Below are 144,179 nucleotides of genomic sequence, written 5' to 3'. Positions count from 1 at the left end.
ATACTATACTACACTAATACTATACTACACTATACTATACTACACCCCAACACCCCTCTAAATGAAACACATACTATACTACACTAATACTATACTACACTATACTATACTACACTAATACTATACTACACTATACTATACTACACTATACTTTACTACACTTCAACCTCATTAACGTATTTACTTTTCTCTTCCTTGTCTCAGGATCAGTTACTATTCTGTGACGACTGTGACAGAGGTTACCATATGTACTGCCTGAGCCCCCCCATGGCCGAACCCCCCGAGGGTAAGTTCATTCTCTCTGGAGTATAGGTCAATTCTCAAATATAATTTCAATTTACTATTGTATTAAGTAAATGTGAACATCTGAATGGATCTCAACACTGCAGTTTACCGTACTGTAGATGACTGTTGACCAGGGTGGGAGCTGAATAGAGAAACACTCCTTCGTTTAAAAGTGTCTCGGTATAGACTTCATCAGACTGTAGACCATGTGTAGGTTCATAGGCTCATAGGTTTAACCTTCCACCCTTTAACTGTCCACCTCCACCCTTTAACTGTCATCTACACCCTTTAACTGTCATCTCCTCCCTTTAACTGTCATCTCCACCCTTTAACTGTCATCTCCACCCTTTAACTGTCATCTCCACCCTTTAACTGTCATCTCCTCCCTTTAACTGTCATCTACACCCTTTAACTGTCATCTCCACTCTTTAACTGTCATCTCCACCCTTTAACTGTCATCTACACCCTTTAACTGTCATCTACACCCTTTAACTGTCATCTCCACAATTTAACTGTCATCTACACCCTTTAACTGTCATCTCCTCCCTTTAACTGTCATCTCCACCCTTTAACTGTCATCTACACCCTTTAACTGTCATATACACCCTTTAACTGTCATCTCCACAATTTAACTGTCATCTACACCCTTTAACTGTCATCTCCACCCTTTAACTGTCATCTCCACCCTTTAACTGTCATCTACACCCTTTAACTGTCATCTACACCCTTTAACTGTCATCTCCACAATTTAACTGTCATCTCCACCCTTTAACTGTCATCTCCACCCTTTAACTGTCATATACACCCTTTAACTGTCATCTACACCCTTTAACTGTCATCTCCACCCTTTAACTGTCATCTCCTCCCTTTAACTGTCATCTACACCCTTTAACTGTCATCTCCTCCCTTTAACTGTCATCTACACCCTTTAACTGTCATCTCCTCCCTTTAACTGTCATCTACACCCTTTAACTGTCATCTCCTCCCTTTAACTGTCATCTCCACCCTTTAACTGTCATCTACACCCTTTAACTGTCCATCTACACCCTTTAACTGTCATCTACACCCTTTAACTGTCATCTCCACCCTTTAACTGTCATCTACACCCTTTAACTGTCATCTCCTCCCTTTAACTGTCATATACACCCTTTAACTGTAATCTACACCCTTTAACTGTCATCTACACCCTTTAACTGTCATCTACACCCTTTAACTGTCATCTCCACCCTTTAACTGTCATCTACACCCTTTAACTGTAATCTCCTCCCTTTAACTGTCATCTACACCCTTTAACTGTCATCTACACCCTTTAACTGTCATCTACACCCTTTAACTGTCCATCTACACCCTTTAACTGTCATCTCCACCCTTTAACTGTCATCTCCACCCTTTAACTGTCCATCTATACCCTTTAACTGTCATCTCCACCCTTTAACTGTCATCTCCTCCCTTTAACTGTCATCTCCACCCTTTAACTGTCATCTACACCCTTTAACTGTCCATCTACACCCTTTAACTGTCATCTACACCCTTTAACTGTCATCTCCACCCTTTAACTGTCATCTACACCCTTTAACTGTCATCTCCTCCCTTTAACTGTCATCTACACCCTTTAACTGTCATCTACACCCTTTAACTGTCATCTACACCCTTTAACTGTCATCTCCACCCTTTAACTGTCATCTCCACCCTTTAACTGTCATCTCCTCCCTTTAACTGTCATCTACACCCTTTAACTGTCATCTACACCCTTTAACTGTCATCTACACCCTTAAACTGTCCATCTACACCCTTTAACTGTCATCTACACCCTTTAACTGTCATCTCCTCCCTTTAACTGTCATCTCCACCCTTTAACTGTCATCTCCACCCTTTAACTGTCATCTACACCCTTTAACTGTCATCTCCACCCTTTAACTGTCATCTACACCCTTTAACTGTCATCTACACCCTTTAACTGTCATCTCCTCCCTTTAACTGTCATCTCCACCCTTTAACTGTCATCTACACCCTTTAACTGTCATCTACACCCTTTAACTGTCATCTCCACCCTTTAACTGTCATCTCCACCCTTTAACTGTCATCTCCACCCTTTAACTGTCCATCTATACCCTTTAACTGTCATCTCCACCCTTTAACTGTCATCTACACCCTTTAACTGTCATCTCCACCCTTTAACTGTCATCTCCACCCTTTAACTGTCATCTCCACCCTTTAACTGTCATCTCCACCCTTTAACTGTCCATCTACACCCTTTAACTGTCATCTCCACCCTTTAACTGTCATCTCCACCCTTTAACTGTCATCTCCACCCTTTAACTGTCCATCTATACCCTTTAACTGTCATCTCCACCCTTTAACTGTCATCTACACCCTTTAACTGTCATCTCCACCCTTTAACTGTCATCTCCACCCTTTAACTGTCGTCTACACCCTTTAACTGTCCATCTCCACCCTTTAACTGTCATCTCCACCCTTTAACTGTCATCTCCACCCTTTAACTGTCCATCTACACCCTTTAACTGTCATCTCCACTCTTTAACTGTCATCTCCACCCTTTAACTGTCCATCTCCACCCTTTAACTGTCATCTCCTCCCTTTAACTGTCCATCTCCTCCCTTTAACTGTCCATCTCCACCCTTTAACTGTCACCTACACCCTTTAACTGTCATCTCCACAGGGAGCTGGAGCTGCCATCTGTGTCTGCGGCAGCTGAAGGAGAAAGCCTCGGCCTACATCACCCTCACCTAGTCCACCACGCCACACCTCCCATCGCTGGCCCTCAAACCGCCACCCTACGTCAACCTCCCCCACCCCTGTACCCCACCCCTCCATCATGGTAAACGGACTGCACCAACGAGAGAAGATTCTTACATCCACAGAAATGTTTCAGTACCGCTAAAAGGAACCAAATTCCGGTCCCCAGCCCCCTCTCAGTACCACTCTGGTAACCAGGGGCTAACCAGCCCCCCTCCTACCAGCCCCCCCCCCCCCCTCCAAGTTTATTTTTTGACATTGACGGAAGCAGCCGGAAGCAGCTCTCTTCCCATGATGCACCTTACTCCATCCAGGTTCTTACAACTCTGCAGTGGATGTACCAGCTGGTCTCCTGCCTGCCCCTCTGAGCCCTGGCCTACTGCCCCCCCCTGCCACCCCTGCCCCCCCCGCCACCCCGCCACCTCACCCCCATCCCCCTACTACCACCAACACCTTCGACAAACCAGGAACACCCAGCCGTCTGGACTGATCATCGTTAGCCAAACCGTCCTGCCCTCCCCAGGCCCCACCCTCCAGCGTCTGTCTCAGAAGAGGTTGTTTATCTGTCAGCGGCACCACGAGGACCCTCCAGAGGCACGGCGCTCTCAACCCTGGCAGAGGAGAGGACCCCTAACAACCCTGGCAGGCCCCTCAGAGGACCTCAGAGGAGAGAGGAGCTCTAACAACCCTGGTAGGCCCCTCAGATCCCCTCAGATCCCCTAACAACCCTGGCAGGGCCCTCAGATCCCCTAACAACCCTGGCAGGCCCCTGAGAGAGGAGCTCTAACAACCCTGAGGCAAACCTGAACCCCCCAGGCCCCTCAGATCCCCAAACCTGAACTCCTCAGAGGCCCCTCAGATACCCTAACAACCCTAACAACCCTGGCAGCGCCCTCAGGCCCCTCAGATCGCCCAACTACCCTGGTAGGGCCCTCAGGCCCCTCAGATCCCCAAACCTGAACCCCTCAGGCCCCTCAGATCCCCTCAGCGGAGCCCCTAACCAGCTGCTGCTGCTGCTGCCGCTGTGTCAGTAACACACAGTCGCCCACGGCCCAGGCAACAGGGAGCACAAACAGAGGGAGAGGAAGGTCTGTTGTTCAAGGGACGAGGATAAGAGACAGAGGACAGAGGTGGAGACCTGGGAGACTGTGAAGGGACGTGGCTGACATTGACCGGCGCCAGGCCACCGGAGCTGCCATGTCAAAAACTATGTGACTCTGCGACTCTCTATGAGATATCACCTCTTCTTTCTCTTCCCCCTTCTCTTGGGCTTCTTCTTCCACCTCCACCTCCTCCGTCGGCCCCGTTCTACAGGGGCCGAGGAAAGCTGGGTAAACACTCTATTAGGGCACTAATCTGAATCAAGTGTGGCCAAAAGCGTAACTCATCTCATTTGTTGATACCAGCTGTCACAAGGGTCCGACATCTAATCTCAGCTAGCTCAGAGCTAGCGACGGCATCTGATGTCGTCGTGAGAGGAGAGGAAGATGGAGGAGGGTGTTTTATTACTGCTTTGTTATTAGCCACTTCAGATGAAGTTGATTATGAACAACATTTATTTTTCTCTCCCAAGCTGCCAATACTTTATGAGACCGTACTCTCTCTCTCTCCTATGGAAACAACAACAACCGAAAACCCAACAAGAGACTGCTAATGACTGGTGGAGCTTGGTGTATTTTGTCTGTATGTGTGTAGCAAGAATGTACTGTAGGTTTTTTGGTGTGGACAATGCAGATTTTTATGTCTGGCCTTGCCAAGTATGCAAGGACCAAATGCTTTTTTCTTTTTTCTTCTTCTTTTTTTTTTTTTTACATTTTGTTTGTTACTTTACTGTATGTGCATGGTGTTACATTGATGTTTTTAAAAGACATTTTAAGGATGAAAAGTATTTAAGAAAGCACACTTAATTCGCAATAAGTTTGTGACTAACATGGGCAAAGTTGAGTGTGTGTTCATCTGTGTGTGTGTGTGTGTGTGTGTGTGTGTGTGTGTGTGTGTGTGTGTGTGTGTGTGTGTGTGTGTGTGTGTGTGAGTGTGCACGTGTGTGTGTGTGTTTGTGTGTTTGCATGTGTGCGTGTGTGTGTGTGTGTGTGTGTGTGTGTGCGTGTACGTGCGTGTGTGTGTGTGTGTGTGTGTGTGTGTGTGTGTGTGTGTGTAACTGAGAGCCAACCGTAGCCAACCAGGTGCTAGGCAGGACCTACATGGCATGGTCAGGAGTAGGAACAGGCTTATGAAAAAAATCATATTCCTAGAAACACGACGACCACAACTTCCTTTCTGTTCGACCAGACAAACTTAAGCCAGCTTGCGCTGTTTCTCTTCCAAGCCCTTTTTCAAAGAAACCCCCCCCCCATTTTTGTGAAGAAAAAAAAAGTTATAAAATAGAAGTTAAGACACTTTAGTAGAATGAGCTGTGTACTCTCTGCCAGACTGCTTTGCGTGCTAGGACCTGTAATATAATGTGCTTTTTCAAAGAGTAAGCTAACAAGCAGGAGCAGTTGTATTGGGAAAGGCAGCATGTTTGTTTGTGAGCGAGTGACTTATCGTGACGTTAGAATTATAAGGTTCTATCTCCATTTTTGGTCAAAAGTTAGTTTTTTACATAATCTGATCCATTAGGTGTTTATTAATGCCTGTGTGGTGTTATTTTTAAAATGTTTAAATGTTTTAGTTAGTAATTCATAAAATACAAAGGTTCCATCTCACAGAACATAATGGAATGTAAAAACTTTGACGCTCAATATCTGTGAACTACCCTAAACGGAGATAGAACCTTGTAATTTTAAGCTCACGTTATGCCACTACTATTTTTCCAATGATCCCTTCTACCTACAGCTTTAAGTTGGGTGACATTCGCTGTAAATAGATTGTGTCTCTGTCTATGAAATAGGCAAGGTCATTTCACATTTTACCCTTTTACTTGGTGCATATCAAAATATGAGATCCCAAAAACATTTCTGCCTTTTCTAAAATCCTTTTAAATCATTTTGCATTTTATCACCTTTGTATTCGGAGGCTCGCCAGTCATGTAGGCATGTATGATACCAGAGATACTGTTGGTTTCGTACTTTGATACCAATTTCATTTTTAAACACAGTTAATTAGGGATGGTGTCCCCTCTCCCCTCTCCCCTCTTCTCTCCCCTCTCTCCTCTCTCCTCTCCGCTTGTTCTTTTGGATGTTTGTTTTGGGAGGTGTTTTTGTACTGAACATTTTGCACAATGTGTTTGTTTGTTTGTTTGTTTGTTCTGTGCGTGTGTGTGTGCGTGTGTGCTGCGTGCGAGTGAGTGTGTGTGTGTGTGAGAGAGAGAGAGAGAGCAAGAGAGACAGAGAGAGACTATCTCTATCTCTTATAAACTAACTATACGGTCAGACAAAATCGACCCAACGCAGTGAACAGACAGTGTGTTTTGTCAGTAGGGTTGCAAAATGTCCCGTAAGATTGGGAAACTTTCCGATAATTCTATATGGAAAACCCTATGGAAATTATCGGAAAGTTTCCCAAACTTATGAGAGTTTTGCAACCCTAATTGTCAGGATGTTCTCTGTGGCATGCCAACACATCTGAGACTACATTGTTGTCACCAGCTGTCCACGGTTTATAAATCACGCGGTTGGAGTGGATTTCCACATACAGTATGCAAGATTTCTAACCACATCTGTGCATATGAGCGTTACATACTGTCTAAGGCCTGGACTACACGTATATGGATATTTTTCTAAACGCAAATTTTTTTGTACAATTGGGCCTCTCAACTATACGAACAAGGCGTTTTCACTCACATAAACGGAGATTTCTCTAAACGGATAAAAAAGTGATGGATCAGTGTGGTTATGTTAAACGGAGCTGGTGTTGATGCAATGACAATGACGTCAAGCCGTTCACATATGCGCATTGAAGCAAAACGGTTGTCAACAGCAACAACGTTAAGCACCAACTCAACTTCATAGTCAGTCCACACAAAATAATCAGTTTTTGCTTTCTTCTTGGTCGCCATAACTTGCTTTTCTGTCTGTTTTGTACTTTTCTTTTCTGTCTGTTTCAAAGAGTTTGGTCTGTTTACGTTTTGAGTAACTGCCGCCGTTTGATTACAACTGACTGCGCATGCCCATAACTTCTAATCTACGGTATTTTTTTTTACTCAATGTGTTTTTTATTTAGTTTTCAGAGACATTACAGTTTAATCTACGGTATTTGACAGATCGTGTTCAGTTTTGGCTCTTCGTATGGACAGAGATATGTTTGTGGTGTGGACAGAGTTTTTTTTTTAAACGAGGACGAAAATATCTGCTTAAAAAAAATATCCATATAGATGTCATCTAGGCCTAAATGAGGCCCCCGACCCCAGTCAAGATAGACAACGCTTTGACAAACCCCCCTTTTTCTACCCATGTGGCCAATCTTCCCTGTTTCATCATGTTAAAGTGTTCCACCGATATAGAATCAAATTTGTTTTAATCGCTGGGATTTGAAAAGACTAGGCCCGAAAGTGACTGACTGACTGGTGATTTGTGTGAGTGACTTGAACTTGTAAATGTCGAACTGATAAAAAAAAAAAGCCTTTACTTTTGAATATTTTCTTGGCACTTAGGAAGACTTAGGTGGAGTCTTTAAATACTTTGATTGTACCGATCTGCAGATATGCAGTGGAGGAGCAAGTACCTGCTAGATGATGGAGGAGGATGATGGGAGTCTGATGTCACATTTGACCTTTGACACCTAGAGCTGAAAGGGGCGGGGGGTTTAGGGGGACTCGCCGTTCCCCACTCCTACCCCCCGGCCCCCACCCCCCCACTCCTCATTATCAGGTGTCGGTGGTGGGGGTCGGGGGGTTGTATAGGAGATCCAGACTTTTTGGCGGCCAGTCCTCAGTTGAAGCAGGATTCAGCCTTCTTGTAAGTTGTCGTGGTGTGATCTTGCTTGCACTTTTCTTTCCCAAATAATACATTTACCTGCGTCTGTGTGTGCGTGCGTGTGTGTGTGTGAGTGCGTGTGTTCACATTTCTATCCTTTCTTGTAAATGTCTGCTGTAAAAGAAACACTGGATAAAATGGAATTTGTTTGTATTTACCCCCCAAGGAGATCAAATCCTACTTTTTTTTTCTTTCCTACCTGGGAATGCTTTGAAATATCGACTGCAATTGCATAAGCTGTCAACGCCGCTGTCATCCATTCATTGTAAATTCATTTGGCTTTCTCAAGGCACCCAAATCCCCCAGTTCTTCTCTCCTCCTGACTCATTTTCCATTAAAAAGATGAGAAATAAAAGTTGTACTCCTGAGGTGGCTGTTTGATGTCTGTCTGTCGCAGAGCTGCTGATCGGCGGCCATTTTGATGTGTTGTTGTTGTTGTTGGTGTGTTCCTACGTTCATGATGAACACACCAGAAGCTCCTTGGCTGTTGTTGTATAGCTAGCTATGTACTTGTGTTATTTTTTTGCAAGGATGGCACCTTTGAGCTTGGAGCCATACTCAAATGTAAGGTATTTGTCCCTCTAGAGTCTAGACAGTGGTGTCGTCTACGTGATACGCAGGACTACGCCGTATACCCACTAGGAAAGGCCAAGGATTTCCATATACCCACTTAAAAATGTGTGAGGATACGTAACAACATTTGTGACAGAACTTTCACACTTTCATTCATAAAATTCACCCCGTCTGTGTTACGAAGCACTTGAATTTTGGACCATTGGGACTGACTATAGCGTCATATACCATCAACGACAGATGATGACATGTCAAAATGCAGCACTATCATGCACAGATCAGCCTTATAACATGTAATGTTAGATATATATAACGTTAGACAGGGAACGGAGATGTATTTTTATGGCGTTCCGAAATGAACGATATGAGGCTGGGAGGGAAAAACCACAGTATATATACCCACTAGAAAACACTAGACTACACCAATGCGTCTAGAGACTTCCTACAGTATGACAGAGTACGAGTGCTGTGTATGTTCTCTGTGAGCTGAAATCCTGGTATATGTGGAAATGATGTTTGAGACTGGGCATACGTATGTCTGAAGCATGGGGGAGTGAAGCAAATAATGAATTATATATTCTTTTTTTTGTTTTTTTCTACCTTCAAGAAGCCAGAATCATCACTAGTGCTCCCTGTGTTCGTTGGGGAGTGTATATCTAACCGTATGCTTGGAGACTGATTCCTTAATCCACCTCCTGGCCTACCCAGAATTCTGTAATATCCCCCCACCACCTCACACACACACACACCATCGCACACACACCCCTCACACACACACACACACCCATCCCCAAAAATCAACACAGACCTCAGCCCCCCCTCCCTCTCTGAGGTTCATTACCCTGACCTCCGTCTCCCTTTCCTCCATCTCCAAGGATGTCTGTGTTCTCTGTGTTCTCTGTGTGTGTGTGTGTGTGTGTGTGTGTGTGTGTGTGTGTATGTGTCTGTGTGTGTCTGTGTGTGTGTGTCTGTGTCTATGTGTCTGTGTGTGTCTGTGTGTGTGTGTGTCTGTGTCTATGTGTGTGTGTGTGTGTGTTCTGTGTCTGTATGTGTGTGCGTGTGTGTGTCTGTGTTCTGTGTGTGTGTGTGTGTGTGTGTATATGTGTGTGTGTGTGTGTGTGTGTGTGTGTGTGTGTGTGTGTGTGTCTGTGTGTGTGTGTGTGTGTGTGTGTGTGTCTGTGTGCGTGTGGGGGTGCATGTGTGTGTTTGTGTTTGGGAGGGAGGGGGGAGGAAGGAGGGGAGGGAGGGGGGAGGGGGGATTGAGACTCCCAGCCAATTACCACATCCACCAGACAGACTCAGACTGCCTTCGTTGCCAGCCAATCAGAGGAGGGCTGCGCATTGCTGGGCCTGAGGTGGTTGCCATGGTAACTGGGGCTGTTTGCATGGTGGCTGATGGAAGGGTGATGGATTACAGTAATGGTGTGTGTGTGGGGGGGGAGGGGGGGGGGGGAGTCATACATAAATATATTGGAAATGTACGAAGCCATCTAAAAATGAATTGAGCTTAAAAAGAGAGAGAGGGATGTTATGAAGGGGGGTATTAAGTGATGGGGGTTAGTTTAATTTGGCCTTTTCTTCTTATGTCTGTCTGTCTGTCTTATAGACTGCCTTTGGGAGAGATATGTGTGTCTTCTAGAACAGTCTTGAATGCGATTCACATTTAGTCTCCTCAAGGTAACCAGACATGCTCTTACACCCTCCCAGCCCACTGTACCCTCCCAGCATTGCGGTTACTGTCGTTCAGAGCAGCCCTGCCACGCACGTACTGTTGGGAGATGCCCAAGGAATTGCCAATGTGTGCAACATCTTGCTTGTTCATGTTTCCAGTAAGCTCTGATATCCCTGTGGCAACAGCATAACGCTCATGGAATATTATCTATTTTCATTGTTTAACACTAGAACAGCCATGAGTAAAGAAAAATGTTATATTTGTGCACTCGATCAATCAATTTCAGGACCCTCCTTTCATGACTTTTCCTAGATATGTGCGTTCTACCACCCAGTATCCTTACATTTTCTAAATCACATCAGGATAAGCTAGTATAAAGCTATTTTGATGTATTTCTGTGTAGGAAGCAGGCTAATTTACAAGTGGCCAAATGGTGGTCTTTGTGTGTAAATAGCAGCTTGAACATTGTAAAGACTATGGTTATTTAACCACCGAAGCGGCTCTTATAGTAGGTCAAAAAGGCACGGCTGTTCTAGTGTTAACTCGTGGTTTAAATATCACACTTAATCAGTCATTCTGTTTCCCTGATGATATGATATACTCTGGCCACAATTTTTTACCAAATTCATGCTTTAAACACACAACCTTAAGTGTGGTTATTATAGGTTCTGATCACAGAAATCATAATATGAATATTGCTGATGCCTAAAAACGTGATAAAAGTCTACGCAAATCTCATGAAGCCATCTTAACAAACGAATGACTTGGTTATTATAAACTATAATTGCGCTTAATCACATTCATTGACTTGTTCCTCGTGTTCTGTGATATATTTAATGAAGGTTAAGCAAAGTTAAGACTGTGTGTGTTCTTGGATTATTGCTCATCACCACCTGAAGCATTGAGACAAAGATAAACATAAATTGTAAGAGCACACCCTATCGCTTGTACCACCTACAGTAGATGACTGTGTATACTGGGTACATACTGTATATTTGCACTAATACTGTCAGGATTTAGGAATGTGGTTCCATTGGGACAAAACACCCCAAATCTGAGCCAAATACGCCATCTAGTGGCAGAACATCAGAACTGCATCTGCCTCCCTCACACAAAGTACACTCATGTACTACCCCACACATGGTTATAAAAGCACAGGATTGGTCTTAGTATGGCTCTACATGTCCATTTACATTCTTGTTGCGGAGTGTGTACGTATAAGTGTGTACTTGATGAAGAGGTTGGCTAATGGAACGCAGTGATACAGAGGCAGTGAGATAGTCTGTGAATTACACATCTACACACACAACTACACAGACACAGACACAGACACACACACACACACAGACACACACACACACACACACACACACACTTCACTTCTTTTTTACAATGGAGCTTTACCTTGACAGAAGAGACTGTGGAGAATGAGAGAGGGTGTGTGTGTGTGTGTGTGTGTGTGTGTGTGTCTGTGTGTGTGTGTGTGTGTGTGTGTCTGTGTCGTGTGTGTGTGTACTTTGGTGAGATGTCATCGCCTCCCCCCCCACCCATCGATTGGGGAAAACAAACCAGCGCTCATTGTTTGTTCCAGTTGAAAATACTAAAATCATAACCGAATGCTCATACATACTGCAGCCTGTTTAGTAGGTCTGTCATTCTCTGTTTATGGTAACATGGTTTTCTTTCCATGCAATATTCATGACACTTTTGGCTTTAACACTAGAACAGCCGTGCCTATTGTACCTACTATAAGAGCCGCCTCGGAGGTCAAATGACCATAGTCTTTACAATGGGAAGCTGCTACTTACACACAACGACCACTAGTGGGCACGTTTTGTAAATTAGCCTGCCTCTTACACAGAAAAACTGCAAAATAGCTTTATAGAATAGAATAGAATAGACTTTATTGTCGTTGTACAGTTGCCTATACAATGAAATTGTAGTGGTTCTTCTGAAGGTGCAAAAAACAGAAAACATATTCACATATTCACAAACATATACACATATAACATATCACAAATATTACACACTAGACAATTAAAAAGCGAAAATGCTATAAAACAAGCTAAGAGACATATATACTTATACTAGCTTATCCTGATGTGATGTTCAAAATGTAAGGATACTGGGTGGTAGAACACCACATATCTAGGAAAAGTCATGAAAGGAGGGTCCTGAAATTTGATTGAGTGCAAAGATATACTTTCTTTTTTTTTACTCACTTGGTCAAATGACCCCACCCACGGCTGTTCTAGTGTTAATGACCCCACCCAGGGCTGTTCTGGTGTTAATGACCCCACCCATGGCTGTTCTAGTGTTAATGACCCCACCCATGGCTGTTCTAGTGTTAACGACCCCACTCATGGCTGTTCTAGTGTTAACGACCCCACCCATGGCTGTTCTGGTGTTAATGACCCCACCCATGGCTGTTCTAGTGTTAAATGACCCCCCATGGCTGTTCTAGTGTTAATGACCCCACTCATGGCTGTTCTAATGTTAACGACCCCACCCATGGCTGTTCTAGTGTTAACGACCCCACCCATGGCTGTTCTAGTGTTAACAACCCCACCCACGGCTGTTCTAGTGTTAAATGACCCCACCCATGGCTATTCTAGTGTTAACGACCCCACCCATTGCTGTTCTAGTGTTAATGACCCCACCCATGGTTGTTCTAGTGTTAATGACCCCACCCACGGCTGTTCTAGTGTTAAATGACCCCACCCATGGCTGTTCTAGTGTTAACGACCCCACCCATGGCTGTTCTAGTGTTAACGACCCCACCCGTGGCTGTTCTAGTGTTAAGAAGGCAGCTGCATTGTCCGAATGTTTCATTTCACAATTCCCCTTCAGCACTGTTGCAACATTCACGTCCCATAGGGCTTCTGACACACATAAGTACGACCAGAGTTGAGACCAGGGTTGAGACCAGGCCAAAGCCGCTGCCCTGACCCCACGACCCCAACCAGTACACTCTTGAATCCCTGGGAAACCAACATATGACCATATAGTTGCATAACCGCTGCTCAGATAGTGAATGTGACTGGCTCTACAGTACGCAACAACACCAACTGCCACACCACTGCCACCATCAAACACATGTCTGCCGTTACAAACATTTGAGGGTCCTCTCGTTGTCTCCAGATAGAGGAGTTGGGTTAGATTAACCTGTTGAATCAAATGTTGAAGGATGAAAAACAAAGTACTGTATTATTATCCATGTTTAATGTGTCAGGCAAAGACATTGAACTCCCCTTGCTCTTGTGTTCAACGTGCTCTTGGGGTTCTGTTAATTCTCATCCAAAATGGCACCTTCAGAAATGGAACTCAACACACACATTGATTCGATGTTTTTCATTGACCTAACAATATGCTGTACAGTGCTGTGTGATTGTTATTGCTAGGGATTGATAAATGTTGTTCTTTGGATAAACTGCCACAAATACACTCACAATGAAAGCCTTCCTATTGAAGACAAAAATACAAATACAAATCAATGAATCTAGTAAATACCACTTCACATATTATAACACAGACATAGATGCAGCAAAACAGAGCAGTACAAAAAACACAGTAAAAAGTAGCAACTGCTTTATTTACACACTTATAGGGAGATTAAATGTGAATCTATTTGTGACCTTCACGTGTCAAAGAACCGCAGATACCGAGGGAGCGTGTGAAAAGGGGAGGTGGAGAAAGGTAAAGGCGGCAGTATAAAATACACAGTCTCCGCTCAAAACACATCTCAGCGCCACGGTGAGCAGACCTCGCTAGTCGTTGTGTGTGAAAACAACTCCCAGACAAAGCCCAGAAGGTAAGAATCACATCCAGTGAGAGAACCTGACCAGCAAGAAGGCCTAGTACCGTAACCTCTCAGCGATGCGGGTCACAGCAGCCATCGCATGTGTCCTGCTGGCTCTGTCCCTGTCCTGGGTAGAGGGGGACGTGGTGGTCCGTTTCCATGACGTCCCAGAGTGTCTAGAATACTTCTACCTGGGGAAGGTCCCAGAGCTGGGGGCTGCCGCCCCTGACAACGCCCGCCTGTGCCAACGCTTCGACAACCAGTACCACTTCGCCACCCTGTATGACACCCACCGCCGCATCGCCGTCTACTCCGCCTACTACTTCCAGCCCAGCGACGGGGGGGGCAGGGAGAGCCGCTGGTTTGTGGAGCCACAGGTGGGTGAGAGGAGAGGAGGAGGAGGAGGAGGAGGAGGAGGTCAGTTCACTCGAACGTCGACGACCGCTTTTGATCCTCCGTAACCCGTTTAAGTCGTCCTGTGTGGAGTTGAGTAGCGACACTCAAATGGATTCAAAACAAATAGACTGTTGGTGTAAGAAGAGATATGGTGGAAACCGAACCACAAGCCAATGCTTAGCCTACACCATGGCTGTATGCTTTTAATATCCATTAGGGGAGTGCACAAGTTCACACTTCAGGAGAAGGGCGCAGAGGCGAGATGCAGCATAGAAGTGTAGCTGTAGGCCCTTGTACAGTGCCCTGCATACAGTAAGTAATGGGACAGTGTAGGCCTTGTACAGTGCCCTGCATACAGTAAAGTATTGGGACATATTATGTTCTTCTTTTGGCTCTGCACTCAGTGTGTACACTTGACGAACCAGAAACACCGGTGAAGCCAATTGAGTGCAAAGATATAACTTTTCTTTTTACTCACATGGGTCAAATGACCCCTTGTGGCTGATTAAGTGTTGCATGGGGTTATAACAGCAGTCTATGTTTCTGTTGCTCCCAGCTAGTGGACAGTTCGTGGGGTGCAGAGATGAAGGACGGCTACTGGCTGGGGAGGGACAACCCTGATGTCTACCTGGGGGAGAGGCAGGCTCTCAACGAGGACTACACCCACTCTGGCTTCGACCGCGGCCATCTCAACCCAAACGGACACCACGCAGGTGACTGGTTATTATTGTCCCCTCATTTCTTAGAACTGTGTTGATGAAAGACTGAATTGTGCTGAAGTGAACTTGAACAAGCCGTTTGACACTAGAACAGCCATGCGTGTGAGTCATTTCTTTTTTTAAATCTTTGCACTCAATCAAATTTCAGGACCCTCCTTTCATGACTTTTCCTAGATATGTGGTGTTCTACCACCCAGTATCCTTACATTTTCAAAATCACATCAGGATAAGGTAGTATAAAGCTATTTTGTAGTTATTCTGTGTAGGAGGAGGCAGGCTAATTTACAAGGCGTTGTGTGTAGGTAGCACCTTCCCATTGTAAAGACTATGGTCATTTGACCCTCCAGGCGACTCTTATAGTAGGTAAACTAGACACGGCTGTTCTAGTGTTAAACTCTTTCTTCTCTGTCTCCTTCTTACTTAACCTGGACACTCCTCCACCTCCTCACAGTCCCCAGTCGTAACGCGACCTTCACCCTCACCAACGTGGTGCCTCAGAACCCCAAGATGAACCAGGGCGCCTGGCAGAAACACGAGTCCCAGCTGACCGAGCTGTTCCGCGCGCAGTGCGCCCGCGCTTACGTGCTGGTGGGCGCCGTCCCCTCCGTCGACCACTGGATCGTCAAGAACAACGTCCAGCGCGTCAACGTCCCCGACTACGTCTGGAACGCCCACTGCTGCGTGGACTCCAACGGCAGGCCTGTCCACAGCGGCGGCGCCACGGCCCTCAACACCGAGGAGAACCGGGTGGAACAGCTCTCGTTGCCCGAGCTGAACGCCTTCCTGCAGCACTACACAGATACACCAGTAGGGGAGCTGTTTCACAACAACTGCCAGGCATTGTAGGTAGAGTTTTTCTTTGGTGTAAGTGGGTAGGAGTTGGTAGAGATTGGAGCCGATAACAACCATTAATACAGTGTCAAGACAGATTTGGATTAGGTTTGGATTGATGGTAGATTCATCTAATCTATCTAAGCAATGTATTATTCTACCTGATGTGATATTCATTTGAGGATGTGGTGAGAGATGCGAAGAACCTTTTTGTATTGGTCCTGTGCTTCCGACTGTGAGAATTAAATGACACAACAACAACAACAACAACAACAACAACAGATAAATAAAGAGATGTGCTTAGAGAAAAGTAGTATCATGTTTTACTTTTTAGAAATAATTATTTACAGAGAAAGGAGAATATGTTAAAGCTTTTCACAAAAGCCTGAAAACTAATAAAAATGATCATTGCGTGGCTAACCTTGAGGAGAATTTCTTTTGACGGGGGGGGGGGGGGATAGCGCTAGCACTAATGGTGCTAAATGGATATCGCTAGCACTAACGGTGGTCTAACAATGATGCGCGTGTAAGTAGCGGCAGCCCTGACCGTAACACCTGCAATTACTTCGAAAACGTTTGCACCCCTGTTACCTTGTGTATTAAAAACATAGGAAGAATACTTAAGATACATTTAGACAATGATTCACCAGACCATGGTTGGGAAATGTGAGACAAAGGAATAATGTCCATGACCATCAATGCCATTCAACAACTTTTTATTGAATTAAAGCATCAAAACAAGCTAGGCCCAGACAGAGATGAGTGAAGGATAGATAGAAAGATAGATAGATAGACTGAGAGAGAGCGATAGATAGATAGAGAGAGAGAGTGATAGATAGATAGATAGAGAGAGTGATAGATAGATAGAGAGAGAGAGAGAGAGAGAGAGAGCGATAGATAGATAGACTGAGAGAGAGAGAGATAGATAGATAGATAGATAGATAGATAGATAGATAGATAGACAGATAGATAGAGAAAGAGAGAGAACGATAGATAGATAGAGAGAGCGATAGATAGACAGACTGAGCTCTTAGTCTCTCCTGCACACTCATATATACTTGAGAGCACCTCAATTCTACAATACAATTACAACACATTACAATGTAATCCTCCTCTCTCTAAAACCCCCAAGTGGTTTCATGTACACACTCTCTCTAGCCAGCGTGTTGTTGGTGTCAATCCACCCCAGGGACCCTCTCTCATCAGCTGCTAGCGAAGGGCCTCGGATAGAGACCCTGAGCTTAAGGAGAGTGACGACCTACGGTTGTTTCAGCGTCCGTCTGTACGCCCACACAGTAGGCCGATGCGACTGAGCGTATAGAATCCCACAACTCTTTGTCACTAACTCCTATAATAATAATAATAATAATACATTAGACTTATATAGCGCTTTTCTAGACACTCAAAGAGGCTTTACAAACTGAAAAGATCGAGTAGTAATAATAAAAAGAAACAAAAATAAATAGAAGAAAGTATTGGGGCCTAATTAAGGTAGTGCTGGGCAGTGGTGTAGTCTACGTCAGTGTTTTTCAACCTTTTTTGTGCCACGGCACATTTCTTACCTTGAAAAAATCCCACGGCACACCGCCATCCCAAATGTTACAAAATGATACATAGTAGCCTATACGTAACATTATAAGAACGTTATACTCACTCAGTGCGAAGCCTGGCCCTGTATATTGGCCATGTATGCGAGCCTTGCGCACAATTTGTCACTTGCAAGCAGCTTTGCGTCATCACACTTCTCATCAGTTAAAACGGTGTTCAGCTCCTCCCGTAACTCAAACACGCGGGCCGGCACTTTTCCGCGGGACAATCATCGGACCGCCGTATGGAGCAATAACGTCTTATGCTGGGCTCCCATCTCTTCACATAATGCTGCATATAAGCGGCTTTTCAGAGGTCTTGTCTTTACAAAGTTTACCATACGAACAACAGCTATCTCCAAAAGTCTCGGCAACATAGCTGCTGCTCCATCAGTGCAGAGTCTGCAGACACTTACGCAGCTGTCCCACTGAAGTCCTCCCCTGTTTTTTTTTTTTTTAATGCAATGTCTTGCAAAAAAGAATTTTTCTGTGATTGTGTCTCCATCCACAAAGCGTGCATTGGCCAAGAGTTGAGCCAAGACTCAAGTTGCAAAGCAAACTGCCCACTGCCACGTATCTTCTCCAAAAAAACATTTTCGATGTCTGCAGACATGTCATCAATGCGTCTGGCAATCGTCTTAATCGAGAGGGGAACTTTGGCCATTTCTTTAATGATATCAGAGCTAAGCATCGTGTTCACAATGGCTTTGCAGTCCAGTAATATTAATGTCTCTTAGGGTGTGTTCTCACTAGAACATTTGCTTCACTTGGAATCAGAGTTTTGGATAAAATTCGCTTTGCTCTGCGTCATTTGGAGCTGCTTCGCTTCGCTTTTGGTGAGAACGCTGCTCGAGGCAGTGCATAGGAAAACAACAGCGGGTGTTTTGACGGGTGTTTTGTTTGCAGATTGTGTTTAAGCTTGCTAGGGACCATGGCACTGTTTGATAGCTGTCCACCACAAAGCACAATGGAGTCGGTGCAGCAGGATATGTATCCATCTTTGTTGTTAGCATTGTCACTTGTCTGCCCGCATCTCTAATTCTCTCTAAATATATGAAAAAAACGTCAGATTACGCTAGTAATCGCGCTACCGCCACCTGCGCAACCATATGCATACGCAGCTGTATGATTTCTTTTTTTTTTTGCGCCTTAATTTTTCTAGACCAATTAAGTGGAATAGTGGTTGAAAAACACTGGTCTACGTGATACGCAGGACTACGCCGTATACCCACTAGGAAAGGACAAGGATTTGCGTATACCCACTAGAAAATGCGCGAGGATACGTAACGGCGTTTTGTGACAGAACTGTCACACTTTTATTCAGAAAATTCACCCCGTCTGTGTTACGAAGCACTTACTTCGAACTTTCGGACATGTTTGTTATCACATAACCAGTCGTTCAGAAGGCTCTCAGTATTTCCCCTACAGTTGCCTTGGGGTGGGCGGGCCAGACCTCCACACACAGCTTCGTGCCGCTGGAGAATGGTTTTGGTTTTGCGCGAGTGTGCATGTGCGACGCGAGAGAGTTTTTGCAGGGTGAAAGCTCTGCAGAAGAAAGTAAGCAAGTTGAAACGTTAGCAAATATAATTACTGTGTTCTGACAGAGAAAGTTGGTTCAAATTAGTCGTTATTATTGTGACTAGAAAGTGTCTGATTATAGTTTCATGGTGTGAATAATAGTGTCAAAGAACTAGCAAGCTAGCTCAGAGGTGATGAGATGAGCTAGTCTGCTGCACACATGCCAGCTAAAGAGCTAACTGGATGCACTTTATTATTTTACTTAAAGTAGATATACAATCTTTCTTATTCTGCTAGAATTGGGCTTTATGGTAATACCATAATGGTATATTTACAGTACATGGACAGTGGATTGAAGCATTGGAACAAACCCTCACTCATTGGAAATGTCTGTTTTGGAATGGAATGGACTTTATTTGTCATTGCTACAGTACAGGTACCAAACAACGAAATTTAGGAGGGGTGGCTCCCCTGGTGTTAGGAAAGGGGAAAAAAAAAAAAAAATTTTAGAAAAAGCATAAAAGCATAAAATCACAAGAAGGTAAGGAGCTGGTTTACATCAATAAAGGCTATGTACACAATCCACTGTACTATACTGCACAGATAGTCAACTAGGGTTGTCATATTGCACAACAGTATTTTTCCACATTATTTTAAAGTGTCACAGTTTACAGGCTTGAAAATGTACATGTTTGTGCCTCAGCACTAGCTGCCATACAATCCGTCCGGACTGTCCCGGGCCCAGAACTTAGGCCTTTTCTGTGTTCAGGGCCTTGACGGCCCTGTGGTAGAAGCAGTCCTTCAGTCTGTTTGTCTTAGCGGCCGGGGTCCTGTACCTCCTGTTCGAGGGCAGCTTGACAAAGTGTACGTGCCCATGGTGGGTCGGGTCCCTGGAGATCTTGGAGGCCCTCCTGAGACAGCGTGTGTTGTACAGCTCCTCCAGAGAGGGGAGGGGGGCACTGGTGATCTTCTGTGCTGTTCTCACGACTCTCTGTAGCGCGTTTCTCTCCGCTGTTGTGCAGCTGTGGAACCAGTTGGAGATGCCGTAGGTGAGGATGCTCTCCACTGCGCCGTGGTAGAAGGCCACCAGTATCTCCTGCTTGTTGTGTTCTTTCCTGAGGCATCTCAGGGTGTATAGCCGCTGTTGTGCCCTCTTGATGGTGCCTTTTGTGTTGTCCTTCCAGGCCAGGTCATCCCGCATGTTGTGTCCCAGGAATCGGAGGGTTGAGACTCTCTGCACGCTCTCTCCGTCGATGAGCAGGGGCTGGATCTCGGACTTTTTCCTCCTGAAGTCTACGATGAATTCCTGGGTCTTTGACTTGTTTAGCAGCAGGTTGTTAACCTTGCACAGCTTGCTCAGTTGCTCTACCTCATCCCTGTACGCCGCCTCGTCCCCCCCCGAGATACATCCCACCACGGTGGTGTCGTCTGCAAACTTTACGATGTAGTTGCTGGGGTGGACGGGGGTGAAGTCGTGGGTGTAGAGGTTGTAGAGGATGGGGCTTAGCACGCAGCCCTGGGGGGACCCAGTGCTGAGGCTGAGGGCTGTGGAGGTGTGGGGGCCCACCCGCACCCTCTGGGGGCGGTCGGTCAGGAAGTCCTTGATCCACGCACATATAGAGTGTGATAGACCCAGGTCTAGTAGTTTGGTCACTAGCCTGTCTGGAAGGATGGTGTTGAAGGCGGAGCTGAAGTCCACGAAGAGCAGTCTCGCGTAGCTGTTTCCCCTCTCCAGGTGGGATAGAGTGGCGTGGAGAGTCGTCGCTATGGCGTCCTCTGTGGACCTGTGGGCTCTGTAGGCGAACTGGTATGGATCCAGGTTGGGCGGGAGGCGTGTGAGTATGTGGGCCCGGACTAGTTTCTCGAAGCACTTCATGATGATTGGTGTGAGTGCCACCGGGCGGTAGTCGTTTAGGCAGCTCACCGTGCTTTTCTTCGGGACTGGGATGATAGTTGAGGTTTTCAGGCAGGGTGGGACGGTGGCCTGGGACAGGGACTGGTTAAAGATGTTGGTGAAAACCCCGGCCAGTTGGTCGGCGCAGTCTCTCAGCACCCGTCCCAGGACGCCATCCGGCCCTGAGGCTTTCCTGGGGTCCACCGCCTTCAGTACGCGTCTCACCTCATGCTCTGTGAGGGTGAGGCTGCTGAGAGCTGGAGAGAGTGGTGTTTGTGTTGTGGTTACCTCCGTTCGCCCCTCGTCGAACCGGGCGTAGAAGGTGTTCAGCTTTCCCGCCAGCAGGGGGTCGTCCTCTGCGGCTGTGAGCCTGTTGGCTCTGAAGTTTGTCATCTGCTGAACCCCCTGCCACATCCGCCTGGAGTCGTTGCTCAGGAGGCATTCCTCAATCTTCTCTCTGTGCTCTGCCTTGGCCGCTTTGATGCCGCGCTTTAGGTTGGCCCTGGTGGAGCTGTACAGCGGTGTGCGCTTCCCTGCGAAGAAGGCGTTGTCCATCTCATTTATCAGTTTTTGGACCTTCCCAGTCATCCATGGCTTCGTGTTGGGGTAGACCCGGACCCGTTTGTCCACGGTGACTGAGTTGGTGCAGTTCACTATGTGGTTCAGAACCGACGACGTGTACTGTTCCAGGTCCTCATGCTCATATTCCTGCCATAGGGTGTCATTTAGGCAGATCTGCAGTGGAGCGGACCCTTCTGGCCAGGTTCTGACAGTCTTAGTGGTGGTGGGAGCACTTTTCCCCATTGTAGTGTATGCAGGAATCAGGAGGATTGACACATGGTCAGACATGCCTAGATGAGCTAGCGGACTAGCCTTGTAAGCACGTTTGATGTTGGTGTATACCTTATCCAGTGTTTTTTCTCCTCTCGTTGCACATTTTACATGCTGATAGAACTTGGGTAGTACTGCCTTCAGGTCGACATGATTAAAGTCCCCCGCTATGATGTGAATAGCCTGTGGATCAGTGCTTTGTTGGCTACTAATGACGTCATATAGTCGCGCCAATGCTACTTTGCTGTCTGAGCTAGGCGCTATATACACACATGTAATTAGCACCGCGTTAAACTCCCTAGGGAGGTATGTGGAGTTTGTGTAGTTGGACATACGATTTTCTTACAGGTGAGAGAGTAAGTAAAGACAGTATCTGACTCTATTGCCCACAGCAACCCAATATTCAATTAGAATGATGTTATGATTTGATATGAATTCAATGTATACCTCTTATTAAATTATAAATACTCTGGTTGTTATATTTGCCTTTTGGTTGACAGCAAAAGAGGGAGAGAGGAGGATAGAGAGGGAGAGAATGAGAGAGCAGGATGGTGTCGGCACACCAGAGAGACAGCAAGAACCAGGTGAGAAAGTGGACATGTAGTCAAGACCACATAAGTAGCCTTGAGAACTGATGGTTCTCGAGCCTAACGGCCCTTAGGGGGCTGGAGCCTATCTCCTGTTTCTGTAGCGTGAGGCAGCTTGATGTACAAGTACAGTCCATGCCACCCCCCCCAAGGCAGCAAACACCGGTGTAGATGCATACTGTATGCATAAGTGAGTGTGGTGGTGCTTATGGGGTGTCGCTACGGGACAGGTGTCGCTCTGACTGGGAGGGCAAAATCACAGTATACCCACTAGAAAAAACTAGACTACACCACTGGTGCTGGGGACACATGGGAAGGGGAGTGGGAGTGGAGGGTTAACTGGTGAAGGCAAGCTTGAAGAGGTGGGTTTTGAGGGCGTGTGTTTAAATGTTGGGAGGGTGTTGGCCTGTCTGATGTGGTTGGGGAGGGCGTTCCAGAGGGACGGGGCTGCGGCTGAAAAGGCCCTATCACCCCCAGGTCCGGAGCTTGGTCCTGGTGGTCTTGAGGATGGTTTGGTCGTCAAACCTGACGCAACGGGAGGGGGTGTGGAGGGGGACGAGGTTGGCATGGTAGGAGGGGGCCAGAGTAAAGTTAAGGAGAGTGACGACCTACGGTTCTTTCAGCGTCCGTCTGTACGCCCACACAGCAGGCCGATGCGACTGAGCGTGTAGAATTCCACAGGCCCAACAGCAGCTCTTTGTCTCTGAAAACCACACAACAAACTCCTATATGTGAACTTATATCTCACCTGCATGTAGGTCACATGACTGTTCTAGACCCTCACCTGCATGTAGGTCTCATGACTGTTCTAGACCCTCACCTGCATGTAGGTCTAATCATGACTGTTCTAGACCCTCACCTGCATGTAGGTCACATGACTGTTCTAGACCCTCACCTGCATGTAGGTCACATGACTGTTCTAGACCCTCACCTGCATGTAGGTCACATGACTGATCTAGACCCTCACCTGCATGTAGGTCTAATCATGACTGTTCTAGACCCTCACCTGCATGTAGGTCACATGACTGTTCTAGACCCTCACCTGCATGTAGGTCACATGACTGTTCTAGACCCTCACCTGCATGTAGGTCTCATCATGACTGTTCTAGACCCTCACCTGCATGTAGGTCTAATCATGACTGTTCTAGACCCTCACCTGCATGTAGGTCACATGACTGTTCTAGACCCTCACCTGCATGTAGGTCACATGACTGTTCTAGACCCTCACCTGCATGTAGGTCACATGACTGATCTAGACCCTCACCTGCATGTAGGTCTAATCATGACTGTTCTAGACCCTCACCTGCATGTAGGTCATATGACTGTTCTAGACCCTCACCTGCATGTAGGTCACATGACTGTTCTAGACCCTCACCTGCATGTAGGTCTCATCATGACTGTTCTAGACTCTCACCTGCATGTAGGTCACATGACTGTTCTAGACCCTCACCTGCATGTAGGTCACATGACTGATCTAGACCCTCACCTGCATGTAGGTCACATGACTGTTCTAGACCAGGGGTCCCCAAACTACGGCCCGCGGGCCGAACACGGCCCGCCCCCACACTTGGACCGGCCCTTTGAACAACGTCGCCCCCACACACTCTCAACAATGCCAGAAACATATTTTGAAAATTAAACTTTAAATATATGTTTTAATCATATCATATCTGTATTTGATATTAAAGGTTGGCTTTCGAATTAAAATTTCCCTTAGTTATAAACTATTTTCATTAATAACATTATTAGTTTGTTTCACCCGCCCACAGAATGCGGTACATTCAACGTAACGTTCCATAGTGAACGAGCACGGATCTGTAGCAGGTGCACGCGAGCTAGAACGAAAATTCAGAGAGATGAAAAATGGCCAAACGGTTGGTAAAGAGAAAATTTGATTCAGAATGCAGGGGATTTAACCAACAGTGCACAAGTGATTATTCTTGTTAAATGCAAAGAAGTTTGTCAATAAATGTATGAATGTGATCGCGGAGGAGGTGTGTCCCGCGGTGAGTCTGTGCGCAAGTAGGCACTGTTAAATTCTGCCTAGTCCTATACTGTACTCTGACTAACAGAAATGACGATTAAAGCATTCTCTCAAGTTGCTTACACTTTTATTATAACTCCGTGTTGACATTCTACATCCAGCTCTCCACATGGCTGTGTCACACTCAACTTCGTCCGTGCAGAAACAAACCTTATGTTTTAATACAATCCTATTGTAACATCCCTTTTCTTTTACTGAACTAAAAGATCCTCTTGTAACATCCCTTTTCTTTTACTGAACTAACAGGGAGCTAAACAGTGAACAGTGAACAACATAAAAATCTTTCAAAACCATTTCTTTTTCTCTCTTTTTTTTTCCTTTTCTTCTTCTCTCGAACACACTGTGCGCTACACAACTCAGCTTGCATAGTCCATGAGATATCCGGGTCTAGCAACTGCTCGACCCGATCTAGTGGTTATAGTCTGTGTGTCCCCTATGTCCCTGCCCGGAGTAGCAGTAGACTTTGGTGTGCTGTGGGTCTCTGGGCTCTGTGCCCCACCCGGAGTAGCAGTAGACGTTGGTGTGCTGTGGGTCTCTGGGCTCTGTGCCCCACTGGGCTCTGTGCCCCTGTCCCGTCTCAGGTGTCGTCGATTCCGTCGAAGGACAGCTCCGGTGTCCAGCTCCACTCTGTAGGATCTGTGGTCCACAGGCTGCACCACTGTCGCCTTTCTCCAGCTTGTGTGTGGTTCGAAGGGTTGAATTCTGACATGCTCTCCTGCTTTCAGCGTGTCCAAATCACTGGCTGTTCTGTCGTAGTACTTTGCTTGTCTCATTTGTCCTCGTCTCATCTGCTCTGGTGTTGTGCGTTTCACCTCCTGCTGCAGAAGACTATCCCTCGTTGGTAGCAGGGTTCTGGTCCTCCTACACATCAGTCTCTGAGCTGGGCTTGTATCTAGCCCTTGAGATGGAGTGTTGCGGTGATCCAACATTGCCAGGTATGGGTCCTCCCCTGCCACCTTGGCTTTCATCATTAGTCTCTTTGCCGTTTTGACCGCCGACTCGGCTTTCCCGTTGCTTTGAGGGTAGCCAGGGGATGACGTCCGGTGTTGAAATCCCCACAGCCGACTGAACCTATCGAACTCATGGGAAGAGTACTGTGGCCCATTATCCGAAACCACGACATCCGGGATCCCTTGACGAGCAAAGTGAGCCTTCAGCTTTCTTATAACTGTACTCGATTTTGTGTCAGGTACATGGTCGACCTCCCAAAAGTTAGAATAGTAGTCAACCGTCAGTAGGTAATCCATGTTGTTATGGGTAAACAAGTCTGTCCCCACCTTGGCCCATGGCCTGCTCGGCACCTCGTGTGAGTGCAGTGTCTCTTTCCGCTGCTTTGTGTCCATTGCTCTGCAGACGTCACACTTGGATATGGCTGTCCTGATCTGCTCGGTCATTCCTGGCCAGTAGACGTATTCTCTCGCCCGTCTGAGACAACCCTCTACTCCCAGGTGAGTAGAGTGTATGCGGCGAGTGATGTCGCTTTGTAGTGTGTCTGGAATCACAACTCTCTCTCCTCTGAAGACGATGTCGTCCTGAACACTCAGCTCCTCTTGCACCGAGTGATAGTGTCTGATATCTATCGGTGTGTCTCTCTTATTCTTCGGCCATCCCTTCAGTATGATTTCACTTCACCTCTGTAGGGTGTCATCGTCTCGGGTCGCAGAGCGTATTGTGCTGAGTCTCGCCTCTGAGATTGGTACGTAGTCCACCATATTAACTGTCTCTATCTCAGCTTCCAATGACCCCGCGCCTGAGCTCTCAGGCAGGTACGCTCTGCTCAATGTATCTGCGAGCACCATGTCACGTCCGGGAACGTATGTCACCTCTATGTCATATGACTGAAGCCGCAGCAACATCCTCTGCAGTCGCTTGGGTGCACTCAGCAGTGGCTTCCTGACGATGTTCTCCAGAGGCTTGTGGTCGCTCTGTACAGTCACTTTCCGGCCGTACGTGTACTGATGGAATTTTTCTGCGCCAAAGACGATGGCCAGACATTCTTTTTCAATTTGGGTGTAGCCCTTTTCTGTCTGAGTCAGCGCCCTGCTCGCAAACGCCACCGGTTTTCCACCTTGGGTCAGTGCTGCTCCGAGTCCCGTTTCTGACGCGTCACACTGCAGCGTAAGTTCCTGCTTGGGGCCATAGTACTTGAGTACTGGCGCTTTGGCTATCTTGTCCTTCAGCCTGCCGAATGCTTCCTCTTGCACATCTGTCCACTCCCATATGCTGTCTCTATGGGTGAGCTGTCTCAGTATCTCACAGTCGTCTGATAGGTGTTGGTAGAACTTAGCCAGGTAATTCACCATGCCGACTAGTCTCTGTATGCCTTTCACGTCTGTGGGCCTCGGCATGTCTCTCACTGCTCGAACCTTCTCAGCGTCGACTTTCAGCCCCTCTGCTGTCAGTACGTGTCCGATGTATGGTACCTCTTGCTGTCTCAATCTGAGCTTATCTGCATTCAGTTTTATGTTCCTCTCCCTGCATCTGGTGAGGAACTGTCTCAGTTTCCTGTCGTGGTCTTTGTCAGCCATCTCTTGTGTGTCCCCTTCTCCCGTGATGAGGATATCGTCTGCGATAATGTATATTCCTGGCAGCCCCTCCAGCGCCAGGGTCAGCTTCTGCTGGAATATCTCCGGAGCCGGACTTATCCCCATTGGCATCCTGAGCCACCTATATCTGCCAAATGGTGTGGCAAACGTTGTCAGATAGCTCGACTCCTCCTCCAGTTTCACATGCCAGAATCCATGTTTGACATCACAGACTGTAAACACCTTTGCTCTCGACAGGTCTGGGAGAACATCTTCTATGGTGGGCAGGGGAAAATGGCTGCGCTTCAGTGCCTTGTTGAGTGGTCGCGGGTCTATGCACACTCTTGTCTTTCCATTCGGCTTCTGCACCGTAACCAAACTACTAATCCAATCTGTGCTCTTTTCCACAGGAGTGATGATCTCTCTCTCTTGTAGATCTCTCAACTCTCCCTTGAGTGATGTCATCATAGCCACCGGAACTCGTCGTTTGGGGAGTTTAACTGGCTCCACCCTCTTGTCGATCTCGATTCGATACTCTCCGTCCAGGCAGCCGTCCCCTGTGAACACATCTCCATACTCCCTCTTTATTTGTTCCATAGTCAGTTCTCTCTCAGGTGTTGTTTCGTCTCTCACAATGCTGTCGGTGGCTAGTATGTTCTCGTATTCCACTTTTATCAGCTTCATTGCTTCGCTCGCCTTCCTGCCAAGCAGTGGCAATTTGCAGTCCTCTTCTACTACTACAAACTCCAACTGGTACAGTTTATGGTTTCTTGGGTTCCTCACCTTAACCTTACATTTTCCCAGTGGGTGCAGCTTGGACTTGTTGTACATCACCAGCACTTTCTTTGTACTTTCTAGCTTTGTGTCTGGATTAAGCAGGTTAATCGGGATAACATTACATGTGGCCCCACAATCTATCTGGAACCTCACAAGCTCTCTGCCTACTAGCATTCCTGCAAACAGCTGGCTGTGCCTGGCCTTGTCATTTCGGTCTTCAGTAGTCTGTCTCCCTCTTGTGGTGATACTCATGACGTTCTCATATTCCTCTTCACTATCCTGGTCAGTCATCTGGTGCACTTTCCGTGTTCTTTTGTCATATTTTTTCTCTTTCTCCAGTTTGGCTTTACATTTAACTGCAAAGTGATTTTCTTTACCACATTTCTTGCAGCTCTTTCCGTAGGCTGGACATTTTGCCTTGCTCCTTTCATGTGTCATCCCACAGAACTTGCATGACACTGTATCTAACTCCTGCCCTTCTGCCTGTTTCATCATGTGTACCTCCTCCACGCTATTCCCTGAGAGGGTTTTGCTATTTTCACGAGACAACTCTGTGGCCCTGCACATGTGTAGACATTTTTCCAGTGTTAACTTCTCTTCTCTTAGCAGCCTCTCTTTCAGCCCTGCATCGTTGCCAGCACATACTATTCTGTCACGTATGAGCGAGTTCTTTATTTCTCCAAAGTTACATGTACTGGCTAACACTTTTAGATCAGTAACATACGAGTCAATGCCTTCTTTCTGACCTTGAATTCTCGTGAAAAAACGATATCTTTCTACTGTCTCGTTCACTTTGGGATTGCAATGTTCATCAAATGCGGTGATCAAGTCCAACAGTTTCCTCCTAGCCGAAGTGCTGTCACTCATCAACGTTTCACAGAGCTCCCTACCCGCCTCTCCAATGAGGTAGTAGAACAGCTTCACACTCACAGTTTCGGTCGCATCTGGCATAGAAAGTTCCAAGTAGAGTGTAAACTCCTCCTTCCACGATTTCCACGTCTTCGCCAGGTTTCCAGAGTCCAAGCATAGCGTCTGTGGAGGTCTCAGTCCTTCCATCTTTTCCGCTTTTACTGGAATCACTTCTGCGGGAGTTAGCTCAGATGCTAGGCCATGGGCGTCACCACCATATATTTGGGGGGGGACGTGTCCCCCCCACCTTTGAAAAAAGGTCGTTTGGACCCCCCCACATTTGCCATCAAAAATATGTTGCATGACTGGTCAGCGTTATTTTCATTGCTTCACAATCAAATCCGTTCCACTTTATGAGTAGGGGATTGCCCATATCCAGAAATCCACTCCGCGTTTTACTTCTGTTTTTAACACGGCAGCAGCACGCAGATTCGAAACATTCAGACTGGGCAAGACGATATTTAGATCATCCACCAAGATGGATATAAGGAAAAAAAATGTCTAAGAAGAGAAAAGTAAGTCAAAGTCATCCAAGTTTTCCCGTGAGTGGCCAAACAGCAACATTGCGTTCTCCCAAGGTCAAACACAGCCAGCTTTTCTGATAAGAATGTTAGCACCTTATGAGACATTCTCTGTATTAGCAATAGAATTAGCATAGCCTACTAGCAACCAAATACGAGCTAGATCAGCTATATGGCACTAGCAGTTTTGTTAGGCATTACTAGTGCGGTTAGACATGTTTAAATGCAGAACAGACACAGGCGAAATGTCATCAAAAGCACAGAATGGCGACAAACACCACAGTGCTTACCTGTCCTGTCATTATTGCATCTCCTGCCCGTGTTCATTGCCCTGAGCATTTGCACTATTTAATTTGGCCATTGCACCCACCCAAAGAATCAATTTTGCATCTGATTGCTTGAGCTAGGGTTAAAAAAGAAGAAGAAAACACCTGTTCCATTTATTTTTCTATTTCTAAAATGTTCTATTAGAGAAAAACAATATGAACAAGTGCTCAATGCATCCCCATTTCTGAAAGAATGGAGTAAAAGCAAGTATTTAACAGGTTGTATTGAGTTATAGTTGAATGTTCTGCAATGCACTGAAGAGGGCTAAGTTTGATTGTAATAGGCTCTGAGTAGCCTAGGTACATATTGTATGTTTCCTCATAACTTTTTATTCAATTTGTTGACTCAAAGTTACCTCATTCTTTTCTAATTCACTCTTTGATTCTTTTTGAATCTTCATATTTAATAAAGTACCTAAAAAGTGCCAAGTGTCAGTGTCAGGCCTCTGTGAGTTAAACCAAAACATAATAGTAGTCAGTAATTGCAGACCATGCCAGCTCCAAGGAAAAACAAAGAAAGAGGGAGATTATTTTGGCTGTAAAACGCACCAGAATGCAGGAAATTGAATCTACTATTTAAAAAATTTCGGGGGGAGGACCCCCAGACCCCCCGAAAAATAAGTGTCCCCCCCACATTCAAAAAGCTGCTGACGCCCATGTGCTAGGCTATTCCTCACTGTAGCAAAGTTCGGTTTTGTCACGTCAGGAACGTGTCCACCTCGCTGTCACCATGTTAAATTCTGCCTAGTCCTATACTGTACTCTGACTAACAGAAATGACGATTAAAGCATTCTCTCAAGTTGCTTACACTTTCATTATAACTCCGTGTTGACATTCTACATCCAGCTCTCCACATGGCTGTGTCACACTCAACTTCGTCCGTGCAGAAACAAACCTTATGTTTTAATACAATCCTATTGTAACAGGCACCAGATGATTTGAAACAATGGGGGATTAGATAATGTAGATGCCCCGCTGCAGGAGAAGACTAAATAATGTTACCGATATGTTCATGATCTGTGTCAAGCAGGGTTTTTCCTGCATAGACAATTATGAGGCGGCTGCCTCCGTCATATTTCTAGCCGCCTCCAGCTCTCAACAAAACTCTGACGGTCGTATTTTCTACAAGCGCTGCACTTGGTGGATTTCTGTAATTTCTAACTGCAATTGCGGCATTGCGACGACGTAGTGGCGGGGGCGCTGTTTCGCAAATAAGTTAGCTTTCGTGTTTGCTAGCGAAATAGCTGATAGTTGATGTTGACTGCTCAAGGAGAATACATATTTGAAAGTACAGAATGCCTGAGAGCCTTATATTGCATTATATTACATTGCATTTTGAATGGTCATCTGGTGCCTGAATATTGTGTTTTCCTTTACATAAATAATGACATTTCCACCATAAATTGATGCAGAAAGGGCACAAATTGGTGCATCTAAATTCACCAGAATGCAAGTTTTGATGCTCGTTTAAGGACCCCCAGATAGCCCTGCTTCATGGGTCCCCCCGTGTATGATGAGGGTCCTCCCTCATGTATCAGACTGTAAAACTGATTATATTTCATTGACATATCACTATAGGTATACATTCCATCCAAATTCAACTGTTTAGACTTTGTTTGCATCCACCAGTGCTCTCCTGCGCGCAATTGCTTTGCGCAACCGCCTCCATTTCACACCGTTCCACTCCGTTCCATATTATTTTATGTTAGAGACCGACCCAGGCCCCCCATCACAGAAAGGAAAAATGATGTGGCCCTCACAGAAAAAAGTTTGGGGACCCCTGTTCTAGACCCTCACCTGCATGTAGGTCACATGACTGTTCTAGACCCTCACCTGCATGTAGGTCTCATGCCTGATCTAGACCTTCACCTGCATGTAGGTCTCATGACTGTTCTAGACTCTCACCTGCATGTAGGTCTCATGACTGTTCTAGACCCTCACCTGCATGTAGGTCTAATCATGACTGTTCTAGACCCTCACCTGCATGTAGGTCACATGACTGTTCTAGACCCTCACCTGCATGTAGGACTAATCATGACTGTTCTAGACCCTCACCTGCATGTAGGTCACATGACTGTTCTAGACCCTCACCTGCATGTAGGTCTCATGCCTGATCTAGACCTTCACCTGCATGTAGGTCACATGACTGTTCTAGACCCTCACCTGCATGTAGGTCTAATCATGACTGTTCTAGACCCTCACCTGCATGTAGGTCTCATGACTGTTCTAGACCCTCACCTGCATGTAGGTCTCATGCCTGATCTAGACCTTCACCTGCATGTAGGTCTAATCATGACTGTTCTAGACCCTCACCTGCATGTAGGTCACATGACTGTTCTAGACCCTCACCTGCATGTAGGTCTAATCGTGACTGTTGTTACGCTTGCCTGGCTCTTGACAAGGTAACAAAAAGGGAGACCACACATGGTTAACAATAATAGGAGATTTATTAACGAAAATAATGTTGAATTGAAATAATGAATAAAGAAAATGGTAACGACAACAAAAACGGCTGCTGGTCGACAAGGAAGAGAGCGAGTCCATGAATCTGACCCACTCTTAAAGTTCCTGGAACAATTAGGATAATCACCCACACCTGAGCCCATCTGGAACAAAGAGAGAAGGTAGACAGGACAACAGATGCAATCGCGCCCACTATAGGTTCAAGTGTGGATCGTCACACTGTTCTAGACCCTGACCTGCATGGAGGTCTCTTCATGACTGTGAAATGTGAAATTAGCATGCTAGCAGGTGTTTTAATATAAAATGGCCATGCCAACATAAAAGCTATAGCTGACTAGTGAGCCTGCATCAACCTTAATGTTATTATTGAAATGAATGAATGAATGAATGAATGAATGGTCTTTATTGTCATTAATACAGTACAGGTACCATACAACGAAATTTAGGAGGGGGGGGCTCCCCTGGTGCTAGGAAAAAAATACTAAAAACAAGAAGAGAAAAGAGCTGGTTTACATAAATAAAGGCTATATCCACTATCCACTATACTATACTACTATTGTAACCAGGGAGTAGCTAAAGGACTGTAGAATTTAGGAAGGGCTGGTTATCTAACTAACTCGGAGCTAAATCGGCAGTGTAGGAGGATACAGGCAGGGGGCGCCAGCAACCCTTTAGACTAGCAGTACTAGCATTAGCATTAGAATTAGCATTAGCATTAGCATTACAGACAACTAAACACACAGTAATGTAGCAAAGATGAACAAACACATTTATTTAGACAAATGATATATACATCCCCGTATATACTCCCTCCCAGCCGGCCACACACACACAGTCAATCACTCACTCACACGCAGTACCTGGCCTGAAAAAGGCTTAGAGTCCCGGACTGAAAGGAGCGCGTTGAGGCCTGGTTGGAGCTCGCATGTGCTTCGAGGAAGGCAGCAGACAAAGGGGGGGGGTGACGTAGCAACTTGAAGGGAAAGGGGCTTCTTCGTAGTCCACGACGAGGTGTGAATGGTTCAGGTCCGGTGGTCCACGGTCAGCTCCGGTGGTGTCGGCGGTCGGTCGCAATCCACCTCGTGAAGGCGACGGCTCTGTCCAGCTTGGGTCTCGCTTGGTCCAACGTTAGCAGCCGGCGGCTAGCAAGGCTGGCTAACGGGGACACAGCTAAACTAGGCTAGCGCTGCTAACCCACTAAACTCCGAACTCCCGCGGTGATGCGGGCAGCCAGTGATTCACCACCAACAGTCTATGCCAAAGGCAGGTCTCCTCCGACACTCAGAGTCTCCCGTTCTCCTTGTGGACTGTTGAGAGATGTTGAATTGCTGCTGTAAGGTTTGCCCTCTGTCACAGTTGTAAACTCAATAATCACTCTTCAGGTCTTCAGCTTCAGCACGGTGTGCGTGTTACTGACTCCGCCATCTTAGATCGACTTCTCGTTCCTTCTGCTTCTTCTTCTTCACTCTAACTCTCGTCACTCTCCGACCACAGACCACTTCCGTCGCTATATATACACCAACCGAACATACATCCGGTCACGTACGCCAATCATACATCCGGTCACGTACGCCAATCAAAACCACGCCCACTAATCCGGCGCTTGCACAATACTAAACAAAACTAAGACAGAACTTATACAATTACAATAACAATACATACACCTTCATGAGAAACGTACATGAATAGTATGGAAAATAATAAAGGAAATAACAGGGCAAAATAGGGCTGATCTGGGGAAACCAACTGGCTCTAAACTGTGGGCCTTCACAACAGCCGCCCCATGAAACCCTCGGTTTCATTTAACTATGGAAGGCACACTGGCTAGGCTGCTCTAGCAGCGTGAGGTATGAGGTGATAGTGTCTAGGCTAGTGGAGGTCTGAGGGCCAGGGGGCATCCTATATCCCCACTCCCTTCGAGTGGGGGGTGTAGGTTGGTAAGGGTCATAAAACTCATCCACAGCAGGTGGATAGTCATCTGGGTACATGGACCCTTGGGACCTCTCCGGATACTTCAATGGCTCTTCCTGCCAGGCATGGGATGGTGGGTACCTGTCAACCTGTCCAAAGACCTCTTCATAATGGTTTCTCCTGGAACCTCTGGGTTCAGAACGACTTGCATGGCTGTGTTTCTCCAATTGCTCCTCTGCATCTCTGGGTCTCTCTCTGTAGAGACCCTGTGTAGTTTCTGGGGAGTAGAGTTTCGGTGATCGCCTGGGTTGGCTTTCATAATGTCTCTCCTCTTGTACTTGGCTGAAGTTTCTTTCGTATTGGTCTCTAGTAGATTCCAGGTGGCCCTTGCTCATGTGACTGTAGTCTTTGGAGACAACTGTTGGACCTTGGCTTTTGTGCTCAACCTTCTCTGATTTGTTGGCTTGGAACTCTTTCAGAAGATGACACAGCTTGTCCTTCAGGAAGTTGGCCTCTTCCACATTCTCAATTTGTATGTTGTTCAACACATCCAAAGCATTGCCTGTGTCGGGAGTCATCTCAGCTCTGGAGCTTGTCCCCGGGTAGACACCCTGTGGCTTGGCAAAGGTTTCCTGCCGTGGTCTATTAGAGTCATCAACACGTATTATTTTAACCACATCCATCTCCTGGTCTGTGGCATCAGAGAACCGGCTCTTCCCATTTGGATCCCTGTCACGAGTCCGCCGATGAGGGTCAGATTCTGAGTAGGCTAGCTCATCAGGTTGCCCCTCAGGGAAAGCCCTGTGCTTCGCATCTTCTTTGATGAAGCCTCTTCTATTGGCAGATTCAGAGTAAGGGTCTTCAGGAATAGCTCTTCGATGGGCCACATCCTCAATGTATCCCCTCCCATGGTTATCTTCAAAGTAGCTTTGAACAGGGTCCACTTCAGGATAGGCATGACCATGTGATTCATCTTTCAGAAAGTTCCTGTCTTGAGGGGCCTCAACAGAGTGAGCTCTCCCACGAAGAACCTCTTCTGAATAGAACTGCTTGAGGGGATCATTTTCTGGGTAGGCCCTCCTGCGAATAACCTCCTTAGAATAATGATCATCAGGGTAAGCCTGGTGTTGAGGTATTCTCTCTGGGTGGCTTGTGCTTTGAACTTCCTCCTCCAAGAAGTCTCGTCTTTGCTTTGCATTTGTCTTTGTCTTGTAAGAAGCAGCAAGGACCTCGTCCTTCCTCATACGCTTCTCAGTGCTGGTCAGACACTGTAGGACGGTTCGAGGGAATACTCGAAACCCTGGCATGGGTTCTCTTCGGTGGCGTGGTGTGACGTATCTCTTCACGCCCTGGACTTCGATACGCACTGTCTTTGCTTTAAGGAGGTCTATGGCGTAGACGTCCTCCTTTGACTGTACGTAGAGCTTCTCATTCTTGTAGGGCGCAACGTCTAGCGTCCACTGCTTCTGGACGTTGTCTAGTAGCGCCGCATTCATGGAGTCCACACTGGTGTGAAGGCAGTTGATGGTCTGCACTTCTTCGGTTCGGACATGGAGGGATGACGTAGCTCTCCCGTCTCTATCTCTCCACTCGGTAGCGCCTTGGAGGGCCCACCCAAGCGCAGTCTTAACAGCCATCGGGCAGCCTCGTGGTCCTCTCAGCGGAGGACGGAGCGACACGATCAGTGCAGCGTTGTCCGAGCCGATGAGAAGGGTTGGCTCCGCTCCTTCTATCGGATGTAGGTCTACTCGCCGTAGGTGGGAATATCTTGCGCGTAATCTCTCCAGGGGGTAGTCGTAGCGGGAGAGCGCTAGCTGGTCTGCGGTGAAGACATTCCGAAGCCGATAACTGTCCGACGGCCGCCCCGCCGGGGAGATAGAGAAGTTGATTCTCGCCCCGGTGACCTCTTTAAGGTCGCGACGTATCGTGCGCAGAGTCAGCTTCTCCTCAGTCCCTTGGAGCCCCAACTGGCGCACTGCCTCCTGGAGAAGGATGGTCCGTTCCGACCCGTCGTCTAGAACGGCGTACGTGTCGTACACAGCGTTGTTGTGGCGAAGTCGGACCTTCACCACCTTCAGTAGGACCTTGGAGCCGCTGCTCTGGGCTGGGTCTAGGTAGTAGACAGGTGTTTCCTCTTCCGGGGCGCTACCGGACCTAGGGCTTCTGGTGCCCTCCGTGGACCTGGCGAGGGAGACCTCGTGTAGGATGTTGAGGTGGACCTCCTCACAGCGGTTGCACTTTCTCCTCAAGGTGCAGTTCTTAGCCAGATGGTCGCGCCCACAGTTCCAGCACCTCTTGTTCTCCTCGAGCCACCTCTGCTTGGCCTCGGTACTCAGGTTGTTGAAGTCACTGCACTCATTGAACCAGTGCTCGCTGGTGCAGTACGGACATGGCGGTGGACCTCTCCGTCCCTTTTGAGGGGGTTGAGAGTAATCCTTTCCCTCAGGTCGGGCTTTCCTCTCTCTCCGAGGCTCCTCCTCCGTGTGCAGCACTCCTACTGGGCGTCCTCTGTTCGAGCTCGGCCTGTCCCAGCGGTCTCCCTTCTCCCTCTCCTTCTTCGGCTCAGCGTAACCCATGGCGTCTACGTTGGTGTCATGCACTTCCTCCAGTAGGAACTCCGCGAGGGCAGCCATGCTCAGACCCAACTTCCCGGGGTTACGAACGCGCTGCTGTCGCCGGAACCTCTCCTGCCGGAAGCGTGGGATCTTGCGGAGCAGCCGCTCTACGTTGGAGGTGCTGTTGATCTCGCTGGCGCCAGCTGGGCCCTGCGTCTTCAGCATTCCAACCAAGGTGTGCACGCGGAGCGCGAAGTCATCCAGCGCCCGTTCATCCTTGATGGGGGCCTGCTGTTCGAGGGCTTGCAGTTCAGCAAGGGCGTGGTTCCAGGGACGACCGTAGCGGGCATCCAAGTCGGCGAGCGCTCTGGTGTAAGGTGTCGGTGCGGAGGCATGGGCCAGAACCATGTTGTGGGCTCTGGGGTTCCTCACATGCTGAAGGAGAATCGCATATTTGTAGGACTCTGAGCAGGAGTCGTCCAAGAGCGTGTCTAGGCAGATGCGTAGTTCCACATACTGGCTCCTGTCCTCGTCCTTGAAGAAGGGGAACTTGGGTCCCTCCACCTGGGGAAACATCCTGTAGTGGATGATCGGGGCTGGAGTGACGGTCTGGGTGTCCGGCCTGCATGCATTTTGGTTCCCTGGAGGACCTAGGGGTGTGTTACGCTCTTGGTGAATGGCTCCCCTCCCGGGCAGCGACGCTGGCTCCCTCTGGGCCGCGTAGCGGTCGGGTCCCTGGTCCTCTTCCTTCCAGGTGGTCAGCTGGGCCTGTAGTTGGACAGTCATGGCGGGGGTCATGGAGCCATCGGCGGGGGGTTCAGGAGATGGCACTCGAGAGGGCCGTGCGGATGATGCTCTGGAGCTACGGGCCGACGGAGCTCTGCTGATGCACACGTCGCGCATGGTCTGCATCACTTCCGCCATCGTCTCCGCGTGCAGTTGCTCTCTCTCCATCTGGAGGCGCTCGCGCTCGAACTGGATGCGTTCCCTCTCTAACGCCTCCTGGCGCTGTCTCTCCGCCGCACGTTCCGCTCCTTCCATCTGGAGGCGTTCACGCTCGAACTGGAGGCGTTCCCGCTCTAACGCCATCTCGGCCTGGTGGCGCATACATTCTGACAGCGCGGCACTACTCCCTCTGGAGTGCATGCTATCCGCCCCAGAGGCAGAACTGCCCACGGAAACCCTGGACCGGGAGGAAGCCACTGAACGGCAGGAGCTAGGTCTCGAGCGCGCCGTACTGGGAGGCAGATCGTTAAGGCTGAGGCCCTCCCTCTTCCGCCCGCAGGCGCTGTCAGACCGGGCCTCTCCTTCCTGCTCTTCCGTTTCTACGGCAAAACCCTGCTGTTCTGCCATCTCATCCTCAGGCTGGTGCTCTTTGATGTCTGTCTCGTCTGGTTGGCTGCGCTCAGCCATGCTATCACTACACAACCTATCCGGCTCGAAGGACCAATTGTAACCAGGGAGTAGCTAAAGGACTGTAGAATTTAGGAAGGGCTGGTTATCTAACTAACTCGGAGCTAAATCGGCAGTGTAGGAGGATACAGGCAGGGGGCGCCAGCAACCCTTTAGACTAGCAGTACTAGCATTAGCATTAGAATTAGCATTAGCATTAGCATTACAGACAACTAAACACACAGTAATGTAGCAAAGATGAACAAACACATTTATTTAGACAAATGATATATACATCCCCGTATATACTCCCTCCCAGCCGGCCACACACACACAGTCAATCACTCACTCACACGCAGTACCTGGCCTGAAAAAGGCTTAGAGTCCCGGACTGAAAGGAGCGCGTTGAGGCCTGGTTGGAGCTCGCATGTGCTTCGAGGAAGGCAGCAGACAAAGGGGGGGGGTGACGTAGCAACTTGAAGGGAAAGGGGCTTCTTCGTAGTCCACGACGAGGTGTGAATGGTTCAGGTCCGGTGGTCCACGGTCAGCTCCGGTGGTGTCGGCGGTCGGTCGCAATCCACCTCGTGAAGGCGACGGCTCTGTCCAGCTTGGGTCTCGCTTGGTCCAACGTTAGCAGCCGGCGGCTAGCAAGGCTGGCTAACGGGGACACAGCTAAACTAGGCTAGCGCTGCTAACCCACTAAACTCCGAACTCCCGCGGTGATGCGGGCAGCCAGTGATTCACCACCAACAGTCTATGCCAAAGGCAGGTCTCCTCCGACACTCAGAGTCTCCCGTTCTCCTTGTGGACTGTTGAGAGATGTTGAATTGCTGCTGTAAGGTTTGCCCTCTGTCACAGTTGTAAACTCAATAATCACTCTTCAGGTCTTCAGCTTCAGCACGGTGTGCGTGTTACTGACTCCGCCATCTTAGATCGACTTCTCGTTCCTTCTGCTTCTTCTTCTTCACTCTAACTCTCGTCACTCTCCGACCACAGACCACTTCCGTCGCTATATATACACCAACCGAACATACATCCGGTCACGTACGCCAATCATACATCCGGTCACGTACGCCAATCAAAACCACGCCCACTAATCCGGCGCTTGCACAATACTAAACAAAACTAAGACAGAACTTATACAATTACAATAACAATACATACACCTTCATGAGAAACGTACATGAATAGTATGGAAAATAATAAAGGAAATAACAGGGCAAAATAGGGCTGATCTGGGGAAACCAACTGGCTCTAAACTGTGGGCCTTCACAACAACTATACTATACAAATAAAACACTGTGCTGTACTCTATGCTATGCTAAAAATATCCTAACATTTCCTATCTCTGAACCTTATGTACACAAGGGTTGTCATATTGCACATAGTATTGTTGCACATTAATTTAAAGTGTCGCAGTTTGCAGGTTTGAAATGTTCACAGTTGTATTTCAGTATTGCACTTATGATTACAATCTAGTAGCTGCCATCAAATTGTCTAGATTGTCCAGGGCCTAGAACCTAGGTCTTTGCTGTGTTCAGGGCCTGAATGGCCCTAGGGTAGAAGCTGAGCTTCAGTCTATTTGTCCTTGCGGACATGGTCCTGAACCGCCTGCCTGAGGGCAGCCGAACAAAGTGTTCGTTCCCAGGGTGGGATGGGTCCCTGGAGATATTCAAATTGCAAGAAGATCAGATAAGTGCATAGCAAAGTTGGAAAGACATTGATTACATGAGGCGGAGACTATTTGGCCAGGCAGACTTAATCTGGCTTGACAGTACCTCTTATCAGGGTCAGAGGTTTTCTTCATAAGTACACAGATTAGAAGAGTATTCTCGTGACTTAATTATCTATATGGTGTACTCATTGATATACCCAAACCAGCTCAGAGCACGAACACACATCGGTGTCCACAGAGAAGGGGTAAGTAGATAGATATTTCAACAAATAACACCTGTCAACCTGCACAGGACATCAGGATTTAAAGGGCCATGGTAAAAAAAAAAAAATACATGGTGACAGTTACTATACTAGTACTATACTTTGGGAGGTCACATCATACTGTATGTAAAGATGTGTTGAATTGGTTTGGTGCCAGCCGAATCATCCCCATAGTTAAGGAAACAACTTTACCAACTGTGCAACCATAACTGAGTTCTAACTGGTTTATAATTGAATAATTTACTGGTTATTATAAGTGATTTCTTAACTAATTATAAACCATTTATAAACTTTCTTTACAAATGTGACCTTAATGTAAAATGTTACAAAAACACTCCCACACAAACAAATAAACTATCTGAATTGCTTTCCCAAAGATGTTCTTGGTCCATAGCAAGCCTTTTGTGATAGAGCCCAATGCTGAGTTCTCAAGTACTCACATGTTTAAGCAATATCACACGAGAGGGAGTTAAGTGTGTTATACTGAATATCAACACGGCTCTGATTCGGTCGTAGGTACGAGGCCGCAGGTGACCTCGAGTGTGATATTGCTTTTATACAATAGTTCTACAGAGCGATTTATTAGTTAACAGTAATAAGCGACAACAGATTATGATTTGTTTGTTTATTTAATCATAAAAATAAAATAAAAATAGTTCCGCAACTGAACTTCAAATGGACTGTTGCCTAGTAACCTGAACACAAACATGTAGTCTAATTAACGATCATTTAGTAGAACATCTGTGCGGCGGAGTGATACATAGTTAAAGGTCCCAGTGCTGTTAAACTGTATATCAGCACTCATGCCTCTTGTCCAATCAAATGACTTGGTCGGAACTAACTGTTGTATAATAGACGTTATATGATCTTTGGTAACAGAAACCCACTGCAGTTGTGCATAATTGTAACATTGAATGAGTGCTAACCTCCCGTCTTGGTACTGATCCTGATCCTGACATTAGAAACAGTGGGCAACACCGGTTTTATTTTAATTTTATTTAACCTTTATTTAACCAGGCAGGCCAATAAGAACTCATTCTTATTTGCATTGACGGCCTGGCAAACCACCTGGCTAGCCCCGCCCACCAGGTAGGCTACCTGGACAAACACAGGTAGAAATATTGCTTTATTTTTATTTTTTTTGATAAAGGAATGATATTCGCTAACTACCAAAGGGAAGGGAAGGTGACTATTGTTAATCTTCTGGATACTAAGCTGTGGTTTTCTTTGTCTTTTTCTTTTGTATTACATTGCGGATTTTGATGTTTGTTATTTATTTATTTTGTGTTGTTTCAGTGTTAAAATTATGTTTATTTATTTATTTAGTGTTGTTTTGTCGTGGATATAATTGATTCTTAATAGATTTAGTAGAACTTGCAAAGCACAAGCAAGAGCTTAGATCAATTGTCTCCAAAGAGGCCTTTTATTAAGCCAAGTTACATGAGCGCAGAGAGAAATGAGCAGACCAATAAGTAAGAAGCAATAGCCCAAAAGCAAGAAGCAGTAGCCAACGATGGGTGGGACTCATATTTATAGAACTGTCCTTGGTCATGAGGTCACCATTCTTGGGAACCAATCATATTATACAAATCTGTGGTTACAAAAGTTATGGGCCCTGTCCATAGTCAGAATTATTCACTGCGCCACAGATCTTGGCCCATCCCTTACAGGAAGGAAATGGGCCTTCCTTGAGTGCTAGCTTCGCCACTACTGTAGAGACTTACATTTCTCAGTATAACATGATATAAAACCACTACAGTTTCAATATTAAGAATGTAAAATTATTAGTACTGTGGATACTGTAATTGATGTATTAATTAATGGATTATATAATTTAAGTATTATTGTTCTCACTTGAGAGTGACGGATAGTGGTAGGACATGATAAGCTTAGGTTTCATCCTACTCCCTTTCCAACAGTGATACCTGGGGGCCGTTCCACTAACGTTGATTAGTATATCGGCGATTAAAATAAATCCTGCGATCAGGCAACTCGGGATTGGAATTCAAGCCTCAGGTGATTCCTCGAACGAGGATCAGGCTTGTGTCATGAGTGTTCACAGAACACCGGTTTAGAAATCCTCGATATGGGCGCGTGCACGCAGACATAAAGAGCCCCGAAGAGTCAAACTGTCGAAATGAAGATTGATCTTTATGAAGACGACAAATAAGATGTCAAATAGTGTAATACTGCCGCAATTAACAAGGCGAGGGAAATGGTTTGGCAAGAAATTGCTGACCGATTAAATGCGTAGGTCATACTAGCCCTAGTTATTGTTATATGTTCATATTTTAATAAATGAATATTTGGGTAATTTTTTTTATACAGTGCCATTTGGACTTCATAACTTGTGAAAAATAAATTGTTGATTTATCTATATTTTAATGTTCTATTATATAAAGGACATATCTAGCTTGCTGAAAAACATAGTGGTCGAGCTCAGGCACCTACATTTTATTTTATTTAGAATACCCTCTGTAGTTGAATAGGGCGAGTGTCTCCAGAACAGAGTGGACACATGGGGCGGCTGTGGCGCAGGAGGTAGAGCCACCGTCTAATGATCGCAAGGTTGGCAGAGCGGCGGTTCGAGCCCCGGCTGGCCACATGTCGAAGCGTCCTTGGGCAAGACACTGAACCCCAAATTGCTCCCAGCGAGCGCCTTGCATGGTAGCTTGCCGCCATTGTTGCGTGAATGTGTGTGTGAATGGGTGAATGAGAGGCCGTTATAAAGCGCTTTGGAATAAGGCGCTATATAAGTCGGTCCATTTACCATTTGAACGGGCTAAAGTTTGGGGGGTGACCATTGCTTACAGGTAGGCAGGGCCTGTCCCTTTTGCTGCCCGGTAGGCAAGCACCAGTGTCTTGAATCTGATGCAAGCTGCTATCGGGAGACAGTGAAGGGTACGAAGGAGGAGGGAAACATGAGAGAATTTTGGGAAGTTGAACACCAGACGGGCAGCAGCATTCTGGATGAGCTGCAGAGGTCTGATGGCAGAGGCGGGGAGCCCGGCCAGGAGTGCATTGCAGTAGTCAAGGCGGGAGATGACCAGTGAGTGGGTCAAGAGTTGTGCTGCTTCTCTGGTGAGTAATGGACGTATCCTTCTGATGTTGTAGAGGAGAAATCTGCAGGAGCGTGCTGTCCCTGCGATGTTCTCCGCACAGGATAGGCGGTTGTCCAGGATCACTCCAAGGTTCTTGGCTGTCTGGGAGGAGGTTACAGTAGAGTTCTCCACTGTGATGGTCTTGGAGAGGGCAGGCTTTCCCAGGGATGAAGAGTAGTTCAGTCTCGTTAAGGTTGAGCTGAAGGTGGTGGGCTGACATCCATGTAGAGATGTCACGCAGAGACACGCAGAGACACGAGGCACGCTGATTGCCCGCCTTATGAGTCGGAGGAGAGCGGGACAGGGTGAGGTCGAAGGAGAGGAGCAGGTCAAGTCCTCCAGATGAGAGAAGCTTCTCTGACTGGAGGTTGAAGTCACCCAGTAGTGCGAGCGGAGTGCCATCATCAGGGAAGGAGCTGAGAAGGACATCCATCTCTTCTAAGAAGTGACCGAGCTGACCTGGGGGGGGGGGGGCGATAGATAACAACAATGTGAAGTTTGACAGGGGTGGAGACAAAAACTTGGAATTCGAAGGAGGATATGGGCAGGTGTGACAGGTGGGCAGGTGTGGCCTTAAAGCAGGTTTAGCCTGCTTTAAAATCCCAGCTGCCGGCCAGTGCGAAATGCATTCCGGGGATACTGAGCTGCATACTACAGTGTGAACAGTCTGCTGGTAATGGTGTAACCGGCTCGGTCTGTCTCGAGTCGACTACCTGCGTTGTGTTCTGTGCTGACCGATGGCAGGACGCTGATGTGTACTTTAGGCACTTTTAATCTGTACAATGCACACAAAAATAATGCTGTAATGAAACGTCAAAACATGTAGGTGTCTTCTCAGCACGAGTCAACCTCTCTCCGTCTCATAGAATTTAGACTGAGCTCTAATAGTAATAATAATAATAATAATAAACAGAAAATATTTAGATTTTGGCTTTTACATTTTACAACATTAAATAAACCACCTTCTTTTCACTAATCACTTTCCCCTCGCATACAGTGACATGTATGATACAAAATGCATGCTTTACATCTAGCAGTTCAGTGCCATTGAACATTGAACAAAAGAAAACATTTCAACACATTATATTTTGAACCTGGTATTGGGAGCCACATTGCAGTCACCACCCTGCGACCAGACATTGTTCTCTTTTCTGAGTCCACCAGGCAAGCAGTGCTGCTGGAACTGACAGTCCCGTGGGAAGACCGCTTGGAAGAAGCCTTTGAGAGGAAGCTCTCCAAGTACGCGGGACTGGTCAGTGACTGCCAGCAGGCTGGGTGGAGAGCGAGGTGTTTCCCAGTAGAGGTTGGTTGCAGAGGATTTGCAGCCCGTTCCTTGGCCAGAGCCTTCAGCAGTTTGGGCATCGATGGAGAGAGAAAGAGGAGAGCCATCCGCAGTACCACCAATGCGGCAGAGAGAGCCTCTAGATGGCTGTGGCTCAAAAGAGGAGAGCCATGGAGTCATGGTAGCTAGTTAGCCATCTGGACACAAGCTGGGGTCTGATCAGCCCCGGCTGGGTCACCTGGAGGAGGGTGTATGATGTTGAAAGACCCGAAACGCCCGATGATTCCAGGAACATCACTGAAGATGTGTCCAGAGGCATCAGTAGATGTATGTACACAGCGAACCCCCTGAGTCATCAGTGACAGCCAGGAAAGACTGGATGACAACCATGAAGAGTGTGGTGACTACTGGAGAGTCAGTGACAGCTCGGAGAGACGGCGACCGGGGGCAGAACGGGCTGGCAACCCAATCTGTGTCCTCTGAGAGGAGGACCCTAACAAAGCTACGATGAACTTAATGGAAAAATACCCCCAGGGGTGCCCGAGAGGGGGGGAGGATGAGCACCCCAGTCGGACGGACACAACGGTAACAGACTTAGGCAATGGACAAACGACTATGAGCAAGCAGTGTACATGCGGTAAAGTCTGCAAGAACATCCATGGCTTAAAGATCCACCGAGCGAGGATGAAATGCCCGTTAGGAGTAGAAGCAACACAACGCACAGGTGTTCAACCTGGTGAGACGCAGGAGGTGCCAGGCCCGGAGTCACCCCATAGTGCCCAGAACCTCCAAGTGTTGCAGTCTAACCCCTCGAGCATCAAGTCCGACCGGAGGCGGATCAAATGGCCAGCAGCTAGCATGACTTCACTGTGGAAGCAGTTCGATGACGATGTCGACCAAATTCTGGAGGTAACGGTGAAGGGCGAGGCTGACAGGAAGCTACAGGCGATGACAACAATCATTGTCAGCATTGCAGCTGAACGGTTCGGCGTGGAGGAGAAGAAAAGCTCCGGAACATCTTACGTAAAGAACCAAAGAGCTGCAAAGATCCATAACATCAGGCAGGAGATGAAAGCGCTGAAGTCCCAGTACAAGGTGGCAGGAGAGGAGGAACGCACTGGCCTGGCCCAGCTAATGTGCATCCTACGGAAAAACATCAGGATTCTCCGCCGGGCTGAGTGGCATCGGAGGCGGCGGCGTGAGAGGGCACGTAAACGTGCTGCATTCATAGCCAACCCCTTCAAGTTCATGAAGGATTTGCTCGGGCAGAAGCGCAGTGGCAAACTGGCCTCCTCGCAGGAAGAGATAGACCATCATCTGAAGCAGACGTACAGCGATCCCGCAAGAGAGCAGGAGTTGGGAGAGTGCAACATCCTCATAGACCTGAACCGGAAGAGCAATTCGACATGTCGGAGCTGCAGCTGAAGGAAGTCAGGGAGGTTGTCCGCAAAGCAAGGGCAAGCTCTGCTCCAGGACCGAGTGGCACTTCATACAAAGTGTACAAGAACTGTCCCAAACTCCTGCTGCGTCTGTGGAAAATCCTGCGAGTCTTCTGGAGAAGGGGGAGGATACCTGAACAATGGAGAGTGGCTGAAGGGGTTTGGATCCCGAAGGAGGAAAACTCCACTCAGCTAGACCAGTTCCGCATCATCTCCCTGCTGTGTGTTGAGGCAAAGGTTTTCTTCAGCACTGTTTCCAGACGGCTGTGTACCTACCTGGCAAAGAACACCTACATCGATACATCCGTCCAGAAGGGCGGTGTGTCAGGAATGCCAGGTTGTCTGGAGCATACCGGCGTGGTGACACAGCTCATTCGGGAGGCCCGAGAGAACAAAGGCAACCTGTCAGTGTTGTGGCTTGACCTGGCAAATGCATTCGGCTCCATTCCACACAAGCTGGTTCAGTTCACCTTGATGAAGCATCATGTCCCCAGCAGGTGCAGAGACCTCATCGCTGATTACTACAGCAATTTCAGGATGAGGGTCTCTTCAGGAGCAATAACATCCAGTTGGCACAAGGTGGAGATCGGTATCATCACAGGGTGCACTATCTCTGTGACACTGTTCTCCCTAGCCATGAACATGCTCACCAAGTCTGCTGAGCCAGAGTGCAGAGGGCCCCGAACGAATTCCGGACAACGGCAACCACCCATCGGGGCATTCATGGATGACCTCACAGTCACGACAGAATCAGTCCCAGGCTGCCGGTGGATTCTGAAGGGACTCGAAAAGCTAGTGGGGTGGGCCCGGATGCGTTTCAAACCCGCCAAATCAAGATCTATGGTGCTGAGGAAAGGGAAAGTGGAGGACAAGTTCCGGTTTACTATCACAGGCACAGCCATCCCAACTATCACAGAGAAGCCAGTCAAGAGCTTGGGCAAGGTTTTTGACTTCTCTCTGAGGGACACAATATCCATCAAGTCGACCTGCACTGAGTTGGATGGCTGGCTGAAATCCGTGGACAAGTCAGGCCTACCCGGGAAGTTTAAAGCCTGGGTTTACCAACATGGCATTCTTCCCAGGATCCTGTGGCCCCTCCTTGTCTATGCGGTCCCTATCTCAACAGTGGAGACCTTAGAGAGGAGGGTCAGCAACCACCTCCGGAGATGGCTTGGATTACCAAGGAGTTTGAGCAGCACCGCACTCTATGGGAACACCAACAAACTGCAACTGCCCTTCAAATCCTTGGAGGAGGAATTCAAGGTGACAAGAGCCAGAGAAGTGGTTCAGTACAGGGACTCAAGTGATCCGAAGGTGGCTAATGCAGGGATCCAAGTGAGGACTGGCAGGAAGTGGAGGGCAGAGGAAGCTGTTCAAGAGGCAGAGGCGAGGCTGCGTCACAGGAGCTTGGTGGGAGTGGTCACACGAGGTCGAGCTGGGCTTGGATCCTTTCCAACTCCCCAAATGAACACCAGGGGGAAGGAAAAGCGCCGCCTTGTTCAGGAGGAGGTGAGAGCAGCAGTGGAGGAGACAAGAACCTGCAAGGCAGTGGGAATGAAGCAACAGGGAGCTTGGACGAGATGGGAGAATGCGATTGAGAGGAAGGTGACCTGGGCTGAGCTTTGGAAAGCCGAGCCTCACCGCATCAAATTCCTCATCCAGGCAGTCTATGATGTGCTTCCAAGCCCGTCAAATCTGCACACATGGGGCATAGCAGAGACACCAGCATGCCAACTGTGTTCCAAGCGAGGAACCCTGGAACACATCCTCAGCTGCTGTACAAGGGCCCTTGGAGATGGACGGTACAGGTGGAGGCATGACCAAGTCCTGAAGACCATTGCTGAAGCCATCAGTGCAGGACTTGTGTGGGCAAAGCAGTTCCGACCCTCCAAGAAAACCATCGCCTTTGTCAGAGCTGGGGAGCAGCCAACCCCTGCCAGGAAAACATCTGCAGGCATCTTGACCTCTGCAAGAGACTGGCAGCTGTTGGTTGACCTTGAACATCAGCTGAAGTTCCCCAGCCACATTGCAGTCACCACCCTGCGACCAGACATTGTTCTCTTTTCTGAGTCCACCAGGCAAGCAGTGCTGCTGGAACTGACAGTCCCGTGGGAAGACCGCTTGGAAGAAGCCTTTGAGAGGAAGCTCTCCAAGTACGCGGGACTGGTCAGTGACTGCCAGCAGGCTGGGTGGAGAGCGAGGTGTTTCCCAGTAGAGGTTGGTTGCAGAGGATTTGCAGCCCGTTCCTTGGCCAGAGCCTTCAGCAGTTTGGGCATCGATGGAGAGAGAAAGAGGAGAGCCATCCGCAGTACCACCAATGCGGCAGAGAGAGCCTCTAGATGGCTGTGGCTCAAAAGAGGAGAGCCATGGAGTCATGGTAGCTAGTTAGCCATCTGGACACAAGCTGGGGTCTGATCAGCCCCGGCTGGGTCACCTGGAGGAGGGTGTATGATGTTGAAAGACCCGAAACGCCCGATGATTCCAGGAACATCACTGAAGATGTGTCCAGAGGCATCAGTAGATGTATGTACACAGGAGTAGCAACATACCTGTACAATGCACACAAAAATAATGCTGTAATGAAACATCAAAACATGTAGGTGTCTTCTCAGCACGAGTCAACCTAGCACAAAAAAGGACAACTGAAGCATTTCAGCTAACTGACACGGAGAACAGTGACGAGCGCTAGCTGACACAGTGATGAGCGCTAGCATACAGAAAAATGAACCACGAGGTTAGCTAAATTAAAGTCTCTAAAACGCTCATAACACCTATGTTTTCGATACAACATGACAGAATTGATGTGCACTCATCCTTAAATGCATGTACAACTTCTCATGTGCACTCAAATTAAAGTTATGATAGGTAGATTATAAGTTTACATTGCACTGCTGTAGACACGTACCTCTCTCCGTCTCATAGAATAGGCTAGGTGCACAATCTCACTACTTCCTGAAAGGCAGCTGGTATGAACATATCCTGTCTCACTCTATTGGTTTAATTGATTAATCAGCTGTGCACTGTGTGTTCCAACGGTTTACCGCACAGCTGATTAATCAATTAAACCAATAGAGTGAGACAGGATATGTTCATACCAGCTGCCTTTCAGGAAGTAGTGAGATCGTGCACCTAGCCTATTTAGACTGAGAGAGAAACACGGAAAATGCAACCTATAGCCACCACTGCCCCCTAGGGGCGCAATTACACACAAATCTCCCAATACCTACAAACTACAATGAACAACACCAGATTTTGGTTAAATAAAACTTACCTAACCACAAAATATAAAATGAAAGGTTACAAAAATATGACTCCTTCCTTAACCTGTTACAATGGCATACATATTTATTATGAATTTAGTAGGCAGTATGCAGCAGTGGCGGCTCGCCGATAGAGGGCGCTGGGGCGCCGCCCCCACCTTCACTTCCTAGTTGCGATTTGTAAAAAATAAAAATAAAAATAAAAATGCGGCTGATATTCTGTCGGCGCCTATCAGCATTCATTAAAAATCCTCCAATACAATAAACATTTTTATCTGTGTGTGTGTAAAATTCACTGTTAAAATACATAGGGGAGGAGTCGGGGCGCCGGTCAATGCAAGTCTATGGCGCGCCGACAGGGCCGGACTTATGCATGGGCTACAAGGGCCCCCCCCCCCCAAAAAAAAATACAAATACAAATACAAATACAAATGTATGAATAAATATTTGCTCTTTGATTTTGAATTCATAAATTACTTTCAAATTGGAAAAAAATGTTTTGTCGCAGCGCAGGGCACGGAAATACAGCAGAGGACAACCGGCGGAAGGAGGCCGCCATGCCCTCATGTTTCCCACAGTCTGAAGCAGAGCGCGAGGCACCCGCAGCAGCTAGCATAGCAGGAGAAACAGCACTGCTGGCTACAGCCATCGAGGATCCTTACAACACCGATCCTGCTCGCTGGGGCAAAGTTGACGACAGAGTCCGAGCATACTGGGCTAAGAAGGGGCCGGAGTCATGTCAAAATAAGGACGTGGATAATAAAGCATCTGAACGCCATTACAAACACCAAAAGAGATTTTTCTCCAAATCCTATTTCAAACGCAAACTCTTAAACGGTGAGTGCTTGCCAAGAGAATGGCTTTTATATTCTCCCTCCACCGGTTCTGTCTTTTGCTTTGCTTGCCGCCTGTTCAGTGAGGGAAACTGTCAGTCTTTTTTTGAAACGGGCTATAGCGACTGGAAACATGCCGCCGAACGATTAGCCGAACACGAGAGCTGTGATAGCCATAGGAAGGCTATGTTAACGTACATGAAACAAGCAAAATACCAAATACTTTTCAATTAGCGTTGATTCAACTCCAGATGTTTCACACATCGATCAGCTCACATTCATTTTGCGTTATGTGTCACCCAATGGCCACATTGAAGAACGGTTCTTAAAATGTCTGCCTATCGAGAGCCACACAGGGGAGGCTCTATGCGAGTCTGTGCTCACGGTTTTACGGGAGATGGATATTGACATAGGTAACTGCAGGGGACAGTGCTATGACAATGCTGCAAACATGTCAGGAGTTTATAAAGGCTTGCAGGCTCGCATCAAAGCAATCAATCCACTAGTTGAGTGGGTGCCGTGTGCAGCACACACGCTAAATCTGGTTGGAGTCAACAGTGTCAACTGTTGCATAGAGACAGCTGAATTTTTCAACTTTGTGCAAACTTTGTTCAACTTTTGTTCCAAGTCAACAGCTAGATGGAAGGTGGTAACTGCAGGATTGCAGCCCAATGAAAACCAACGCATTGAAACTTTGAAATCTCTCTCTGATACTAGATGGTCTGCACACGCACAAGCCACACAGGTGTAGGTAGGGGCCCGAACAATAATAATACAATTTTAAAAAGTAGGTTTTAGTGTAGGTAGGGGCCCGAACAATGACTCAAGCCCAGGGGCCCCCACCCCCCTAAGTCCAGCCCTGCGCGCCGAATACTTTTCGCTTACACGTGAGCTGTAGCAGCGCTCCAAATGGCTGTCTCTATTTCTTGGCCGGGGCGCAAAAATGTGCGTCCTGAATATCCAGTTGTATTGCAGACAATGCATTATGCTGAGGACTTCCGGTTTTCCGGACTTCCGGGCTTCCGGAGTATTTTAAATGAACATTCGTAATGTCTGTCTCTGATGTTCATGGTCAATTAAATCAGCCTATTTTGTGCAACTAATAATGTTCCCGCTAATGGGTTAACCGAGCAGCCTCGCACCTAACGTGGGGGCAAAAATAATCTATTGCCTCTAAAATCACCACGAACAGAACGGTGGAGGTACGGGTAAACACGGCTCATGTTCTGTCATCAAAGGTAAGAGTTGGTTTTCTTTAACTCAGCTGATGCATTACCTTGCTGTTGTTGTTTACCGAATGCTCCATCTGACTGTCACACTGTGATTGTACTTGTGTAAACAGTAACACAGACGGGGTGAATTTCATGAATGAAAGTGAAAGTTCTGTCACAAAACGCCGTTACGTATCCTCACACATGTTTAAGTGGGTATTGCGTGGGTAAAGTGAAATTACGTCTTTGTTTTGAGCGCGCGTGCACGCGGAAAAAACCGTGCACGCGAAAAAAAAATCGTGCACGCTGAAAAAAAATTTGCGCGCGCAAAAGAGGACCCCCCCGCCACTAATGTGAAAAGTCCTGGAGGAAACACTGCTGTGCCCCACCCAACATTTTTAGCACCAGCCGCCACTGGTATGCAGTATACACTCATTGAGTATGTAGTAGGCAGTATGTTAGTATGCCATTTCTAACACGGCCACTGTCACTGCTGGCCAGGCTTAAATGTTCAATAAGTGTTGAAACTCCTCCCAGTGCAAATTGACAACTTCAAACACAATTGGTTTCACTAGAAAATAGCTTGCAGGCTATTACACAGCCTCAACACAAAAACAGCTCCTAACAACACAGCTACCTAATGACACTCAGTTCACTTACTCAGGCTAGTAAAAATATATCTCCACTCACTCAGTCCAGAATGGGCTTGCTAGGGTGTTGCTATAGCCTACAGAGTACCGCTATTCTGTCATGAACTGGCCTGATAATAAAGCATTGTTCTTTTTTATTTGATGACTTGTTTGATGGATTGATAGCGTAAAACTTAAGTTGCGAACGAATCGCGAGCGTCCATGCTTTTCTATGATACTACTGATATCAGGGTCTTGAAGGTCTTGAAGGTTTGTCCCATTTCATCTGGGTAGATTTCCAACCACTATGCCTTGTGACTCTGTTTCGAGGGGCAAGCCGAAAAGTAGGGGTGAAAAGGGGAAATGGGATCGGGCCTTGGTGTCTCTAGGACACCAAACGGTTCAAAAGTTGCAGCCGCTCAAAGTTAACAAATTCAACGGGTTGCAATAGTGCCCCCTTCTGCAATTTTGGCGTCAAAGTTGTTGTGAGGGTGTGGACTGGGGTCCTCTAGAAAAAAGCAAAAATGGGGTCCTGTGTTGGATTCATGGACATTTTTCATGAAAACAGAACAGGGCTGAATAACTACCAGTTACCATAGGGCTATGACCACGCTTGCGCCCTAATTAGATTAGATTAGATTAGATTAAACTTTATTGTCATCGCAAAGTACTATAGAACGAAATGCAGTTTAGCATCCAACCAGGAGTGCAAATAGTGATAAGGGCATGATATATAAATAGAACAAGAATGGTAGTGATAGGTGACTATGCAATATACAGTTGTATACATATACATGTGCAGAGGTAGTATTGGAAACATCAGTATCGTTTTGAGGTATATACAGTAATGGGCTAATAATCAGGATGTATTATATGTGGCAAGAGGGCCAGGTAAGGTGACATGTTTGCTCCCCAAAAGGTGAGGCAGTTAGATGACGTGGCTGACAGCGGAGGACACCGCACCAGCCACAGTTCCATTACTCAACAATCTTGTTCACCGTCTTTGACTTCGATTGGACGGCGTGACCCACGTGACACATTTGCATCAATCGGAGGTGAACGCGATGAATGCGATGACTGCTCGCGAGGCACTTTACGCCATAAGCGTAACGACAGCATCCTAAGAAACTGCCGCTGTCACACAACCAGGAAGACGGTTGGTGGGATAGCCCCTAACAAAGCTACCTAACATCCCAAATCTGTTTGTTAAACTTTCACAGGAAAATAATGGGGTATTCCAGGTGGAAGATGGATGCTGTAGTGGTCTTTCTTTCAGCTGTGGGGTTACTGTTAATGCCGGTCGACGCAGATGAACACGAACACACGGTAAGAGAATTTGAGGCCGTTTGAAAATGGACGTTCTGGTTCGCAGCTAGTTAGCTTAGCATAACCTCAATAATATAACTCAACTATTAGGACATGTTACTGTTAAACGTGACACCGGGGATCCATTTAGCTAGCTGTTATCCAGTGTGCCTACCTGCCTCGTCGGGAATGTGTTCAGCAGCCATGATTGGGAGTTTAAAGACTTTTAAAACGCCGTTTTAATAGGCACAGGAGCGCCGCTAACGTGTTAGCCCTGGCCATAGACGTTGGCTTGCTCAGCTAGCATTTAGCTACGTGCTTCCACTACTAGTCATTGACACCGCTTTGCGTGATTTCCGAGTAGCCATCCATCAGACAACTAATTTGCAGCTCTGACGCTAAGTAAAGACACCCTTGCTGTTTTCTATTTAGCTGATCACATCGAGCAACATGCTACAGTTGTTATAATGTTATAATTATAATATAACATAAATCTGTGTCACTGTCATTGTGGAGACTGCACATCCGTGTGTTCAGGCCTAGGCTAGTCTAGTTCCTTCTTGAGCTATGAATAAACATGATGGATGTTTGGTCATTTTTTGTTTGACATCCAGAAGAACAACAGATTCAATTGTTTATTAGGAGCAATATCGTGATCTGGCCTTTTTAAAACTCCCATAAGTTGGACGAAAGTAGACTAGACTAGAGTAGCTTCTTATGTCAAGCTGAAGAGACCCAAACATGACAATGTGATCCATTTCATTAGGTCGTAGCTAAATGCAACTTGTTTGCACATTTGATATTTGTTCGTATCGTCTTCTTTTTCATCTGTAGTTGGCTTAGCTACAGTTCCCATGGAAGTCATGGAATAATCATCAATCATCATTATATTTCATTCAGACAGTTGATTCCCAATGTGTAATAGTATGGACATTTGGTTTATTATGTAAAAAAACGTATTCGGGTATAAGTTATAGTTATATAAGTTATACCGTATAACCGTGGGTTTAAAGTCATGTTGGGCTTTGAGGGAGCTGCCAGTTTCAGATGATGAATGTAGTCGCTGCAGTACCGTCTCCCGCCACCAGGTGGCTGGCTGCAGTGCACTTCAAGTGTGACTGGCCATCTTGTGGTACATTAGCGTTTTTAACATGTTTTTATGTTCAGTATGTGTCTATTTTTATGTGAAGCACTCGGTGCATGTCATTTCTTTGTTGTAAAGCACTTTGAGCTTCATGTCTTGTATAAAAGGTGCTATACAAATACATTTTATTATTATCATAATTTTTCTCACACGACAAACGACAAAAATGTGATGCACGTTCCAGTTGTATTCTCTGAATCAGAAACAGAAGAGCAAACGTTAACAACGTTAACAACGTCTATGAAGCTACACATATAAAGCCTCAGTGCAAATACAGTGGATAGGCCTAAATAAAACATATTAAACAGTGGGTAGCCTACAGACCGCAACGTCAGGCCAGAATAACATATTATAAAAAATATGTTAGCATATTAAATACTATAGCATACTTGTTCAGGCTTCAGCAGGGCACGTAACTGACTGACAACTGAACACCGCTCTGATGGTGAGCTGGTGGCACACGAGTACGTCCGTGCCACCCTCGACATCAGTGGAAAGCGTCTGGCTCCATTTGATTTCCAGGGGAAACTGTTGCGCCTTACTTAGTCCTTTCTCTCTTCCAGTAATTGGTTGCAGGTAGTTTAAAAAATGATAGGGCAGTAAGTGTAGTGTATAGCATATACAGCGCCTTATTCCAAAGCGCTTTACAACGGCCTCTCATTCACCCATTCACACACACATTCACACACCAATGGCGACAAGCTACCATGCAAGGCACCGGCCCGCTCATTGGGAGCAATTTGGGGTTCAGTGTCTTGCCCAAGGACACTTCGACATGTGGCCAGCCGGGGCTCGAACCTCCGATCTGCCAACCTTGCGATCTTAAGACAGCAGCTCTACCTCCACCAGCCTCTACCTCCACCAGCCTCTACCTCCTGAGACCCAGCCTCTACCTCCACCAGCCTCTACCTCCTGCGCCACAGCCTCCACCTCCACCAGCCTCTACCTCCACCAGCCTCTACCTCCTGCGCCACAGCCGGCCCATTTGGTTTCCACCAGAGAAGGGGATGATCGTCTCTGTCGATCAGAGGCTCACAGCAATCGGCCCTGGCAGACATCTCTGATTCTGCCCGCTCCTCTCAGGCTGTCACCTCCATGCAGATCTCACATAACGCCGTATCAAGATTCCCTGGCTCGCCCTTGTCATTCGGTCGGAAACCCGAAATGCTTCCAAATCGCAGCAGTTGCTTTTTCTTTTTAGATACCTGGGGGGAAAAAATCTCCGTTCTGAGAAGAGAAGCTGTCACACGACTGTCCGTTTTTGACAGGTTATTTATTTGACGAATTACATTGTTTACACACATTTCTGTCATCACTTTCATAGCTTTCATCTTCAACCACACAGACAGACAGTGGTGCCGGACAAACACTCTTAAGGCGTTTATTATGTATAGCAATTTATGACGCTATACCGTCGCTGTTTACGGTATAACCATATAACCACCCAACCCTAGAAAGTGTTAAGTGTGTTGCCTTCTCCAGTTAAGCCTTTCCCCCTCTCCCCTCCCCTTCCCATGTGTCCCCAGCACTACCTTCATTATACTTTTTATTTTTTATTTATTTTTTTATCACTACTCGATCTTTTCTGATTGTAAAGTGTCTTTGAGTGTCTAAAGAAAAGTCTAATGTAGTATGTAAACTAATGTAAATGTATTATTATTATTATTATTATTATTATTATTATTAAGAATTTGTGGTGTATTTTCTTGTATTGTTTTCCAGTATATAGATAAAGAGGAGGTGGTTTTATGGATGAACACAGTGGGGCCTTACCACAACAGACAAGAGACGTACAAGTACTTCTCCCTGCCCTTCTGCGTGGGCACCAAGAAGACCATCAGCCACTACCACGAGACGCTGGGCGAGGCGCTGCAGGGCGTGGAGCTGGAGTTCAGCGGCCTGGACATCAAATTCAAAGGTGCTCATGTCCCAACACTCAACACTTTACTACTCTCATGTCCCAACACTCAACACTTTACTACTCTCATATCCCAACACTCAACGCTTTACTACTCTCATATCCCAACACTCAACGCTTTACTACTCTCCTATCCCAACACTCAACACTTTACTACTCTCATATCCCAACACTCAACACTTTACTACTCTCATATCCCAACACTTTACTACTCTCATATCCCAACACTCAACACTTTACTACTGAAGGCTTGGTCTGCATATCTCATTGTTATGATTTGTATGAACTGTTAACCATTAACATTGTTTTGTAGTTTGATATATTAGTTTTTTGGATTTAAATGTTGATGATTCATCAGTTTCAGACTACTATGAGTATGTTTATTATATCATGCTACTCCCTCTGGCACTGTGCCATTTTATAATATAATGAAAGTCAACACTTTTTAGTTTGTGATAGTCAACACTTTTTAGTTTATGTGATAGTCAACACTTTTTAGTTTGTGATAGTCAACACTTTAGTTGATATATGATAGTCAGCACTTTAGTTGATATAGGCTAATAATGATAGTCAACATCAATGTTGTTCCCACAGATGAAGTCATGCAAACAACATACTGTGAAATTGAGCTGGACAAAGCCAAGCGGGACGCCTTCGTTTACGCCATTAAGAACCACTACTGGTACCAGATGTACATCGATGACCTGCCCATCTGGGGTGAGTGACGCTGCTCAGCTTGGCGTGACGTGTCCAACGATTTAGTGATGTGGGACTCAAAACAATTCCTAAATGGACTGACTTATATAGCGCTTTACAACGGCCTCTCATTCACCCATTCACACACACACTCACACACCAATGGCGAGGTTGGCAAGCTACCATGCAAGGCGCCGGCCCGCTCACTGGGAGCAATTTGGGGTTCAGTGTTTTGCCCAAGGACATTTCGACATGTGGCCAGCCGGGGCTCGAACCGCCGACCTTGCGATCATTAGACGGCGACTCTACCTCCTGAGACACAGCCGCCCCACAATTCCTCACAGGCAATTCAAAGATATCACCCAAATAGTTCACCATGACATTTGTTATCTATGAAAAGCCTGTTTCACTTACCAGGACAAAAGAGAAGGGCCTTATTCTGTAGTGTGGAATGCTCTGAGCATAAAAGCTCTTTTAAATACAGATTTAAGATTGTTACTGGGAGCTTTCCACTGGTTACAGTACACTGTCAAACGCATTCTTTGAACTGTTGGAAACAGTCATTCATTGGCTAGATCGAGGGATCCTAACTAGAGATGTATGCACAGAAGGTGGAGCGAGGTGCATTGACTTAGCTATTGTACACCTGCTGAATACTTAAATATAGGCCCAATATTTGGTATAGATAAATATAGACTTTGGTCCTAAATCCGGTTGCTGCATGCCAAGTCAGTACGTAGTAATTATCTGAGCTCTGATCACACGTGTGTCTCTCTTCTAGGAATCGTTGGTGAGGCCGATGAGAACGGAGAGGATCATTATCTGTGGACGTACAAGAAGCTGGAAATCGGCTTCAATGGCAACAGAATCGTTGACGTCAATTTGACAAGCGAAGGCAAAGTAAAGCTCGTGCCAAACACGAGAATTGCGATGTCTTACTCAGTGAGTATATGTGTAATTACTTGACAGACTGACAGACACTTGGTGGAATAGGCTGTTCATGTTTTTAAGATTATATTGCTAATTATATTCTATTTCTAATTTGGAAACATGATGCTTGAATTTTCAATATTCGTTAATTTTGTGTACCACCACTAATATTATTCATACTAAATACCAAGATTGCTTATTCTAGAAAGGGCATTTGTAATATCGTATAATTATTAAGGAGCAATTGAATAATAAATATAACATATTTTTTTCACCAGGTAAAGTGGAAGAAATCAGACGTGAAGTTTGAAGACAGATTTGACAAGTATCTGGATCCATCCTTTTTCCAGCACAGAGTAAGTAGCCTGTTATAACAACCATGGTAGGAGTCTGAACAGTCCCCTGAGTTAAAACCTGTTATAGAAGCAGGGATGTAGACCTATGCTGATACATTGTCACTAGTGGTAATGGGTGTGTCGGTGGTGGGTGTGTTCATGGTATGGGTGAGTCCACTGCAGGTGAATAGGTGGCTAATTATAATAGTTTTGTCAAGCTTGTGTTTGCCAGAGAGAAAGGGTATGGTGTTTTGATATCCAATGTGTAATGCCATCTGCACGAGTAGCATGTTTATCTTGTAATAAAACACCATAATTGGTATCATGGACTCCTGCATCTTCTAGGATTATAAGCGCGTCGGACAGATTCACCTGCACAAACCCTTTGCGGCTACATTTGTTTGTTTGATGGTCGCAACACCCGTGTTACAATGTAGAAGATTTGTCAAAGTGAATCTCAACTCCCTTCCTGTTGCTTCCTACAGATCCACTGGTTCTCTATCTTCAACTCCTTCATGATGGTGATCTTCCTGGTGGGCCTGGTGTCCATGATCCTGATGAGAACACTACGGAAAGACTACGCCAGATACAGCAAAGAGGAGGAAATGGACGATATGGTAAAGTTTCTTTGAATTAACGATGATGGGCCGTTCCTCATTGTCGTAGTGTTTGGTTGATGTTGGCTAGCTGCTTGGTAGTGTTTGTATGATGATGGCTAGCTGCTTGGTAGTGTTTAGTTGATGTTGGCTAGCTGCTTGGTAGTGTTTGTATGATGTTGGCTAGCTGCTTGGTAGTGTTTAGTTGATGTTGGCTAGCTGCTTGGTAGTGTTTGTATGATGTTGGCTAGCTGCTTGGTAGTGTTTAGTTGATGTTGGCTAGCTGCTTGGTAGTGTTTGGTTGATGTTGGCTAGCTGCTTGGTAGTGTTTGGTTGATGTTGACTAGCTGCTTGGTAGTGTTTGGTTGATGTTGGCTAGCTGCTTGGTAGTGTTTAGTTGATGTTGGCTAGCTGCTTGGTAGTGTTTGGTTGATGTTGGCTAGCTGCTTGGTAGTGTTTGGTTGATGTTGGCTAGCTGCTTGGTAGTGTTTGGTTGATGTTGGCTAGCTGCTTGCCTGGTAGTGTTTGTCTGATGTTGGCTAGCTGCGTGGCTAGCTCCCTTGGCTAAACGTACCAGTTGGCCGCCCTGTCCCCTGCAGGACCGGGACCTCGGGGATGAGTACGGGTGGAAGCAGGTGCACGGGGACGTGTTCAGACCCTCCAGCCACCCCATGATCTTCTCCTCCCTCATCGGCTCCGGCTGCCAGATCTTCTCCGTGTCCCTCATAGTCATCATGGTCGCCATGATAGAAGACCTGTACACTGAGTGAGTTTGTCTGTTTGATAGAAGACCTGTACACTGAGTGAGTTTCATGATAGAAGACCTGAACACTGAGTGAGTCTCATGATAGAAGACCTGTACACTGAGTGAGTCTGTTTGTTTGTTTATTAGGATCCCCATTAGCTAACGCCATGACGTTAGCTAGTCTTCCTGGGGTCCGACACAAAAATCATATTTGAACAATTGTCAACGTTATATACATACAGACAATTGTAAACATTGTATACATACATCATAATAACAAAATAAAATAAAAAATAATAATTAAAAACAAAAAATAAATGAAAATACAACAGATCAGCAAACGAGATGAATCATCTACTGTTTAACTGAGTTAATTGTATGAAGTGCTCTTTTAGGAGTGTTATGAGTGATGAGCATCACAGACCAGAGGCTAACGTGTGAGCCACTCCTCACTCCTCACTGCTCTCTGAACTCTGACCTCTGACCTCTGTGTTTACGCCGTCTGTCTGCAGGAGAGGGTCCATGCTCAGCACCGCCATCTTCGTGTACGCTGCCACCTCTCCTGTCAACGGATACTTCGGGGGGAGTTTGTACGCAAAACAAGGAGGTAAGAAGACTTTCTTGGGGCGCTTAGGTGGCGTAGCGGGTTAAGTGTCAACCATGTAACCGCAGGGTTCCCGGTTCGATTCCGGCCGTGGACATATCCTGCATGTCATCCTTTCTCTCTCTCTTTCCCTCTCTCTCTCTCTCTCGCTCTCACCCATCCTTCCTGTCAAAATCTCTACTGTCTTTATCAATAAACAGAAAAATATGAGTGGGTCTCATATTATCAGAGAAAAAAAGCTGTAACACTTTACACAAAGTTGGCCCTCTCCCTGTGTAGTTACATTGTATTTATTGTAGTAACAACATTTCGTTAATTACATGACAGCATATGGAGTGGTGCTGCTTGGGTCCTTATTCCTCTTGTGTTACACTATAAACCGCTCAACTCCATTACTATTACAAATGTGTTGTTTGTGTGCTATGTAACGGCATGTTACTAGTAGAATTACAAAGTTACTGCCGAGGTCTAGGTGCAACTTAATATAAAGTGTGACAAACAATTTACTAGTAACATAAATTGTCTGCTATATGAGTTCGTAGTAGTTGGAATTATGGTTAGTTAATATGGTCCTCTCCGGCCCTTGTTGGTGCCAGTTCAGTGATGTTCTGATGTTTGATCATGTAATGATCCCTCTGGAACGCCCTCCCCAACCACATCAGACAGGCCAACACCCTCCCCACATTTAAACAGGCCCTCAAAACCCACCTCTTCAAGCTCACCTTCACCAGTTAACCCTCTCCCCCTCCCCTTCCCATGTGTCCCCAGCACTACCTTAATTAGGCCCCTATACTTTTTGTATCTATTTTTTGTTTCTTTTTATTATTACTACTCGATCTTTTCAGTTTGTAAAGCGTCTTTGAGTGTCTAGAAAAGCGCTATATAAGTCTAATGTATTATTATTACTATTATTATTATGTAGGCAGGCGGTGGATTAAGCAGATGTTCATCGGGGCGTTCCTGATCCCGGCCATGGTGTGTGGGACGGCCTTCTTCATCAACTTCATCGCCATCTACTACCACGCCTCCCGAGCCATCCCTTTTGGCACCATGGTGAGTCTATCTACTACCACGCCTCCAGAGCTATCCCTTTTGGCACCATGGTGAGTTCAGAGCCTCTCCCTCCATCAGGCAAACATCAGCGCTCCCATGTGTCCCGTACAATGAGAAGGCCAGTCTTCCAGACCTGGAGAACACATGGAAAATGTGTTTCCCTGCCATATTAAATACATCAATTAGAAACGTGTTTGGGCGTAGCTAGTTTATGCGCACAGCAGCAGATTCCCAGGGAAGGTGGGTTCAGGAGTGCATGTTGAAAGCATCTGTAGGTCTTTATGCCTAAGAACTATCGGTGCTCCAATATATCTGTCAGGCTCTAACGATGTGGCTGTGTGTTTAGCATGTCACCTCTCACTATACAGTATGTTATTACTACAACATTACTACTCTTACATATACAGGCTAAAAACTAGAGGGGACAGAGCCCCTAGGCTCTGGAATAGCCTCCCCCTCCATGTCAGATCTGCCCAGAGCGTCAAGGCTTTTAAAACCTTAGCTAAGACATACCTCTTCTCCCTGGCCTCCCGACAACTGCACTTTTCTGCACTTTTATTTCTGCACCTGTTGTATTCTGTATTGCACCTTGTTTTTGTTTTAGTGTATTTTTATTTGTTTTTATTTGTTTGTTTTCTTTGACTAGTGTTTTAGCTGTTAAGCACTTTGGGCGGCTGTTTTGTCATTGTAAATGTGCTGTATACAGGGCTCCCACGGGTCCTTGAAATCCTTGAAAGTTTGTGAATTTGAGAAAAGAAAATCAAGGTCTTGAAAATAGACGTGGGTCATTAAAAGTGCTTGAATTCCCCTCTCTCTCTCTCTCTCTCTCTCTCACTCTCTCTCTCTCTCTCTCTCTCTCTCTCAAAACATTTTTTCGAATAAATAAGTCTCTGTATTGCTTAACTTTACACATATTTCACAATATATTGTTTTGCTGTGCTGTGGTAGAGAAGTCAAGAGACCATCTAGTGTTCACACATTCAAGCCTCTCTTTTTAATTGTTGTCTGTGAGCGGATAGTTCCTATTATATGCATTCTCATCTAGAACTGTCTCAAACTATGCAGTGTTGGGTCCTTGAATTTGAGGGAATTGAGTCTTGAAAGTCCTTGAAAGGTGCTTGAATCTGATGTTTCAGAAGGTGTGGGAACCCTGCATATAAATAGACATGACTTGACTTTACATATACTTAACTACCTTCTCTTCCCAGGTGGCGGTGTGCTGTATATGCTTCTTTGTCATTCTGCCACTGAACCTCGTGGGGACGATTCTGGGCAGAAATCTCTCTGGCCAGCCCAACTTCCCCTGCAGAGTCAACGCAGTGCCACGGCCCATCCCCGAGAAGAAATGGTAACTAACTCATCTGTGCACGAGGATCTTAAATACTACGTCTTGCATTTATGTCACATTCCTCTGAGTTACGCATTTCACGGTTGGTTTTCTTCTTAGAGGTTGAGTGGCTCTGTCTCAGCCACTCAGAGACTCACCCTCACTCGCCACTTTTAAATCCCACCTCAAAACCTACCTGTTCTCCCATGCATACAACCTCCCCTACCCCTAACCATCTCCCCTAACCATGCCACCCCCTCCCCCCTCTGGACATGCATACAACCTCCCCTACCCCTTAACCATCTCCCCTAACCCTGCCCCCCCCCCCTGGACATTGCTGTGTTTTAATTGTTCCCTGTGCCTGTTCGTTAACTCTGTGTTCTATGTGCTCATGTTATCTGTTGCTTGTTGTTTCTGTGTCTTCTGTTTTTCCCATATTGTCAGCGTCTTTGAGAACTTGGATAAGCGATATATAAATCTAATGAATTATTATTATTATTATTATTAGTAGTAGTAGTTAATTAGAGACTCAAGACAATCAGACGTTTCATCTGAGGTCCTGACCAGAGGCATGAAGCCCTGTGCTGTGGCTGTGGGTTGTAGAAGTATCAGTTGTTCACTTCAGATGTGTTGTGTGACTTACAATTTACTACATTTCCCAGGTTCATGGAGCCGGCGGTCATCGTGTGTCTAGGAGGAATCCTCCCGTTTGGCTCCATCTTCATAGAGATGTAAGTCTTCACCTCTCCTTTATCAGTCCTCCACCTCTCTCATCTGTAGGCAGGGCTCCCACGGGTCCTTGAAATCCTTGAAAGTTTGTGAATTTGAGAGAGAAAAAAGCAAGGTCTTGAAAGTTTTGAAAATAGACATGGGTCATTGAAAGTGCTTGAATTCCCCCCCCCCCCCCCCCTCTCTCTCTCTAAAAATAAATAAATATATATATTCCCCAAAAAATTACTTGGCTCGTCAACTAGTAAATAAGTCTCTGTATTGCTTAACTTAACACATATTTCATAATATATTGTTTTGCTGTGCTGTGATAGAGAAGGCAAGAGACCATCTAGTGTTCACACATTCAAGCCTCTCTTTTTAATTGTTGTCTGTGAGCGGATAGTTCCTATTATATACATTCTCATCTAGAACTGTCTCAAACTATGCTGTGTTGGGTCCTTGAATTTGAGGGAATTGAGTCTTGAAAGTCCTTGAAAGGTGCTTGAATTTGATGTTTCAGAAGGTGTGGGAACCCTGCATCAGTAATTGACCATGTAGTGTTGTCCTGATGTTTCCAGGTACTTCATCTTCACATCGTTCTGGGCCTATAAGATCTACTACGTGTACGGGTTCATGATGCTGGTCCTGGTCATCCTCTGCATCGTCACCGTCTGCGTCACCATCGTCTGCACCTACTTCCTGCTCAACGCAGAGGACTACAGATGGTGGGTGAAACACAACCACCCACGCATTTCATTGGGGCGGCTTTGGCGCTGGAGGTAGAGACGGCGTCTAATGATCGCAAGGTCGGCAGATCGGCAGTTCGAGCCCCAGCTGGCCACATGTCGAAGTGTCCTTGGGGCAAGTCACTGAACCCCAAATTGCTCCCAGTGAGCGGGCCGTCGCCTTGCATGGCAGATTGCCTCCATTGGTGTGTGAATGTGTGTGTGAATGGGTGAATGAGAGGCCGTTGTAAAGCTCTTTGGAATAAGGAGCTATACAAGTGCAGTCCATTTACCATTTATTTACCAATTGTCATGTGTTGTAATTATAGCTGAAAATTAAGCAATATCACATGAGCTGTTGTACTGAATATCAGCACAGCTGTGATTGGGTCGTAGGTACGAGGCCGTGCTGATATTCAGTATGACAGCACAATCTCGAGTGTGATATTGCTTTCATACAACAGTTCTACAGCTCCATTCATTAGTTAACAGTAATAAGCGACAACAGGTTGTGGTTTGTTTGTTTATTGAATCATTTATTTGGCTCCGCCAACACAAATAGTTACACAAGCTCTTGAACTGGACTGTTGCCAAGCAACCTGAGAACACAACTACTTTGTATCGTGTACATTTATCTGTGCGTTTCCATTGTGCAACCAGTGAAATAAGAGTGTTGACAGTCGCTTTGGTGGCGTCATGTGACTCAGACGATTTAACATCAGACAGTATGCTGCTCCATCATGTAGCCTAATTAAGCCTAATTAACACCAGTGTTTCCTCCAGGATTTTTCCCATTAGTGGCGGAGCGGTTATCTTTCCGCGCCGCAATTTTTTTTCGCGCGTGCACGCGCATAAAACGCGCACTGGCGCTCAAAACAAGGACGTAGTTTCACCAAAAACTAGAGGGTGGCAACAATTATAATTTCTTAAATAGCGGTTAAGTCATTAAAGCCGAGCAGGTGATTTTATATAGAAGGTGATCAAATACCAATATATCCTACAGCTGCAGCGGAACATGCGGAACGCGCATTACACACACACACACACACAGAAAGATCAATACAAAGTAGGCCTACATGAGAGTACACGCACAAAACCGGCTAACGTTACTCATTAACTGTTTACACAAGTAAAATCACAGTGTGACAGTCAGATGGAGCATTCGGTAAACAACAACAGCAAGGTAATGCTATCAGTTGAGTTAAAGAAAACCAACTCTTACCTTTGATGACAGAACATGATCTCTGTTTACCCGTACCTCCGCCGTTCTGTTCGTGGTGATTTTAGAGACAATAGATTATTTTTGCCCCGCGCATATTGCTAGGAATAGTTCGAAGCTAGGTGCTTGCACGTTAGGTGCGAGAATGCTCGGTTAACCCATTAGCGGGAACATTATTTGTTTCACAAAATAGGCTGATTTAATTGACCATGAACATCAGAGACATACATTACGAATAGGGCTGGGTATCGCCACTGATTTCCCAAAACGATTCGATTCCGATTCACAGCTCGATTCACAGCCCGATTCGATTCGATTCGATTCCGATTCGATCTAGTTACAATATACATTTTTTGCTTGAATATGAAAGAGATTCTCTGAACTAATGCTATAAATGGTTCAAGGAACCCTATAACATGTAGCATTGTTAAACATATCAATGAATTGACTCCAAAGCAGTTACATGAATGTACTTTTTATTTACATATGACTTTGCTTTTGTCCAGCTCATCTCTATCGTCACATTTTTAAAATCCAAAATGCACCCAGACATCTGACTTTAAGCCTGGTGGTGACTTGAGTGTCCCTGCCATCGCCATGTTTTTAGATTTTAGTGTTGAGACCTCACGTTGCGTGAGATATGATAAATTATTGTAGCGCGAGATCTGGCCACGAGATCTCGTTGCGGGTTGAAGCTGCAAGCAAAAAAAAAAAAAAAAAAAACGATCTCGGGATTTATGAATCGATAATCGCTCATTTTAATGAAGATCGATTCAGAATCGGGAAATCGATTTTTTGAACCCAGCCCTAATTACGAATGTTCGTTTAAAATACTCTATACTGAGCACTGGTATAAGAACATGAACCAGAGAACAGCAGTGTTATGTACGACAGTATGTCATTGCAGCACTTTACGACGTCACGTTCTGTACGTCCGTTAGAGCTTTACGACCTGTGTGTGTGTTGTCAGAATGAATGGCACTTGACAGTAAACGGAGCTCAGTTTGTATACCTGTGTGGATCTACATTTATTAGCATAACACAAACATAAAAAGGCAGTAAATGCAATAACCCACAGTCGTCGCTGATGTTGCATTTTCGATTAGGATACGGGATTAAAGGCACCGGCGTGTGTCCCGCTAAATTCGGACCAACCACAAAACTGTTTTGAAAGCGCGTCGCCTCGCGCCGCGCGCCTGTTGAGCGATTCGATTGCAGTGCGAACACAAACGACGAGGTTAATTGTAACATATTGTAAATACCTACGCCCTAAATCGTAACGAAATGTTGGTCTGGAAGCGGCCTAAATCTAGCTTCAATCTGTTTTTTTCTGTTCTCCGGTCATAATAACTCGCTGCCTTTCTGCGCAGCCTGAATCAAAGTGGACTGTCTGAATCAATTAGTGGCGGAGGAAATTCATTGGTGGCGGCCCGCCACGAATAAATGCATATAGAGGAAACACTGAACACTCATTTAATAGAACACCATTGCGGCGGAGTGATGCATGTAGTTAAAAGTCCCAGAGCTGTTGTACTCTATATCAGCCCTCATGGAATGCCTCTTGTCCAATCAAATTACTTGGTCGGGACTAACTGTTGTATAATCTGATATAGATAATGGTGAAAACCGGTTTGCAGCTGCCAATGATGTTCTCCATTGTCTCTTTTTCCTCTCTAAGGCAATGGACCAGTTTCCTCTCCGCTGCCTCCACTGCTGTCTATGTTTACATGTACTCCTTTTACTACTACTTCTTCAAAACAAAGTGAGTTCAAATGTTATTTCCCTTCTTGCGTGCATAAAATGCTCAATGTGCAGTGTCCAGTTTTGGGGCTACGAAAACCAACTCTGAAGCAACTTGTGGGGGTGTGAACTCTGAACCGAAAAAAAGAACCCTAATTGATTCTGTTATGTGCTGTTTATTGTTAGGGGTGAGACATGTTCAGTTCCTACATGTGTCACGTTCTAATGCTTTGGTCCTCATGTCGGGATCCGATGTAATGATCAGACCTTTCTTTCTTGCGTTGTTGAAAATCAACGACACATCGCTAGTCAACTAACACAGCTTGTTTTGTGAGCCTGCTAACAATGTAAAGTAGTGTTCTAGTTAACTAGGTAGCAGTGGGGATTACTCACCCAATCCATTGTGTTACAGTATTTAGGCTTGACTGGCGAGAGTTTGTGTTGTGATTCTCAACAACGTTGAAACGTAGTTCCGTGTTTCAAAAGAAAAGTCAGAACATTTTGATTGGTTGCCGATATGAGGACCAAAAGACTAGAACATGTCACATATGTGTGGTGGCCTGGGAAAACCCGTCGGATGTCGCTGGCGTTCGTTTGTGGCAAAGAGCAAAAATAGATGGAAATCGTGATTTTGGCGATTTTGATATTATGTGGTATTCTAGTACTTTGAACTCCATACTACATTATGGTGAATAAACATTTTAAGAAAACAAAAGAGAAAGTACTTATTTTTATGTTTTTGTGGTGGGTAGTTTGTCTGCATCACAAGCAGACAAACGAGACCGGCTGATCTGCATAGGCTCCTCCCCCGACCCGGAGGAGAAAGGAGTCGGGGGCAGCATGGGGGCAGCATTTATCATCTTTCACTTTTTTTGACATGATACATTAAAATGCTCATAACTTAAATAAAGGGCTATCTCAGTCATTCAACCAGTTATGAATAGCTGAGAACTTCTAATTTATGGAAATATAAAAAAATGAAAATGTCAAAATGCCACCATGTGAAGGGTTTTCCCAGGCCACCACACATATTTCCACATCACACCTACTGGCAGCTATGTTCCTCCTACAATACTGTATGTATTATACCTACTGACACCCCTACTGACGCACCTACTGACAGCGTGTCCTCTGGTTTCAGGATGTACGGTCTGTTCCAGACGTCCTTCTACTTCGGCTACATGGCCGTGTTCAGCAGCTCTCTGGGAATCATGTGTGGTGAGTCCAGCTGTCTCAGCTCACCTCGTTAGCTCTGGATAACTCTGCTGGTTTAAACATAGGGCTAAAAGGCTACGACACACCAGGAGATGTCAAGGAAGACTCAGATGAAGAGTGCCGTTTTTAAATAAATAATTGTTCCGTGTCTAAGCCCAAAAGGTACAAACCATGCATGTCTATGGACATCTCTACATCTCTTTATGTGTCAAACCATGCATAGATGGACCTATCTTTATGTGTCAAACCATGCATAGATGGACCTATCTTTATGTGTCAAACCATGCATGTCTATGGACCTCTCTTCACATCTCTCTGTCTTTCTCTTACAGGAGCAGTTGGGTATATGGGAACAAGTGCCTTTGTGAGGAAAATCTACACAAATGTGAAGATTGACTAGAGGCCACAGCAGCCCAGCAGGGTCCAGGTCAGCCCAGCAGGGCCAGGGGTCAGGGGTCAGCTAGGCTGCTCCAGCAGAGGCAGCGGGTGCCAGGTCATTTCTTTGCAAAAAGAGATTCTGTTCTCTCACTTTGTACAAATGTAGTTTTCCATTTTCTGAATGAAATATCAATGTTGCAAAACAACGTGTGTACACGAAGCAAACCGCTGACAAGAATACATTTAAAACACCCAAGTTCTGTTTTTATTAATTGCTTTTAAAGAAAATGTTTCGGATGAAATGTTATTACAAAAAGTAACAAAAAAAAATCGAACGTGGCTTTTTCTCTTTCTCAACCCCAGTCCCACCCGACACCAGAGAACATAGATCCTTATTGATGGAGTTAGTCTAGCTCTCTTCAGTGAAGAGGCCAACGTGTATTGAATGCCTTTGTTCTATTGTATGAGAATATTGGACAGTCGGGTTTGCGTCCGTGCTCTGACTTGATTCTATTTTGTATTACTGAGACACTCAGAAGGCCATTATTATTATTATTATTATTATTACTGTACTAATACTGGCTTCCACATGCAGTTTTACTACACCACCACACCTCACAGAGTAGACAATTTCATTGCATTTACACCAAAAAAACAATAACTGATATTATACAAGTTTGAACCAGTCCCACTTTTGACAATTCTCTCTCAAATTTCCAAATACAGTAGTGTAAATCCACCCACCCAGAGATATTTTAGTTGTATTTGACTGTACAGAAAGAAACCAGGTAGGACAGCGCAGTGGGTCAGGGGTACAGTATAAATGACTGATTGTTTTAATGGATGTCTATTGTGATCAAATTTTCCCATTTAGTCTTACGTTTTTCTAAATGTTTGGGTTTGAATGAAGTCTACTTGTAAAGATAATATATGGATAGGGGGAAAAGTGTATATAACCTGAATAATGCAACTTTAGATGTAGATCCCAAATGTATTTTGGTTGTACAGATTTACTACAGGGTGTTCTTTTTTTCTTTTTTTTAAACAAATCATTCAGTTGTCTACAAAAGTATATATATTTTTTTGTTTCTGTCTTTGTTTTGGTGCTTGGGAGGGGCTGAAGGCTCTGTTACATCTCTGCCTGATATTGCATGAAGTTTCCACTGAACCGTATGCTGATCCAGTTCCATTCTGTTAACGTTTTTTTTTACATTTCTTTCACTTCGCCCAGGGCGCTTCTCCTGTAGCAGTCTCCAAATTAAAAAGTAAAATGTTTAATTGACTTTGTACTGCTTGCAGAAGAGTAGTTGATATGACAGACAAGCTAACTGACACTTTGGTTATTTGGGTTCATGTATTATTTAAAAGCTTTAAAGGGCTCTCCATGATGTGGTCAGCCATCTCCCTCATGCTTTCTTAGGTTTCCACAACCTGAAACATCCTTGTGAATGTCAGATGAAATGAGGCGATTGCTGAGTTTTTTGCAAACATACTGTACAAAGCGAAATGTATGTACACTTACCTAGATGTTTTCATAGCTACATACAGTGCTGCAGAGTGTTTAAAATGTTGTTTTCATTTTGTTGTGTAAATACAGTATGTATCTTATGAGAAGTGGCAATGACTTTTTTTTTCTAATTTCCAATTCTCCCTCACTGAAGTTAATTTCTGGCACCTCATGTTGTGTACCATATGTCAGTTAAAACATTTAAAACCTGCATATTAACTTGCTGTAAAAAAAAAAAAAAAAAGACAAAAAAACACAATAAACATGTTTCTGTAAAGGGGATAGGCATGGTTTGTAAATCAAGGTTAAGTTGTTAAGGTTCGGAAATTTGGTAAAATAGTTTTCTTCCTCAACTCTTCAAGACATCAGCAGCTCTGGTGTGAACTCTGATTGGGAAAAAACGTTATGTATGATCACACTCTTCAATCAATAAAACTGGTGTGGAGGACGGATCTTTCTTTCTCCTTATTTTGATACTGAAACTGATGAAACTTTTGTCAGCCGTCTCTGCTATTTTATCATTGTTGCATTATTTGAAAACATTTACGTTAAGTTCTAACAAGCTTTTGAGGATGAGACCAAAGTTGCAAAGACAACAAAAATGCCACCGTATCAAGTCAGAAGAAGGAATTGTGTTTTATTTCTTACTGAATATAAAGCCGCATTTGTTTTTACTAAATAATACAAGGAAATAATTTTTTATTTATATACTTTATCAGAGCTGGATGATTCATTTCTGATTTAATTAAAGCTGTGATGGATGTTCTTTAATTGACTTTCTCAAAGTACTCCTTTGAACCTTCAGGGGTCGGCTTGATCTGAAAGGCAAACAAAGATGGCTACATGGTTAGAGCAACGCTCCCACATCAGCAATCTCATGATTAAAAGTGGGACTTCATGGTAAAATCCCTTATACTAACTGCAAGGGCCTCAAGATGACAAAGAACCAAAATATAGGAGAGGGGAGGAGAGAGGAGAAGGGGGTCTCACCGTAGGGGAGTCGGGGGTCCAGCTAGCGGGGCAGACTTCACCGTGCGTCTCCACAAACTGGAAGGCCCTGACCAGACGCAGTGTCTCGTCCACGCAGCGGCCCACCGGCAGGTCGTTCACACTCATGTGCTTCACCACACCGCTGGGGTCGATGATGAACAGCCCCCTGGAGAACAGTCACACAGGCCCCGAGGGGACAGAATGGGGGGGTCACACGACTTGACCAACGTTTTTTTAGGGGTCGCCACTTGCCAGACAAACCGTTTAGGAACCTTGGATGTATATAATTACCAAATGAAGACAAGCCAGATATTTATTAATAATAATAATAATAATACATTAGACATATAGTGCTTTTCTAGACACAAAGACGCTTTACAAACTGAAAAGATTGAGTAGTAATAATAAAAAGAAACAAAAAATAAATAAAAGAAAGTATAGGGGTCTTATAAATTTTTTGATGACTAAATCAAAATCTAAGTGTCTTTGTAGGACAATCTACTATGTTTACTGCAAGTATATCTAGATTTCGGGCGGAGTAGCGGCGAACAAGCAACGCCAGTGTCCTCTCTCAACCGTCATTTTTTTCGAGGCTGTTTGTGGTGTGGATGTGCAGGTTTAACAGCGTGTGGTGTGGATGTGCAGGTTTAACAGTGTGTGGTGTGGATGTGCAGGTTTAACAGTGTGTGGTGTGGATGTGCAGGTTTAACAGTGTGTTTGTGGTGTGGATGTGCAGGTTTAACAGCGTGTTTGTGGTGTGGATGTGCAGGTTTAACAGTGTGTGGTGTGGATGTGCAGGTTTAACAGTGTGTGGTGTGGATGTGCAAGTTTAACAGTGTGTGGTGTGGATGTGCAGGTTTAACAGTGTGGTCTGGATGTGCAGGTTTAACAGTGTGTGGTGTGGATGTGCAGGTTTAACAGTGTGTGGTCTGGATGTGCAGGTTTAACAGTGTGTGGTGTGGATGTGCAGGTTTAACAGTGTGTGGTGTGGATGTGCAGGTTTAACAGTGTGTTTGTGGTGTGGATGTGCAGGTTTAACAGTGTGTGGTCTGGATGTGCAGGTTTAACAGTGTGTGGTGTGGATGTGCAGGTTTAACAGTGTGTGGTGTGGATGTGCAGGTTTAACAGTGTGTGGTCTGGATGTTTAGGTTTAACAGTGTGTGGTCTGGATGTTTAGGTTTAACAGTGTGTGGTGTGGATGTGCAGGTTTAACAGTGTGTGGTGTGGATGTGCAGGTTTAACAGTGTGTGGTCTGGATGTGCAGGTTTAACAGTGTGTGGTGTGGATGTGCAGGTTTAACAGTGTGTGGTGTGGATGTGCAGGTTTAACAGTGTGTTTGTGGTGTGGATGTGCAGGTTTAACAGTGTTGTGTGGATGTGCAGGTTTAACAGTGTGTTTGTGGTGTGGATGTGCAGGTTTAACAGTGTGTGGTCTGGATGTGCAGGTTTAACAGTGTGTGGTGTGGATGTGCAGGTTTAACAGTGTGTGGTGTGGATGTGCAGGTTTAACAGTGTGTGGTGTGGATGTGCAGGTTTAACAGCGTGTTTGTGGTGTGGATGTGCAGGTTTAACAGTGTGTGCAGCTGCTCTACCTCAGTGCGATGCCGGGCCCCTCCAGCAGCACGCCGTAGTCCCTGGACACCTGCTTGTTCAGGTCGGCCAGCAGAGGGATGTGGATGTCACCCAGACCTCCCGCCTGAGGAGAGAGAAGAAGAGGAGAGGAGAAGAGAGAAGAGAAGAGAAGAGAGGAGAGAGAGAAGAGAAGAGAGAAGAGAAGAGAGAAGAGAAGAGAGAGAAGAGAGAAGAGAAGAGAGAGAAGAGAGAGAAGAGTCATGGAGCACATCCCCCCTCCCTCCCCTTTCCTTCCTGGACAGAGGTGCCAATTCTATGGCGCAGTTAACAGTTGTGCCTGTGGACCAGTACCAATAACCAGTTGCGCAGACACTAAATGATTGGTTCCCAAGAATAGTGATCTCATGACTGAGGACACGTGACTTCTATAAATGTGTGTCCCACCCCATGTGGGAGGCTTTTTGTCTGCTACTTTCTCTCTGAGCTGCTGTAACTTTGCTTAATAAAAGGCCTCATTTGAGTCAGTTGATTTAAGCTCTTTGTGCTTTTATATTACTACCGTATTTTCCGGACTATAGAGCCCTGTCCGGACGGCATATAAATTACCTGAGGACCTCGGTAATATTTGTTTACCCTAGGACCCCAGTGATTTTAATGACCTATCCGGATGGAATAAAAAATCTCCATGCATGTTTGCGTTTCGCGTGCAAGCTGCCATTTAACATCACAGAAGAAGAAGCTGTTCCTGCCGGATATTTTGTCAGACCCACAACACAACGCACGTGTAGCAACAACAAGTCATTTGATTGGACAAGAGGCATTCCATGACTGCTGATCAGATTTCCAGAGCGAATTTACGAACGCAGCCGACACCACTCGCAGACTCGTTTTTTTCATAACACGAAACTTTACGTTTTAAAGTACCCACTCGATATAATAAACAGCAGTTTAACGATCACAAAATACTCATAATTTGTAAATACCTTCGTTTTGGGATGTGTTCGCGTTTGGGGCTGTGTGAGCATCTAATTATGTGTAGTTATGTGTTTCTAGCATGTCGATGTTCTATCAGAATGTTTTGATGTTATTAAAATTAAGAAGATGAATGGCTGAAATGGCGCAAAGCGGGGAAAAACAGATACGAGACTTTGAACGATTATATTTCAAAACAAACTTTAACTCCCCGAGGGCTCATTCATTCATTTATTCATTCATTCAAGGACCTTCGCCTGTACAGGGGTGTGGAAAACGAAGGTTTCTGCCGAATGCTGCTAACACTGGAACCACGTTATGAAATATCAGTTAACAGAAATTGGGATGTATCGTTGATGAATTTTCTCTTACAATGTATAGATTATCGGGGGGTAATATTGTACGGTTATCAATACGTCAGTTACCTTGCGATTCCCACCCCTAACTTCATCCCTGTGTGTTGTCAGACACGATTTATAGAGTGCTAGATCCAGACCATACAAACTGCACAGTTTACAAGCTAATGTTAGGTAAATTCGCTAGAACTGGTTCAGAAGAAGAAATCAGTCCATCGTCACTTGTCGTCGTCGATTAACCTTTTAGGTGGTTTGGTTATCCGATAGTGGAGATTCAAGGGAGTTAATAATGTCATCCACATCCATTGTTTGCACAGAGCTACCCCGGTCAAAACAGTAAATTCTAGTATTAATATCGCGCAAAATCATGCAATACTGACATGTCGATCCGGACGGTAATAAAATTACCTGAGGACCTCAGGGTTTGCTGAAACACAGTAGGTAATTCCAGCCGGAATAATTACTGGGGTCCCTGGAGTAAATCACTGACATGGTCGGTCCGGACGGCATATAAATTACCGAATTACCCCAGGTAAAACATATATTACCGGGGTCCTCAGGTAATTTATATGCCGTCCGGACAGGGCTATAATATGTCACACTTTTTTTCATAGTTTTACATTACCGTCTACAGCCGCGAGAGGGCGCTCTGGGCTTGTGACAACTATATGAGGGTCGTCCTCATGCTAATTTCATCTAGGCTCGACTACTGCAACTCACTCTATGCTGGACTTCCTGATAAGACCATCTACCGCCTGCAGCTAGTCCAAAATGCCGCTGCCAGGCTGGTGTCAGGCACTAAAATGAGGGACCACATCTCCCCTGTCCTCATCTCCCTTCACTGGCTCCCAGTAAAGAAGAGAGTGAAGTTCAAGATCTGCACCTTTGTCTACAAAGCTCTCAACAGTCTCGCCCCACCCTACATCAAGGACCTCCTGGACCTGTCTTCCACCTCAAGGCCCAGGCTCAGGTCCGACGCCCAACTCAGCCTGAGGGTCCCCCGCACCAACCTCAAGAGGAAGGGTGACCGTGCCTTTGCGGTGATAGCACCGACCCTGTGGAACGCGCTCCCTTCCGCCATCAAGTCTGCCCCCACTCTGGACTCCTTTAGAGCCAAGTTAAAAACCCACCTCTTCGTCAATGATGTTCCCTAAGTCTACTCCCTATTTGTTGTAAATTGTATCCCTTGAGATGTTCGTTTAAGTAGTCTGTGTCTGTTTGCTTTCTGTGTTCCTTGTCCTTGTCCTTGTCTTTATCTGTTCCTTTACCCGGGCTGCGCCCCGGGCCGATGTAAAAGTTGGATGGGGGGCGCATTATAAATAAAATTAACATTAACATTAACATTAACATTAACATATGCTGCTCCTGTACCACTGAAGAAATTAACTGAAACATTAACGGGAGCTTGGTGAACTTGTTTGCACGCAGACATGAAGAGCCCCGAAGAGAACTGTCGAAATGAAGATACTCCACTCTGCAGGGGTCCTACTTTTGCGCAGCATTCCGACTTATTGATCTTTATGAAGACGGAAAAATAAGATGTAAAATAGTGCAATACTGCCGCAATTAACAAGGCGAGGGAAATGGTTTGGCAAGAAATTGCTGACCGATTAAATGCGTAGGTCATACTAGCTCCAGTTATTGTTATATGTTCATATTTTAATAAATGAATATTTACTACTGTGGTGATATGAGCAGCAGGCTACAAACCGTCATATCGTCACGATGGCATAGTGGTATCGACCTCTGCCATAGTATTTATTTGTCATTTTAAGACGGTGGTTCAAATCCCTCTTCTGACACACTTTTTACTGCATTTCATTGTCTGAATCTAATCTAAAATCTAATCTAAAAATGTATGTAGGCTATAAAATGATGGTGCAGGCTAATTTACAAGAACTGACACGATTACAATGGTGTTTGAAGCCTTTCTGAGTAGTAAATTATGTTCCTCTAACTGGACCCTGAATTTGGCATAGATAATTTTTTCTTATGATTACTGATGGATAGATGATTAACTTAGACAGATATATCTATTGTAAATCAATTTGCAAAAAACGTTTTTTCTCGAACACGCAACCTTTGGAACTCTAGCTGGCTGGTTGATAGACATACCTATTTTTATTTTTATTTTTTTACACATCTATCTATCTATCTATCACACTTTCAAAATATCAAGTTATCTATCACACAATCAAACTATCTATCTATCGATCGATCACACTTTCAAAATATCAAATGATCTATCTATCATACAGTCAAACTATCTATCTATCTATCTCGTAAAAAGTGGGAACTAATATTTCCTAAAAGACACTTGAGGAACTGTCGTTCGGGATGTAGTTTCCGCCTGTGAGAGATTTTTTGACGCACGCGTTACCTAAACCAGCCTGTAAGTCTGCTCGCGACCAGAATTACTCAGAAGGATTGGTTGCATAGCAACCAAGCAGCGAACTATTTGAGCCACATTGATGGAACCGACCGCAAGCTTAAATTAGCGCCCGAATCTGATTTAAACCTGTATCAGAGTTAATCGCCTTTAGTGGAACAGGGCCCAGGTATGTTCTTTATGCTATTGTGTAGCTGTTACGTTAACATACCGGACACCTATTCAGCCTGTTGTTCTGTGTACTATTGTGTAGTTGAATAACTTGCTTTTCCAGATTAAATGTCTGTTCTTGGTCTTGGATTTTGTGAAATACATTTTTAAATAAATGCGACTTATAGTCCAGTGCGACTTATATGTTTTTTTTCATGCCGCATTTTTTACTGGTACGACTTATACTCCGGAGCGACTTATAGTCCGGAAAATACGGTACTAAATCTACTAAGAATCAATTAAATACACAGCAGTACCTTGCGGGGGGTGTTGATCCACGCCAGGTGTGTGAAGTGAGAGTCCACAGACACGCCCACCACCTGGCAGTTGATGTCATGGAACTCACTGGCCTTGTCACTGAACGAAATTATCTCTGTTGGACAGACAAATGTGCTGGAGGAAGAGACCAAAAAAAACAAAAGCACATTTTGAATAACTCTTTAAACACGACACATGACATACAGTAACCATAACGCTGTGTACTATAATTCTAATTATACATATTACCGTTATCGAAGTTACATTCTTACCGTTGCTTAGCAACCGATAAACAACAGTTCAGTGGAAGAATAGACTTAGAAATTAAACATAGTTCCATTAAAATACATACATTTAAAGTTTGTCTTGTCTTTCTTTTGTGAAATATTGCTAGATAAATGTGGTAACCGTTGTATAAAAGCGTTATGGAACTCTAAGCGTTATGGCTTCTCGTTCCATCACGCTTAAGCATAGGCAACACTATTGATGTGCCACCAGGATGGTTGAAAGCAGTCCCCATTGTCTTTGGAGGTAATCCAACAGTAACAATCATCTATCTGAGTTGGGATGGTACTAACTCACACAGTGTTGTTAACAGCATTGTGACGACTGTTACACTCACAAATCAAGGGGGTAGAAGAAAAGGACCAGGTATTTGCCCTTGAAGTCGTCTAGGCTGATCTCCTGGAACTCTCCGTGATGGACAGCTGTGCCTTTAAAATGTGGTGCAAGCTGGGTAACCGCTGGGGCCCATTTGGCCGTACCTAAGGAGATTTTAAGTTATTCAAATAAATTAAGTACTTAAAGACAGACATGGCATAATTAAGTTGCTCTCAGAGGACAATGATGTTATTGATTTAGTTGCATCAGGTTTATACTGAATGGGTTTCATTTGGAAAAATACTCCAATATGTATGAGTGTTAAATCTCACTTTTATCAACTTAATTGTACATTCCATGACATTGGTGGGTACATACTGGTGGAGAGACAGGCTTTGTGAAGTGCAGGACTGGTGAGAATTCTTGAGGCTTTGTGGTTCACCAACGGTCGCGAAGCTGCAACACTCAGTCTTCCCCAAGCCTGATAGATTTGTACATTTTACTTTTTTTTACATTTAGCAGACACCTTTAAGACACATTTGTCTAAGTTGCTTTGGATAAAGGTATGTGTTGTAAGTAGGTGAATCATTTATCCAGGGTTCCCACACCTTCTGAAACATCAAATTCAAGCACTTTTCAAGGACTTTCAAGACTCAATTCCCTCAAATTCAAAGACCCAACACAGCATAGTTTGAGACAGATCTAGATGAGAATTTATATAATAGGAACTATCTGCTCACAGACAACAATTAAAAAGAGAGGCTTGAATGTGTGAACACTAGATGGTCTCTTGCCTTCTCTACCACAGCACAGCAAAACAATATAGTGTGAAATATGTGTAAAGTTACTGTGTTTAAGTTAAGCAATGTGACTTATCTACTATAATATATATATATATAATTTTTGAATATATATCTTGTTTATTTTTTTGAGAGAGAGGGGAATTCAAGCACATTCAATGACCCATGTCTATTTTCAAAACCTTTTAAGGCCTTGATTTTTTTTTTCAAATTCACAAACTTTCAAGGATTTCAAGGACCTGTGGAAACCCTGTATATCAGCTATGATAAGCAATGCTAGGACCAGCGGCCATTGGCAGTCACAATGCTAGAAGAAGGAAGAGTTATGTTTCTCTTAGTCAGGGTGACTCTGATGAAATCAGCCAGAGTGTTACGGTAATGAGATTGTTCTTTGAATTGAAAACATGTGTTTTTATATCAAAACAACATTTTAGGATGAAATCCTGTTATTTGAGCATGTAGGCCTACATTTACATTGTCATATTTTTCGAAATACAACTTTATATTATTCTGTTATTTGTTACTTTAAAATATGTTACCGTAATGACGTTTTTAGAGTAGCCTACCATGTCTGAAAATGCATTTTTAAAAATGTATACTAATTTAACATGTAGCCTATAATACATTTAGATCATAATATCTGATGTAATGGGAATGATCATTATTGTCTCATGGTCATTATCTTCTGAACTTTTACTGTAGTGCAAAGTTCGTGAGAAACACTAAACAGATGGGTTAGAACATTTTAGAGCAAATTAAACGGATATTCAGCAATGATAAAGTAACTATCTTTGATCGCCAATGACATTGTTGTTAAAAGCGAAAAAGCAAGTGAAATCATTATTATGTTAATTCAGTGTTTTAACCGTATTTTGGTGTGCACATTTTGACAGTTAATTAAACACAGGTCGCTTGTGATAATAGTGCAATCCAGCGCCACCTTGTTCGAGGGTACGACAGACACAGTCTGTCACTGTCAAACCTTAACTACAGACACTTTTCTACATGAAATTTGCACAATTATATTTGCCATACTTTGGATAATAATGCACGATTTTGTTCATTTAAATATAATCACTTCGCTACTAAATCTACCTTTAATATCAAGTGAAACTTACAGAGGTCTTGCAGAGTAATCTCCCTATGGTGGCCGCCATCTTGGATTATGACAGGTGTGACGATCTTTGCATCATTGGCTGCGTTCGTAAATTCGCTCTGAGAGCGCCGGAGCGCACACTGGGTTCAACGTCACAAAGAGACCAAGTCATTTGATTGGACAAGAGGCATTCCATGAGTGCTGATCTGATTTCCAGAGCGTATTTACGAACGTACCCGGTGTTTTAGGCTTCAGGGTCTCTACGCAGCTGTATTTATTAATGTAAATATACATGACTGGGGCTGGGCTGATAGGCAGACGAGATGGACAATGTAGGAGTTGGATAAATCCAGCAGATGGCAGTAGTGCAACGCCGAGGATGCAAGCTGCCGTTAAACCTAACAGAAGAAGAAGAAGCGCGAACAAGTAGTACATCATCACGTGATCAGGGTTGCCAGATGGGGCGGGTTACCAGGGTTACTGCCGAATGGGCTACTTTTGATCACACTGGGCTGGATAATAGCATTTAGTTTGGGTTGGATAAATCGCATTTAGGCGGTATCAAAATGTCAGTGCCTGAAAGTTACAAAATGCGTGAAGTTAAAACACACACCCTAGTAGCTACATACATTGTGCAGGTTTTTATTTATTTATTTTACAAAAATCATTGGCAGCAGACATACAGTTTAGGGGCAGGAGATGGGGACCTGCCCGATAGTAATTATCGGTTTTCGGACAATCTAGGTTTTAGGCTGTTTTTTTGGGGTGGATTTAGCGGGGTTTTAGACTGTGGTTAGGATGGAAATTGTCAATCCCATCTGGCAACCCTGCACGTCATTGCGGAAGTGTATTGTAAAAATAACTTAACCTTAAACACACATGGAGGAGTTAGAGGTGTGATACAAGTCTAGCAGTATAAATCTGCTAAAAAGCAACAAATAATGCGTTACATGTAAGACTTCGTCTAATGTAAGACTGCCCATTCAAAATGGATCCTAACTTGCTTTATTGGAAAAGCGAGGGCAAGGTTGGTCTCAGTTGCACACTGTGCTCCACCTGCAGGTTCATTACATTGAAGTGTGATATTATTATAGGCTCATTTAATGTGTCATGTTTTTACAGTCATTCCTTAGTCGACTACGCCTCTGGGTTAATCTTCTGGATCCAAGTTCCCTGCTCTCTTCTGATGTGAGTAGGCCTGCTCAGGATAATCTAAATGATTTATTTATTTATATACATATATATATCTTATATATATATATGTATGTTGTATTTCAAATTATTACATATTTACAGTGTGCTCTCACTGCACAGAGGACCTTTTGTGCACCTTTGTTTGATAGCTTCATAAAAAAACTAATTTAATTTTTTATCAGGTTGAAATAGAACGTGCCCGATCGCTCCTAGGCAACGGGGCTAAACAGCTTCATAATGAGAAGGTATGATAGTCTTGTTCAAAACTGCACCTCACTTTACCACGCTGACTTCATTGCAAATGTTTTACTAATCTAAGGTTCTGTTTCCTCTCCAGGCTGAAGGTGCATGGATGCTTTCCCTTGTAAGTGAGATGGGGGGATGGGGGTAGCCTGATGTTGAGGTCCACTCTGACTAATTTAGATCGAAACATGGATGTAAGCCTGTTCCATCTCTGTCTCTATCTCTTTTTACAGTCTTCTGTTCATTGTGATTCTGGTGCTACACTACCGATTATCTTCCGTCCTCAAGGTAGGCTACTGCAGTATTTGTCCAATGAAACATCTCATGCTAGTTATTTACTTTGTGCTACAGCATTAGAGTAAATATGATGTGTTCAATATAATCAAGAACATGTGCACAGATAACATCGTTCTCACAGAAAGATTGTTAGAATTGACAGAAATGGCCATAAACATTCTTTATTTTTATTATTTTTAAAATAATATGTATTTGAAATGACTTGTTTTTTTAGCTGTATTACCTATATCAGCCCCTTTGGTAAGTGTGTTTTATTGTGTTTTCAAAAATAATTAAAAAGTTGGCTTTCTGCTAATCACTCACTCACTCAGTGGTGTAACCGATTCTATATTCAGTGTTCACTCCAAAATGATATTATTATGACCTTTCGTGCACCACAGTAGATATGACCTTTCGTGCACCACAGTAGATATGACCTTTCGTGCACCACAGTAGATATGACCTTTCGTGCACCACAGTAGATATGACCTTTCGTGCACCACAGTAGATATGACCTTTCGTGCACCACAGTAGATATGACCTTTCGTGCACCACAGTAGTGGTTAAAGATGTGTCATTCACTGCAGGTTGTTGCCAGTTTTTTGCCTCACAATGGAATCAAAGCGGCTCTGTTCTGGCAGGTAAGGGACCTGCAGTTGATCACATCAGCTGGTAAACTACAAATTGTCATCATGCATTCAATCTTGTTCTGAAATGACAGAAATGTGTCTTTTCTATAGTTTTTGCTTCAGAGTTACAGCGCAGGATTCAATCATACAAACCGAAATATCTCTTCTGATAAGGTAAATATTAAATAATACAGGAAGCGTTCTGCCTTTGTTCTTGCTGTGTTCTGTGCTGGATCTGAATGTAATGTTTGTGTATATAACTAGCTGCATCATCTCGCTCCATCAGGGGAAGAGAACGTCTCTGAAGCAGGTTCTGTTGATCGTCGGATCGGTTGCATATTCAACCTGTGCAGGGGTGAGTCAGTGCCACTGCATGTCGTGAGCTTAGAATGATAAGGTTCTATCTCCGTTTAGAATGATAAGGTTCTATCTCCGTTTAGAATTATAAGGTTCTATCTCCGTTTAGGGCAGTTCAGAGATATTGAGCTTCAAAGTTTTTACATTCCATTATGTTTTGTGAGATGGAACCTTTGTATTTGATAAATTACTAACTCAAAAATGTCAAAATTTAAAAATATAACACCACACAGGCATTAATAAACACCTAATGGATCAGATTATGTAAAAAACTCAATTTTGACAAAAATTGAGATAGAACCTTATAATTCTAACGTCACGACGTGTCCGTAACCTTCTGGTCTGTCAGCCAAGGTGTCTGGTGGATGAGAACATTTACCAGACACTTTTTAAAACCAATATTAAGGCAAATATCAGAAAAATACTTTTTTTTTTTACCCTGCATGTATTCTATCTCATGCTGACGTGTGTAAGTTGCGATCTAATGCTGTCGCTTGTAGTTGAATTGTACTGTTATGCTTTATTTTCGGTTGTAACCAGAGACGTTGTTGTAACTAAGAAACCTCAGACTCTGGGATTTGTTTGAAAGTAGGAGAAGAGTGAGTGAGATGCAGTTACAGTCAGCTGAAGGAGGCAGGAACAGCAGGTGTTGTCACAAATGTTTATTCAACGGTGACCATAATTGCGGATCGCACCAGTTTAATTTCTAAATTGAAGCGTAGCTTTGTTGCCTATCCTCCAAAGTGGCTGGTAAAATGTACAGATTTAACCTCCAAAATCTGTCTGCATTTGGTGCGTGTTAATTTCTTTTTCCAGAATAGGTTTGACTTGTTTATAACTTTTCACTTATCATAGTGTCAAATATAACTTTGAGACAGGATGTGATATTCACCTTGTATGACAGTGCATCTTCCTGGCCTACAACATTGTATGAAATATGTTGTACAAATTAAGCTTATTAACACAGTATCATTATTAGTGCTTACTCATGATACACATGATGCAACTGTTTTACATAATGGACCAAACAGGAGTAGAGGATGGGTGTTAAGGGTCAAAGGTTGCTTGGTAACTAGGTGACGTGTGTTTTAGGCAATTCCTCAAATAGTCATGAGGAGACTAGGCGTGACCAGCCCACCTGCCCAGGTGTTTTTCAGGTCAGTATTACCTGTTCCTCTCTCAGGTAAGTGTTGGATTTACTGCAAAAAAAAGAAAAAAAAGAAATAAAATAAAATGTAGCTGGTTAAAAAATTAATTTGCTTTAAAAAAAGGGAGATTAGAAATTGGTCTAAAAAAAGACTACTCTTAACAAGGAATGATAAATGCTAAATATATGTATTTGTGTCCAAAAATATGACCAGCTTCTTTTGAGAATTCAGGCAACTGTCTCTTCCCTTTTGTTAGTGATTCACTGTTTACTGTAGATTGATTCTTTGTTCAAGCTGGTTTGGATAGGGCTGCTTTTCCTTCTCATACATCTGTGCCTCATCCCCCTAGCTGCCCTGGCCTACTTCAATGTGCTCATTGTTAGAAGTGAGGAGTCAGAGAATGGGATCCAGGTGTTTGACTCCAATGGGAATTCTGTCGGAATCTCTCAGGAAGCCGGAGCAAAGGTGAGAGGAAGGTCAGTGAAGACGAATGAAAACAAACTAAGTTAATTACCTTTCAGGAGTTATTATTATTATGTGTTACTGACATATATCTTGGTTAGGCTGTGAGGGAAACGGCTCTCTCCAGAGCAGCGCTGCTCGGCGCTACGGCTGCTGTCCCTAACGCCCTGGTGTTCCTCTTGCAAAAGTAAGTAACTTCCCGTGCTGGTGTGTTATAGTTCTTAGGGAATGATTTGATACAGTATACAGAGTAGTAGATTGTCCTACAAAGACACTTAGATTTAGATTTAGTAATCAAAAAATGTATTAGACCCCTATACTTTTTATTTTTTATTTTTTGTTTCTTTTTATTATTACTAACCGGTACTCGATCTTTTCAGTTTGTAAAGCGTTTTTGAGTGTCTAGAAAAGCACTATATAATCTAATGTATTATTATTATTATTACATTCTACCTCGATATACCGGTACATCACTTCCACTGTTAATAAAGATAAGTCAAATGTGTGTGCTTCAATCAAGTAACACCTAGCTAGCTGGGGAATTATAAATTATCAAGCTAGCTACTATTCTTCAGTTTATTGCCACATAACATTACATAACATAACATTAGGGCCAGCTGTGGCTCAGGAGGTAGAGCCGCTGTCTAATGATCGCAAGGTTGGCTGATCGGCGGTTCGAGCGTCCTTGGGCAAGACACTGGACCCCAAATTGCTCCCAGTGAGTGGGCCGGTGTGTGTGAATGGGTGAATGAGAGGCCGTTGTAAAGCGCTTCATAAGTGCAGTCCATTGACCATTTACCATAACACCAATCTCATATATTTCAGGACACGGTTTTTGCGGGGCAGCCCGTTTGCGATCGCCCCTCTTCGTCACATCAGCACGACCTTCGTCCTGGGCTTGATGATCCCAGTGTCCTTCAGCCTCTTCCCACAGCTTGGAAAGGTACGGCTCAGATAGATCACATTCATGTTCTCTATGTTCAGATAGATCACATTCATGTTCTCTGTGTTCAGATAGATCACATTCATGTTCTCTGTGTTCAGATAGATCACATCCATGTTCTCTGTGTTCAGATAGATCACATTCATGTTCTCTATGTTCAGATAGATCACATTCATGTTCTCTGTGTTCAGATAGATCACATTCATGTTCTCTGTGTACAGATAGATCACATTCATGTTCTCTGTGTACAGATAGATCACATTCATGTTCTCTGTGTTCAGATAGATCACATCCATGTTCTCTGTGTACAGATAGATCACATTCATGTTCTCTGTGTACAGATAGATCACATTCATGTTCTCTGTGTTCAGATAGATCACATTCATGTTCATGTTCACCGTGCGTTTCCCCCAAACTCAGATCAGACTAGAACTCAACTTCTGCCTCTTTTGTTTTACAGATCAGAAAAGAAAAGGTAGAGAAGCATTTACAGGATGCAGCTGTGGATGGACACCTATTCTACCACAGGGGGCTCTGAGGGTAAAGGCACAGTAAACAAGCCCTGGTGGTGGCCTGGGGTGGTTCAGTGGTCTAGTCCCATGGCCTGGGGTGGTCCAGTGGTCTAGTCCCATGGCCTGGGGTGGTCCAGTGGTCTAGTCCCATGGCCTGGGGGGGTCCAGTGGTCTAGCACCGCGGTCTACAGTGCACACATACGATGGGTTGATGAACAAACATTGTGATTGGTCGAGAGGCGTTCAAAGCTCTGATTTAATATTTCAATATAATATATATATATATATATATATATATATATATATATATATATATATATATATAATGTCACAGTTAAATCACCTGTTGCCACAGTGGATTTGTATATCATGTTCCTTTGACAATGTTTGTTGTTTTGGGAACTATAAACTGTAGACATACTTAATGCACAACAGTTTCAGTGTCTTATTTTATTCAGTGTGTTATTTTCAGGTACAAAGACTATCCTCTAGTGACCACGGTAAGGAAACAACACAAGGGCTTCCAAATAGTTTTCAACACATCAATAATGCAACATAACTTAATAAAGATACAGATACACCTGTCATATGAAAAATCAAGGACTGTTGGGTAGGAGAGAGATGAGTTGTAGCTCCAGACTGTCTATGCTTGTTAAAAGGCTCTGGGTTAGAAAAGCGGCATGATTAACCTCAAAATAAAACATAACCCCGTCTCCTCAGACCATAGAAACACCTACGTGTGTGAAGTAGAAGGTAGTAATTGCTAGTATTGCATTATCCAAGATGATATACTGTATATATTCACAACCCAACACTCAATGCTCCAATTTTTCATGAGTTGAAATCAAAGACCCAAGACTTTTTCTATGTACACAAAAGGTCTGTTTCTCTCAAATTGTGTTCACAAATTTGTTTAAATCTACTAATTCTACTTTGCCGAGATAATCCATCCACCTGACAGGTGTGGCATATCCAGATGCTGATTAGACAGTGTGATTATTGCACAGATGTGCCTTAGGCTGGTCACAATAAAAGGCCAGTCTAAAATGTACAGTTTTATCACACAGTACAATGCCACAGATGTCGCAAGTTTTGAGGGAGCGTGCAGTTGACAGGAATGTCCACCAGAGCTGTCGCCCGTGAATGGAATGTTACGTACTGTAAAGTCTTCTGATTCTGATTCTGATTCCGGTTTGTTATGGTTTCCATTACAGTACATTTCCAGATACATTAAGCTGGCATGTTCCAATTTAATAAATGAACGGAATTTGATGAAACGCATCAAACTGCCTGAGGTGGTAAGTGTCCTGAAAAATCATACTCATGTGACAGTAATGTTACTTTAGTTAAAATAGATTGAATCAGTAAAAGTTCTAGTCCAAGAAACAACTTAAGAGTAAAAAAAAAAAAAAAAAGCTCATAAAAAAGGACTTAAGTTAAAGTAAATATCCTTTTTAAATTATATTTATATAATATATATATATATTTTATTTTTTTTACCCTAAAAATTTACATCTCACACTCCTATATCGCCTGAACTGTGTCATGCAATAGCACACAAAATAATAGAGATGGAGTGACCTAACACCATGTTACTGATGGAGTGACCTAACACCAGGTTACTGATGGAGGGACCTAACACCATGTTAGTGATGGAGTGACCTAACACCATGTTACTGATGGAGGGACCTAACACCAGGTTAGAGATGGAGTGACCTAACACCAGATGGAGTGATAGAGTGACCTAACACCAGATGGAGTGACCTAACACCAGGTTAGTGATGGAGTGACCTAACACCATGTTAGTGATGGAGTGACCTAACACCATGTTAGTGATGGAGTGACCTAACACCATGTTAGTGATGGAGTGACCTAACACCATGTTAGTGATGGAGTGACCTAACACCAGATGGAGTGATGGAGTGACCTAACACCATGTTAGTGATGGAGTGACCTAACACCAGGTTAGTGATAGAGTGACCTAACACCATGTTAGTGATGGAGTGACCTAACACCAGGTTAGTGATAGAGTGACCTAACACCATGTTACTGATGGAGTGACCTAACACCATGTTAGTGATGGAGTGACCTAACACCAGGTTAGTGATGGAGTGACCTAACACCAGGTTAGTGATGGAGTGACCTAACACCATGTTAGTGATGGAGTGACTTAACACCATGTTAGTGATGGAGTGACCTAACACCAGATGGAGTGACCTAACACCAGGTTAGTGATGGAGTGACCTAACACCATGTTAGTGATGGAGTGACCTAACACCATGTTAGTGATGGAGTGACCTAACACCATGTTAGTGATGGAGTGACCTAACACCAGGTTACTGATGGAGTGACCTAACACCAGGTTAGTGATGGAGTGACCTAACACCATGTTACTGATGGAGTGACCTAACACCATGTTAGTGATGGAGTGACCTAACACCATGTTAGTGATGGAGTGACCTAACACCATGTTAGTGATAGAGTGACCTAACACCATGTTACTGATGGAGTGACCTAACACCATGTTAGTGATGGAGTGACCTAACACCAGGTTACTGATGGAGTGACCTAACACCATGTTAGTGATGGAGTGACCTAACACCATGTTAGTGATGGAGTGACCTAACACCATGTTAGTGATGGAGTGACCTAACACCATGTTAGTGATAGAGTGACCTAACACCAGGTTAGTGATGGAGTGACCTAACACCAGGTTAGTGATGGAGTGACCTAACACCAGGTTAGTGATGGAGTGACCTAACACCAGGTTACTGATGGAGTGACCTAACACCATGTTAGTGATGGAGTGACCTAACACCGTGTTATTGACAGGCGAGTGTCATATCTTGAGCAGCTGCTCGGCGGCTGCCAGGTGAAACAGGAAGTTCTCCGTCGCAGGGGGGAAGTGGCGCTGCTTCAACGTCTCCAAGGTGATCTGTGAGTCCTCGCCCTCCTCCGCCAGGGACCTCAGGTTAGCCAGGACCTCCCTCGTCTTCACCGAAATATCCTGGAGAAGAAAGAAGAAGAGGTTACATTTCAGCAAGAAGGAAGGAAACCTCAGTGTTTTGCAGATTGATGCTTGCACGTGTTTTGTTTATTATTTTTATTTATTCTTTAAGTCCCACATGCCGCCCATCATGTGCATAAATGTGCACTGTAGGCTATGGCCAGTACTCAAGTTGTAAAAGAAAATCAGGGGGGATGGTGGATTTGATCATATGGGGACATAAGTTTAGCATATAAGTTTAGCATCCCCACAGCGTCAGTGACTTCAGTGTCAGTGACTTGGTGGTAAAAATGTCATTGCATGTGTGCGCGCCCCCTCCCTCGCCCACAGTATTTTACTCAATATGCGCAAAACTTAATGTTGAAATAGCAGTAATACCACGTTCATTGATAAAATGATATAAGGGATGGAAAGGGGGGATGGCAGTTTTAGAAGGGGGATGATTTTGACTGTTTTTATTTCAGTAGGGATGCCATCTCGAGTGGTGTCTATGGCCCTGGACCACCCTAGTGATACACACTGCAGGTTTGTCCCTGACCATGGAGAGGTGAATGACAAGGCTGTTCACCTTGATTAACTGCCCATCTGTTCTATCAGTGTCTTCTGCTGATTGGACGATGAAGTGGCCGATGTCTTTGTGTAACTTCCCCATCGCCATGGCCTCTGTGAAAGGAGAGGCAACAGAATAGTGCTGTAACTTTATAGGTTACATAATTGATTAATAGTTTACATGATGGATTAATATGTTACATAATTGATTGACGGTTAAGAGAGTTAAAAAGAAGTACATTTCTGTCGTATTGGCCTAAGAATAGGTAGAACTGCAGGTCCCAGAAGGCCTTGTGGCAAGACGTCATAGAAGTTGACAGTTTGTTGTTTTTGAGAAATGAAAATTGTAACGTCCAGATTGAAAGTGAATATCCAATAGCTCATTTATTGTTTGAAAGTGATCAATGTATGTACGCCAACACATTTTTTATATAAAGAAGCTTTCGCTTAATAACCCGACGTCCTAGCCATCATTTTTGAAGGTAGAAATACTACATATAGCACTAGCCTAACTAGGTTGTTCTTCCTTCAGTTACATTCACTGCCAAGACACAGACAGACAGACAGACAGACAGACAGACAGACAGACAGACAGACAGACAGACAGACAGACACCAACCTTTGGCACTCTGGGAAACTGTGATTTCCCTGTCGGGGAGGTTCACGTACACATCAAACAAGTCCGATCTGTTGCTCACTTCAGGGTCAACGAACCCTGCCACATATCCTACAGAGAAAACAAGCATATGGGTATTAATTATTAATTATTAATGGGCATTAATGATTTCTTCACCATGAGGCTTTTCAGGAGCTCAGTGCAAAATGGAGAGTATATCCTGCCATTGTTTATAGTCTCTCCCTAACTTGTATTCTACCTATCAGGTAGGTCTACAGGGACATAAGAGTGGTAATAGTAGTGTGTAGTGTGGTAACAAGTAAAACAAATGTGACACGTTCTAATGCTTTGGTCCTCATATCGGGATCTGATGTGTGTGTGCGTACTAGCTGCACTGACCTCACTCCTAACAATACTCTGTATATCACAAGGCTTACTGGAGTATCTCCAATAATAGTATCAGTTTATCTTTAACATTTACAATCCATACATGAAAGTACATTTGCTGTAAAGTGAATTGTTGCATAACGCTTATATGATGTCTTGGCTCACCAGAACACATCCTGAGGTTCTCCAATTCGCTGTCGTTGAGGTGGACATACGGGTGCAGAATGGACCAGTCCTTCCTGTGCCACGTCAGGGCTGGAAGAGCTCTGCGGGAAGAGAAGAGAAGAAAATTGTGAATTTGATTTATATCATGCCGTTAGCCTCATAGCATAATTGCCTAAGTCATGTTTCACTTGTGGTCAGCCGAGCCATCTTTGTTTGTAGTGTCAAAAATGCCCATGTCAAAGAGATGACTTGGGCAGATAGTGATTTTGGAATGTAACAAGCATTCTGATAGGCTGATGGCATAGAGGCAATAACGCACAGTGAATCAGCAGTGTTAGGAGAGTAGAGTTAGGCAGATATCTCCATTTGGGCAAAATATGACTTAGGCAATTATGCTATGAGGCTAACGATTATGATCTCTTAAAAGTACTAAATATTTTTATCTATAATATACGGTTATGAAGCCAACAAGGACTATTTTCTAAATCTCGACAATAACAGAACCCTGGTCTGACTTTTATTTAAGCTGCTGGTTGCAGTTTTCAACGATATTTCGATTAAGAAGGATGGTCAAGACCCAAACGTATCTGCATGTCTCCTCACCTTGTGAACTCCAACAGTGCTTCAACGCGAGGATGATAGACCACAATCCTCTTCTTTAGCATGAGGGCTGTGTATAGGACGATGGTCTCCATCCCAAACTGTGAAACTACATCTGAAATGGAATCACATCAGGTCTAAAACCTTTGTTCTCACATGGATTCAGCTTCTCAGGGACCATGTTTCTGTAGCTAAACTGAGGAAATGTGTGTCACGTTCTAATGCTTTGGTCCTCATGTCGGGATCCGATGTAACGATCAGACTTTTCTTTCGAAAAATGTAAACACATTTGCACATTGTTGAAAATCAATGACACATCGCTAGTCAACTAACACAGCTTGTTTAGTGAGCCTGCTAACAATGTAAAGTAGTGTTCTAGTTAACTAGGTAGCAGTGGGGATTACTCACCCAATCCATTGCGTTGTTGCAGTACTGCGGCTTGACTAGCGAGTTTGTGTTGTGATTCTCAACAACGTTGAAACGTAGTTCCACGTAGTGTTTCAAAAGAAAAGTCTGAACATTTTGATCGGTTGCCGATATGAGGACCAAAGCATTAGAACGTGTCACATTTGACAAGGTCATGCATGTGTTACTAACGTGTTATTAACGTCCTTATACTCATATGTTTTACCTTTAACGGAGCCTACTAGGTATGCCGACCTGACGTCATAGTCCTTGATCAGGAAGGAGCCGTTCTCGTCACTCTGGTAGATCCCTCTGGTGAGGAGGGCGATGTACCCCTCCATCATCTTCACTGGGCTGCCATGCTTGAGGTACACCCTGAACAATGTCATAACATGTCATAACATTATGGGGCGGCTGTGGCGCAGGAGGTAGAGCCGCCGTCTAATGATCGCAAGGTTGGCAGATCGCCGGTTCGAGCCCCAGCTGGTCACATGTCGAAGTGTCCTTGGGCAAGACACCGACTGAACCCCAAATTGCTCCCAGTGAGTGAGCGGGCCGGCCGGCTGGCGCCTTGCATGGTAGCTTGCCTACCTCGCCATTGTGAATGTGTGTGTGGATGGGTGTGTGGATGGGTGAATGAGAGGCCGTTGTAAAGCGCTTTGGATAAAGGCGCTATATAAGTGCAGTCCATATGATTACATCATTACATTAACATGACAGGATTATCTAATTTCGTCATGAGCTGTTCATTTCATCTTGGTCCTGTGTAATAGATTCAGTTTTCTTTTCTTTTTAAATTCTTCATAACTTATTTTCTTTTCCATGATTATTGCTCTTATTTCTGTTTTTCTTTTCTTGACGTGTTCTGAGCAAAGCTATGTGTCCGTGTGTCTTTTTTCTGTCTCTTCCCATTTTGCCCCCATGGATATGATTTAGTTTGTGGTTTCTCTTGTCTTATTTACATGTATTAAGTGTTACTCTGGTCTTATTTACATGTATTACGTGTTTCTCTTGTCTTATTTACATGTGTTAAGTGTTCTTTGTTGTATATTGAACTTTAGCTGTTGACAGGAGTGGAACTATGTACAGGCCTTCTGGGCTTCGTTCCCTCCTTGCACTGCTTTTTTAATCATGTGCTAAATAAATAAACTAAACTAAACATCATAGCGCTGACGTGTGATCACAACGCACATCCTTTAGTGGGGTGTAGGACTAAACGATTTCTAAAACCAAGTACGGCCTGCACACCACATGCCTTTACTCACAAACTAAGACAGTTGTTTGTAAATAAAGATATGTTGTGGAGCATTTGAGCACCCTACTTCACCCTAAAATAAGCTTATAGCACATCATGACATATTTAATTTTGTGTATTCAGCTGTCAACCAATACTGGGTCATGTTTCATCCTTGTAAAGAAATCTAATTTTGGCAACCAGCAGAGAAAGACTAGTTTAGTGGAATTAAACCACAACCACAAGAGCTATGCAGATCAGCCAGAAACATATTGGGATGTAATCAGTAATGGTGTAGTTAGTATACTGTACCTGCATAGTACTCTACTGAACGCTGCATACTTCTCAGGGTTGAAGTCCTTGGCGGTGACGACTATGGAGAAATGAGTGAGCTAGACAGAGAAACATGAAAACAATGAAGGGAACTGATCATCTGGTTGCAATTCAATCAACCATTTGAGAATCTAGTAGTTATACTATACTACTAGTCTAATCTAGTAGAATACTAGTAGTTGTAGCTGTTGCCTGTTTTGGCCAGGATGCTGTTGTAAAAGAGATTTTTAATCTCAATGAATTTTATTCCTGGTTAAATAAACGTTAAATAATTAAATTAAATTAAAAAATCTCAGATGTAACTGTACCTTCTTCAGGGCGGTGGGCTCCTGCACCTCTGTGGTAGATAAGTAGTACCAGGTACGAGAGAACTGGCCGAACACGAAGGAGTGCAGCCCCTGGCTGTCCTGGGTCAGACAACACTTCTTCAACAGAATGTTCCGGAGCCCTGGACTGACAGAAGGATAGCACCACACCCACAAGGTGTCCGCATTCACATCCTTCTCTGTGACAGGGGGATAAGAATAAGAACGTACAGCATCCAATGTAAAAACTACTTTTTCCTTTCTTATAATATGTGCAAATAAATCAATCAACTAAACTACACATTCAGATAGACGCACAGACATTGTGTCAGTCATCACCAATAAATGACAACCTGCATTTACAACCCAGCCCTCTATCTATTATTGTCCTAACTTCAGCTAATCTCCTGAACTGCGAAAAACATGATCACATGATATCACATGATATGATGTTAAGGCAAGTTGGTTCCAGTCTTCAACACGCACCACAATGTCTCGCTCACAAAGTAATAATCATAATAATAACCTTTATTTGTATAGCACTTTTCCTGCAAACGTTACAGCATAAAGTCCTTTAACATATCCACACAGGATAAAAAACAATAATAGAACAATAATAATCAATAAAACACACAACAGCAATAATATAAACTACATAATAAAACAAGAATAAACCATACAATACAAGGGCATAGAACAAAGATAAACAAAATAACAAAATAACATAGGAATTGCAGTAAGATTTAAACAAGTAGATACATATACAAATACATACAATAGCCTATATAATGAGTTGAAAGGTTGACTTAAATGCCGTACCAATTAATCCAACGCTTAATATGAGCTGAGATTCAGGAGTCGCCATATCCCCATCCCTTCTGTCTGAGCTGCGGGACTTCACAATCACATTACAGACATTACATTAACACCATTAACACCGACTGTCACTTCTGCTGTACAATTGAATTTAAAAAAAAAGTCGCCTCCACACTAAAAATAACTTAGTTAAACGTAGTTTGTGCTGGATGGGGAGACCTACACAGGGGGTAAATGTAGAAATACAAAAATAAATGAGATAACTTGTAATGTAGTAGGTAAATAAGTTAGATAGAACAAGTCTCTCTTCCTCTCTTGGTACTTCTTCCTTTCGAGGTGTCAACGCCCACTTAGCTGGGCTGGATGGAAATGACCAATTCTTCAAAATAAAAGCGTTTAGATTAATTTAGAACTACTGTGGATAAAGGAACCATAAATTATGATGTAACTATATCTGGAAATAAAGTTGTGATCCTCTCCATGTATTATTTGTGTTTTTTAAGGATTTGTAATTCTTCTAATATGCTCGTTACCATGATGAAAGACTGCTGCACTGCAAAGGACTGTAGACAAATACCTTTCCATGGATGAACATGATGTTTACTAGCACTCTACTCAGCAACAATTGTAGTGTACCTATTAAATTAGTTTCAACCATGACAGGTGTCATACAGAGTGTGGACTGGATTGCACTTATAACCTTAAGTTATAACTTAATATAACTTATATAATAAGTTATAACTTATAACTTAGCCTTTAACCAAAGCGCTTTACAACGGCCTCTCATTCACCCATTCACACACACATTCACACACCAATGGCGAGGTAGGCAAGCTACCATGCAAGGCGCCGGCCCGCTCACTGGGAGCAATTTGGGGTTCAGTGTCTTGCCCAAGGACACTTCGACAAGTGGCCAGCCGGGGCTCGAACCGCCAATCTGCCAACCTTGTGTGTGTGAATGGGTGAATGAGAGGCCATTGTAAAGCACTTTGGAGCAGCAAAAAAGGCGCTATATAAGTGCAGTCCATTTACCATGTGTTCCCTATTCGGTTGTTAAGTCGTGACGTGTTTCCGGGTCCAACATTGGCTGAGGTGCTCTCTTTGAAATGCTGCAGTAATAATAATAATTTATTAGATTTGTATAGCGCTTTTCCGAGGCTCAAAGACGCTGACAATATGGGAAAACGGGAAATGTGTGATGTCAGACTTAACAACCGAATAGAGTGTACAAGGCACTTTGAACTATTGGGTCACAGTAAAAGGCCAAGAACACTTTGTATGACTCACCTCATGATTGAAACTCACGTTGATATACTAAAAGTATTGTTTATGAGTTTGGGCCTTGCAGTTAGAGTGTCCGCCCTGAGATTGGGAGGTCTTGAGTTCGATCCCCGGTCGAGTATGTATATTATAATAATCTAAATTAATTGATTTTTAAGCCATTTTTAAAATTGTACATACTTTCTGTTACGTAATATTTGCTTTATTAAAAGTATCATTCAATATTGTGATCCCATCACATACAGTGATCTATTACCTCGGGCTTTTATTTTGAAGTCGTGAAAACTAAGCCGGAAGTCTTATTTTCGTTCAGAGAACTCAGCTCGAGGAAGCTGGTAGGACGCCTAGTTAAACCAGGGGGATTTGCTACCACCTGTCTGGCTGGTGGTATTACTGCACCACGAGCGTAAAACATAGAATTCACTAAATAGAATAGAATACATATAATATAATTATAATAACATATTATACATAATAGTACTAACAGTACAGTCCTTCCAATGACAGTGTCGTTTCACTTCCAGAGTTGCCAGATGGGGCGTGTTCCCGCCGAATGGGCTACTTTTGATCACACTGGGCTGGATAAATAGCATTTAGGTTGGGCTGGATAAATAGCATTTAGGCAGTTTCAAAATGTCAGTGCCTAAAAGTTACAACATGCGTGAAGTTAAAACACACACCCTAGTAGCTAAATACAATGTGCAGGTTTTTATTTTATTTTACAAACATCATTGGCAACAGACATACGGTTTAGGGGGCAGGAGGCACAATAGTAACTAGCGGTTTTCTGACAATCTAGGTTTTGGGCTGGTGGTTTTTGGTGGATTTAGCGTGTTTTTTTAGACTATGGTTAGGCTGGAATATGTCAATCCCATCTGGCAACCCTGACTGGAGTTTATGTCGTCACTGATCTGGAGCCGCTAGGAGGACCTCCTTTCCCCAGAGCTGGTCAGGGCGCGTGTACGCCTAGCGCGGATGGACTGGTGAAATCTGTCAAATTCACCCCAAAAAAACCAATATAAGCTCTGCTAGCGAGCCATCAAGATGCCGGCATACTTCCAACGACCGGAGAACGCTCTCAAACGAGCAAACGGTGAGTTATCGGAGTCGTTTTCCTAGATGTCATTCCTCCTCGTTAGCCGCTAGCCAGCTAACCAACCACCAGTACGTGTTCATTGTTGAACATGGGCTGCGTTCGTAAACTCGCTCTGAGAGCGCTGGAATGCACACTGGGTTCGACGTCATAAAGGGACCGAGTAATTTGATTGGACGAGAGGCGTTCCATGAGTGCTGATCAGATTTCCAGATGCGAGTTGACGAACGCAGCCCACGGCTACGTTCATCGTGTTGGAGGAGCATGGCGCGAGGGGAAGCCATGTTGTTGCAGAGGACCAGGAGACATTCAGGCTCTGGTCGTTTTACTAGGCCTCCGAAATGTACTTGGTGGTCCACGACAATGACATAATGTTGTCATGCCAATTAGCGTATAAGTTAATTACAATCGGAAAACACCTATCTCACTTAAGCTATCAGAAATATAATAATCAGATGTCAGAAATACTGGAGTCAACTGATCTCTTCATCTGGTGACAGGCCAGGTGCATGGTAGCTAAGGTGGCTAGGTGGCTTAGTTTAATCACTTCCAGTCTCCCACCAACTCGATATGGTGAAGGATTAACCCGAAACTGTTAGTTAGATACCTAGCTAGCAATGTTGTCCCCCCCACGATGAAATGGTGATGAATGGATCAGTCTGTCCCTTCCTATGTAGGCAGGTCACATGAACATGTTACCAATGGCTAAACAAACGTGACACCATCTCATCTGGTCTTTTGACCAACCAGTTTTTTTTACATGTTGTGAAAGGACAAATTGTAAGGTTTCAAATGATGTGGCATACATTGAAATGGGGAAAAAGTAGTAGACGATATCCGTATTTGAATGTTGGTACCCCTGAAATCTCAAAGCTGAGAATAGGCCTTCTAAAAACCTGGTTCAGTTGTTCACACCTCTGCACAGCCAGGTGATGTTAACCCCAACTACTCCCCAGCTAGACTGACAGCTGTCACATGTCAATATCTCTCAGTGCTAGTCACTGGTTCAGATAGACTTCTCAAAGAGACGTTTACAGTACATGGCTAGCTAACATTGGAGGCTATAGCTAACATTAGAGGTATTGGAGCCTATAGCTAACATTAGAGGTATTGGAGCCTAGCTAACATTAGAGGTATTGGAGCCTATAGCTAACATTAGAGGTATTGGAGCCTAGCTAACATTAGAGGTATTGGAGCCTATAGCTAACACCTGAGACATTGGAGGCATTCTGGTTGTTGTAACTGTTATTATTTTAATGAATCAAACATGTCATCAGTCAGAATCAGAATTTATTTTACAGTACACAAGAGTAAACAACTTTGGCTTCGGTTCTTCAACATTAGCATTGCAGAAAGGTGCACAATCACACTAATAGAGTAAAGTAAATAACTAAAGCAAGTAATAGTAAAGTAGTGATAAGTAATAAAGTGATAAGTGATGGTAGTCGTACTATAGCAGAACTACAGTGTAATCAATAGTGCAACAAGCTGTGCAAAGTACAATCAGATGAAATTCAATGATACAGTACAAGTAGTCAAGTGTTCAGGTAGTTTTCAAGTAGTCAGGTAGCATGCAAGTAGTTATATAATATATTATTTTGGTAGTTTGTGTGTGGTATTAGGAGTGGGCTATAAATGGGTAATCTTTTTGTTTTGCTTAGGTCTTTAGTTTTTTTGTATTCCATTTCTCGACATGAAATGCCAAAATCTTCGACTTCAGGTCCAAGAGAAAAGTGTGCAGGGCACATATCTAAAGATCACCGCCGTTTTCCCTGAAAAATCGAATTTCTAGCCAAAAAATAGATAGGGCAGGATGGAGAACAAGAGGAATTTAGACTATGTAAATGGTAAGCCTACAGTCACACTACACTAGGCCTGCAGTCACCCTAACTGCATGAAGTTCAATAAGCACATTACTTTGGAAAATTGGTTCTGTGGTGTGTGATCACTGCCAGAATAAATGCCTCTGCTTATTCTGTGAGAATAAATTACTGAATTTGATTATAATCACTGGCATGCCCTGACTCTAACATTGTGGTAAATGTATTTAAATGTACTTTTAGACTATTGGACACAACGCCTAAAGGCTACTCTTAAAGGCTGACTAAAAATGACTTTCATATCAAATAATCTCTGTGTGAATGTTAAGGTTTACGTACTTTAATTGTTTACAATTAAAATGCTCAAAAAGAAGGAAGAAGCTGGTAGTTTTTGTGTAGTTTCTCAAGCCAACACACTACAGGATCGACTGGACGTGACACTCATATTTTTCAACTTTTTGTCCCTAGAATCTTGTTTTGTTTTTTGTTTTTTCTTCCCCGCTGGCTGTAATCTTGGTCAATGTTGATATTGACAATGTTGATGATCATAAGCTGCATAAAGTTTGTTTTTTGGTATTTATTTGCTGTTACTGGAGTGCCTTCTGAAGTTTGGCTCTGTGCTTGGGAGATTAGGAGTGCTAACCCAGCTCTAGAACAGGCCTACTGGCCCTGGGCTAAAGTCAGTGGTAACCCCCTTAAGAAAGTGTCAACAGTTGTTTTGCCCCAGAGGCTGAAAGTAGGGTGGGACAGTTTAACAGTATTTTAAAAATGGGAAACCGCCCAAGCCTAGCTAAAAGCTCTTATGGCTATGTTGGGTACGAGACTAATAAGTTAAGATTGTGTAAAATAAATTAATATATGATATTATTATTATTGTTATTATTAATATTTTGATATCGCTACAACTTTATGGTCGCTATTATAGCCTCAACTGAATTGATTCTACTGAGTGCAACACCTTTTTGTGACGCCTCGAAAAGAGCCTATTGGCTGTTTTCAAATAATACTGTCAAATCCTTACAAAATAAAAAAATATAAAAACTATACGGTAAGTTCCGGTAACTTTTTCAGCTTTCAATAATTTGTGCATAGGGACATTGTTTTCATGCCAATCCCATCTTGTCTTCACAGAGTTCTTGGAGGTTGGCAAAAAACAGCCAGCGTTGGATGTTCTTTATGATGTCATCAAGAGCAAGAAACATCGAACATGGCAGAAGATCCACGAGCCGATCATGCTCAAGTACCTGGAGCTCTGTGTGGACCTGCGCAAGAGCCACCTGGCCAAGGAGGGCCTCTACCAGTACAAGAACATCTGTCAGCAGGTAAGGAGGGCCTTTTTGTGTGTGTGTGTGGGGGGGGGGGGGTCTAAGTCTCATCAAAGTCACATGATGCGCGAGCTAACTAATCTTCCTGTCTGCTAAACTCTAAACTCTTGCTGCTGTTGAAATAACTTTTAGCTTCAGGCAGCTAGGTCCAATTCCAGACAGCGTGGAGAACACAGTCACAGTAAACTGTTTTCGAAGTAATTCTGCAGGTGTTAAGGTCAGGGCTACCGCTACTTACACGCGCATCATTGTTAGACCACTGTTAGTGCTAACGATATCCATTTAGCACCATTAGTGCTAGCGCTATCCCCCCCATCAAAAATGTTCTCCTCTAAGGTTAAGCCGCGCATTGACCATTTTCTTCGTTTTCAGGCAAACAGAAAAATGTGTCACCTTTTTGGGCCATCACCAGTTTGCACCCATGTATTTCTACCGAGTCACTCACCAGCCGGAACGTTCTGCTCTGTGTTTAGGTGAACATCAAGTCTCTGGAGGATGTGGTCCGGGCCTACCTGAAGCTGGCGGAGGAGAAGACGGAGACCGCCAAGGGGGAGTCCCAGCAGATGGTCCTGGACATTGAGGATCTGGACAACATCCAGACTCCAGAGAGGTGAGGGGCTGTCACAACCTTACTGTTCAGGGTTCGACATTAACGCTTGACCGGAGCAAGTAAAAAATTCGCCGGCTTAGTTTGCGCAAGCCCGGCGACGCTGCTGGATCCTGGATATGTTTACCGGTGTGCAGGAGAACAACAGACGGCGCACACTGTGTTGAGACTGATGTGATGTTCCTGTGTTAGGTCAGTGTGGTTGTGTAGTTCTGTTAGCTCAGTGTGGTGTTCCTGTCTTCCCTCAGTGTGGTTGTGTTAGCTCAGGTGTTGTGTAGTTGTGTTAGCTCAGGTGTTGAGACTGATGTGATGTCCCTGTGTTACTCAGTGTGCTTCTGAGTGCTGTGAGCGGTGAGGACACTCAGGACCGTACGGACCGCCTGCTCCTGACTCCCTGGGTGAAGTTCCTGTGGGAGTCGTACCGCCAGTGCCTGGACCTGCTGCGTAACAACTCCAAGGTGGAGCGCCTCTACCATGACATCGCCCAACAAGGTAAGAACATACCACCTCACTTAAACTACCTCACTTAAACTACCTCACTTAAACTACCTCACTTAAACTAGAACAACAAGGTAAGAACATACCACCTCACTTAAAGCAGATCCTCACTGATTTATTTACTGTGCCTTGGTCATAGGAGCAGAATTACAGCATGACTGTTGGATAAATCAAAATCAATGTTCTTTATGATGTTTTATTAAGATAACTGAATCAGTGGGAATTAAATACAAGACATGTCTGACTTTACTAATGTTTTACATAAACTTACAGACAGCATAGAATTAATTATCAAAACAGATGCAAATTATGTAACAGCAATTGTTTACTCATTTTTCATGTGAAACTAAATCAAAAGTGGATCAATATGACTGATGATATCGTTGTAAATGATGATTTATAGTCCATCATTAGTTAGTAGTTGACGTTTGTTTAGTACTACTCATTCTAAATGGTAATTGGACTGCACTTATATAGCGCCTTATTCCAAAGCTCTTTACAAAGGCCTCTCATTCACACATTCACACACCAGTGGCGAGGTGGGCAAGCTACTAGGCGCCGGCCCGCTCACTGGGAGCAATTTGGGGGTTCAGTGTCTTGCCCAAGGACACCTCAACATGTGGCCAGCCGGGGCTCGACCGCTGACCTGCCGACCTTGCGATCATTAGACGCCGGCACTACCTCCTGCGCCACAGCCGCCCCACATTCTAACCGTGCCGTGATGTGATGTGCTCCACAGCCTTCAAGTTCTGCCTGCAGTACACCCGCAAGGCGGAGTTCCGCAAGCTGTGTGACAACCTGCGCATGCACCTGGGCCAGATCCAGCGCCACCACAACCAGAGCACCGCCATCAACCTCAACAACCCCGAGAGCCAGTCCATGCACCTGGAGACCCGCCTGGTCCAGCTGGACAGCGCCATCAGCATGGAGCTCTGGCAGGTCTGCACACCCTCCTTCTCCTCCTCTTCTTCCTCCTCCTCCTGGGATTAGATTACATTCGACTAGACTAGATTACATTAGATTAGATTAGATTAGGGCGCTTGGTGGCGTAACACGCTAAGCGTCGACCATAATCGCAGGGTTCCCGGTTGGATTCCGGCCGCGGACATATCCTGCATGTCATCCCTTCTCTCTCTCTCACCCACCCATCCTTCCTCCCTGACAAATCTGTACTGTCTCTATCACAATAAAAAGAAACAAAATATGAGTGGGACTGCCCACAAAAAAAACTAGATTAGATTAGATCCAACTTTATGGTCATCGCAGAGTACAAGTACTATACTAACGAAATGCAGTTTAGCATCCAACCAGAAGTACAAATAGTGATATAAGGGCATGATATAAATAGAACAAGAATGGTAGTGATAGGTGACTATGTAATATACAGTATGTGCAGAGGTACTATTGTAAACATCAGTATAGTTTAGAGGTATATACAGTTATGAGCTATGTACAGTTATGGGCTATATACAGTTATGAGCTATATACAGAGAGGTAGTTTATGTACAGTATCTAATGTGCAAAAGTATAAAACAATCTGTCAGGAGACGTGTGCAATATACAGTGTGCTCAAAGGTAGTAATGTAAACATCAGTAGTGCAGATCTCCCTACACCTTGGTGTTTTAACATTGTTAGACAAACCAACATGGTTAACTGGTGAATCATCGTATGATTTTATTCATGTTTCCAGGAAGCGTTCAAGGCGGTGGAGGACATCCACGGTCTCTTCGCCCTGTCCAAGAAGCCTCCCAAGCCCCAGCTGATGGCCAACTACTACAACAAGGTGTCCACCGTGTTCTGGAAGTCAGGCAACGCTCTGTTCCACGCCTGCACCCTCCACCGCCTCTACCATCTCTCCAGGGAGATGCGCAAGAACCTCACCCAAGAGGAGATGCAGAGGTAATAATAATTCATTGTATTTATATAGCGCTTTTCCGGGGCTCAAAGACGCTGACAATATGGGAAAGACAGAAAACACAGAAACAACAAGCAACAGATAACATGAGCACATAGAACACAGAGTTAACGAACAGGCACAGGGAACAATTGACACAGCAATGTCCAGGGGGGGAGGAGGGTGGCAGGGTTAGGGGAGATGGTTAAGGGGTAGGGGAGGTTGTATGCATGTCCAGAGGGGGGAGGGAGGTGGCAGGGTTGGTTAGGGGAGATGGTTAAGGGGTAGGGAAGGTTGTATGCATGTCCAGGGGGGGAGGTGGGGGGGTTGCAGGGTTAGGGGAGATGGTTAGGGGTAGGGGAGGTTGTAAGCATGTCCAGAGGGGGGAGGGGTGTGTCAGGGTTAGGGGGGATGGTTAGGGTTAGGGAAGGTTGTATGCATGGGAGAACAGGTAGGTTTTGAGGTGGGATTTAAAAGTGGAGAGTGAGGGTGAGTCTCTGAGTGGTTGAGGGAGAGACAGAGCCACTCAACCTGTAAGAAGAAATGGAGTGAACTACCTGGTCTTCTCTCTCCCCCCCAGGATGTCCACCAGAGTACTCCTGGCCACCCTGTCCATCCCCATCACCCCCGAGCGCACCGACATCGCCCGGCTGCTGGACATGGACGGCATCATTGTGGAGAAACACAGACGCCTGGCCACCCTGCTGGGCCTGCAGTCCCCCCCCACCCGCCAAAGCCTCATCAACGACATGGTACACACACACACACACACACACCCGCCAGAGCCTCATCAACGACATGGTACACACACACACACACACACACACACACCCGCCAGAGCCTCATCAATGACATGGTACACACACATATTACCTCATCTATGACATTGTACACATAACTAACTACTCATCAATGACATGGTACACACACATATTACCTCATCTATGACATGGTACACATAACTATTACCTCATCAATGACATGGTACACACACATTCACTCATCAATGACATGGTGTGCAAAACAACCCTGATCAGTAACAGGCCACAGTAAGGGCATCTCTTATCTGAGTTAATGTTCTCTGTTGTGTGTGTGTGGATGTTTCCCTCAGGTGAGGTTCAACCTGCTGCAGTACATCGTGCCTGAGGTGAAGGAGCTGTACAACTGGCTGGAGGTGGACTTCCACCCTCTGAAGCTGAGTGGCAGAGTAACCAAGGTAACAGGGTCGGGCTCAGCATTTTAAGATGTTTGGGTAATTTTCATCCGTCTCATTTACATGGGGGGCGGCTGTGGCTCAGGAGGTAGAGCCGGCGTCTAACGATCGCTAGGTTGGCGGTTCGATCCTCGGCCGGCCACGTGTCGAGGTATCCTTGGGCAAGACACTGAACCCCAAATTGCTCCCAATGAGCGGGCCGGCACCTTGCTTGGTAGCTTGTCGCCGTTGGTGTGTGAATGTGTGTGTGAATGGGTGAGTGAATGGGTGAATGAGAGGCCGTTATAAGGCGCTATATAAGTCAGTCTGTTGACATGCTATATATTGATGTGCTGTGGTCCTCAGGTGCTGAACTGGGTGAAGGACAGTCTAAACAAGTCAGTCTATATAAGTCAGTCTGTTGACATGCTATATATTGATGTGCTGTGGTCCTCAGGTGCTGAACTGGGTGAAGGACAGTCTAAACAAGTCAGTCTATATAAGTCAGTCTGTTGACATGCTATATATTGATGTGCTGTGGTCCTCAGGTGCTGAACTGGGTGAAGGACCAGGCAGAGAAGGAGTCAGACCTGCAGCAGTACGTCCCTCACCTGCAGAGCAACACCATCCTGCGTCTGCTGCAGCAGGTAAACACCTTCCTCCATCTGTTCAATCCCAGCTTTGCTTTTAGATTTGATTGCCATAGTGAAAATACCACCGCTCATCCATGATCAGACTTCGCTGAGGTGCTGGAACTGAAGAGTATCAATAGAGTATCAAAGTAGTACAAAAAAACCAGCATCCGCACACTCAAATCTGAAAAAAGTCTGAAAAAAACGTACTTTATTGCGCAAGCTTTAGCTCTGGATTGCGAGGATGTATGTACAATTAATGATGGTATAGGTGTCAATTGTGATCTCCGCTAACCAATGATGTGTGTGTGTGTAGGTGGCTCAGATCTACCAGAGCATCGAGTTCAGCCGCCTGGCCTCCCTGGTTCCCTTTGTCGACGCCTTCCAGCTGGAGCGCTCCATCGTAGACGCCGCCAGACACTGTGACCTACAGGTAGAGCTGCTTTAACACTGACCTGCAGGTAGAGCTGCTTTAACACTGACCTGCAGGTAGAGCTGCTTTAACACTGACCTGCAGGTAGAGCTGCTTTAACACTGACCTGCAGGTAGAGCTGCTTTAACACTGACCTACAGGTAGAGCTTTGGACATTTCACATTTTAGCCATTTAGCAGACACTTAACGTGCATTTGTCTAGAGTTAGATTGGTTTCTGTTCACAACAACATCAACATTGATGGATCACCTTAATAGAGGTGGTCCTCTGTGGCTCAGCTGGTAGAGCACGGCGCTAACAACACTTAGGTTGTGGGTTCGATTCCCACTGGGACCATGTAGCTTACTTATGTTTTATTTGTTCTTATCATCATCAAGGTTCGAATCGACCACACCTCTCGAACCCTGAGCTTCGGCTCAGACCTGAACTACTCCACCAAGGAGGACTCTCCTGTGGGGCCGTTCCTGCAGAACATGCCCTCTGAGCAGATCAGGAACCAGCTGACCGCCATGTCCTCCTCCCTCGCCAAGGCCATCCAGGTCATCAAGCCTGCCTCCATCCTGGTGAGATACACTCACACACACATATATATATATATATATATATACATATATATATACCCATAATATATATACACATACACCCTGGCCAAGGCCATCCAGGTCATCAAGCCTGCCTCCATCCTGGTGAGCACACACACACACACATATATATATATATATACTGTATATACACACACATATGATACATATACATATACACACATAATACATATATATATATATATATATATACACACACACACACACACACACACACACAATATATATGTGCCTGCTTCCATCCTGGTGAGCACATGGAGACAGATGCACATATAATATATATATACACATACACATCCACACATTATATATGTGCCTGCTTCCATCCAGTCTAACCTGTCCCCCTGTCTGTCGTTCCCCACCCCAGCAAGAGCGTGAGGAGCAGAGCCAGCAGGCCATCGCCGCCTACCAGAAGAACGCCCGCAAGGAGCACCAGCGCATCCTGGCCCGCCGGCAGACCATCGAGGAGCGCAAGGAGCGCCTGGAGAACCTCAACATCCAGAGGGAGAAGGAGGAGCTGGAGCAGCGGGAGGCGGAGATGCAGAAGGTCCGCAAGGCGGAGGAGGACCGGCTGAGGCAGGAGGCCAAGGAGAGAGAGAAGGAGCGCATCATGCAGGAGCACGAGCAGATCAAGAAGAAGACCGTGAGGGAGAGGCTGGAGCAGATCAAGAAAACCGAGCTGGGAGCCAAGGCCTTCAAAGACATCGACATCGAGGTAAAACTACCACTGTTACCTTCAAAGACATCGACATCGAGGTAAACTTACCACTGTTACCTTCAAAGACATCGATATTGAGGTAAACTTACCACTGTTACCTTCAAACACATCGATATTGAGGTAAACTTACCACTGTTACCTTCAAAGACATCGATATCGAAGTGAAATTACCACTTTTACCTCACACTCTGCAGTGTGACAAGATAATGTGGTCTGTTTAGACATTTAAAATATATCAGATTGAGATCAATGATGTTGAAAGATGTGAATACATTTCCGCGTTGTTGAAAATCAAAGACACTAGTCAACTAACACAGCTTGTTTTCTGGGCCTGCTAACAATGTAAAGTAGTGTTGTAATTAACTAGGTAGCAGTGGGGGATTACTCACCCAATCCATTGCGTTGTTGCAGTATTTTGGCTTGACTAGTGAGTTTGTGTTGTGATTCTCAACAACGTTGAAACATAGTTCCGTGTTTCAAAAGAAAAGTCAGAACATTTTGATTGGTTGCAGACATGCGGACCAGATGATCAGACTGTCACATATAACTTGAATGAAGGCGAACTTTGACCTTTCACTGTTGACCTAATGTGTGCAGGACCTGGAGGAGCTGGACCCAGACTTCATCATGGCCAAGCAGGTGGAGCAGCTGGAGAAGGAGAAGAAGGAGCTTCAGGAGCGCCTGAAGAACCAGGAGAAGAAGGTGAACACAGAATGATCCAACAGATGCTTTGTTGTCATCTTTTCACATTATACTAATACACACACACAAAATACTACACTGGAGAAACCTCCCCAACCACATCGGACAGGCCAACAGCCTGCCAACATTTAAATGCCTCCAAACCCAGTGTCTAGAAAAGCACTATATAAGTCTAATATATTATTATTGTTATTTCCAGATCGACTACTTTGAGAGGGCCAAGCGGCTGGAGGAAATCCCCCTGATCAAGAAGGCGTACGAGGAGCAGCGGGTCAAGGACATGGAGCTGTGGGAGCTGCAGGAGGAGGAGAGGGTGAGATATGTGCTCCTCTGTGGCTCAGCTGGTAGAGCATGGCGCTAACAACGCTTACGTTGTGGGTTCGTTTCCCGTTGGGACGATGTATACTGAAATGTATGCACTCACTTTGGATAAAGCGTCAGCTAAATGGCATATATTGTTATTATTATAAAATAAACCTTCTCTGCCTGAGTTTATACATGATATGTAAATCAAAACTATCAGCCTTATATCTTATATACCTGGCTTGTGATTTGAGCATATAAAGGACTTGTGTGAATGTCCGGTGCCATAGTAACGTCTGACCGGTCTGTATCTGTGTTATAGATCAGCAACATGAAGGTGGAGCGTGAGAAGGCTCTGGAACACAAACAGAGGATGTCCAGGATGATGGAGGACAAGGAGAACTTTGTTTCCAAAATAACAGCTGCCCGGAGCTTTATCTACGAGGTAAAAAAACCCTGAGAACAGCTCTGTAGTTCCGTTTCCACACCACAGATGTTTGAGTTACATGAGCAACATCATTTAGAAGTAGTTGGTAACAACGCAGGAATGCCGTATCAAATACCCATCTGTTAAAAGTAGAGAAACAGTAAACAAGGAACTAAAGTAGCCTCACCTAAATTACAAATCGTGAAGTGGATTGTTACTAATTAACATTATTTTTCTCCTCCCAAGGAAAAACTGTCGCAGTTCCAGGAGCGGCTGGTGGAAGAGAGGAAGAAGCGCCAGGAGGAGAGGACGAAGCAGCGTAAGGAGGACCGCCGCAACGCCTTCTACCGCCAGAAGGAGGAGGACACCCAGCGCATCCACGAGGAGCAGCTCAAGAAAGGTACGTGTACAATAGCATTTACATGTTTGGCATTTAGCAGGCGCCTTATTCCAAAGCAGTGAATCTTCAATCCACCAGTCGTAGCAGGAAGAGTAATCTAGCTCAGGCCAGGGGCCATTGGCAGTCGTCGTGATAGAAGAATAATTAAACATTTTTTATCATAGATACTGGAGAAACAGTACAGGGGGGAAAGTAGAAATCTTAGAAGACACGGTATAGGGGGAAGCAGGTGTCTCAGGAGACACAGTGCTGGGGGGTAGTAGATGCCTCAGGAGGCACATTGCTGGGGGGTAGTAGATGTCTCAGGAGGAGCAGTTGAGGTGTAGCCTGAAGAGATGGAGGTCTTCAGTCTCTGACGGGCATCATGACTGAGTCACTAGCCAGAATGTTGTCCTCTCCAAAACAGACTTCCAGTAACAGATATGAATGGAACACATGAACCTCTGGGTCACCAGGCATCAGTAGGCCTGCCTTCTGTTTTCTTTTTAAGTTATTTTTTCAGATTGGGGCAGTCCCACTCATATTTCTCTTTTTATTGATAGAGACAGTAGAGATTTTGACAGGAAGGATGGGTGAGAGAGAGAGAGAGAGAGGAGGGATGACATGCAGGACATGTCCGCGGCCGAAATCGAACCAGGAACCCTGCGGTTACGTGGTCGACGCTTAACCAGCTACGCCACCTAAGCGCCCCGCCTTCTGTTTTACTGACTGTGTTTACGTTGTGGTGTTGCAGAGCGCGAGGAGCGCGAGCGTGTAGAGCAGGACCAGCGAGAGGAGGAGGAGAGGGAGTACCAGGAGCGTCTGGCCAAGCTGGAGGAGCAGGAGAGGAAGCAGCGCGCCCGGCAGCAGGAGATCGAGGAGAGGGAGCGCCGCCGTGAGGAGGAGAGGAGGGCGCCTGAGGAGAAGCCAGCCAGCAAGGTAGCGTTGTAGATTTAATTGATTCTTAGTAGATTGAGTAGAACTTATAAAGCACAGAGAGCTTAAATCAATTGGCTCAAATGAGGCCTTTTATTAAGCAGAGTTACATGAGCTCAGAGAGAAAATAGCAGCGTTAAAAAGCCCCCTCCTGTGAGAGGGACACGTTTATAGAAGACTGCCTTATGAGGTCACTACTCTTGCTTAACCAATCATAATCATCTGCGCCACAATTCTCGGCACATTTGGCACAGGGAAGGCCTTCCTTTAGTGTTCAATTCCCCAGAATGTAGAGAAACGTCTAAATGGACAAGTTCTACACTCATTATTCTCAACAATATCTACCCTCAGTCAGATCTTTTAATTGACCATACAGCAAACAATGGTTTGGCTGCATTGTGCAAGGAATATCACCTGCTTTCCTTTAAATGCATAAATTTTTACATGTTTTTTTTTGTTTAGTTTTTTACACATGATCTCATAATCCTCACTCACTCACTCAAGTGTTTTCCACTCTATTCTATTCCAGGACTGGAGCGAGAAGGAGGAGGGAGGCGGAGGAGGAGGAGGAGGAGGAGGAGGAGGAGGAGGAGGAGGAGGGTGGAGGAAGCGCACGGAGGGAGAGTCAGAGTGGCGTCGGCCCACGGGTGAAAGGTGTGTTAATATAGATGTTGCAGTTTTTCTGTGTAGGAGGCAGGCTATATTAGAAGACGCACCAACTAGTGGTCGTTGTGTGTAAGTAGCAGCTTCCCATTGTAAATAATATGGTCATTTCACCCCCGAGGCGGCTCTTATAGTAGGTACAATAGGCACGGATGTTCTAGTGTTAAACGTGTTGAGATTTCTGCTCATAGATTTTCTCTTTTAGATAAAAACATGACATTGGGGTTGTCTGTGGGTTCACGGTCTAACAGACCTCCCCTTTTCTGAGGGGCAAGGCAAGTTTATTTGTATAGCACATTTCATACAACAGGGGCAATTCAAAGTGCTTTACATTAATTATTTAAAAATACAGCAAGAGTGGCCCCGCGGTGGTGTAGCGGTCTAAGCACTGGCCACTAGTGCAAGCTGCCCACCGGGGACTGGGATCGTATCCCAGCTCGCCAGATCCGGATATGGCTGGGGCACACACGGGGAGCGGCATATTGGGCGGCCGCTCCCGAGGGCGGTATAGGAGTAGTTCCGGACAAGGATCCGTCGCGCAACAGCGCCCCCGGGGTGCCGGAATAACAGGTGCTGGGCTCGAGGAGCCAGTCAGCTAGTCTGCCTGGCGGCCTCTTCTGGGACTGCCGGCCACGGGGTCGTGCGGCGGATCCTTCGCAATAGGCAGGGGATAATTGGATGCTAGGTTGGGTTCAATTGGCTACCAAATTGGGTTAAAAAGGGATAAAATCTGATAAACACATTTGAAAAAAAAAAGAGGAGCATAGTAAGAAAATAAAAATTACAATGAATAGAAGCAAATATAAGAAGTAAAAACATTTCATAAGACAATAGTTGGAAAAAAGACATTGAGAGAAGTGTTTGTGTTTAATCATAACTGCTGCAAAACATGAAGGTTTTTAGCTTAGATTAAAAAAAAAATATATATATATATATACAGTGGTGATTTTGCACGTTTTGCACGTTTTCCCACTTAGAAAGAATGTAGAGGTCTGTAATTGTTATCATAGGTACACTTCAACTGTGAGAGACGGAATCTAAAACAAAAATCCAGAAAATCACATTGTATGACTTTTAAATAATTAATTTGCATTTTATTGTATGAAATAAGTATTTGATCACCTACCAACCAGTAATAATTCCGGCTCTCACAGACCTGTTAGTTTTTCTTTAAGAAGCCCTCCTATTCTCCACTCATTACCTGTATTAACTGCGCCTGTTTGAACTCGTTACCTTTATAAAAGACACCTCTCCACACACTCAATCAATCAGACCCCAACCTCTCCACAATGGGCAAGACCAAAGAGCTTTCTAAGGACATCAGGGACAAAATTGTAGACCTGCACAAGGCTGGGATGGGCTACAGGACAATAGGGAAGCAGCTTGGTGAGAAGGCAACAACTGTTGGCGCAATTATTAGAAAATGGAAGAAATTTAAGATGACGGTCAATCTCCCTCGGTCTGGGGCTCCATGCAAGATCTCACCTCGTGGGGCATCAATGATCATAAGAAAGGTGAGGGATCAGCCCAGAACTACACGGCAGGACCTGGTCAATGACCTGAAGAGAGCTGGGACCACAGTCTCAAAGAAAACTATCAGTAACACACTACGCCGTCAGGGATAAAATCCTGTAGCGCACGCAAGGTCCCCCTGCTCAAGCCAGCGCATGTCCAGGCCCGTCTGAGGTTTACCAATGATCATCTGGATGATCCAGAGGAGGAATGGGAGAAGGTCATGTGGTCTGATGAGACCAAAATAGAGCTTTTTGGCATAAACTCCACTCGCCGTGTTTGGAGGAAGAAGAAGGATGAGTACAACCCCAAGAACACCATCCCAACCGTGAAGCATGGAGGTGGAAACATCATTCTTTGGGGATGCTTTTCTGCAAAGGGGACAGGACGAATGCACCGTATTGAGGGGAGGATGGATGGGGCCAAGTATCGCGAGATCTTGGCCAATAACCTCCTTCCCTCAGTAAGAGCATTGAAGATGGGTCGTGGCTGGGTCTTCCAGCATGACAACGACCCGAAACACACAGCCAGGGCAACTAAGGAGTGGCTCCGTAAGAAGCATCTCAAGGTCCTGGAGTGGCCTAGCCAGTCTCCAGACCTGAACACAATAGAAAATCTTTGGAGGGAGCTGAAAGTCTGTGTTGCCCAGCGACAGCCCCGAAACCTGAAGGATCTGGAGAAGATCTGTATGGAGGAGTGGGCCCAAATCCCTGCTGCAGTGTGTGCAAACCTGGTCAAGAACTACAGGAAACGTCTGATCTCTGTAATTGCAAACAAAGGTTTCTTTACCAAATATTAAGTTCTGTTTTTCTGATGTATCAAATACTTATTTCATGCAATAAAATGTAAATTAATTACTTTAAAATCATACAATTTGATTTTCTTTTAGATTCTGTCTCTCACAGTTGAAGTGTACCTATGATAAAAATTACAGACCTCTACATTCTTTCTAAGTGGGAAAACGTGCAAAATCAGCAGTGTATCAAATACTTGTTCTCCCCACTGTATATAATAATAATAATTAAGGGTTTGGGCCTGTTTGATTTCTTCAGGGAGTTTGTTCCAGGAGCATGCGGCAGCGTGTTTTGTTTTTACTCTTGGAACGATTAGCTGACTAGTCTCAGCTGACCTAGATGCTGAACTGTTCTGTCCTTCTCTCTGTAGCAGCGGCTGGAGGGACGGCAAAGAGGACACTGACAGAGAGGAGGCTCCCTTCAGGAGAGGAGGGGACGGGGGGCCTCCGCGCCGGGGGGCCGACGACCGAGCACCCCGTCGGGGCTTCGACGACGAGAGAGGCCCGCGCCGCGGCGCGGACGAGGACCGCCCCGTCCGCAGAGGGATGGACGAGGACCGAGACCGCGCCCCGCGCAGAGGCTTCGACGACGAGCGCCCCGCGAGGAGGGCAGGGGACGAGGACCGCGGGCCCAGGAGGGGCCTGGACGAGGACCGCGGCCCCCGCAGAGCCACGGACGAGCCCCGGGCCCCCAGGCGGGGGGCTGACGACGACTCCTGGGGCCCCCCCAAGAGAGGCGGGGACGACGACTCCTGGGGCCCCCCCAAGAGAGGCGGGGACGACGACTCCTGGGGCCCCCCCAAGAGAGGCGGGGACGACGACTCCTGGGGCCCCCCCAAGAGAGGCGGGGACGACGACCGGGGACCCAGGAGGGGCATGGACGAGGGACCCCGCGACAGAGACGATGCCAAGCCCTGGAAACCCGTTGCCAAGCCTGGTACGGACGCACCCGCTCACTCAATCAATCAATCAAATGTATTTCTATAGCACGTTTAAACATGACACTTGTCAACCAAAGTGCTTTACAGTAAAAGTACTCCTAAGGTGTAGATAAACAGCAAATAAACAACCAACAGAAGAACAGAACAAACATGTCAAATATATAAGTATATTACATATAGTCACCTATCACTACCATTATCACTACCATTCTTGTTCTATTTATATATCATGCCCTAATATCATGCCATGAATCTAATCTAATCTAATCTAATCTCTTGTGTCTGCTGCCACAGGTGCAGGTGCAGGTGGAGGCTGGCGGGAGCGGGAGAAGGCCCGGGAGGAGAGCTGGGCGCCTCCCAGGGAGGACAGCAGCCGTGACGAACCAGAACGAGAGGAGAAGCCCAGGGAGAAAGAGAAGGAGCGCCGCCCACCAGCTAGGTGAGTCAGCATGTCAGACGTGCTCTGTGCTGCTACAAGGCAACGTCAGGGATATCGGCACGGCTGGAACGCAAACTGACCAATAGAGACAATGGACCGGATCTATATAATGATGAGTGTTGAACGTGTGTCTGTTCTCAGAGAGGAGGTTGCAGCAGCAGCAGCAGCAGGAGGAGGAGGAGGAGGAGGAGGAGCCTGGAGGAAGGCAGGAGCAGAGGAGCCAGCCAGCGCCTGGAGAGAGAGTCGTAAGGAAGAGCCTGACCGCGACCAGGAGGACCGCCGCGACCGCAGGGACGACCGTGAGACCCGAGAGGCCGCGCCCCCGGCCAGAGAGTCCGCCAGAGAGCCGGAAGAGGGTAAGACCTGCTGGTCTAATGTGACACATTCTAATGCTTTGTGACACATTCTAATGCTTTGTGACACGTTCTAAAGCTTTATGACATGTTCTAATGCTTTGTGACACGTTCTCATGCTTTGTGACACATTCTAAAGCTTTATGACACGTTCTAAAGCTTTGTGACACGTTCTCATGCTTTGTGACACGTTCTAATGCTTTGTGACACGTTCTAATGCTTTGTGACACGTTCTAATGCTTTGGTCCTCATGTCGGGATCTGATGTAACGATCTGACTTTTCTTTCGAAAAATGTGAATACATTTCCACGTTGTTGAAAATCAATGACACGTGGCTAGTCGACTGACATAGCTTTGTGTGTGAGCCTGCTAACTTTAATGTAAAGTAGTGTTCTAGTTAACTAGGTATCAGTGGGGATTACTCACCCAATCAATTGCGTTGCAGTATTTTGGCTTGACTAGTGAGTTTGTGTTGTTGATTCTCAACAACGTTGAAACGTAGTTCCTGTGTTTCTAAAGAAAGGTCTGAACATTGTGATTGGTTGCTAACATGAGCACCAAAGCATTAGAACATGTCACATGATGCCGTCTTACTCATAGGTGTGTGTCTGAATGCTCATAGCTGTGGCTTAAGACAAAGTATAATGCTGCTGTTGTAATGAGCTATATAAAGTGTTTAGTATCAACATCTGATCAGGATCCTTTGGGGCTAAATACACTTTATTGACGTGTCCTTCACTTTTCCTGCCAGCAGGTGTCACTATTTATTATTTGCTTTTGCATTAATCTTACTTAGAATGTATGGTAAGCTAAGCTAGCCGCATTGGGCTCAGAGTAAGACAGATTTTGTCTGCTTTATGGCAAGATTACTTAATAGGACTTACAGGCGTTACCATCCCTGAAGATTCAGCACGCAACTTACCTGGAACTATAGCGATAGCAGTATAGATATTACACAGAAACTTGTCTGGCTGTAGTCACACAACACTGGGTCGCCCCTGACGAGATGTTCTGTGCCCACAGGAGGAGGCGGGTCCTGGCGTCGTGCCGGGGAGGAGAAGAGGGACGTTCCTAAGGAGGAGCAGGACGCCCCCAGACCCAGAGACCGGGAGGTCGGAGACGCTGACGGAGAGAAGAGCTCCTGGCGCGACAAAGACAAAGAAGCCCGGCGCATCAAGAACGAGACCGATGACGACGGCTGGACCACCGTGCGCCGCTGAGCCCCCCCCCCCTCTCTCTCTCATGCTTCCCCATGCCCCCCCCCCCCTCTCCCATGCTTCCACCTCCCCCATGCTTCCGCCTCCAAATGGCTCCACATGGCTAATGTTTTCTCTGATTGCCACATTCTATTAGTGGTTTAACCGTGGCAAAAAAAAGCTCATGGAATTGGCGATTAATCTACTGTACTGTTGATTATTCCCCCCAAAAAAGATTAGGAACATTTTTGCCATTGATTGACTTTAAGTGGCTTCTTAACCTCTTTAATAAGTAGTAATACATTTCCACTTGGTTTGCATGCTTAGCGTATTCATTCGGTCTCAAGCTCCATTGTAAGGTTCTATCTTGAAACGGTCAACCATGTTTGAAACCATGAATTGCTTGTATGCAGATGAAGCCTTTATTAATAAAGTAAAATGCTCAACAGTTGGTGTCGGTCTCTTGTCTTTCTCCCTTTTCACTATCTGGTAAATGGACTGCACTTATATAGCGCCTTTTTTGCTGCTCCAAAGTGCTTTACAACAGCCTCTCATTCACCCATTCACACTAGGGCTGCAACGATTAGTCGACATAATCGACGACGTCGATCATAAAAACTCGTCGATGTGGAATTTTAGTGTCGACTAATCGTATAAAAAAAATTTATTAAACTTTTTTTTTTTTTTTTACGGGAGCCATGCAAGAATCAGCTGGGTAAGTTTTAGCTAACGTTGTTAGCCAACTGGCTAACGTTATATTGTTAGGGTCGTAATGTTTATGTTAGCTTTACTGTTACATGTTGGAAAACAACGTCTCATGGACAGGGCTGTACATGCTATGAGCGTTTGTGCTATTAATTTATTTGCCCTGTGGCACGCGTGTGACAGACAGAGGCGCTTGTATGTAACTTTACGTAGCAGGGGTTTTCCATGTTGAAGCCAGGAGAACGTGAGATGAAATGAAGTGAGGGGTGGTCGCTATTAAAATACCAGGTAGTCATGGTGGATGATCATGAATGATGCTTGATAAGTGAATGCTATTTCAATTATGTTGAGTCCACCAGCGAGCTGTCTGTAAGATAAACAGCGCCAAGCGTAGCCTACTAACGTGAGCTGTCTGTAGTCTAGCCAGCAATGCTAGCTAGCCAATAAACTAGCTCTGTGAGCAGCTGTAGCTTGGCGTAACGTTAGGTTAGATAGCTAGTTAAGCCGGATTTATGCTTCTGCGTCGCCATTTACGTGCAGCGAAAAGCCACACGACTAATCGCGACTAACCGAAAAATAATCGACAGATTAGTCGACTACCAAAATAATCGTTAGTTGCAGCCCTAATTCACACACACATTCACTCACCAATGGCGGCAAGCTGCCATGCAAGGCACCAGCCCGCTCACTGGGAGCAATTTTGGGGTTCGGTGTGACATACGTTTTGTAACTTCCTGGTTATCAATAGATAAACATTACTACACCTTTAAGTAATCGTGTTATTTTCCCTGTGAGATTGAATAAGGAAATGGGTTATGCTCTATGAAATTGAAAAGGTAGCCTAAAGATACTCGTGTGCCATAGATGAATTGGAATTGTGGCTCCATACTGCAATTTGGGTTTGTGTTGAAATGTTGTCATGTTTTATTTCACAGTGTTTTCATACAGCCGTTTTTCAATTTAGAAACTGTCCATAGATGCCTCATTTTAACTATTTTGAAGACTTCACTTAATAGTAATCTAAAGGTTTGTGTTTGGTCCCATATCAACTGCTTGTAATAATTACGTCATGCCTGCGAGTCTATTTTTGCAGTGTTGTCTCTTGTCTGGGTCATGACTTGGCCAGTGGTGAGTAAACGGTAGAGCCAGATGTTGTCTGGGGACAATATTTTGGAAGTGAGAAGAGAGAGAGGACTTTTCTGAACCCTTCTGATTTCATTGTGATGCTGCCCTGATTATGGCCAATCATGAATGAATAATTCGTGAGAAAGTTAGAGGGGGCTAGACAGAAAGATAGTCTCCCATTTGTCGTTTTTGCATGCAATGAGATCAAATAATAACGTTTAAATGATTAGTATTTAAAGTGAAGGTGTCCAAATATTACAAAGTGCTGTTAGTGTTATTTTGTCAAATATGATATAAAAATAAAAGGTGACGTTTCGTATGCTACGTTTGCGTCATTCATCATCTTTGATCTCAAACCAAATTGCGCGAGTAGCATAGGCGATATAATTACAATTTATAGCTAGGTTTAATTGTCTAAATACACAGATCAAGTCTGGTGCTGGACTAAATGACATTTTAAATTAATCTGTGTCCAGTGAGGCAGTGTAGGCCAGTGGTTACAGGGTGATACACAAGCAATGACGATGGATGACTGTGTAAACTTGTGGAAGATGTGAAGATGTTGTTGTATTTTGTTATTGGTGCATCAGCCTACGTCTTATTGAAATGCAAAATAAATACAAATACAAAAAGTGTAGTCTATTAATTTTATTATAAACATGTTTGCACGCTACAGCCATATATCGTCTAGACAATTCACAATATAGTCTATCTGCTAGGTCAACGGTAGAGGACCTTGACCCCCTAGTGAAAGGAAAATTAACATAGCATGGGGAATCAACACGTTTCACAAAAACAAATTGTATATGGCAATTGTTTGTTATCGTGACATAGAGAGAGAGAGAGAGAGAGAGAGAGAGAGAGAGAGAGAGAGAGAGAGAGAGAGAGAGAGAGAGAGAGAGAGAGAGAGAGAGAGAGAGGAGAGAGAGAGAGAGAGAGAGAGAGAGAGAGAGAGAGAGAGAGAGCTTCATGTTACATATTTCTGCGTCAATAACAGAGACATGGGCGATGTAGGCAGCAATATAGATGAAGTAGAGGTGGAGGTGTGTTAGGTGTTAACTTTTTTGGATCAGATCTGACATGAGGGTTTGCCTACTAATCGATAATCAGTTAGGCTACAATAGGCTACAAATATCTGACGTGTTTGTTGTTGTGTAGGCTAACAATATTTATATACAAATCTATATTTAAAAATATATTTAAAAATATATTTAAAAATAAATAAATAATTAAAATATATTATTAAAAATATTATATTGTTTAAAAAAAAATAAAGAATATATAAAAAGTTATATGCTTAAATGCGCTCGTAAAGATCCACCGCCACTAGTGTATTCAACCGCACTTTCACGAGGTGTCCACCGGGGGCCGCCATCGCACCATGGCTGAATGTTGCACACTTCTGACAGGAAATTGGGTGTCCTGCAGAGGAAACAGACCCACCAAGGCACCTCTCCAACTTCTCGGTTCATTTACTATAGATTCTCATATCAAACGATGCCATAAATGGGACAAGTAGGTCAGCTGAACCTGACATCATCTCTGGCTATTATTCTAGTATGTATTACAATAATAATCATAAACATTATCATTATTATCATCAACATAATAATCATAATAATGATAATGCTTCTACTGCTACTACTACTATTACTACTATACTCCTACTATAATACTACTATTACTACTACTAGTGCTACTACTGCTGCTACTACTACTACTACTACTACTACTACTACTACTACTACTACGACTACTACTATTATTACTACTACTACTACTACTACTACTACTACTACTACTAGGCCTACTACTACTATTACTACTACTACTAACACTACTACTACTACTGCTACTACTACTGCTACTACTACTACTACTACTATTACTGATATTATTACTACTACTACTACTACTACTACTAGGCCTACTACTACTATTACTACTACTACTAACACTACTACTACTGCTACTACTACTACTGCTACTACTACTACTACTACTACTACTACTACTACTATTACTATTATTATTACTACTACTACTACTATTACTACTATTACTACTACTACTACTACTACCACTACTACCACTAGGCCTACTACTACTACTACTACTGCTACTATTACTACTACTACTACCATTACTACTACTAGGCTACTGCTACTACTATATTATTACTACTACTACTACTACTATTAGTCCCGTTCACTACACTATTATTACTACTACTACGACTACTACTATTATTACTACTACTACGACTACTACTATTATTACTACTACTACTACTACTACTACTACTGCTACTACTATATTACTACTACTATTAGTCCCGTTCACTACACTATTATTACTACTATGACTACTACTATTACTACTACTACTACTACTATTACTACTATTACTACTACTACTACTACTACTACTATTACTATTATTACTGCTACTACTACTACTACTACTACTACTATGACTACTACTATTACTACTAATACTACTACTACTACTACTACTAGCCTACTGTTACTGCTACTACTGTTACTACTACTACTACTACTGCTGCTACTACTACTACTACTACTACTACTGCTACTACTACTACTACTACTACTACTACTACTACTGCTGCTGCTACTACTACTACTACTACTACTACTACTACTACTACCACTACTACTACTAGCCTACTACTACTACTACTACTTTTACTGCTACTACTACTACTACTGTTACTGCTACTACTACTACTACTACTACTACTACTACTACTACTACTACTACTACTACTACTACTACTGTTACTACTACTAGTAGTAGTACTAATAGGCAAGATCACATATAGAATATTTAAAAACCACTGTTTCTTTTGTTTACTATGTAGGCCGATTATAATTAACAGTATGAATCATAATTCAAAAAGAATAATGTTGACCCTTAAGTTTATTCATTATTCTCTAGATACCAGGTACAATATATATTATTTTGCTGAAAAGCTTACAGGCCTAGTCAATCTGGCGCCCCGACCTAAAAGTTTAAGATTTAACTGGTCAACATTTTTTTTTATTAGAGTAGACCGAGTAGATGTATATCATAACTATATAATAATAATAATAATAATAATAATAATAATAATAATAATAATAATAATAATAACAACAACAATGACAGATTGTTACCATGAATAATATAAGAGAAATCAAATTCTCCTCAGGGACTAAACAGCCAAACGTCAGGCTAACAAGTTACAGACACCTGCGTAGCCTGAAACAGTTTGTTTCATATTGTGAAACGAGGGCGACCTACAAGGGATTCCTTTAACTTGTTGTGTGTCTCTGCAATAACAATTCAATAATTACATAGAACATTTGACATAACGTTCTCTGCGGCTGAGATTCCATTCCTTTTTATCCAACAATTAAAGGGTGCCAGGTATAGCCTATTCGGCAATACGCAATTCAGCTTTAAAGCAAACAAAATGAAAGCAGTCAATAGAAAAAATGTGTGGGCTATGCTATAGCTTACAAAATAGGCTATGGTTATAACAAACACATTTATGAACTCGGGTTGTGTAAGTCTGCAATGATATAGGCTATGTCATTTTATCAAATTATGAATCAAGCACCTTTCAGTGGAGAACCATAACTGGGAGGATGATAATCTATAGTTGACTTAAATTGTTGTGATCCTACATAAATGGGTCGTTGATATGACAATTATATAGGCTACAGAAATGTTGCTATAGTGTGGATCCAATATCCATCATCCCAAAAATCCTGGCCAATAGAAAGCGGGTAGATTTCAACCGAAGTAATCACAAACGCATCGGAGAAAATGAAAACGCGGAGACGCGCAGCGGTGGAGAGTTAACTATATATAGGCAACAATAACGCAAAATAAATTTCGGAAAGTACGCTAAAAATGTCGTGGGTAAATAGGCCTGTAGGCTATATTAAAACACAGCTGGCGGGTCACTGGGTAAAAACAAATAAAAATTAGCATAGAAATGATCTTCTGCTATACATCATTCATCGAAGACACATGTTAAAGAATGTTAAACTCAACTCAGCCTTATACTCCAACATACAAAACATGAAGAAGACCCCGTTACAACCGCTACGACTGTCCTCAGGCCTTATCGGCAGACACAAATGCAAACGTATGTACCTTGGCTTGAGCTTTTCAGATTTTTCTACTGGTTCAGCTGAGTGTGTGAAATGTTCTGAAGACCTGGTTCTGAACGAATCCCGCTCCATTTCGCTGGAGTCCGCCTTTTACGCGCCTGTTCCTATTGACGCACTTAAAGCCTCTTCCCTCAACCTTAAGGCGAGCAGCGGCGACCAATCACCATGCCATTACAGGCTTCAGAGGAAGCTGTTTATGTGACTCCGGCGCTAATTAGGCTCATGAACTAACAAATCGCTTGCACAACTGGGCGAGGGAGCCGATCACATCCATGGATTGTCTGGAGCAGTCGACCACCACCACCACCACCTTTATGGCGATTTGTTGATTTACTGTTGCAGCTTTTGGCTTTTATTCTGTCCTCTCTCCGTTTTTTAAAGTTATTTATTGCTGCTGCTGCTGCTGCCGAAAAACTTTCTTCTTGGGTGTGTGGAGTATTTTGTAGGAAGAAGACTGCCTGCAACTTTTCGACATACGCTGGGGGAATCTTGACTATCAAACCATGTTTCAACCTACACCGAAGAGGTGTTTTACTATAGAGTCGTTGGTAGCGAAGGATAATCCTCTGCCGTCGTCGAGAAACGAGGAGCCCATCCGACCGGCGGCTCTGAGCTATGCAAACTCAAGCCAGATGAACCCATTTCTGAACGGGTTCCACTCCAGCGGCAGGGGCGTCTACTCTAACCCGGACTTGGTGTTCGCTGAGGCGGTCTCGCATCCTACAAACTCCGGTGTCCCGGTGCATCAAGTACACCCCCCTCCACACGCTTTGGCTGCTCACCCACTTTCATCCTCGCATAGTCCGCACCCTCTTTTCGCCAGCCAACAAAGGGACCCCTCAACTTTTTACCCATGGCTAATACATAGATATAGGTACTTGGGTCATAGATTCCAAGGTAGGTTGACAGCACTTCTCTCTCTCTCTCTCTCTCTCTCTCTCCTTTCCGCGTTCAGAAAGTATAGAATCTGCGATTTTATTCTTTGTTTTGTTTTGTTTTATTATGGAATTGATCGTAGCCTATCAATCATGAAATGTGATTATGTAAATAGGAAATAAGCTCCTAGTAATTTTAATAGATTAGTCGGCTATCGAATATCAAACGTTTTGGGATATATTCTATTTACGTGTGTGGACACGGGTTTTTTGTTATAATGAGAACACTGCCCAACTGGAATATTCTCAGAGAAAGATATACTTACAATATTTCAAGGTTGACATTTATTTTCCGATATCACTTGGTGACCATCTCTAAGGCCTATTTTGTTTGTATTTTAAGGAATGGTGTAGGCCCACTTTTAAGAAGTAATGTATAATCTCTGACACTGAATACAAATGCACATGCTCGGGAATTCTTTGGGCCTGACAAGATTTTTTTTATTTTTATAATAATGGTAGGATTGGTTTCCACACTACTAAAATTATTTTGGCATTACTTATATACACTTTTATTTGTGTTTGTTAGTATTACAAAAAAACTAAAATTAAAAGGATTGGTAAAAGGCTACATTTTGTTGGAATCGTTTATTTAATGATTGTGAGTCTCTAATGTTGTCATCATTGAGGTTATGTTGTTTTTAGTAGCCTATACGTTCTGACAGCAATGTGTCTAGAACATTATTATAATTTTGATAATTATTTACACATACCCAAATAATTCTCTCATGCTCTCATTTGAAAAGTTTTTTTTCCGGCGATGACACAATTATCTTTTGCTCTTCAACAAATTGTAGGCTATTGTTAGAGTTAATGAAGAGTTCCCGGTGATTTTGAAGTGTATCTATGAATTATCAACTAAAGCCTTTTAATAATAACAAATAATCTTCATAACATTACCAAAAAGTGTCAAAATACATATTATTTTGTTACAGTCTGTTTTTAATGTGGAGTTTTTGTTTTTTTAATGGATTTACCCAAAGACGGTATGGAAACGGAGCTTAATTTAGCCAATCTACTGCATGCCTTATATTTAAACAGAATGTATGCATATTAAATACTTCCACTTAGACTATTTTATTACTATCGAAAAAAGACTGTCCTGTCCAGACTGTACTTGTGTATCAATTGAGAGTTTCTGTTACTCTGTTACTGTAGAAGTGGCACAAGGCCTGATTCTGCGGCAAACAGCGAAGGCCTCCCGTCTGACTCTCAGTTATCAAGGAAAAAGAAATAAAGAATGGTCATAATGATCCTTCCCATTGTCGTTTTCAGGTAACGAAACAAGTCCGGAGAGCTTCCTTTTGCATAATGCATTGGCCAGAAAACCCAAAAGAATTCGGACAGCTTTTTCACCTTCGCAACTTCTGCGGCTTGAACACGCATTTGAAAAAAACCATTACGTCGTGGGTGCCGAACGAAAACAGCTTGCACACAGCCTTAGCCTCACAGAAACTCAGGTAAGAAAACACGTCTCTCACTCGTGGAGCTGCATGACTTTGAATATAGAATGGCAAAAAAAAAAAAAAACGGCTATCCTGCCAATGCAGTATAAGACCTGGAAGGACACATTTTGGGGGGTATTTTCAAAGAGAACCATTGATCCATTTTGTCTACGATAGGTGTTAGAAAGCTGGAACAGTATAATTACCGATTTGAGAGTATTGCCAGTTAGGACTATGAGTCGTTTGACTAACAACAACAACAACAACAACAACAACAACAACAACAGTGGAATGGGGCCTATACAATTGTCTTGGAGTTTTTTCAAATGTAATTACATGGCACTATATCGCTACTAGGAGTGTGTGTGTGTGTGTGTGTGTGTGTGTGTGTGTGTGTGTGTGTGTGTGTGTGTGTGTGTGTGTGTGTGTGTGTGTGTGTTTCTGGGTACATTACGCTAGACGTGGTTGAATATAGACACACGAGCTTCCAAGAACACTCACTGAGCATGTGAATTGTCGACAAAGGCTAATTCATGAAAAAACGTATATAAGCCTAATGAAACCAAACCACACAAAAAACTGTTAGGCCTAAATTGAAACAATTGGTTAGAGATCATTTTTTCTTCATTATCACTGGATAAACCTGTAAACCGCAGTTCTAGAAATACGAAAAGAAAAACCCCATAGACCAAAGGCTTTCAGTCGGATCAAATCCACGATCATATAACCTCGTTTTAGGCGGGGTTGAATTACTTTTTTTGTTTTGGTGAAAAGCTATCATTTAAAATGTAGGGCAATTTACCTATCAAGAAGCATTTTATGGGATATATACGATAGGCTACTTAAAAATAATAAGGAGGCGAACTCAATGAATTTCCCTTTGCCATAAGACGGTAGCCTATTTGTGCCTAACAGCCTGTAACCCGGTCGGTGTCTTTTGTCCCGGTGTCAGCCCAGGGTCTTTTCTAAACGGTGGCTCTTAGAAAGGGTAGGAGGGAGAAATGAACCATCACCCACTTCATTAGCTGACTGAAAGCACATTAAATGCACCTCACTTGCCAAGCTGTCGGACGGAATGCTTGTAGATTTTTATGAATACATGTAACGTAATGTAGGCGAATGCACATGTTATGGCATTTAAATAATCAAACAATCCAACTTTGTGTGGAAAAAAAAGAAATGTTGCCCATAGTCAGCCTAATGACTCTAAATTAGACTACAGTGTAGAGTTTTTTTTAAGGCCTATTTGCAGAAAACGTTGACGAATGAACAAGTTAGAAAACGTTTCAAATGATTTATGCTATTATTGACCTATAGCGTGTGCATGGATGGACGTCATTCAAACACTCTAAGGGGCAACCATTTCTCACATTATGATGGGCCTTGTTAAAAGCATGCACTTACAAGGATGAAATGAATGAAATTGCTGTAGGGTTGTGCACTAACTTGTATCCCACGTGTTATAGCCTAGTAAAACTGCTTGTAACATTTTTAGAAACTGCTTTGCATTGGGCTAATTCCCACATGACATACTCAGCGTGAAAGACTTGTATAGTCTAATCTAATGCTATTTCAGTTGTTGCTATTCTAATGCAGTTCGGGAATAGATAGGCCTGTAATACTATTGCCTTTTTCATTTTGTTAGCCTAATTCCTCTTCATATTTGTTTCCCTCAGGTAAAAGTATGGTTTCAGAACAGAAGAACCAAGTTCAAACGACAGAAGTTGGAGGAGGAGGGTTCGGACTCGCAACAGAAGAAGAAGGGGACCCATCACATAAACCGATGGAGACTCGCAACCAAACAAGGCAGCAGCCCTGAGGAAATTGACGTCACTTCGGATGATTAAAAGACTAAATTGTTTGAACCTGGGACAGCAGCGTGGCGTGAAGGATGACATGGATAAGGATGCTGTAGAGACACAGAGAGAGGGTAAAGCCAATGTCACAATTTCGACTCTTCGGAGATCAGCAGCTGCGGGTGAGAGAGATCCGATTGGTGGCACTGCTGTCACTAGCATGGTCTGTCAACCCCTATCAAATTTCCCAGGCAAAAGTGATTGACAGTATCGCAGTCTACCTACCTGACCCTTTTCCACGCACCAAACCACCACTACTACAATCTCATACGAGCCACCCAAAAATGTTAACTCCAATTTACATTGGACATTTGCACTTGTGTAAGTTTTTAAATAGGCCTATACGAACGTTTCCACTCAAGATACCAAAATACAAAACTGTTTTGTAAGACTTGAATTGCATGGTAGAATTTCTAATAGCTGTTTTAATTTCAAATTTGTTCTCAAACAAACAAACTTTTGTTTTTCACTCTATTTTCAATTTCAGAGATGTTGTGCTTCTTCCTTTTTACAAAGTGTGCAGTCTTTTAATTAATGATTCTCGTGTTAAAGTGATTGTGAAAACAGTATGAAGTAGCGGTGCTGCGTTATAGTGTTTTTAAAAGAAAAGACTAATGAAATATGAATTTCGAAAAACTTTATAAAAGTTTCATACCACAGATAAAGTACTTAAAGGGAAGGTATCCAGGACATTCCTCCGACCTAAAGCTTTACCATGTCTCCGTCATTCTGGCCCAAGCATATTGTCAGGACTTTGACCCTCCCGTGAGATTTGCCACGAAGGACTAAATGCAAGAATTGACAAAAAACTTCAAGCACTGAGCGTATTCCATGTACAGAGATACTAAAAGTTAATGTTTCTGTTAAACCATATTTTACCAGAATGTACATAATTTTGTGTTTGTGTTAAGTTTGCTACAATTTTAACGCAAAGTAATACTTCCAAGAAGTATGTAATTGTCAATATTTTGTCAATAAAGTTTTATCAATATGTGCGCGCGGAGTAAAACCACAGTGGTTGTGATTTCAGATACTCAGCTCTCCTATTGGTGACTTTTGATAGTCCTTTCTGTCATGACATGCACAATCAAAAGCTGTTTCAGTTTATGTTTGTTTATCGGTCACCAATCATAGGCTTAGTGCTGGGAGCCTTATTTCCAATAGGTTATACAGATTTTGGGTTAATCGTTAAGCCTCCTCGAGAGGGACTCCAGGTATAGACCAAACGTTGAAAGGTATACACCAGTGCATGAACACGCGAGTTGTTTTCTGTGTTGTTTTCTGTGGCAAGTGGTTGTTTTGTCGTGTCTCTGTCTTCTGGGTAGACAGCATTAATCAGTTTTTATTTAGAAGGGGTCTGCGTCTGGTCTGCTCGGGCTACAAAGACTCCCAATGAGCTTTTGTGAAAGTGCAAATCAGTTTAGGCAGTTTATCATGCGGGTAATATAAGGGGGAACGGGATGCATTGCCCAGTGGTCCACTTTAATCTCTTAATCCGTGGATCCAAAGGGGCTTGGTTGGACATAATTTAGTACAATCTGACTACCCCTCATGACGCGATAAGAGAAGGTTGCAATGTGCCGCAAAATGGGATCTTTGTTTAAAATCTTGTCTCGTAGCAGCCACGGGTGAGATATGCGCACACGCGCTGTTTCCACAAATTGATCACAAACAAAACAGCATCCACCCATACCCTTTTCCATTACGTGACGTCTATTACTGCTATGGTTTGGTGTGTAAAAGGAAAAGTGTATTCATATTTCCCCCCAAAACATAAATCTCGAAGGCGTACCTATAGGCCTATATTTATATTGCGACCCAAAGCAATATGCAAAAACGTAAATGTAGTCAAATGAAGTCCGAATATATCTGAAATAATTTAACATCCACCTTGCACATTTTTTTACGAGGTGAGGTGCACCCTAGTTTATTTCTATAATTGTTTCACATCTTGAAAATTATATTTTGGAGGGGGGGGGGGGGGCATAGGGGGGGCTTTAGCCTATATACAAACTATGGATGGGGGAATTTAAATCGGCCCATGGACTATAACAGCAATAAAAATCTTCAGAGAATACCATTAGCTTTGAAAAAACCCTAAAAGCTTTATTACAAACCCAGCTTTGAAATAGAGGGATTAGAGGGCTGAAAGGGTCCCACAATAGTTAGAAGAAAAGGTTTCATGCTAATGAGGTTAATGCCCTTTGTATCTCCGGACGCCACAACTTCATTACCCCTATCTCGGGCAACACCGAGCCGCTCAGAGCCGCAATCCACTCGAGCTTTTCCCTACCCGGCCTAAAGAAGGGATTTGATAGCAGTCCTGTTCAAACTAGATAATTATATCTTTTCAAGTTGGAATTAAGATAAAGAAAGTGCAGTGAAGGCGGTGAGCCTTGATACGCTGCAAACAAATTTGGCGCACTTTCCTCCCTGCGCGAGGACTCAATAGGCAGGACAACCCCCTCGTTATTAGAGACATGGCTCCTTTTATTCATTTTCACTCGTTTGATTTAAACGAGCCAGTCTTTTGAATTTTACACCAGTTCATTGTGTAAACGAAATGAAATATATTTTACATCAAAAATTGACACAGGTGCCCCATTAATACATTAGCACCATAGCCTAATTTCTTTCGAGAATCGAATAGCTCGTGCATGGGTTGCGGAATTATTATTTATTAAAACTTGGTCATGAACATTATTAGAGGCTTTTATGGCAAGTCATAAAACAAGTCATTTTCTTTCTTCATAAAATGTAGACATGCTGTAGAAATGTTTGTATCAATTCATAAAATTGCTCCATGGTCTCTGAAATGTAAAGATGAGCTAAATGAGGTCTGCATGATCACCCGGGGCAAATTGTTGTTTATTATTGCAATATGAATATAGGTGAATAGATTTGTGTTTAGTTAGTGTTTACATTTACAAAAAAACGGAGGTGGCAGCGCGATGAAATAAACGGCGCTGCGCGTTAGGAGAAGGCAAAGCACCTGTCCAGACGGAGAGGCCCTCGGTATAGGCCTGTACGGTATAGTTGCGGTACGTTATCCACCTGTCAAACTTGTGAGTGAGTAGATAGGCTATATATATATATAGGGGGAGACATGTCTTTTGTAAAATGACCCCAATGACCCATAACCCCTAACCTGCACGAAGGTAGGCCTACAAGGCTACAACTTAAGGCTATAATAATGGTATTTTCAAAGGACTGCGGACCGCGACCACACGAGTGTCAAAACGGACACTTTAACACATTAACGCCTATATGTATTCCTAAAAAAAATATCTAAAACTAAATATCTGTGAAAACTAATTAGTGGTATCAGTGGAGCACCACTGGTGCAGTTAGCCTATTATCCGCATTTCTGAGAGTAAATAGGCTGTAGGCCTATATCTCAAAATAGCTTGGATCTCACATGCATGGGGTTACACACCGAGTTACACACACACAGTAGGCCTATAGGCCAACACCAGTTATGAGATTAAATAATTTGTCAATTTTAGGTGAGTTGGGAAACTATTTTATGTTGCCGCGTGGATTGGCACGGTGATGGTGGAGTCCTTGAAGGTGACAGAGAGCAATGTCCAGTGTGCACGCCTGATTCTCTCTTTTTCCTTTTTTTTTTTGCTTGTAGGTTAGTGTAGTCCTCAGTCCCGGGTCAGGCTATAAAACGCCTTTTGAGGTGACAGCCTAGCTCGCAGTCGCACTGTCTTGTACTGTCAGAATCTGACGCCAGGACAAACTTGATCTATCCTGTTTCACAAATTGCCTCTGAAATTGATCCTTGAAATCGGAGAATGAACCCTACACAATTCCCTTGGCCTTGACATAAGGTACAGCGATAAATATACAAGACTAATGACCAATTACCATATAATCATTCTCCAAATAGCTTACATAATAATACATTAAACATTCTAGTGTCTCGGATTCAGTTTCTCTCTTTATTATTAATGAGGAAGGGGCAATGGCACCATGATATGTGTTGAGATGATTATCGTTTTTTTTCTTCGTCGTTTTTTTCCCCGTGCATTAGAGGCAGCTATTGTTAATTCTGATTGACGGACAGCAGCAGTTCACTTACTTTTTCTACTGACAGCAAGCAGACCAGATAGTTGATAGTAGTTATATATCATGACGCAAATGCTATCGGAATAAATACAAAACAGTGATTTTGAATGCTCTGCGTAGTTGTTATGGTTATAGAGCATTTAACTGATGACACACAAACACACACACACACACACACACACACACACACACAAACACACACACACGCGCACGCACACACATACACGCGCGCGCACACACACACACACACACACACAAACACACACACACACACACACACACACACACAAACACACACACACACACACACACACACACACACACACACACACACACACACACGCACACACACACATACACACACGCACACACACACACACACACACACACACACACACACACACACACACACACACACACACAGCGCGCATGATCATGTTTATGCATGTTTATGAGCAAAAATACGGACCATGTGTTGATTTCTCAATTTGTCAGATAGTCCTATGTTGTTAATACGTTTTCCAGGTTAATACGTCTTCTTTACAAGAGGCCTATCTCACTGTCTTTCTATAGTCTCTGGACACCTACGATTTTGGGTGCCGATATTACAAGAGAGGCCAAATTATTAACATATAGCCTATTGCATCATATTTAACATGACAGTTGTTTTCACTTGTTGTTTGCAAATTGTCACATGGTGCCAGCTCAAGTTAGCAATTTTCTGAGAGAGACAGAGAGAGAGAGAGAGAGAGAGAGAGAGAGAGAGAGAGAGAGAGAGAGAGAGGGAGAGAGAGAGAGGGGGACAGGCTGATATGGGGGGGCTTTCCTCTGTTGTAATAGCCTATGAACGAACATGCGATAATTGTTGGTGTGTGTGAAGATAACAAATCCACTAGACGCAAACAAATTGCGTTACTGTATATCCATACCTCACTTATACTGTTATGTAGGACACGTGACACACTTTAAATAACTTGCTATTTTCTCATGTATAGCCTATAGGCTAAATGTCGGCATCAATGTAGCATCAATGTAGCCAGCCTGTATGAAACAGACACACGGTAGCCCAGCAGATCGACTTGCTCCAACCGAGCCTCGAAATGTGCGACCTCTCCTCTGGCTCGCCTACACACCGTCTCTCTCTTCAGATGGCTACCAGAAGTAGACCAGCCATGTTGAGGGGTGTTTGAACTTGAAGAGTGTGTTTATCATCTCAACTCTGTTACATATAAATGCCGCTGTTAATGCAGTGCCACGCGAGCAGCATTCTATTTAAAGGGACAATCTGCATACATTTTTTATTTTTTTAATACTTTTAGATTAATTAGCTACGGCATCTATATATAGATGTTGATTCTTGAAGATTATAACTTAAAAATGATAAATTAAGCACTTTGAGCTGCAACGTTTGCAGGAAAAGTGCTATATAAGGTTATTAATATTATTAGTATTATTATTATTATTGTTATTATTATTATTATTATTATTATTATAACTGGATAATAATATAATGTTTCAGGAGCTTATATCAACTGCCTTACCTCATCAGAACCCAACAGCTTGTTTCTACTTCATTCTTTGTAAACAATGGAATCGTAAACAAACACTGTTTAGCTTCAAAACATGGTTCAAACTATAATTTAGATTTCATGGATGGTCAGTCCTTCAATCCACAGCTCTGTCCCTCACCTAGGGAGGGGCCTGTGTCTGGTCTGTCTGTCTGTCTGTCTGTCTGTCCGTATGTCACTCGCTTTATTTCCAACACCACTGAGATAATGTTGATGAAACTTATGCGAATGCTGCATGCGTCTGGTCCGGACAGATGCGTCATTTACAAAATTACACTCATTGGCTTAATTTTGAAGAAAACTTGGGTGAATGACGCGTCTTGTTATATAACATATAGGTTGTGTTCAGTACGAGGTGATTCGAGGTCCGACTCATCTCGTGATGGTGTGGCTATAAGTGTCAGGTTGTTCTAATTAACGACGTCATATAGGGCGCAAAGAGGAGAGCGCATGCATGCACCTCACACGATGGGCCTGTACCTTGGAAATGAATAACATACACTTACAAGTAACTTCTCAGCCTGACCTCAAATCCGTGGATTGCCTTCAAATAAACGCAAAGCTACAAGAAAACAAGACATTAATCAAATAAGCACCAGGCGGCCAACATGCTCCGGTAACGGTTCCAGTCATACGGTTGAATGGCCTATTGTCACCTTGTCGCCTTGTCACCAGTCACACATGGAGGGCAAGGAACATCCTTCCTGTCCTGTCCTGTGTCCACTTTACTGTACACTTGTTTGATGAAGAGACGACTCCAGCGCAAACAATGACAAATGGCCCCATTTTATAATTAGACATTCATATTGTGTTTCCTGGACTCAGAAACCCTAAACTTTTTCCACCTGTAGGCTATACGCGTCTCTTGAAGGCCTCCACACGACCTGTTGGCCGGGGGCCAGTGGACATGCCTTGTGTAGACAGCTCCCGCATCTGCTCGAACCTGACCAGCGCAGTGCAATTACCCCTGCTGCAAGGCCAACAGCTCAAGGAATAGCCTAGAGGAGACTTAAACCAACAAGTCACCCAAACACCGTTTCAGGTAAGTAGGTATTTCAATTCAGTATTGTTGTAGCCTATCTCAATTTGGCCGAAATCCGAACTTCGTCCCTTCGTTAAATGCACTACTGTCTCAGTATATGGGAGGTACCTGCTACGTTTGCCAATTGTCCATGTGGTTTGAGAGGCCAACGAAAATGTCTTGTGGATTTTTCTGCCTTTAAAGCACACATAAAGCACATGTATGCATATTTAATTCGGCACAATTTCTGTTGAGAATCATCTGCAGTGAAAATTAGCAAAACTGAAATCCAATAATGGTATAGTAATAATTGTTACAAGTAAAATAGATAAATAAAGCGCCAATCTATAGCCTATACAAGCTACTTTTTCATAAACAAGGCGTTGGAATCTTGAAAACATCACATTAGCCTTTTTGTTTTAGTTTTGTTTGTAAACACGTTCCAAAATGAAGACCCGCTCGCCTCATTGATACAGTGTTGCAACATTGATACGCCACGATGTTGCAATATTCGCCTCGAGAGGCGTGATCGACAGATATCATGTTCCCCGCCTTGCCCTTAACTTCTGAATCGTGGACCTCCACGGTCATCTCACTATAATTTGGACAACAAAAAAAGGTAGGGGGATGTATTTTTATGAACTCTCTCGCTGATCACAATCGAGCGTAATGTCCTCCCCCGTTGCAAAAGAAAAAGAAGTGTCCAGAAGGCCCGCTGACTACTGTTACGATCACCCTAGGATAAAAGAAACACCGTGTTGCCTGAACGGTCTTCATCATTTATGGAGAACGGAAAAGCGTAGGCTACTTTCGTGCAGATTATTATAGGAACCTATGGAGGTTACACAACATTTAGATAATTTGTGGTGAACGTTGATCAGCCAACAATACACTTACCTTACATTGTACTTCTACAATTGTATTTCTGTAGAAATAGATATATGTTGCTATATTTATGGATTTGCCATGTTCTACCTGCAGGTCAGCTATACTTAGCCATATTCCACCTTCTCAGGTGAGTTTAGAGTGGCGGGAGAAACGGTACGTAAAACCACAGTTATTATGGATCTGGTTATCTGACATCTATGACAGCGTGTGTTTCTGTGCAACCCCGCCACAGCCGCGCATCAGACCGACCATGAACAGAGCACCGAACACCTGATGTTAGGATCCGCTCGGAGAGAGAAAAACACGAGATGAAATCATGAGCAAATCACAAGATTGTCACAAACAATTGTTTACTGTGCAGAGGTTCATCAAACTGAATGATTTTAAGCAACAGACAGAGGAGCATTTACCATACATGCATACATACATGCATTCTGCAATCAACATTCACCATGTGTTCCCTTCTTTTCCCTTTGTGTCTCATGTTGGCCTGTAGGTCTATTGTCACAAATCAATAACAAACGGCCTCCCCCTCGTCCTCTGAAGTCCCAAATACCAAAACATTTTTGTAGCATATATTGGTGACTAGCATTCCCCTCAGAGCTGTAATGTGTAACATATGGCTGGACTGTACACCTGATAAAATACCTTAGGGGCCTTGCAGTTTGGAAAATCCTCAATTCATTCCCTAAATAAAACAAACAAGGGCTTCACTAAATATATCACATGTGCTGCCGAACTATTTTGCCTTTTGACCTGCGAGTCCCCCTCCACATCAGCTCTAATACGTGTATATGTCTGATAGCTCATAGCCATGAATTGTCCTGTTCCATTTTAGGATTTGGGAGGTGGGGTAACTTACATCGCTTGGCAACACAACGTCAAAGCACCAGCGCGCTGTGTGAACCCACAGCAGCTGTAGTAGTAGTTGGCCCGTGCTGTCCAATGGCACGATACTGCTCTCCCTTACATGCCAGAGCCCAGATTTGATGGCGTAAACATAGTCAATTCCACTTTTTTTTCTTCTTCTTCTTCTTTTTTCATAGATTTACTTTACTGCCTTTATGTCAGATGGATACTCAATTTGTCTACTGTGTGTAGCAAAGTCTTACCATAGCCTGTAGTGCTATGGTGTCACTGGATTCACCACAAACCACAAAGCTGTGGGTCTCTGAAGTCCAAAGTGACTTGGTCACTTATCATGTTCTAACTTAGGGCATTCATGAATGTAACTCAATAGGAGACAGTTGGAAAGGGCTATTATTTAGTACGCCTCTCCATCCTTGTTCTCTGCAGACGCCCAGACTCAATAAGGTCTCACATATCCTCCTTAGCTCACAAATAAATAGCCTACATTACACTGAGTCTGCTTTGAGAAACATATATTGGGGCGGCAATTACTAAGTGATGTAGCCTATGTCATGTAGTCTGGTGGACATGGGAATAATTGCAATTAAGGAATTGCTGATGGCGTCTCTCGATTTGCGCGCCATTGCAGGTTCCGTAGTGTCTGCGAGTCTCTTGGTGTTTCTGGTGGGTAGAGACCTGACCAGATCTTATCCGTAGCTTGCTGATGTGGAATAAGATCTGGTTCAATCTGAGGGATCGGATGCCCCGAGATGTCTTGATATGTCTAGGTATATCTAAGTGAAGCCCAAGCTAAGGGAACATCACACTATAGCTAAGGGAACATCACATTAATTTCCCCTTTTTTTTTTATATATTTTTTTTTACATAAAACTTCTTATGTTATGGAAATCTACATCAACATTTTTGTTTAGAAATATGAACTTCTTCTCTTTATTTTCTTTCATGGTGTGTCTTACGTGTCTAGGTCCAGTATGTAGAGTGAAGAGGGCTTTTATGGTCCAAACAAAGCTTTCTAAAGTCTGGAGTCGTGGTCAGGCACTGGCCTACTGTACCTATTCTACATGTTGTTTGTTTACGAGGACGTACATCCTGTATGTGTATGTTTTCATATGTCGGCCAGAGATGGCAGCACAGCACAAAACAAATCCTATACTTTCAATCAACCTACATTGAATAACTGTATTCAATAAACAAACTCAATGTGACTGTCTTTGTGCAGCTGCCAATAAGAAGTTCAAGAGTAATTACAGACATTTGTAGTCATCAGGAGATTAGCATATTATTTTAGGGATAGCTCACTCACTGTGCTGTGTTTGCTGCGAATGTAAAATATAGGCTTAAGCATTCAAACAACAACAACATTACATTTCTATACATTGAACATTGGACTGTGTATTGCTACAAACTTCTGTTCAGCCATAAACCCCCCTCAACGTTGAACTGCATTGATTGGCCATACATACTTCAGTATTTTTACTGAAGTGCCTTTTCTTAGCAAGAACAAAGTGTGATCTGGCTGTTTAACTAATATGTGTTCATTAGCAGACTTGGCAGTTGAAGGATAAATTACGATGACAGAAGCAGCTTCAATTAAAATTCCCTCAGTTTCTTCTGCGAGGTATTGGTCAAACTAACATGTTTAGTTATTTATATTGCACAAAAAACTAAACATTTGAATATATGCGGTTGTACAGTTTGTACATATGGTTACTGAACTCCAATGGAGGTTATTAATAGAATGTTGTTGCATAAGAATGTATTATTGAATTATTTGTGTGATGTATTTGTCAACATCTAGTTTTTCAAAAGATAATTTTCACAGGAGGAAACGTTTTATGAATAAACCACATATTTGGGGGAAAATACTAGGGATGCTCCGATTTATCGGCCACCGATTTAAATCGGACGATTTCACTCCAAATGACTCGATCGGTGATCGGCAAAAATGGCCGATCGCAAAAACCGATCTTTTTTTTTTTTTTTTCTTTTTTTTTTTCTTCCCTGGGGAAGACAGATAACTGAACAGAAAACATAGGAGGACGTAACAGTATGTAAACCATGAAGGCCACGTTTATGATGTCTTTTATACAGCCATATCACTGACTTGGGCTTCAGGCCCTAACTGGGTGATAGGCCAGACTTTTACTATGCCATAAAAATGGGTCTGCGTTTGCTTGGTGCCTAATGGATCAAAACTTTTGTCTAAAAAGCAAAAAATATGTAGGCTATCCAGTCAGTAGGCCTACAGTTATGTATTTTTTTACAAATCGGTATCGGTATCGGTATCGGTTGATCTTGAGGAAAAAAATCGGTGATCGGTATCGGCCCCAAAAATCCAGATCGGAGCATCCCTAGAAAATACTTGTTATATTTCATATTGTAATGTTATCTGCAAAATCAAGTCCCTCATGTTTAATTGTGCTCAATCACACATGTCTGGTTTAGCCCTAAGGTTACGCAGTTCTCTTTGATTTATCGAAGGCCATAGTTATACTGTAGCTCACCTCTCTGATGATTTAGATATATTAGAAAATACACTTAATTAGTGTGTTACAGTATCGTGACGTTAGAATTATAAGGTTCTATCTCCATTTTTGTAAAAATTTAGTTTTTTACATAATCTGATCCATTAGGTGTTTATTAATGCCTGTGTGGTGTTATTTTTTTTTAAATATTGACATTTTTTAGTTAGTAATTAATAAAATACAAAGGTTCCATCTCACAAAACATAATGGAATGTCAAAACTTTGACGCTCAATATCTCTGAACTGCCCTAAACGGAGATAGAACCTTGTAATTCTAAGCTCACGATATATTAGAAAATACACTTAATTTGTGTGTTACAGTATGTGGAACACATGGTGTATGGATTATATTCTGAACTATATTCTGAACTATATATTCTCCGCAAAATGTTTTCTGTGTTCTCTGAAACCTCTCTCCCAAAAATAGATTTGTCAATACAGTGTAACAACAACAAGCGACAAAACTTAACTTGAACACAATCATCTCAGTCTGTAAGTAGCAAGGCTAGAGTACCAGGAACCAGGGCGTAAAGCAATTCATACTACACATTTTGATTGAGTCATCTGCCACAATGAACACCATAACATTGTCAGATAGATAATACATGAACACATGAATGATTCTGGCTAATCTTAAACCACTTTCATTCTGTAATACCTAAGTCATAAGTCATGATGATTTCAAATGACAAGGCTTAAGTTATTGAAGGAGAGGGACATGAACATTGGCTAATAAAGTGGTGTTTCTAAGAGGAGCCTTTCATTAATAATAAGCTTAAAGACACCCTATGCAGGATTGCGCCCTCTTTGACTGCGATGGGAATTTAAATGACAACACAGAATAGTGACTTCTCCTCTCTCCCTCCCCTTGCTCAATGCAAACTACTTCTAGATGAAGCCCGCCCTGCCTGCCTGCCTACCTACCCTGTCCGCCTGCCTGCCTGCCTGCTCTACATCCCAGCCTGCCCTGTCTGCCTGCCTGCCCTGCCTGCCTGTCTGATCTACATCCCTGCCTGCCCTGCCTGCCTGCCTGCCCCGCCTACCTGTCCTGCCTGCTGCCCCTATACCTGCTTCACTATTGAAGCTCTGCCCTACCTCCTGGATTTAATAAATACACCCAGCTTGGGTTTTACTCTTCTTTGCCTCCTGTCTGTGTCTGCTATTGAGTTCACTAGTCTGGCTGTCACAGTACGATCTGGCCAGGGAACTGAACCTAGCAGACACAGCTTCCGTGTTACGAGCGATCTGCCCGACCAGGGCAAGCTACTTGGACCAGGGCAAGCTACTTGGACCAGGGCAAGCTACTTGGACCTGGGCAAGCTACTTGGAGCAGGGCAAGCTACTTGGACCTGGGCAAGCTACTTGGACCAGGGCAAGCTACTTGGACCAGGGCAAGCTACTTGGACCCGGGCAAGCTACTTGGGCAACATTCGGATGCTTTGATGGCAGGCGACGAGGCTCTTCAGAGACCCTTCCTGCATTCAGTGACCCTCAGTGACCGGCTGAAGGATGAGCTAGCTACCCATGACGACCCCGGGAACCTGGAACCATTGGGGTGGCACCATTGGCTGGAGGGAGCAGTCGTGCCTTTCATTGTGTGGACTGACCATAAGAACCTATCTATCCTACATTCAGTCTGCCAAGCAATTGAATTCCCCGGCAAGCCAGATGGGCTCTGTTGTTCTTTGGTCGTTTAAACTTCACTCTAACCAAGGTTAGGCCTGGGTCCCGCAACGTCAAGCCCGACGCGCTGTCCCGTCAGTTCGCGGTGGATGATGCCAGTTCCGACCCTTCTGGTGGCCCACCATGAGAGGAGACACTCGGGAGTTCGTCGCAGCATGCTCTGTTTGTGCCCAGAACAAGACCCCACACCTGCCTCCCTCTGGTCTCCTTCAACCTCTACCGGTTTTCCATATGACGAAAATGTAAGAGATGAAGAACCCGTTGTTAGCAAACCTGGGTGGGGGGGGTAGTATTCGTATTTGTTTGGGTGCGTATCCCCTTCCCTTTCACCCAACGCACTCCCTGATAAATAGCCAGGTGTGTGTGTGTGTGTGTGTGTGTCTGTTCGTTGACAAGTGAAAACTAACGTGAAACTTAGGGCTCCTCTTGGGGAGGGCAAAAAGGGTGGACTCCGTACTCAGTACTCCGTTCGGGGGGACAAGCCGGTGTCCCGTCTCTGAACTCTGGGGAATGGGGGTAGAGGGGGGCTGCTATTAACACCAGGCACTGACACTCTCCGCCGTATCACGGCTCTCACCCGCACGTCAAGTGTCGTTGCGTTGGCTGTCTGCCCCATACTGACGTCTCTCCCTCTCCTTTTCTCTCCTCCCCCTGGTTTGCGTTGCAGGTGTGTCTCATTGTCGAAACGAGCCCTCGCTTTGTTCCCCACGGCGCTCCACCTGATGCTGTGATGCGGGTCAGCCGGGTGTGTCTGACGTAGACCCCGTCCATCACTCTGCCCCTCTATCCGTGCGGCCGCTGTCCGGGGTGCTGAAGGCCGGATTTACCTGGGTCTGCGTGCGGGTCACCACACTATGTAGCGAGTTACATGCCACAGCCAAACGTGTTTGCGTGTTAACTATGTAGTGAGTTACATGCCACAGCCAAACGTGTTTGCGTGTTAACTATGTAGTGAGTTACATGCCACAGCCAAACGTGTTTGCGTGTTAACTATGTAGTGAGTTACATGCCATAGTCAAACGTGTTTGCGTGTTAACTATGTAGTGAGTTACATGCCATAGTCAAACGTGTTTACTTGTTAACTATGTAGTGAGTTACATGCCATAGCCAAACATGTTGGCTTGTTAACTAGTGTACTGAGTATGTGTTATTTACTAAGCTGTGTGAGTGTTTACTAGGCTAGCCACACAGGTCTCAGCTTGTTAGCTAGCTAGCTAGCTTTGTTAGAAGCTTGTTTGTTTGTTTGTTTTTTGTTAGCTGACTTGTGGTTTTGTTTGTTGTGTACGAACGTACACAAGTTATTGTGTGTGTGTGTGTTTACTATGCTTGCCAAACAAGTGTTAGCTTGTTAGTTAGCTAGCTAGCTTTGCTAGATATAATAGGTTATAGAAAAGATAAATGCTTTTTTTTTTAATGAACGGTACTGTTGTGTGGAATCAAAAATAATTATTCATTCACAAACTGCACATCACTCATATTTAGCAGCTTGATGTATGTATGCTGGAGAATGTTGCTGATTGGTAGATTTGCAGTAGAATAATACTGTGGATTTAAATGATTTGACTAGCCTACTTCTTTCTGTGCAGTATGTGTATACAGGATGACTTCAACAAGTACAGTACACTATGTTCATGAGAGTCTGTGAGTGGAAAGCATGCAAGCCTACACTATAGAAGTGTCCACACCTCTGACCTGAAATACTGTATGTCTTACAGAATGACGAGGTGAGAGGTTCTGAGAGACGACACCTTGATGTGAGTCACCAGCACTTAAAAATGGTGTGTTGGTAACAGTGGGCAAACGTTTAAAATGTACTGTATTCTATTTTTATTACAGCTTTGATGCCCAGATGGGATGGGAAGGAACTACACAAGTCCCACTAGATGCATTATGGACTATAATGACACATACATACACACAGACACAACATTATTATTGTTTCCTTTTGCGATTTTTTTCCATTGCCATTTTGTTTTCTCTTGCTGCTGCAATGTCGACTGAAACTGAAGCCATAATAATTTTACTCTCTTATACTTGTATAATGGGATGTAATAAACTTTTGGCACACATGGCAATAAAACATTTATGAATCTTGAATTGTTGTTATTATTTAGCAATTTAAACATGTCAGCCCTGCAAGTTTGTTTCCTGAGGGTTAGCTGACAATCTCACTGACAGATGACAGGTAGATAATGACAGGTAGTGTAATGGGGGAGTGGTTGTCCTGGGGGAGTGGTTGGGGGTGGAGTTAACCAGCTATTGTTCCCACCCATTACCTGCCTGTGAAAAGTGTGAACATTTTGAGGGTCTCTGTTAGTTGACTTGAGTTGTACCAACATTCAAATACACATATCTGCTTCAACCTTTTTCAGATTGCAATGTATGACACATCATTTGAAAGCTTACACTTTCATAATCTGTTGAAAAATGACCTTGCCCTACTTGGGGCCTTTTTCACCAGACCCTGTCACATATATGAATGAATGAATGAATGAATGAATGAATGAATGAATGAATGAATGGACTTTATTGTCATTGCTACAGTACAGGTACCAAACAACGACATTTAGGAGGGGTGGCTCCCCTGGTGCTAGGAAAGGAAAAAAAAAAAACTTTTAGAAAAAGAATAAAATCACAAGAAGGTAAGGAGCTGGTTTACATAAATAAAGGCTATGTACACAATCCACTGTACTATACTGCACAGATAGTCAACTAGGGTTGTCATATTGCACAAAAGTATTTTTTCACGTTATTTAAAGTGTCACAGTTTGCAGGCTTGAAATGTACATGTTTGTGCCTCAGCACTAGCTGCCATACAATCCGTCCAGACTGTCCTGGGCCCAGAACTTAGGCCTTTGCTGTGTTCAGGGCCTTGACGGCCCTGTGGTAGAAGCAGTTCTTCAGTCTGTTTGTCTTAGCGGCCGGGGTCCTGTACCTCCTTTTCGAGGGCAGCCTGATAAAGTGTACGTGCCCAGGGTGGGTCGGGTCCCTAGAGATCTTGGAGGCCTTCCTGAGCAACCTGGTCTCACACGGAAGCCGTCAGGATTCAACGTCTGTCGTTCGTCTCCAAACGTCGAATTCCGACGAGAAAACGAGCTCTGAAAGCGCAGGGGTGCGCGTGATATGTGCGCCTGTCGGGCTGCACGCCACATTTTGAGATACAAGCGCTTCAACGTTCATTCATTTGGAACTGCGAGAATGAGTAACATTAGCCCGATTGCACTTGCATTAATAAAGCGTTAATATATTTATTCTTTAAACAAACAAATCTGGGGGAGTGGTCGGAGTTAACGAGATATTGTTCCAATCCATTACCTGGCCATTCAAGTTTGCATTGCCTAGCGTGTAGGCCCGTGAGAAATTGAGAGCATATAAATCACTAGATGCCTACAACTACGCAATCTGTGGTCATGTACAGTACATCAAATACCATGACATATATTCTAAATAAGAACAATATTCCATTTGCTTACAGATTCCGGGGTGGCGTTATTTGCTGATGTCCGTGTGAGTCGTCCGCGAATACATGCGTCTTCCTCTTTGCTGGATGTGTCTGCTTGACTGCATCACGTTGTTTAATTATAAATAAGAACAATATTCCATTTGTTCATTTGCTTTAATGAAATGACAATAATTAAACAAGTCCTGAGCAGGGCGAACGCAGGTGTAAACATTAGAACAGTCTATCTATTTCCTCTTCCGGTGCGTGCACCTAAACATAATATGACCGTAGTGCAATATTCCCTAGATTCAGACTTTTATGTCTTGAAATCAGAAGTCCTCCCAAGCCAAAGACAAGATAGGTTGTCTTACAATCCGTGCGTTTAATTGCAAACTAATTGCTCTCCTTTCCTCAACGCAACACCCGCCCCGCCCCCCCCCGTGACCTCCACCAATCACAGGAATGCATTTGCACACAACACAGCTCACAGTAACAGTGCTAACATTGAATTTCTGAGCATTAATTGCAACATTAATGAACATATTATTACACGGTTGCTACAATACTTTACCTGATATAAAATGGGCGGCACATGCACAAGCATTTTTTTAAATCTGGTCCTCAGTCCAGTTGACGCCGCCTGTTGCTCTGAAATGGTCTGATCCTGATGGAATTCGGTAGAACTTGAGTCCGATAGTCGTGGAATATCGATTCTGACAACCGAACATGCAACAATCAGACATTTCTTTATGCTAGTAGCCGTTGTAAGCTATTTTAAGCGTACCTAACTCTATGGAGGGTGGATCGTGCCACATTTAAATGCAATACACACATCGGAATGCAATACACACATCGGAATGCAATACACGTGTAACACTAAATACAATGCAAAAATACGGCATATTTGTGCCAAAATAAAATCAATGTGTATTACATTTGAGCGCAGCGTATTACATTTGGTCATGAGTGTATTCCATTGAGCATGTGTATTACATTTGGTCACAAGTGTATTCCATTGAGCATGTATATTACATTTGAGCGCAGCGTATTACATTTGGTCATGAGTGTATTCCATTCGAGTGTCGGTGGAAGAGTTTGAAGCAGCGGAGACAGGGTTGCCAGATGGGCTGTTTTTTGTGGATTTAGCTGTTTTTAGACTGGTTAGGCTCGAAATTGTCAATCCCATCTGGCAACCCTGAGCGGAGAGTCTACAGATAGTATGTTTACAGATATCGCACTGCTGGAGATGCACTCTATACGTTCTTAAAAGAAATAAAGCTTTATTGTACTTAAAACAATATTTCGTATGTGTTTTTTGAGAGTTCTTTACATCAAATTATATACATCATGTCAGCTGTGTGCCAATCAATCAGGGGGGTGGCACCTGGGGTGGCCAATCAGATTTCAGGGGTGGCACGTGCTACCCCAGGCCACCCCCTGGACACGCCCCTGGCTGCACTTGCATTAATTAGTTAGGCCACATCATTAGTTAGGCCACATCATTTTGAGATACAACCAACGGAGAACAGATTTTAATAGGCCACATTTTGAGATACAACCAACGGAGAACAGATTTTAATAGGCCACATTTTGAGATACAACCAACGGAGAACAGATTTTAATAACAACAGCAGAAACAATTGTCATCTTCACTGTTTTATTCGCTGTCAATAGGCCTATCAAACTAGGCTATTTTACAACCCGACGGCAGTGCGCTTCAACGTTCATTCATTTGGAACTGCGAGAATGAGTAACGTTAGCCCGATTGCACTTGCATTAATTATAGGCTACATTTTGAGACCGGTCGGATCTATTCATACAACAAGGGACACAGCACTTTCCCGTTTTCCCCATATTGTCAGGGTATTTGAGCCTCGGAAAAGCGCTATATAAATATAATTTATTTATCAAAGTGGGTGTGGCTTAGACAGTTAGGGGGAGTGGCTTGTATCAAAGTGGGTCTGGCCTGTCGGTGGGGCCGAGCCGAGTCGGAAAATATCTGAACCGTGTCTGTGGCACCTACGGTTGCGACGCTAAAGTCCTTTAACCTTTAATGTCACACTAGACTAGGCCCAAAAGCCTGAATTAAAGTGCTGGGGTACGTTTGGGCCCAGGGAACGGGCTGCGAAAGAGTCACACTCACCAAACTTGACACACTCCTTCCCCTTCATGGGACATTGTACCATGTCAACTTTCACCCTCCTAGGCCATTCACTAGAGGCCTTCATAGGTCTGTGCCCTTTGACTGAAAGGTGCTCCTGCTGGGGTACGTTTGGGCCCAGGGAACGGGCTGCGAAAGAGTCACACTCACCAAACTCTACACACTCCTTCCCCTTCATGGGACATTGTACCATGTCAACTTTCACCCTCCTAGGCCATTCCCTAGAGGCCCTGCACGCTACGAAGTGGAAAACTGTAGGGAGCTCTAGTGCTTGATTGGAAGTGCCTTTGGAATGAGACATCTTCTCACACGTACAGGCACACAACGAGTACAACATGTTGTATTTTCATGCCATTAGGCAACTTGCTTCCTAGCATAGCAGGTCCATTTGGACTTTGAAATACCTCTATGACTTTATATGGCCACTGTGTGTGTCTGTGGAGAAAAGGGTACGTTTGGGCCCAGGGAAGGGGCTGCGAAAGAGTCACACTCACCAAACTTTACACACTCCTTCCCCTTCATGGGATATTGTACCATGTCAACTTTCACCCTCCTAGGCCATTCCCTAGAGGCCCTACGATAGGCCCAACGATAGGCGGGATAAACAAAACAATTCACAACTAGATGGCAGCTACTTCACTGGAAAAGAGGATAATATCTTCCACTACAGTATCTGAAATAAACACAAATTTCTATGAAACAAAACAAAAGACACCTTCTACACGCATTCTCTTACTAATCAGCTGCTCCTTTACTGGAATAGAAATAGCTTACGAAATTCGCGTTCGCGCATGTCGCGCGCGTGTGCGTGTGCGTGTGTGTGTGTTTGCTGAGCATGTGAGGAAGAAAGAGAGAATAATGAAACTTTTGATATGGTTTTTGATCACTAATGATTAGATTTAGATTAGATTACATTTTGTCTACTTCCCCCTTGCTGGTCTCTGCAGCCTAGAATATGACACGCCCACTGACGACGTGACTGTTCTACGTTTTGGTTCGCGCTTGAGAACCACTATTTTCTGTTTCCCGCTGCAAACCAACTTTTCAGGCTCCTATCCGAACCAATTGAGTTTCGGTCTGAACACGCCGGCCGGTTCCAGACTTGGTTTGCGAACGCGAACCGGCACGGTTCTTTGCCGGTGTGAACGCCCTATCAGTGAGAGGTACACTGGCACCTGTGGAGAGGGCCTGTGTTTGGAGACCATGCGGAAAAAAGTCTTACCGTGTCGCTGCCGCACCTGCTTCACCTCCACCTGCATCGTGAGTAACAGGGATTTACTGTATCAGCGATACCAAGGACTTGTTTTTCTTTCACATGTGCACCAACAAACAACACATCCAAGAGCTTGGTAGAATTTTGAACTTGAACTTCTTTGAACTTCCTTTATTATTTTTCATTGAGTGTTTGTGTTTCAATAAGGTTTGTGTTTGTGATTTTGTTATTTTTGGCACACACACACACACACACACACACACACACACACACACACACACACACACACACACACACACACACACACACACACACACACACACACACACACACACACACTTACCTACAAACACATACACATAGTATAGCACACAGACATATAAACCCAAACACATAGTATAGCACACAGCATAAAAGAAACATATTTGTGCTATTCCCTTTAAATTGCTGTCCTTTGTATTTTGTTTGTATAAGGGTTTATATACTTACTTGTTTTCTGGGGACATACAATTACAATTACATACACTTGTATATCTGCTCTATTTGTAAACAAGAAGAGTTAGTCAGTTCACCATCAACAGCTAAGACTCCTGAAGCTAAGAATCCTGTTACATCTTAATTTATTTAAATAGTACTACCTCAGGTATCTCAGAAATACAGTCTGCTGTGTGTGTGGTTCCACAACTAGCTAACACA

At 44.1% G+C, this 144,179-nt stretch overlaps 8 protein-coding genes across 9 annotated transcripts in view; 6 read left to right on the top strand and 2 right to left on the bottom strand.

Annotated features, from left to right (window-relative positions):
- Positions 1–3,036, top strand: part of dpf1 (double PHD fingers 1) — a gene marked incomplete at its 3' end in the record, with an annotated part of 68,789 nt that extends 65,753 nt beyond the window's left edge. The window contains exons 11-12 of the mRNA XM_080543238.1: positions 205–286; positions 2,966–3,036. Coding sequence (XP_080399364.1) covers positions 205–286; positions 2,966–3,036 — 153 coding nt within the window. The remainder of the gene's footprint in view (positions 1–204; positions 287–2,965) is intronic.
- Positions 3,037–14,055: 11,019 nt separating this feature from the next.
- On the top strand, positions 14,056–15,960 carry LOC308153528 (endonuclease domain-containing 1 protein; the record flags this gene model as incomplete). Its single annotated transcript, XM_080526696.1, has 3 exons — positions 14,056–14,376; positions 14,952–15,108; positions 15,566–15,960. The coding sequence occupies exons 1-3, from the start codon at positions 14,077–14,079 to the stop codon at positions 15,958–15,960; spliced, it is 852 nt and encodes a 283-aa protein (XP_080382822.1). The 5' UTR covers positions 14,056–14,076.
- Positions 15,961–52,643: 36,683 nt separating this feature from the next.
- On the top strand, positions 52,644–69,891 carry tm9sf3 (transmembrane 9 superfamily member 3). 2 transcript variants are annotated; one of them, XM_080549449.1, is made up of 15 exons: positions 52,644–52,803; positions 55,649–55,844; positions 56,439–56,561; positions 57,322–57,482; positions 57,749–57,826; positions 58,291–58,422; positions 59,001–59,167; positions 59,659–59,753; positions 60,673–60,803; positions 62,012–62,151; positions 62,793–62,861; positions 63,420–63,566; positions 66,464–66,547; positions 67,667–67,743; positions 68,073–69,891. In XM_080549449.1, the coding sequence occupies exons 1-15, from the start codon at positions 52,705–52,707 to the stop codon at positions 68,138–68,140; spliced, it is 1,767 nt and encodes a 588-aa protein (XP_080405575.1). In that variant the 5' UTR covers positions 52,644–52,704; the 3' UTR covers positions 68,141–69,891. The 2 variants fall into 2 exon arrangements, with proteins under 2 accessions (XP_080405575.1, XP_080405574.1); XM_080549448.1 differs by having other exon boundaries at positions 67,649–67,743.
- Positions 69,892–70,246: 355 nt separating this feature from the next.
- On the bottom strand, positions 70,247–78,929 carry prdx3 (peroxiredoxin 3). The gene is made up of 7 exons (XM_080530917.1): positions 78,890–78,929; positions 77,350–77,452; positions 76,994–77,135; positions 76,371–76,506; positions 72,207–72,310; positions 70,616–70,781; positions 70,247–70,443 (listed from the first exon to the last, which is right to left on the bottom strand). The coding sequence occupies exons 1-7, from the start codon at positions 78,926–78,928 to the stop codon at positions 70,393–70,395; spliced, it is 741 nt and encodes a 246-aa protein (XP_080387043.1). The 5' UTR covers position 78,929; the 3' UTR covers positions 70,247–70,392.
- Positions 78,930–79,753: 824 nt separating this feature from the next.
- sfxn4 (sideroflexin 4) lies at positions 79,754–84,877 on the top strand. Its single transcript, XM_080538575.1, has 14 exons — positions 79,754–79,894; positions 79,990–80,055; positions 80,244–80,306; positions 80,399–80,425; positions 80,538–80,592; positions 80,816–80,841; positions 81,168–81,221; positions 81,321–81,383; positions 81,496–81,564; positions 82,659–82,749; positions 83,064–83,179; positions 83,278–83,363; positions 84,002–84,119; positions 84,580–84,877. Exons 1-14 carry the CDS (start codon positions 79,856–79,858, stop codon positions 84,655–84,657), a joined length of 951 nt encoding a protein of 316 aa, XP_080394701.1. The 5' UTR covers positions 79,754–79,855; the 3' UTR covers positions 84,658–84,877.
- Positions 84,878–87,470: 2,593 nt separating this feature from the next.
- On the bottom strand, positions 87,471–93,097 carry dennd10 (DENN domain containing 10; the record flags this gene model as incomplete). Its single annotated transcript, XM_080543755.1, has 9 exons — positions 87,471–87,638; positions 88,207–88,301; positions 88,807–88,914; positions 89,356–89,456; positions 89,959–90,070; positions 90,587–90,735; positions 91,907–91,986; positions 92,236–92,432; positions 93,052–93,097. 9 exons carry the CDS (start codon positions 93,095–93,097, stop codon positions 87,471–87,473), a joined length of 1,056 nt encoding a protein of 351 aa, XP_080399881.1.
- Positions 93,098–95,282: 2,185 nt separating this feature from the next.
- Positions 95,283–113,953, top strand: eif3s10 (eukaryotic translation initiation factor 3, subunit 10 (theta)). Its single transcript, XM_080532914.1, has 22 exons — positions 95,283–95,422; positions 98,374–98,564; positions 99,041–99,177; positions 99,503–99,666; positions 100,412–100,611; positions 101,364–101,572; positions 102,148–102,319; positions 102,679–102,783; positions 103,308–103,406; positions 103,708–103,824; positions 104,202–104,387; positions 104,794–105,141; positions 105,742–105,846; positions 106,046–106,159; positions 106,472–106,594; positions 106,823–106,976; positions 107,710–107,894; positions 108,421–108,545; positions 111,231–111,796; positions 112,095–112,239; positions 112,381–112,595; positions 113,616–113,953. The coding sequence occupies exons 1-22, from the start codon at positions 95,374–95,376 to the stop codon at positions 113,810–113,812; spliced, it is 3,906 nt and encodes a 1,301-aa protein (XP_080389040.1). The 5' UTR covers positions 95,283–95,373; the 3' UTR covers positions 113,813–113,953.
- A 6,352-nt stretch (positions 113,954–120,305) lies between these two features.
- emx2 (empty spiracles homeobox 2) lies at positions 120,306–124,029 on the top strand (the record flags this gene model as incomplete). Its single annotated transcript, XM_080535320.1, has 3 exons — positions 120,306–120,699; positions 122,013–122,197; positions 123,859–124,029. 3 exons carry the CDS (start codon positions 120,306–120,308, stop codon positions 124,027–124,029), a joined length of 750 nt encoding a protein of 249 aa, XP_080391446.1.
- Between the last annotated feature and the right edge of the window lie 20,150 nt (positions 124,030–144,179).

Source organism: Nansenia antarctica, assembly GCF_963989245.1.
Source record: "Nansenia antarctica genome assembly, chromosome: 1".
NCBI lineage: Eukaryota > Metazoa > Chordata > Actinopteri > Argentiniformes > Microstomatidae > Nansenia > Nansenia antarctica.
The sequence above is the reverse complement of the archived record's forward strand: the minus strand, read 5'-3'. Positions and strand labels throughout refer to the sequence as shown.

What these genes read in the sequence shown, in the direction of transcription:
- tm9sf3 (XM_080549448.1), top strand. Translation starts at nt 52,705, where the DNA reads ATGGGGTATTCCAGGTGGAAGATGGATGCTGTAGTGGTCTTTCTTTCA. An exon ending in CATCCTTTTTCCAGCACAGA is followed by an intron (nt 57,827 to 58,290) that starts GTAAGTAGCCTG and finishes TGCTTCCTACAG; the next exon opens with ATCCACTGGTTCTCTATCTT. An exon ending in AGGAGGAAATGGACGATATG is followed by an intron (nt 58,423 to 59,000) that starts GTAAAGTTTCTT and finishes TGTCCCCTGCAG; the next exon opens with GACCGGGACCTCGGGGATGA.
- prdx3 (XM_080530917.1), bottom strand. Translation starts at nt 78,928, where the DNA reads ATGGCGGCCACCATAGGGAGATTACTCTGCAAGACCTCT. An exon ending in GGATCAACACCCCCCGCAAG is followed by an intron (nt 72,311 to 76,370) that starts GTACTGCTGTGT and finishes CTCTCTCCTCAG; the next exon opens with GCGGGAGGTCTGGGTGACAT. An exon ending in GGACCCCCGACTCCCCTACG is followed by an intron (nt 70,444 to 70,615) that starts GTGAGACCCCCT and finishes TTTGCCTTTCAG; the next exon opens with ATCAAGCCGACCCCTGAAGG.
- sfxn4 (XM_080538575.1), top strand. Translation starts at nt 79,856, where the DNA reads ATGGATCCTAACTTGCTTTATTGGAAAAGCGAGGGCAAG. An exon ending in GTGCATGGATGCTTTCCCTT is followed by an intron (nt 80,426 to 80,537) that starts GTAAGTGAGATG and finishes CTCTTTTTACAG; the next exon opens with TCTTCTGTTCATTGTGATTC. An exon ending in TCTTCCCACAGCTTGGAAAG is followed by an intron (nt 84,120 to 84,579) that starts GTACGGCTCAGA and finishes TTTGTTTTACAG; the next exon opens with ATCAGAAAAGAAAAGGTAGA.
- eif3s10 (XM_080532914.1), top strand. Translation starts at nt 95,374, where the DNA reads ATGCCGGCATACTTCCAACGACCGGAGAACGCTCTCAAACGAGCAAAC. An exon ending in ACAAGAACATCTGTCAGCAG is followed by an intron (nt 98,565 to 99,040) that starts GTAAGGAGGGCC and finishes CTCTGTGTTTAG; the next exon opens with GTGAACATCAAGTCTCTGGA. An exon ending in AGCTGCAGGAGGAGGAGAGG is followed by an intron (nt 106,160 to 106,471) that starts GTGAGATATGTG and finishes TCTGTGTTATAG; the next exon opens with ATCAGCAACATGAAGGTGGA.